Here is a 144179-nt window from a genome sequence, read left to right on the forward strand (position 1 = left end):
CTGAATACAGATGTGCCGTGGGCAGGCATTTGATGAGGCCAAATGATTCAAGGTCCAAGTTCAGCCTTCGCAGGCCTTTCCTTCCAGATCAGAATAGCAGCTGATGGGCCCGATGTTCTAAGGCTGGAATCACAAAGACGGGAGGCAGCTGATTCTGCATAGTTTGTCACATCTAAAGAGAAATTGCTTTGAGAACAGATCTGTCTTTCAAAAGATTGACGGTATTAAGGCTTTGGAGCTCCTCAGATTGAAGTTGCTCCTGGCAACTAACTAGATGCTTAAAATGTGGTAAGGCAGTTATTGCATTTAGATGTGTGAAAAATTAGATTTTTAAGTTCCTAGAGAAGGACTATTAGAAATGACTGTGCTGGAAATGAGCTACATTAGTTATGGTAAAACCATTTAATTGAAGCGTACGTGGCTGTTAAATGAATATAACCAATCCATACATACAAATAAGGAGGCCTTTTCTAGAAATCAATACAGTGAGACACCGAAGTCAGGGATGGCAAGGACTCAGGTTGAGATCTCTGAAGGCAAACATGGAGACGATTTCTTTTTTAAAATTTGTTTCTTTTTTTTTTTTGGCCAGTCCTGGGCCTTGGACTCAGGGCCTGAGCACTGTCCCTGGCTTCTTTTTGCTCAAGGCTAGCACTCTGCCACTTGAGCCACAGCGCCACTTCTGGCCATTTTCTGTATATGTGGTGCTGGGGAATCGAACCCAGGGCCTCATGTATATGAGGCAGGCACTCTTGCCACTAGGCCATATCCCCAGCCCTAAAATTTGTTTTATTCTTTTAAATTATCTTTTTTTTTTTTCAGGGTAGTACCCAAACTTAAATGATCTTTAAGTAGTTGTACAGAGGGACGTTAGCTCAGCATGGGTTTATGGGTACGGTGGGTCTTGGTCAATGTCCCCCCTCCCATCGCTCCCCCTCGTCCCTCCTCTCCCCACCCACTCCGGCAAGTTACTTGCTTCCGTTTTCACCTATGTGCACGGAATATTGTGACTGGCTGTACCCGCCCCTCCCCTCTCCATTCGTGTACGCCCCTCCCTCTCCTCTCCCACTCTGCCAACGCATGCCCCAGCTTTCTGCATTCATCTTGTTAGACCGTGGATTCGTTGTTCAGAGGAGCTACACCGTTGGAGTTATCCCTGGTGTATGCCATGCTTGAGTCGGTTTGTAGATGTAGATGTGCATATGGACCCGTTTATGTTTTCACATAGTTTTATAATTGAGACCCCATTTCTACATGCGAGAAAACCTTTGCTCTCCTAGGCTCTTCATCTGTCTGAGCTCTACATGTAACACTGGGCGTAAGTTTTTCCAGATCTGTCCATTTGGAGTCGGGGATTCTTGGATCACGAGAGGGGTGGGAATGGGGCAAGCCGAGCGGGAAGTGTTCTCAGCGGATCTTAAGCCTGATCCTGTGGGGAGGGCTGGAGTGAGAATTGCACAACAGAATAACGGTTCCTCTGCTGTAGGCTCCTGAGTGCCCCGGGGCGGAGAAGGTTCTGTAGAAAAGGGCACGTGTGAGCCCTCAGGTGGCCTGACACGTGCCCAGGACAGCTGAGAGGGGCACTGGCTCCCGGGGGCTGGGTGGAGGTACCGCGGCACACGCTACGGAAGGCAGGTTGCCACCTGTGCAACAGCACTTACGTGTACTTGTGTGTGCGTGCACAGCCGGGAACCCCCAGTTCTCACCCTGAAGGCACAGATCTCTGTAGGCTGCAGGGATAAAGCTTGATTCCCATAGAACTGATTTCTCTGGCAATCTTTGCATTTCAGTGGATGCATCGTCTTATCGAAGCGCAGCGGGGACCCATCGGCCTTCACCAGACAGCTGAAGATCCACGGTATACAAGTGCGGAAGACCAGGACGACAGCGTGGCCACCGTGCTTGCCTTGAGAGGCCGGGCTGGGGACACAGGGGCTCCAGGTAGCTGTATCAGGACTTGGACTTAGACTCTTACACTCTTGCTTAGCTTTTTTGCTCAAGGCTGGTACTCCACCATTTGAGCCACGCCTCCCATGTAGCATTTCTGCTAGTTCATTGGAGGTAGTCTATGGGACTTTTCTGCCTGAGTTGGTTTTGAAATGTGATCCTCTGATCTTGGCCTCCTTGGTAACTATGGTAATATGTGTGTGCCACTGGGCCACTTGTGCCCAGCTCCTTTTTTTTTTTTTGCCAGTCCTTGGCTTTGAACTCAGGGCCTGGGCACCGTCCCTGGCTTCTTTTTGCTCAAGGCTAGCACTCTGCCACTTGAGCCACAGCACCACTTCTGGCTTTTCCTATATATGTGGTGCTGAGGAATGGAACCCAGGGCTTCCAGCATGCTAGGCAAGCACTCTACCACTGAGCCACATTCCTAGCCCCATGAGCCATTTATCTCCAATTAACTACCCCAAAAGCTTGGAGTGGAGCTGTTGCACAAGTGGTATATGGTTAGCCTTAAGGACAAAAGCTCAGAGACCGTACCCCGGCCTGAGTTCAAGCCCTAGGGTTGGCACACATACAAAAAAAAATGTACTTATAAGTTATCCACTGCTCCAAAGAACCAGAGAAGATGGGAAAGAGAAAAAGCAAATATGAGGAAACATCTACCTTACATAAACTTGATTTTTTTCTGGGGTTTCTCTTCATTTTCAGTGTCCGGGTTGCCTTTTCTGGTTTTTACTGTTTCCCTGATTGCTAATAGCCCTTTCTTGTTTCTCTAATGTCTGCATTTAATCTTGAAGGTTCTTTGGCATACTTGGGGTGGAACTTGCATAATGATCTACTAATATCTGCCCCAATTCCTTATCAGAAGATCATGAAAGGTAAAGTCATTTCTTAGCATATAGGGATATATTTGCAAAACAGACTATTTTAATTGACATAACATTTTTGTGAGTTAAAAGCATGCCTTTAAATGAAGAAGCTATTTTCAAAATGAGGATAAAATTTGGGGGGCTGTTTCTCACTCAAATTCTTCAGGGTTTTTAATCAGAATACACCTCAGCACAGCATTTGATGGCTCTCCTTTATTTGTAATCCATTTATAAAAAGTCAGGGTTTACTGCACGCTATCTCTTGGGATTTTAAAATGGATGTGCCATTCTCTGGTACTTTTGTTGCCAAGGGAGCTCACATCTGCCCTGAAAAACCTTCCTGTGGAGCGATGTCAGCAGCGATAAATGAACGAGAGTGCACACGGTTCTGGAATAATAGAGCAATTTGGCTAGAGGATGACATCATCTTTTTTGCTGTTGCATCTGCCATCCTAAGTAGTGTGAAGTCCACCGGAGCAGGAGAATGAATTACAAGGACAGACACTTGCAAGGTGGAATGAACAAAAAGAGAGGGAGAAAAAGAAGAAAATTTCACGAAGCATCGAGCCAGTTCACAATCTATTTTATTTTTTCCTTATGGAAGGTCTTGATCTAATTTACCACATCATAATTTTGGACTAGGAGGGAAGAGGGCAAAGCTTATTTCCTAATGGCTTATTTGCTCTAGATTCACGTGCATACCACCAGAGTCTAATTAAGGACAGTGTAATTGATTCTGGTCTTGAAGGGTGCATTTCAATGCCAGCAAACAAGATGCCTTCATCGGGTAGATCTGCTCTCTGGGTCCCTGTGCCTTCCTGGTGGCAGCAGAAGAAGGCTTGGTGGGCTCTATGTGTTTACCAAGTGGAGGAGCCCCCCCCCCCCCAAATGGTGTGTCTGGAGGAGAATGGTTTGTGTAACTCTTAGTTCTGGAGGAGATGGGTCAAGATGAACTGATTGCTTTTTCCTTTTCTTTGTTTGAGACTGACTCTGGCTCTGTAGCTCTGCAGCCCAGGCTGGCCTGAAACTTGATCTTTCCCGCTTTAACCTTCTGTAACCTGAGTTACAGGTGTGTGTTACCATACCTGACTTGCTTTCCTCCTCCTCCTCCTCCTCCTCCTCCTCCTCCTCCTCCTCCTCCTCCTCCTCCTCCTCCTCCTCCCCCTCCTCCCCCTCCTCCCCCTCCTCCTCCCCCTCCCCCTCCCCTCCCTCCCCCTCCCCCTCCCCCTCCCCCCCCCTCCCCCTCCCCCTCCCCCTCCTCCCCCCTCCTCCTCCTCCTCCTCCTCCTCGCTGGGTGACAGATATGTACTATACCATACTTGGCTCTTTATGTCAGTTTTAAAGAATGCAACCCCCCAACCCATTTATTTGCTTTTTATTGTCCACAGGAAACAGATCAATTCCTTTAAAGGTACTGACAATAGCTAAAAGGAATAAATCTTGTAATAGATTTAATCAAAGAATTAAATTTCAAATCTGGATTAATGAGTCATGAAAGAAAGGGAAGAACAGAAATAAAGGTGAAAGAGAACTATGGAAATAAAATGAGCAGTTTATTATTGAAACGAAAATTTGCTGTTTGAATAAAGATCAAAGAGCTTTCAGTGTTGGCTCCCTGCATGGTCGAGTCTTTTTTTTTTTTTTTTTTTGAGTGAAGTCCCAGGATCAAGGAGCCAGGAGGAGTGAAATTTCAATTAGTGGTAATGAAATTAAAAAAAAAAAAGACATCAACAACAAAGTTACAAGGCAATTTCATTTCCAAAGCATGTTTGTGTATATCACAGGTAACATGCTTTCACAAATACCTTTTTAAACATAGGATTTATTTGCAAAAGCTATTTTTGTGGCCAAGGGAACAAATGGTTCATTGAAACAGAAGTTTGCTGATTTGGTTTGAAATAATCCTATTTTATGAAAAATCCTGTAAAACAGATGGAATCAGAAATCCCTGAATGCAGAACAGGAATATCAGGTAATGGACATATTCTTTTGGTATATTATGTTTTTTATGCTTTGGGAGGGAGGGAGGGAGGGGGGGAGAGAGAGAGGGAGAGAATCCATGTGTTTGCTGGTCTTAGGGTTTAAACACTCAGCTTTGTTTTTGCTCATGGCTGGTGTCCAACTACTTGAGCCACACCTCCAGTTCTGGCTGTTTAGTGATTAATTGGAGGTAAGAGTTTCCCAGACTTTCTCCTACCCGGCCTGGCTTTGAACCTTGATCCTCCGATCTCAGCCTCCCGAGTAGCTAGAAGTTTTGCTTTAAGGTTAGTATGCTGGGAACCCCAGCAGGAACTGAAAAGAGAAAGTGAGCAGCAACAATACTTCATATTTGACAGCCTGAATACTTCCCAGAGTTGATCCCACTGAAGCCTGGAATCAAGTATTAGCCTCGTTCTACTGGTGAAGAGCACATTTCCAAGAAAGGTGTATTATGAGTGCAGACATTTCAAACTGGCTCAGGCAATGTTTTATATGTATCTCTCTGTCTCTGCCTCTCTTTGTTTTGATTTACAGAACTGAAAAGTCCAGGACGAGTCGGCTTTTGGTCTGCCTTGAAAGTGATGTTCTCCTGAAGGAGATGTTCTGTGAATACAGGTAGGGGTCGACCCCTCCCAGGTGCTTTCCTCGTAAGTAGTTTGTTCTGATTAGCCTGGTTGGAGATAATGGCGTCTCAGCAGAATGCCTAGAGGGAATTGGGTAGAACTGTTGTTCTCTGCAGGTGAGGAGAGAGGCATTTTATTTGAGTATGGGGACTGGCGATTGGACAGGTGTCAAAACAGATGGACATCAAGAAGTTAACAGGATGATACAATTAAAGAGATTTAAGTCAATGCTAGAACCCAGTCCTCTGAATCCTAGCCAGGAATTAAAACTGGGAACCAAGTCAAAGGCTGTCCCAAGAGCAGCTGCTTCAATTGGAGCCTTGTTAAGGAGAGACAGATAAGAAAATAGTTAGCAGAGGCTGGTGGATTTAGAAAGGAGGCTTCCCTTCGAACAAGAATTGACTATTGCCAAACTTCTGTTGGAGATGAGGTGCATGAACTTTCCTGCCCAGGTTGGCTTTGAACCATGACCCTCAGACCTCAGCCTCCTAAGTAGCTAGACCACAGGCGCCTGGCCTTCTCCTCTTCTAACAGGTAATAGGTGTGCAGGTCAGCGCGAGCTTCATTAAGACAGCACAGCATTCTACCAAGATGGTGGTGCTCACAACAGTGGCTCTCAGGTTACTTGTTTTTGTTTTGGTTTTTTTCCTTTGTGGAACTCAGGATTCAATCCAGGGTCTTATACATATTTTATTAAGCATGGGTTCTATCATGCAGCTACATCCCAAGCCCTACTTGAATTTTAGATACCTTAAGGAAATAAAAGGTAACGCAAGTATTGTCATAACCACTTTATATATGAGAGGTTTCTTTTTGAATGCTGATACCGGAGTTTGAACTCAGAGCCTCTTGCTCTGACTTTTTTCTGCTCTGGGTTGCACTCGACCACTTGGGCCACATCTTCATGTCTGGCTTTTTGATGGTTACTTCGAGATACGGAGTCTCACAGACTTTTCTTCTTGGTCTAGTTTTGAACTGCGGTCCTCAGATCTCAGCCTGAATAGCTAGGATTCCAGGCGTGAGCTTCCAGCACTGGTACGTTGGCCTTCTGGTCTCAGTTTTCCTTGCTTTCAGGGCCTGACTAATAAGTCCTAATCTTTGTGTATACAGTCTTTAAGAACTGGGTTTTCTTGTGCTGCTTTCATGGAAGGTTTCTTGTTGGCACAGATAGCAACTGCCGGCTTTGGCTGGGTCGAGCTACTTGTCTCTCCCATGAGCAGGACTGCTGTCTTCAGCTCTCAGTGGTGCGTTCTGGAAGATCAGCGTTTTTCTGCTCCGTGGGGCTTCGGCAGGTCCCCTCTCCCAGGTTCCCCCCTTTCCTTGCCTCCCCCCTCACGAGGTATTCTATGATAGGAGCTCTTCCTGGCAGAAGTTCTGAACAGTTAGCTTTTTAAAATTTTTATTTAATTTATTTATTAATTGAACACAAATTTTTTGACAAGGTGTTGTGCAAAAAGGGTACAGTTACATAGTAGGACAGTGTGTACATTTCTTGTGATATCTTACGCCCTGTTTTCCTATCCCTTCTCTAGGTCAGGTAGACATATATACAATATACAATGTATCAAGAACATATACAGTAGCCATGTGGCCACGCCCAAGAAAGTTCGCCTAGGGCTTTAAATCTAATGTCGATATTAGACCATATGTCAACAGTAGTCTTATATGAACGTACATACATAGCTTTTGAGCTATTGTATTCCCCTGAGAGGTCAATTTTTGACCTTTATATGTTGAGTAGTTGTTTGGTTTTAGTTACATACTGTTGGGTCGCTGCCCCAATCCTGTGGGGAATACTATTTGACAAGCAGTTTTTGGTTTCACAGACTTGGTCTCTACTGTCTCTCCCTCTCCCTTTCTTAACAGTCATATATCAGGGAGATCATGCCCCTTTGTTTTCCGTGTTCTAGGCTTGTCTCGCTCCACATTATTTGTTCGAGTTCTGACCATTTCCCTGCGAATAACAGTATTTCCCCATCCGTAATCGCTATGTAGTATTCCATTGTGTATAAGTACCATATTTTTTGGATCCATTCGTAACAGTTAGCTTTTTTTTTGGCCAGTCCTGGGGCTTGGACTCAGGGCCTGAGCACTGTCCCTGGCTTCTTCTTGCTCAAGGCTAGCACTCTGCCACTTGAGCCACAGCGCCACTTCTGGCCGTTTTCTGTATATGTGGTGCTGGGGAATCGAACCTAGGGCCTCATGTATACGAGGCAAGCACTCTACCACTAGGCCATATCCCCAGCCCAACAGTTAGCTTTTAACTGAAGCCGTTGTATCGTGGTTGGAGCCATCAGTGCCGCGACATTTTCTGGCTAGAATATTCCAGTGTCCTGTTGATCCCCACATCACCCGGCAGCACCTTTGGGTCTGCCTGTTTTGTCCCGTGTGCCGGGCTTTTCAAAGCATCTTACATGAGGAGTTCCGTGGTGAATTAAACTCGGGAGGTGCTGATTGAAGTCACGTGGGTCTTCTTGATGACCATTTTCCCAGAATCGTAACCGGAATGTTAATAAGTCATTTAAATTTCCAAGTGGATACGAGTGCTCTGTTTCCTGTGTTTGTTTGGCCACTCTCAATGTATAGTTTAACCTGAAGGAAAATGGGCCACCGATAGGCCAGTCTCTGTATTCTAGCGTGCACAGAAGAGACCCAAGTCTGCCTTAAAAAACACAAAGCAAAACAAAAGCCATCTCCCCTGGAAAGCACTGTATACTGGTCAAAACAGATATCTCGTTAAGAGAGAAGGTTTGAAGACAGCCTGGGCAGGCGAATCGGAGAGGCCTTTGTTTCCGATGAACCAGCTTTAAAAAAACCCCAGAAGTACGTGAGTGTGAGCAAAAAAAGCCGAGTGAGAGCATGAAGCTCTGAGTTCAAACCCTGACACACACACACACACACCACTCTTACACAATGGATGTGTGACATTTTTTTTCTTTTCCATTTTTTAAATTGTCAAAGTAATGTACAGAGGGGTTACCGTTTCATATGTAAGTCAGTGAGTAATTTCTTATCAAACTTGTTACCCCCTCCTTCTTTTTTCTCCCGCCTTCCTCCCTCCCCAGCTCCCTCCCACCCTCCTCTGAGTTGTACCGTTGGTTTACAGCACATTGTCTTGTAAGTATTGCTGTTGCATTGGTTCGCCTTTTACCCTTCATCTCTCCATTTTGGTGTTCCCCTTCCCTAGTTCCGATAATCGTACATACAATACCCAGTGTGCCAAAGTCAGTTACAGTGACAACGGGGGGAAAAGCATGGGGAAGAAAGACAAAAGAAAGGCATAGTTTCATAGGGTACATTGGAAATAACATAAAAGATAAACCACTTATTTCCGAATCTTGTATTTCATTTCACTTAGGATCATCTTGTGTGATCATATGGACATTGCTATTGAGCTATTGTGTCTCTAATAGGACTATCCTAAACAAGTGCTAATTGTTTCCAGTGAGTGAAATCATAGAGTTTATATTTCTTTGGGTCTGGCTCACTTCATTTAGTATGATTATTTTTCCCTGAGTCTTTCCATTTTCTCACAAATTGGGTCAAGTCATTCCTTCTAATAGATGCATAGAATTCCTTTGTGTATATGTACCACATTTTCTTATTCCATTCATCTACTGAGGGGCATCTGTGTTGGTTCCATATTTTAGCGATGGTAAATTGTGCTGCAATAAACATAGTTGTGCTGGTGGCTTTAGTGTGGTCTTGCTTGTAATCCTTTGGGTAAATGCCCAAAAGCGGAGTTGCTGGATCACAGGGGAGCTCTATGTTAACCTTTTAAATCCTTTTTTTTTTTTTTGCCTGTTCTGGGGCTTGAACTCAGGGCCTGAACACTCTCCTTGGCTTCTTTTTACTCAAGGCTAGCACTCTACCTCTTGAGCTATAGAGCCCCTTCTGGCTTTTTCTGTGATGCTAAGGAATCGAATCCAGGGCTTCATGGGTGCTAGGCAAGCACTCTACCACGAAGCCATAGTCCCAGCCCCTATGTTTAGCCTTTTGAGGAACCTCCACACTGCTTTCTAGAGTGGTTGAACAAGTTTATATTCCCACCAACAGTGCAGTAGGGTTCCCTTTTGGCCTGATGTGAGGTATTTGCATGAAATATCATCCATGATTGAATTTTGCTTTATCATGAGCCAATGAAAGTTTAGGCTTCTTTCATTATTTTTGGTGGTATCAAGGTTTGATCTCAAGGCCCCCCACTAGCTTAGCTTGCTCAGTCAGCTTGATTTGCTCTGCTGGTTGATCTACCCTTGAGCCACACCTGTAGCCCTTCTTTTTGCTGGTTATTTTGGAGATTGGGTCTTGTGGAGTTTTCTACCTGGAATAACTTCACACCAAGATATCTTGGCTCTCCATCTCCTGAGTAGGTAGAATTGTAGGTATGAACCACAACCACCCAGCTAGACTTTTTCTTTCTTTATAGAAACCTTAAATTAGAATAGTTTCTCCTACTTTGAATCTTCTGCTATCCAACATATATTCACTGATATGGTTTGATATCAGTCTACTTTAGTTTGCTGGGTGCAGGGCTTGCATAATGGGATATATTTAACATTTTAATTGGCATGTTCCTAAACATGTTCTTTTGACCTGTACCAGCATGTATACATATATATTACATATTATACCCGCACATATCAATTCGAATTTCATTAAAGAGAGACAGATAAGAAAACGGTTAGAGGTTGCTGGATTTAGAAAGGAGGCTTTCCTTTGAACAAGACTTGACTATTGTCACACTTTTTCTGGAGGAATTCTCAATAGATGGAGTTGATCCCTCTCCTTTGCTGTCCTACGAATGTCCTAAGCATCAGAAACGTGATGGCGGCTGTGTATGAATGGGCTCCTCGGGACATCTCGGCTGTGCGTCTTACCCTGGCCCAACTCCAAATGAACACCTCCAGTTTCAGGTGACTCTGCCTAATTGTAGCATATGGCGGCTGTATTTGATGACCATCTCTGGATATATTCATGGTTACATGTGGCACATGAAGTTAGAAGTAGCCATACAGCTTAGTCATCTGAACTGTAGCCTAGAAACAGCTACAGGATGCAGACAATGAGCTGCGACTCAGTATATAAAGGAACGAAGCTGGGTGTTGGTGGCGCACACCTGTAATCCTACTTACTCAGGAAGCTGAGACCCGAGGATTGTGATTCAAAGCCAGCCTGGGCAGGAGAGTCTGTGAGACAAAAAGCTAGAAGTGGGGCTGTGGCTCAAGCGATAGAGCATTATCCTTGAGCAGAAAACTTGGGGAACAGCCCCCCCGGTCCTGAATCGAAGCCCTGGGACCAGCATACACTCACCAAAAAGATGCAACATGAAAGTCGAAGCAGAAGGAGGACCACCATGGAAAAGGAAACTGGTCAGGAGAGAGGAAAAAGGGTAGGAGAAGAGAGGAATAATTGGTGAATATGATTAAAATATGTTAGATGTGTGTATAAAATGTCACAAGGAAATCAAATCATTCGTTTGTTCAACTAATATATGATAAGAAAATGATTTAGAACTTTAGTAGTCGTCAAATTTAAAATGAACACACTAGGCACAGTTTGGGTTCATTTAGGCAACAGTGCCTGCAGATTAAAGATGCCAGATAATTAGAGTGCCTGCCTAGCAAGCATGAGGCCCTGTGTTCAAATCCTAGTATTGCCAAAAAAAAAAAAAAAGATGGGGGCTGGGAATGTGGCTTAGTGGTAGAGTGCTTGCCCAGCATGCATGAAGCCCTGGGTTCAATTCCTCAGCACCACATATACAGAAAACGGCCAGAAGCGGCGCTGTGGCTCAAGTGGCAGAGTGCTAGCCTTGAGCAAAAAGAAGCCAGGGACAGCGCTCAAGCCCTGAGTTCAAGGCCCAGGACTTGCAAAACAAACAAACAAACAAAAAATGATGGCAGACATTTTAGCAAAAATAAGTCTTCAGCCTCCTGTCTTGCCTGCCTTGAAAATTTACAAGTTTGGCAAGTTTTTTTCCTTAAATTCCTGGGACTTGTGCTCAGGACTGTGTGCTGTCCCTGACTGAGCATTTTGCTCCAGGTTGGCACTCTACTCCAGCTTGAGCCATGGCTCTACTTCTGCCTTTTTGGTAGTTAATTGGAGATAAGAGTCTCACTTTCCTGCCAAGGCTGGCTTTGAACCATGGCCCTCAGACCTCAGAGTAGCTAGAGTTATAGCTGTGAGCCATAGGTGCCTGGTGAGTTTGACAAGTTTTGACAACATTTTACCTAAGGAGATTCATACTGTTCTAACATTTGCTCACCAAATGAGAGTTTCAGTATTCTTGCTCTGTGTGCTACTTTGTATGAAAACGTCTCATCCCATGAGACGCAAACGGAGGATGTGTGGGAGATGGTGGGGTGCTGTGGGTCCCTGCCAGCCTGCCCTCCCTGCCTGCCCCCACCCCTGCTGTGTTATTGAGCTTTGAGAACCCTACCATTCAGCGCGGGCACCCCAGATGGCTGAGGGGTCCTTTGTCTTTGCTTCTATCCAATTTGTGAGGAGTTTGTGGGCCAGGGATTTGCATTAAGCTTCGAGTTAGACTCAATAAACCTAAATACCAAGTGGAATTCTGTCTGATCCATTCAGCCTCTGGAGCGTGTCCGAAACTCCAGAATTGGCTTGGATTTTTCTTCCAGGATTTATGAATCTGGGCTGGACTTGAGGTTCATAAAGTGATCCAGCCAGAGTCGCTTCGTCTGGGATTTCAAAAGAAGCGTTTGTACATTTCTTTCTACACATGGAGCAAGTTATCATCATGGCCTGGATTTATGTCCTGCCCTCCCTAAGTGACCTCACTACGCACAGGGCTCGCACAGCCCTGCTGATAGTACCGGGCGCATCGCGTCTTTCATAGCACGAGGCCTTTTGTTTTACATTTTAAAAACCAGCACAAATAGAATTGTATGTGCAATTACTTGTACAAGAAGATTTCATATTGCAGGTCCCTATGTGTGTACAGTTTTTCTTTTCCCTTTTTCTTTTTTGCCAGTCCTGGGCCTTGGACTCAGGGCCTGAGCACTGTCCCTGGCTTCTTTCTGCTCAAGGCTAGCACTCTGCCACTTGAGCCACAGCGCCCCTTCTGGCCATTTTCTGTATATGTGGTGCTGGGGAATCGAACCCAGGGCCTCATGTATACGAGACAAGCGCTCTTGCCACTAGGCCATATCCCCAGCCCCGAGATAAGGTTTTTTTTTTTTTTTTTTTTGCCAGTCCTGGACCTTGGACTCAGGGCCTGAGCACTGTCCCTGGCTTCTTTTTGCTCAAGGCTAGCAATCTGCCACTTGAGCCACAGCACTACCTCTGGCCATTTTCTATATATGTGGTGCTGGGGAATCGAACCCAGGGCTTCATTTATACGAGACAAGTGCTCTTGCCACTAGGCCATATCCACAGCCCCGAGATAGGGTTTTTATATAGAGATTATCAAGTTAAAATGATGAAGTGACTTGGGTCCTCATAACAAAAGGAGTACACCCAGGGAAACACTATGTGACTATGAAGGCAGAGGTTGGTAGAATGTGTCTACTAGCCGAGGAATGTTGGCAAACCACTAAGAGAAAAAGGCATGGAATGGTTTCTTCCTCGCCGTCCTCAGAAGGCACCGGCCTTGCTAAGCCCTTGCATTTCTGTTCTCCAGAACTGGTAATTTGTTCCAATGTTTAAGCGCTTTGTTGTGGTTCTTTGTTATGGAGCCCTAGCAAGCTGATAATATGGTAAAATCAGATAGACAGATGACATTTATTTGGGACATTGATCAAGTTTTTTTTTTTTCTCACATGAAATTTTAGTTGATTTTCATTAAAACGCAGAAAGGTAGGCATAGACTTCATTTTCCATATGAAGAAATGGAGGCCAAGAGACTAGATCCAAACACACCGTTCCTTCATTCCACTGAAACAGTAACGAGGGTCTTCCTGCGTCAGTCCTCCTGTGCCTTCGTGCTCGGACGAAGCCCAACTAGCGAGCTGGAGAAAAGGCGAGCCTCACTCTCTAGGTGGCCTGCAGTTTTATTGTTCTGTGCTTTAGTGCTTCATCAATAATATTTGTTAAGCACTGTTGTAGCTATTATTGCTATATAACATACCCTTCTTGTAAAGCAGCGACCACTCATGATCGTGGCTACAGAGGGTCAGGGATTCAGAAAAGGTACAGTCAGCGCAGTGGGTACATCTTGCCACTGTTCCACCATGTCCTGAAGACTTGAAGACGGGGGGCTCCTTCCTTCCTGTATCTACAGCTTGGGGCTCGCGATTGGCTGTCACCCGAGCTGGGAAATGTCAACTGATTCGATTAGAGCTAGCTTTTCCTTTTTGTCTTTTTGTTTTCTTTTTTCTTTTAGCAGTCCTGGAGTGTGAACTTTGGGCCGGGGTGCTGTCTCTGAGCTCCTTTTGCTCAGGGATAGCACTCTACTACTTGAGTTCTACTTCCAGCTTTTTCTGTGATTAGTTGGAGGTAAGATTCTCATAGGCTGGGGATATGGCCTAGTGGCAAGAGTGCTCGCCTCGTATACATGAAGCCCTGGGTCCGATTCCTCAGCACCACATATATAGAAAAGGCCAGAAGTGGCGCTGTAGCTCAACTGGTAGAGTGCTAGCCTTGAGCAAAAAGAAGCCAGGGACGGTGCTCAGGCCCTGAGTTCAAGGCCCAGGACTGGTGGGTGAAAAAAATATAGCAGAGAGGCCCATTAGCTACATTGGACATTGATGAAAGTGAACCAAGCAACTCAAGGGCGATGATAGGAGGAAGGGAATGAGAGAGAAAGAGGGAATGGATGACACTAAACAAAAGGAAAGAAATATCACCTGATCTGGAAGAAATGGTTTTATTTTTGAAGTTCATAGTGTTCATAAGCTTCGTAGATTAGAATGATGATTTTCATCATTGTGAAGGTTAAAATGTGCACTGTGACACATATGTAGTCACTTAATCTCAATAAGAAAAACAGAAACAAACAAATACCCGCCCCCCCCCCCCAGTCACTTCTCTGTTGTCATCATGGTGATCAAGCCAAAGCATGGCTTACATGATTTTATTCCTAAGCCAGATACAAGGAGAGCCTTGCATCTTAGCAGTTTTAAAAAAAATCTCAAGATTACATTGTTTTAAAAGGTCGAATAACCTGTTTTTCTGGTGTCTACGGTACTTAGGCTTGAACTCAGGGCCTTGCTCTTGCTTGGCTTTTTCATTCAAGGCTGGCGCTGTACTGCTTGAGCCTCTCTTCCACGTGCGGCTTTGTGCTCGTTCACTGGAGCTGAGAGTTACCTGGCTTCGTCTGCTCTGGCTGCCTTTGAACTGTCCCCCGCAGACCTGAGCCTCTCGAGCGGCAGGACGATAGGCGTGAGCCGCCAGATAGCCGGAAAGGAAGATGCGGGGTCGTAAGAACGTGATGAACCAAGTGGCAGAATGAATTGAAGGAGCACCGAGGAGCGGGGCGTGGAATGGGTGTCCTTAGGTTGTCCCCACACCCAAATGAAGAAGACGTCCCCTAGACGGCAGTGGAGAAGGCCTTTCCAGGGGACTCGTTTCACATTCGGATCCTGAATGGCGTGGCTGGGACCCGGGTTTCCGTCTTTGCGCCACCGATTTCCCCGCGTGCCCGGCCACCGGCGAGCTGAGCTCAGTCCACGCTGCCGCCTGGCACGCCGCCGAAGCTGGGCTTACGAGTCTGCACTCAGCCCGTCCCCGAGTCATCTGCATCTTATCGTTTACATCCTTGAGGCCCAACGCTGCCCTTCCCACCTGTGACAAGACATCAACCCTGCAGAGGACGCTTAGCGTCGTTTTTAGCGGGTCAGTTCAGGGCGGGCCGTGTGTGTGTGTGTGCGTGTGCGCGTGTGTGTGTGCGTGTGTGTGTGCATGTGTGTGTGTGTGCTGGTTCTGGGGCCTATTCTCAGGGCCGGGCTGCTGTCCCTTTCTCACGACAGCTGCACTTTACCCCTTGAGCCACACCTCCACGTCTGGCTTTTTGCTGGTCAGCTGGAGATGAGAGCCTCTTGGAGTTGCTTCCTGGGGCTGGCTTCTGCGACCCTTAGGTCGTAGCCTCTCGAGTAGCCGGGACTACAGGCGTGAGCCACCGGTGCCTGGCCCTCAACTAGTTTTAAGGAATAGTTGCTTGTGTGCCCTTCGAGGGTCTTTTATATGGTGGTATCGATGGGGGGCCCCCTCTGTTGCTGCACTGATATGCTCTCACTTTTCCCCTCCTTCCTCTTTTTTGCTGCCAGTCCTGGGACTTGAGCTTGGCGCGTGGCCACCCTGAGTTTCCTTTCGTTCGAGGCTAGCACTTGGGCCACAGCACCGCTTCTGGCTTTTTCTGTGTACGTGGTACTGAGGAATCGAACCCAGGGCTTCGTGCATGCTCGGCAAGCACTCCACCACTAAGCCACATTCCCAGCCCATTTTTTTTTTCCTTCTTGAATTGTTTTTCCCTAACTTATTTAAAAATATTTTAACAGGGAAATTTGCCAGCGTGTAAAAGTTACAGATGAACCAATATAGCATAAAAGATATTCATTAGAAAGATAAGACTGCCCTAGTTTTTGGCAATCATTTTGTGATATTCCTGATTAATGGTTTCATTTGGGCCATTTCAGTGTTCACTGGTCTTCATTTGTTAGTGTTGATTATGGGATGCCATGCCTCGCTGGAATCTGACTCGTTTTGGCCAACAAATGTGAATTAAAATCAATAGAAATATCATTAGCATCCCAATATCATGAAAGATAATATAACCATTTCTCACGCATTCAGTTTATTAAAATTTGCTAAAGTGTGAAATATGTAGGACAAGTAATGATGTTTTAATCTTTCACCAAGGTAACAATTGAAAGCTGATTGATTCCATTCAGTAATTATAAAACCAGAATGATGGAAGATTGTAATCAAGTAGGATTCATTCTCCTACTTTGTCACTCCTCCATGCAAGATAAAATTCTCATTTGCATCATCTCTTTTATCTAAAAAGAAATCAAACTTCTCCTTGCTTCACTAAATCCACAAGGTGGAATAATAGCCTCTCCTGCCTCTGGAAGGGCTGGCGAGGCGGCAGCTGCCTACTAACGACCAGGGAAAGAGAGGCTTATTTTTAAGTCTGGACCAGCTCTGCCGGGATCTAACTATCCGGCGGCGCCACTTCCCCAACTCTTGTATGGCTCCGAGTGAGTGGGGCTCGTGTGTGGTAGTGCTGCTTCCCTCGTGGTGTCCATAAGAGCTCTGGGTGGGTGTAGCTGACCAAACCTTGGTCAGGGAGGCAATCCACTTGCTTGTGGAGAGCTGGGGGAAACTTTCTTTGTTCCAAAAAGGCGGGCAAGAACCCACATTTCCTTGTCCTTGAGGGTAGAGAAGAATTGTTGTTAACCCATCGATAGGTTGTGGTTAGGCTGGGTGTAGAGAATGGGCGGGATCTGGATAGCGGAAACCAGAAAAGGCAGAGGGTTGGATCCTTTTGCTGTTACGTCTTGGAAATAATTACACGTCTAGGATCGTCCTAGCAGAAGATCACAATAGCTCGGTAGCTATGTACATATGAACGCATAAGATGATGCTAAGCAAGATGAACGCCAAGTTATGGAAACAAGTGGTACATCATTGTTGTTATTTTCAACGTACCATGTGAAATTATGCCTTTTCCTTTTGTCTTTCTTCGCCATGGTTTTACCTTTGATGTCACTGTAACTGATCTTGGTACCCTGGGTATTGTATATACATTTACTGGAACTAGGGAAGGGAAGGGGACCATCAAAACACAGAGACAAAGGATAAAAGATAAACCAATGCAACAGCAATACTTACAAAACTCTCTGGTATAAACCAACTGAGCAACTCATGGGGGAGAGGGAAATGGAGTGGGCAGAGGGCGGAAGGAAAAATGAGGGAGGAGGTAACAAGTTAGATAAGAAATGTACTCACTGCCTTATGTATGAAACTGTAACCTCTCTGTACATCAATTTGACAATGAAGAAATAAATAAATTAATTAAAAAGACCTACTAAATTAAAATAAAAATACTGGGTGCTGGTGGTTCATGCCTGTAATCCTAGCTGCTCCAGAGACTGAGATCTGAGGATCATGGTTTAAAGCTAGCTCAGACAGGAAAGTCTGTAAGGCTTATTTCCAGTTAATCATCAAAAAGCTAGAAGGGAAGCTGTGGCTCAAGTGGTAGAGCACCAGCCTTGAGCTAAAAAGCTAAAAGGACAGCACCCAGGCCCTGAGTTCAAGACTCAGTACTTGAACCACCAAAAAAAAAAAAACCCAACAAAAAACAAAAACACCTTGGAAGAAAAGACAGGAGAATAAGAAGGTGTTATATGTCATGTCACTTGGATGGTGGCTTTGAAGACAGGTTGGAACACAGGTCCTATCTAGCTGTCACTAACCCCAGAATATATCTTCAGCTAACTTGGGAACAATCAGTTCTTTCTGGGAGCATACAGATTCTTCAAGGAAGATGCTCTTAAGTCTGCATGTCTTCTCTTTGTACCTACTCGGGTCAAGTGTCCCGTTGTTCCATGCTCTCACAGAACCCCAAGCTTTTTTCTTTCTATCATTTCTTGCACAGTTATATTTTTGGGATGATTTATTTGGCTAATCTCATCCTTCTCACCATGACACGGGAGGTTTTGTGAGGGTAAGGAGCGGGTGGGTGTGCACGCCTGTGCTTTGAGTGTGCTCTCTCCAGTACTGTTGTATGCAGAACTTCCCTGCTGTTCCTTTTCTCCCTCAAGGAACTTGACCTGCATAAGAACTCAGACTGCCTTCTTAGAAAGTATTTTGCATCCTTTATCTAAATGTCATTTGGTTCCCATTCTACCAGTCACAAGGAGCAAGTATCGATTGGACCTGGTTGTACAACAGTTTAGAAGTGAACTTGTTAAACTTAGCCCCACAAATTAACCAGAAAGTATTAGTTTTCTTTCTTTCCTTCCTTCCTTCCTTCCTTCCTTCCTTCCTTCCTTCCTTCCTTCCTTCCTTCCTTCCTTCCTCCCTCCCTCCCTCCCTCCCTCCCTCCCTCCCTCCCTCCCTTCCTCCCTCCCTCCCTTCCTCCCTCCCTCCTTCCCCCCTACCTTTCTGTCTCTGTCTCTCTTTTTTTTTCCTTTTTCTTTCTGTGCTGGTCTTAGGGCCTGAACTCAAGCCCTGAGCCACTGTCTCTGCTCAAGGCTGGTGCTCCACCACTTGAAGCACAGTTCCACTTTCAGCCTTTTGATGGTTCCTTGGAGGTAAGAGTCTCATGACTCTTCTGCCCAGGCTGGCTTCCAGCTGTGACCCACCGATCTCAGCCTCCGGAGTGGCGAGGATCACAGGCGCGAGCCCCGAGCGCCAGGCTCAGCAAGCGTTCTTGAGTGCCTTGGCGTCTTCTTGGATGTGGTTGAGAGTGGGGAGCTGAGGTGAAGGAATGTCTTCTGTGGCTGGGTAGGCGAGGCCATTGGAGTGGTTCAGCTCTTCGTTATACCCATGCTTCCTTTGATTGTTTGGGCACAGTTTCTAGCCTTCTAACCTCTTCTGTGGGCAGTGGAACATTGTGAAAGGATTGTTGTTTCTGGAGCCAGCCAGGCTGGGATTTGAATCTCAGTGCTAACATTTACTAACTATGGGGCCTCCTATCTGCTAACTTGGGAAAATTGTGCTCCTTTGGTTGGGGAGTCCTGGGTGTTAGAGGAAATGACTGTAGTTTAGTTAGTTGATAATGGTGCAAGGGCTAGTAAGTGCTGGGTGGTCGTCAGGATTATTATTGCTAAATTTCAAAAAGTTAAAATTGATGGCCACAGAAGGCAGGCAATTTACTTAAAAAAAATACATTGCCACGGGCTGGCAGCGCGTGCCTGTAAACCTCTCTACTCAGGAGACGGAGATCTGAGGATCATGGTTCGAATCTAGCTGGGTAAGAACGTTTGTGAGACTCTTACTTCCAATTAGCCATTAAGAAAAATCCAGAAGTGGAGCTGTGGCTCAAGTTGAATTGAAGATAGATTTGTGTGTGGTTCCTCAGAATCTGGAAATCCTGACCAGCGGGCTTACTGCAGCTTGTGCTTCAATAGCCTGGGAAACAGTTAACAAAAGGCTGGAGGTCTCTCTTTCCCATCAGACAATTAAACACATTTTTAAGAAAGAAGGTTTGATTTTCATGTTAAAAAACAACAACTCTGTAGGTGATTTTTTTTTGTTTTTTGTTAAAGTGTGCTAGGGCTTGAACTGAGGGACTGGGTACTGTGTCCCTGAGCTTTTTCATTAAAGGCTAGCCATTTACCATTTAAACCACAGCTCCACTTTCCAGCTAAATCTTGGAGGTTAATTAGAGATAACAGTCTTGAGAACTCTCCTGCCCTGGGCTGGCTTTGAACCGTGATCCTCAGATTTCAGCCTCCTGAGTAGCTAGGATGACAGGCGTGAGCCACCTACGCGTGGACCTCTGTAGGTGATTTGAATGTCTTAGGGTTGAGAAATCACTGTTGGCCTCTATTTCTCAATACAGATCACGCTGTACAATCTCAGGAGTTTACCTACAGGGTGACGGCACATGGAAGAGTAAGACATAAAAAGTTGATTTCTCGGTTGCTTTGGTGTGTTTGGTTGTGTCGGTAGTCTGGAAAACTGGCTGTTTGCTTACACCACCTGGAACAGGGGGCTCGTTGTTCTTAAAGCCCTTGAAATCCCTTAGGAGGTGAAGTGATGGGTTCTGGGAACAGGGCGTCATGGTGCGGCATTCTGAATGCTCCGTGCGCAGGCAGGGTGCTTCTTAGCGTGCCTCCCTTGGGCTTGACGGTTTGGCAGCTTTCACTCTACCGCTTAGCTCCCCTCTTCCACCGGAATCCTCCTTCAGCTCTCAGAGGCCTCAGTGGCAAGGGTGGTATTTAAAACCAGCTCCCATCCTAAGCTTCCCGAGGGGCGTCCCCACCCGGGGGCTGGCTCTCCCAGGTGGAGAGCTGGGGTGGAGCGGATCACGGCGTGTTAGAATGAATGGGTCGGGTCACTCTGCTCCGTTAGGACAAGGAGGCCCCAGGGAGGGCCCAGGGGAAGGGGGCTGGCCCACGGCCCAGGGGAGGGTTTCCTCGTCTTAGAGGATCCTCACTAATTTCTTTCCCTCATGTTCCCTCCCTCCCTCCCTTCCTCTTTTTCTCCCTCCTTCCACCCCGCCCCCCCTCCAGTCCTGGGCCTTGGACTCAGGGCCTGAGCACTGTCCCTGGCTTCTTTTTGCTCAAGGCTAGCACTCTGCCACCTGAGCCACAGCGCCCCTTGTGGCCATTTTCTGTGTATGTGGTGCCGAGGAATTGAACTCGGGGCTTCATGCATGCTAGGTGAGCACTCTACCCCTAAGTGCTCCCCTCCCCCACCTTCCTGGATTTCTTATGATCCATCCTCTCGCTCTTCCCCCTCACACTGTGGCTGATGGTGACTTTGTTGTCTTGAGTCTCACACTGTAAGCCTTTGTTTTGTCCTGGTGGTGGCTCTGTCTTCAGAAACAATGGTTGAGTTGTCAACTCAATTAGTTCTTGTGAGTCAGGTGACTGCTAAGGTTTGTGATCTGTAGTTCCAAAGCATTAATAAAAGTTAGGGCAGATGTAGAATAATAGGAGGACCGGTATAAAGGAACCCCAAACTTCCCTGGTTCCACACTCTGGAGAGGTGGAGGGGGAGACTCATTTCTCAGACTCCTTGCAGATGGGGTGAGATGATATTGGAAAACTTGCCTGCAGTGCGAAAACTCTCTTGAAGAAAAGTTCTTGTGGCATCTCAGCAGGAGAACATTTTCTCCAGTAGGTTGGCTACAGCCTGCCTGGTTAGATTAAGCAATAATTCTTCTGCATCATTCTAATGTGAAATTATGGGCATCTGGCCAGAGGGGATTTCTTTCCCAAGATGGGGGAAAAGATCTTATATTTGGACGCTACCTTCTCCCAAAATATTCTAGAATAGGGAAATGTACTAAGGTGACATGAATATTTGGGAATATTTGATATTACCACCTCAATTTCTATAAAATGTAAGTATGAATATGTTTCTAGGATGTTTTCTTTTTCCTTCTTAACCTTCCTGGAGTGAGCAGATTGTCATGGGATTCATTGAGGGAGACCAAATCTGTCTTCTAATATTGGAGGAAATGACCCTTCTTAAGGTGCTTTCTAGCTGCAGTTTAGTTTTGGGGTCCCTGTGCCTTTTGTGGATTCACCTCGCCCCCCCCCCCCCCAGCTCAGGATGGTCAATGAAGGGAAGCTGGCGCCATGCCCAGCTTAAGGGGTGGAGCCTGGGACCCAGACCTGCGTCTACCCGCGGGCAGAGTCTCCTGCTCTTGAGACTGAGTTGAGACAGACAGTCGATCCCGCGGGGCCAGTGAGCCTGCCCAGAAAGAAACATGGCCTGTTTGTCTGCTTGAACTTACGTCCCGTAGCTGCAGCCAATTACAAAGGGAAGGCCCACTCGAGAGTGGGTATGAAGATGAAACTGGAGAGAAACTTCGTGTTGAATATACGCAGAGGAGATTTAGGCAATTGGGCAGAGTTAGGTAAACACGGATGGAGATAAATGTTGTGGGTTAGATTGTGTCTCCCAATCCTCCCCCTTCCCCCCAATGTTTAAGTCCTATAGTCCTGGGAATGAGAGACTGTGACCTTATTGGAAATCAGGTTTTGCAGATGTAAGGCATAAATTAAGATGAGGTCATAAGACAGCAAAGTTGGCCCTGAATCCAAGATGGCTGCTATTCTTATAAGAAGAGGAGATGGCTGGAGGTGTAGCTCAAGCGCTAAGAGTGCCTGTTTGGCAAACTTAGGACCTGAGTTCAAAGACTAGTAAGGGGCGTCTAGAGGGGTGAAGGGAGAAAAATGAAAAAGAAGAAGATGTTGATGCTGATGTCACTAAAATTACACCGGGAAGCATATGCGTGTGTTAGGGTGGCCCGTGTAGGTGTGCGGTCACACACACGGGAGAAGTTAGAGAGAAGGGCCCGGCTGCCGGCACGTCCGCTCTCCACCGCGAGGGGGCGGTAGGGGTGCGAGCGCCCAGGTTGTGGGCAGAGCTACTCGGCAACTGGCAAGTGGGAGGAAGCGTCTCGCAGTGTTTGCACGCGAGCATGGCAGGAGCTGGATACTTCATTAGCACATGCGGTGTGTCTGCTCCTGAATTCCGTGCCGATCCGAAAAGGCAGTACGCTCGATCTTAATGCACTTGCCATGGCTATTTGACTCCGAGCCAAGAGTTGATTAGGAAAATGAAGAGAACGGCGAGAATAAGTTCAGAGTGGCCTTTCTCCTCCTGTTCCTACTTGTAGACGAGATAGGGTGCGTGTTGGTCAAGAACACAGCGCCCGCGGAGACGGCGCCCAGCGTCCTTCTCTGTTATTCTAAAATAGATGTAGTTCTCCGCACGCATGGCTGGGCCATTTACCCTTGATTTGTGTCTGGGGGGACGCATCTGACTGATTAGTGCTGTTATTTGTAAACTGCTAACCCGGCTCCCTGTGCTATTGTAACGCTATCTTGATGGGTTGCTGTGAAAATGTGAAGATGTCTGTCAGGCAGGAAAAAAATTATGTAAAAATGATGTGGGTACAGAAAATGGAATCGACAAAATGTAATAAACTCCTCCTGGGCTGAAGAGCTGAGCTGCATATGTAATGAAGCACTTTGGGATTACGTCACCTTTTATATAACATCTGGCAGTGACTTTTATTTCAGAGCTAATTTGAAGAAGCCAGGCGCTTCCCCCCCCCCACCCCTTTCTCCTTCTTAAGCCTGCCTTTATCTGAAAGAAGAAGAAGGAACGGTTACATTTTGCAAGCAAAGGAAGTCAGAATGGCGAGATTACTCTCCTAGGGTAATGGGGAAAGGAAAAAGAAATGGAAAGAGGTCAGGTTGACAAAGCAGAAGGACTGAAGAGGTGTTTGTGATTCTTAGTGAAACTGGACCAGGCTAAGCAACCAGACAGGTAACCTGGGTGGCTCCTGCCCTCCCCCTCCCCTCCTTTGCCTCTTGCTTAGCTCCTGCTCTGTAGATCTGCTCCAAGAACAACGATGGAGACGGTTTTTCCTTTAATAATTTCACCTAAAATGAGGGATTGAAAAAAATTATCGAGGGCTAGGAATGTGGCTTAGCAGTAGAGTGCTTGCCGTGCATGCATGAAACCCTGGGTTCGATTCCTCAGCACCACATACACAGAAAAAGCCAGAAGTGGCGCTGTGGCTCAAGTGGCAGAGTGCTAGCCTTGAGTAAAAAGAAGCCAGGGACAGTGCTCAAGGCCCTGAGTCCAAGCCCCAGGACTGGCCAAAAAAAAAAAAAAAAAAAAAAAAGAGAGAAAGAAAAAAAATCATTGAGTTAGTTGAGGAGAATCCTAACAGCTATTTCTTTAGCCTTTGAGGAAGCATCTTCTTAAACTAAACCTCACTCCTCAACAATATCCATTCACTAAGTTATCATAATACTCGAGTGATCAAAGCTGGGTGCTGGTGGCTCACGCCTATAATCCTAGCTGCTCAGGAGGCTGAGATCTGAGGATCACAGTTTGAGGCCAGCCCAGGCAGAAAAGTCCCTGTGAGACTCCTATCTCCAATTAACCACTCAAAAACTAGAAGTGGAGGGCTGGGGATATGGCCTAGTGGCAAGAGTGCTCGCCTCGGATACATGAGGCCCTGGGTTTGATTCCCCAGCACCACATATACAGAAAACGGCCAGAAGTGGTGCTGTGGCTCAAGTGGCAGAGTGTTAGCCTTGAGCAAAAAGAAGCCAGGGACAGTGCTCAGGCCCTGAGTCCAAGGCCCAGGACTGGCAAAAAAAACAAAACAAAAATCCAAAACTGGAAGTGGGGCTCGAAGTGGTAGAGCACTACCCTCAAGCAAAAAGAGCCCAGGGACAGTGCCCAGTCCCTGAGTTCAAGCCCTATGCCTGACAACTCCCTCCCAAACTGAGTGATCAGTCCATCTGTTTAATACAGGTAGCTCTTTGGTCTGCCTGGACGGTGAGACTGAATTGGAATTTACTTCCTTAAGACATTGAATGGGACTGTGCTCCTTTGAGATGGGGACCCCGGAGGGGATAAGGGCCTGTGTGCTGCTCTCCTTTGTCTCCCTCCTAGCTTCTCTGCCCAGCTTGTTTTGGCACAGCCGGGACCAGGCTGAGCCGTGCTTGCTGACGTTTGACCTCCTTCATCGCGGGTTTGGCATCTTCCATTCTTGCTTCGGCCCTGGAAATGCCTTTTCCCGAACTCCAAGGCCGTGCCTGTAATTCAGAAGAGCTAGCCTCTTCCTTCCTACCTAATGAGTGTCTAACAATGTGTTGGAGAGTTAGTTCAGTGTTCGAAAGCCAAGCAATGGATTTGCGTGCTGGAAGGCAGACTTTGTTCTCAGAGAGAGAGAAATCTGTAGTTATGGCTTCTGCAGGTGCCACCGCCCCCAGGCCCTGGTGACCTTGTGGGCGACCTTGTGGGCGGATGAGAACAGGTGCATGGGCTGGAGCGGATGGGCTGAAGCGAATCCAGGAATCTCTCTTTCCAAGGCTTGGCTTTCCTTCTCTCTCTCTCGGGGAGGGAAAGGCTCAAGCGGAAGGGCTGGCTCTTACCGTCCAGTGGGGATCTGTGAGCCCCCCCATGCTCTGACTCTTCTGGGTGGGTGTTGGTGGAGTGCCAGAGCAGCCGTGCATTCCTTTCGGTGACCCCCCCCCCCCAGGGCTGGCGAGCACCGGGTTCCTGACCACGATTCCTGCTGTCCTGGAGGCAGGGGCTTGGATGCAGGCGGGCCAGTGCAGCCTCATCTCTGGTACAGTGAGAGGGAGGGGCTGGGGAAAGTCTTCTGTGGTCTGAAAACGAACCTGTCTCCTCAGCAGCCATGTCGTCTTGTCTTGATAGAGATAGCTGTAGGGCCCTACTCTAAGGTACTCCAGGAAAGACTGAATTTTGAGTATGAGAGTTTTGAAGGCATCAGTGTTTAATATTTGGCAGCATGATCACCTCGTTCTGTATTATTATATAGGCTACGACCCTAACACGTAGTGTCTTGACATCGCATCCCCCAATGGGATGTAACTGGGTTAGACGTCGGAGCGGCGCTGGGCTGGGGGTTCTCCCGCTTCCCAGGGCCTGGACCACAGACGCAGTCGGGGGGTGTGAGCTGGTGGGTGGAAGGGGCTTTCACCCACCTGGCTGGACATGGGGCAAATGGGCACAGTTTGGGTGGCTTCCGCCCTTTCTCTAATCTCGGGGCCCTCCCGTGCTCTTTCTCGATGGGCAGTTGGGATTCTATGTACCGCCTCACTCAAGACTTCGTCAGTTCTCTTGAAGACTAGATTTGGGGGCCCCGGCACGGGGGGCTCACCCCTGTGATCCTAGCTACTCAGGAGGCTGAGATCTGAGGATCCTGGTTCAAAGCCAACCGTGACAGGAAAGTCAATGAGACTACTATCTCCAATTAACCACCGGAAACTGGGAGTTAGAGCTGTGGCTCAGAGTGGGAGAGCCCTAACCTTGAGTGAAAAAGCCCCAGAATAAAAATAAAAATAAAAATAAAAAAAAGACTAGGCTTGGAATGGGCATAGCACCAATTCAGCCATAGAACTTCGGTCAGAGCAGATACTGTCTTCCCGGGAGAGTGTGGAAGAATTTGTAGCCGTCCTTGCTCTGTGGTATGGGGTTAGAGAACAGGAGGGACGGGGTTAAGAAGGAGGGTGCTTCCAGTGAGCGAGCATAGCTTTCCCCAGGGAGGCCAGGCCCCGGGCAGGCTATGCCCCCACCCCAACCTGAGGAAAACGGTGTGGAGAGCTGGGAACGCTGCTCCTTTCCTCCCCGCTGTCACCCAGCTGTGCCATTAACTAACCAAACAACGAATGAGGCAGTCTGGATGGCTTTCCAGAATTTTCCGTGTGTGCCTAACAGGGCGAGGATGGAATAAAACTGCTTCCCCCCCCCGCCCCCAGTTTAACACATTTAATTTCTCTCATGTATATGTTGTACTTAATATACAGATCACAGCAGCAGCTTTACTAAAAATGGTAGCAACGACATATTGTACTGTAGGTGTGCCGCAGGACTGCAGTGTCATGGGGACCCTCTTTCAGGCACTCATTTAATTTACTTCCCCCCCCAGTACTGGGACTTGAACTCAGGATCCTGAGTTGTTACCTTTGTGGCTCGTGTCTGGTGCCGTACTTCTGCTTTCAGATTTTGCTGGACAGAGGTAAGAGTCTCTCAGATACCCTCAGGTCTCTCAGGTGCCACCAGCATCTGACTTTAATGAATTTTTGCAGTGATAATATATACATATAATATAAAAATTTAAGGGGGCTGGGAATATGGCCTAGTGGCAAGAGTGCTTGCCTCGTATACATGAAGCCCTGGGTTTGATTCCTCAGTACCACATTAATAGAAAAAGCCAGAAGTGGCGCTGTGGCTCAAGTGGTAGAGTGCTAGCCTTGAGCAAAGAGAAACCAGGGACAGTGCTCAGGCCCTGAGTCCAAGGTCCAAGACTGGAAAAAAAAAGAGTGGAAGATATTTTTATTCTTTGCCTATTTTTTTTTTTTTTGCCAGTCCTGGGCTTGGACTCAGGGCCTGAGCACTGTCCCTGGCTTCTTTTTGCTCAAGGCTAGCACTCTGCCACTTGAGCCACAGCACCACTTCTGGCTTTTCTGGGAATCGAACCCAGAGCTTCATGCATGCTAGACGAGCACTGTACCACTAAGCCACGTTCCCAGCCCCTTCCACTTTTATTCTTGAGTCTTCCATGTCTCTCTCTTGGAGTCAGTCAACTCTTTTTGACAAATTCTGTGTGGGTACAAATACCATACCCAGAATGTATGGGTATATATCCTTTCTCATGTCAATAGATGCTCCCATGTTCTCTTTAGCACCTTGCTATTTCATGAAACAATATAACAGAAATTATTTCACTTCAGTAAATACAGATTCACCCTCTCTCCCCATAGCATTCTGTTGCATGAACATAGGATTTTTTTTAAAACCAGTCTTCTGTTAATGGACATTAGGTTAGTTCCAATCTTTTAATATCATAGGTAATATCACAATAAATAGTTTTGGGCATGTCTGTTTGTCCATTTGTGCATCTGTATCTAGGATTAGCATTTTGAGGTTTAGAAGAAGGAGTGTTGAAGTATGTATATTAACACATGGTATTCTGTAGAGATTCTATTGCTATATATTCTTCCATTTGGTTTTTGTTGTAGATTCTGGGAACTGTCAGTGGATTTTGTTTTGAGGAGGTCATAGGCAAAGAAACAAGCTGTAGAATTGAACAAAAATGATTGATATTTGTGTCTGCACATTAGTTTTCATTTTGTGAGATTTCTAAGTACTTTACCAAGTACTCTGGCAAAGTGGGCGCTATCAGCCAGTGCCAGGGGAAGCCTGCCACACGGAGCAACGAGAAGGCTGCACTTGAGTCTGTTCTAATCCGCATTGCCAGTCCTCACCTCGATGGAGACAATTATCCCCTCTTTGACCTCAGATTTTTATTTGTCAAATGAATATTTGGACAGAGATTCTCAGAAGAATGCCTGGATTCAAAATGACTTGATTTTATAAAACTCTTCTCACTTTTTATAATACAACAAAGCAGCCCCGGGCAGGAGCAGCTACACAAACTGTGAGTCGCTGTGCAATCGTGAAAATACGGAACCCGCGTTCAACAACGACGGAGCGTTTCAAGATGGACACAGAAGCACCTTGCACCAAGCCTGGCCCTTCTAAGGGCCGGGACCCCCTGCCACCGTGCGGCTGGTCCTGCTCCCAGAAAGACTCTTGCCTCCAAATCTCTGCCTCATTTCTGCGTTAGCATTTGGTGGCAGCGAGCCACAGATAGGCGTCAGAGACAGCCACAGCGCAGGCCGGACTGCATAACCCCACGAAGGGTAGCCAGAAGAATGACTGGGAAACAGAAAAGATTGTGTCTATTTACTTACTTATTTTTGTGCCTGTCCTGGGGCTTGAACTGGGGCTGCACAGCGCTTTGTGCTCGCTCTTCACTTTCCCACCCAAGACGAATGAGCACTCTCCCGTTGGAGCCGCGGCTCTGCTCCTGGCGTGTCTGCTCTGGTTTGGAGGTAAGAGTGTCACACACCTTTCTGTCCAGGCTGGCTTTGAGTTGCGATCCTCAGACCTCAGCCTCCTGAGTAGCTGGGATTGTAGGCGCGGGCCATTCGCACCTGCCGCGAGCTTTATTTTGACTCAGGGTTTCAGCGCACGGTTGGCTTCCCCAGTGTTTTGGGGCCCGTGGTGGGGTAGTATCCTCGAGTGTGTGGAGGAACAGAGCTGTTCACTTGATGGCCTCTAGAAGCGTCGAGAGACGGAGGGCCCTGCAACAAGACACAGCCCCGAGATGTGTCCCCCGCTGACCTCGTTCTCCCGACAGGCCCCACCTCTGGAAGTTTCCGACATCTTTCAGTAGTGCCATCAGATTGGCAGATTAATACACACGAGCCTTTTTTTTTGCGGGGGTGGGGGAGGAAGAGAATGATTCATAATACCCATTAATTCTGTTCTTAAGGAATTCTGCTTGGCTCCGTAGCCCCTTACCGCAGGAAGCTGCCCTACACCGTGGCTTGTACAACGAGCACCCATCGATGGGACCAGAGGCAGCCACTCGACGTCAGGACACCGGTTCACAGGCCGGAGAGGACCTTGCAGGAGTGAGGCTGTTACATCGGCAGTTACTCAAGGGAGGTTGAGATCTATAGAGAGGATCAGCCAGCTGTACTAAGGGCTGGGGGGGGGGGGCGAGGGCAGGAAGAGTAGAGAAAGGAGAAGACACACACACACACACACACACACACACACACACACACACGGCTGCGCCTACCTGAACAATGAGCCCTTCTTGCTTGAGGTAGTTTATGTGAATTTCTTTCTGTCCTTGGCAACCACAAGAGTGTAATTAACCCAGTGTTATGCTAGACCCTAGCTTCAGCCTATGAACAATGAAGCCGTCTAGGGAGCGTGGATTCAGAGCAGCTGAGAGTTTAGAAACAGGGAATGAATTCTGAACCCCTGTGGTCTTGATCTGCCAGCGAATGGGTTGAAGCCAGCTGGCCGAGTCGCCTCAGGTGGCCGGGCAAGAGGTGACCGGCGCTGGGGGAGGCGTCTGTCTGCCTTGGTCCCTGCCCTGTGGGCGGGCGGCGTGGCTGGCTTCCTCAGGACTGCGTGTTTCCCCCCCAGCTCTGTCTAAGTGATTTTTAACATCTTATTCTACTTCCAGTGGAGTAGCCCTAGGAAAAAAAAAGTCGCTGTTGCGTGTGCCGAGAGACGCGTGTTTTCTGTTGCGTGTGCCGAGGGGCGCGTGTTTTCTGTTGCGTGTGCCGAGAGGCGCGTGTTTTCTGTTGCGTGTGCCGAGAGGCGCGCGTTTTCTCGCCGTCTAGCTTTCTCTCTCTGCTGGGCTGTGCTAATGGATCCCCGGGGTCCGCAGAGCCGGAGGCCGAAGCGGCGATTGCACGACCTCTGCAGACCTCGCTCACGTCAGCCCCGCGGAGGAGCCAATTCCACATAGTTATTTCCCAAGTGTTAATTATAAAATATCTATGCGATTGCTGCATGCTTTTCCCTCTCCTTCATGGTCCAATAGAGGCTGAGTTTGTTGGCGTTCAGATGAATAATCAGCTAATTTGGTCAGGAATGTCACATAACTTATCATTGGCAGTGATTTGCTTGCTGGGGTGCATTAAAATGTGTGGTGTGTGGGTGAATTACTTATCATAACATATACTGCGGAGGCTGGCCAATGTAACGAAGGCGAGCCTAGCGCTGGTTCATGCCAGTCATTCTGTAGGTGGAGTGCCCTGGAGAACGAGAGCTGGCACTCAGTGCCCGTCTTCCTCACAGGTGTCTGCTAGGGTTTAGTCACTGGCTTTCGCCACCAGCCCTCAGGGCACGGGGGGGGGGGGGGGAGAGGGTGCACCTGGGGGAAGGCTGGCTGGCGTCCCCAGTCCGTCTTGGGGGATTGCATGGGAACAAGCTCCAGCCAGGTGTGGGTTCAGATTCCCCAGTGTGAGAAAGGAAAAACATGCAGCTGGTCTTATCTTTCAGGTTCATTTTGCCGCGAATTTCAGGAATCTAGGCCTTTCCAAATCCTATGCTGTTTCTTCTTTATACCGAACATACCGAACATAATACCTTAAATAATGTTGAGACAGGACCCTTCCCCCCAGGAAATATTGTGAATTTCTTGTCTATGTGAAACATTTAAAGTTTTGAAAATGATAAAAATTTGAATTGTATTTTATTAGTAGAAACAATGACATTTGGCACTATCTAGTTGATTGAAACATAGATCAGAAACAGCTTGGTGGCTGCTGGAAGAATCAAACCAAGAATACAGATAAACATATACATGGATACACACACAGACATGTATGTATTTAAATATATCATGTATATTATATCCGTGCATCTATATATTTATCAAATATGTGCTGTAACTTTGAGTGTATTAAGAGGTGGCAGGGTTAATAGAACAGTGAGTGGAAGTGTCATGAATACAAGAGAAGGGATTGCTATGTATACAAACTTGATTATCTAGAGGAAATCCAGGTGAAACGAATGGCCAATTGCTACGATGGAGAGGGACTCACGGGAGGTTGCCCTAGTGAGTTGTAACACAAGGAACGTGGTTTACTTTATCATTTTTATTTCCCATTTGGTTATGAGAATGGTCTCATAAACTTGCATATTTCATACCCTACGTGCTAAGTGCGGAAGCACTACCATTTGATTTACAGTCTAATAGAGACCTGTCATTGGATACTGTCCACTCATACAGAATTGTAGTTGCTTCTGAAAAATCTTCGAAGGGAACAACAACAACAACAACAACAACAACAACAACAACAACAAAACATGCCAGCATGATCAGAACCTAGAATTTCCCCGCCCCCCCCGCAGAAGCAGGCCACCCCCCTTCTAGAAGCAAGGTTGGTGAGGGCCCAGGTCCATCAGCTCTGGTGTGCACTGAGAGAGAGCCAGCGTACCTTCTGTGGCTTTGTCAGAAAAAAGAGATTTGGGGCTGGGGATATGGCCTAGTGGCAAGAGTGCTTGCCTCGGATACATGAGGCCCTGGGTTCGATTCCCCAGCACCAATATACAGAAAATGGCCAGAAGTGGTGCTGTGACTCAAGTGGCAGAGTGCTAGCCTTGAGCAAAAAGAAGCCAGGGACAGTGCTCAGGCCCTGAGTCCAAGGCCCAGGACTGGCAAAAAAAAAAAGAAAAAAAAAAAGAAAAAAGAGATTTGGCTAAATTTGAAGAAATTCCCTAGACTATAATAAATGAAAGAACTGGGCAATATGGTGGGATGCTTCCCTTAAGAATGTCCCCACAGTTAAGCCTGCTTATGAAATGTTCAAACAGGATCAAATAATATAGGATAAAAAGTAGACATCTCAACCTCTCATCCCTCCTGGATTTTATTCCTCTCCTCTGAGGTAAATCCTGTTTGGCAATGTGTCTTTGAGCACAGACCTAAATTTAAGTGTGCTCCCAAGTGTATAGGATTTTTAAAAAGTAAATAGGATGCTATTGTGCATACACTGAAATTTGGCAACATGTCTAAGTGCCACTAGATCAACTGCATTCTTTAAAATTGTATCGTAGTATTTTCTCCTTTAAGTAGACATTAACTTCTTTGACTATAAATGGTACTGCAGTGAATATTCTTACTAAGGCTCCTTTGTGCACAGGTGTAATCGTAATTGTTATTCTAAGACAGAGGCTTACCTGTGGAATTTCTGGATAGAACAGTATGTACATTTAAAGTATCTGCAGGTGCTGCCAAATGGCCACTTAAGATAATACACATTTTCCTTCTCATCAGCAGCTGATGAGGGCATCTATGTTGCCCATATTCTTGGCAGCTATGATAGCAATCTTGTTAATTTTAGCCAATCTCGTGTATGAAGAAGAATGATCTAGTTGTTTTAATTTATATTTCCTTGATTTGTAAATGTGGAACACATTTTCCGCTCCTAATTGGACATTTGTTCTTGAATGAATATCTATTCTTGTTTATTTTTTATGATAGTTTTTGTTTTATTGATTTAGAGTCACTCTATGTACTTCCTGGATGTAAGTAATTTGGATTTGATGTGCTTCACATACTTCACACACTTTTGTCATTTTTCTTAATCCATGCTGTCTTACATTGTAGAGAAACTGTCCAATCTGTTAGCCCTTTCCTTTGTAGGTTAATACTATTATACTTATTCAAAGATTATAAACATATTTTCCGTAATACTTTGTTGGTGAATTTTATTTTATCCTTTAATGAATTTGATATTCATTAAAGTTGTTTGGTGTAATGTGTGGTACAGTAAACTTTTCCTCTTTCTTTCTGTAACAAATTCTCATTTCCAGTCACATGCAACTCTATTACATCCCATCTATTTTTCTGTGACACATTGGAGTCAGGGTGTCAGTAGAGAAACCCCCCTGAAACTCCATGCAGAATTTTGTGTGATGTGTGTAGGTGCATTCCCTGCCCTCCTCCCCCTACCCATGGAGAAATTTCTTAACTTTTCTTCAGGTTTTCACAAAAAGGATGAATGAGTGATTCAACAGAAGTCAGGAAGACTTGGTTACGTTCGTTCCCCTGCTTCCTCTCAGAACATCCCACAGAGGGACCCTTGTTTCTAGAACCCTTTCCAAGCTCTCTGTTTGATTTCTTCTCAGTGAGTATCACTACTGTTTTTCCAATAACCTGTTTAACATATGTTCACTAAGCACTGCTACAGTAGGCATGATATACACCAGGCTCACTAAGCCTGGAAGTTGTCTTCAACTGGTTGATAGTTTAGCTGGGGAACAAAATAACCCAACACATTAGACTATGCTATAGGAGATAGGATAATGGTATGTGCAGAGGGACATAAAAATTTGTAAGAGAAAGCAAGTTTAGATGTGTTTGTGTGTGTGTGTGTGTGCACACGTGTGCTTGTATGTGTTTGTATGTAGTGTCATTTCTGAGATATCATTCTGGTACCAGTAGAGGGAATCAGGAAAAAATAGTGTGGCCAGTTAGAAGCTGACGGAGAAACTGGAGGAAAAGTATTTGGGTTTGAACTGAGGCTATGGCAGGGGGGAAGGAATAGATAAGAGAGATGTAGGACCTACTAAGAAGAGAAAACAAACTGGAATCATTTGTCAAGCTATCAAATATGAGGATTGATTTGTGGGGAAGCAGACATTTGGCATAATTGCCAGGTTCTGGTGTGTGTGACTGGATGGCTTGTACAGTCATGGCTGAAACAGGAAATATTAGACTTGAATGAAAAGTTTAGTTTTTCACTAAATGTACAGCCTTGCGTTATCAATACGGAGCCAGCAATGGATATGTTGACCCTGCGTGAGTGTATAGAGAGGCAATGGTCTTGGAGAAAGAGGAAGGCTATTTGGCTGAGGAGAGACATGTGAAACTGCAATAGACAATATCACAGGAGACTTGAGAAGGAGAAAGCGATCAACAGGATAAAATGCCGCAGGTACATCACTTGTGATAAAGACAGCCAAGGCCCACTCAGGAGGTGAGCCGGCCCCTGATCCTCCTGGAGGCCCTTTGTGGGGAATGATTGGGGCAGAGTCTGCCTAATTATCAGCAGAGTGCTAGCTGATTGGAGATAAGAACCTCAAGGATTTGTCTGCCTGGATTGGCTTTGAACCCTCATGCTCAGAGCTCAGCCGCTGGAGTAGCTAGCATCAGAAGGGTGGGTCATCAGCCTCTGGTGATATAATTTTAAAGGATTTGATAGCCAATGTGATGAAGATTTCCTTTGATTAATATTCAAGGTGGTAAGATACTTCACAACTGAGATGGCTGGGGGTACTGATGCTCAGAAAAAGAAGCTATGAGGTTTCAGAACAGATGTTCACTCTCAACAATGAGGGGGCAGTACCCACAAATACCAGCCCTGTTCCTGGGAGTGTGCATGGGTGTCTTTCTCAGGAATGCCCCTCCGCCCCCCACTTTACATGAGTTGAACTTCAAGGGCTCATAAAGGGCCGGATGACAGAAGTTGTAACTAGCATTGCAAAATGTAGGTAAAATATTTTGCTAAATTAGATGGAAGGCCATATTTGTAACCGTGAGACTTCAGGGGCAAAATGGATACAAGAACAAAGAACACACACACAAAATTTCTCTTTTCCTCCTACAAAATCAGGTTAACAGTCATGTGACAAGTTGTGGAGGAAGAATAACATGGATGGGCCATGGTCTAAGGAAGAATCGTAAAGACAAGGAACAGTTCAGCTGCAAATGGTAATTATATTTTGAGTGGTGAGGCTAGGAGCGAAATGGACGTCTTCTATAGCAGTCAGCCCCACAAGTACGTGCGATTCCTGTGTCCCTGTGTTTTCTCGGGCACAGTGCTTGGTTCCAGATTTAAGCTGATACGGTGTGCACCCTTTTGTGCATGCCTCTGCGTTTTGATGGCAGGATGCTCATTCAGCGGCAGAGGTCTATAGCTGAAAGGAAATACGATTTATCATTTTATCGCAAGACAACTGTTCATTTTTTCTCTTTGATAAATGTATAATCTTGCATTATTCCAGGAAATACATTTTTTTCCAAATAGGAACTGCAGCATACCTTTTTTTTCTTTTGACAAATGCCATATAGAAAAACCTCTCAACATAATTGGCCCTCTTTCAGCGATTTTCCTGTGGAATATTTATAGTGAAATATAAGTCTGTCTAGTATACAAACAGAGTTAATTATAGCCATTATGCCCTTCTTTCCATTTCTTGGTGATTGTTTAGAATGTCATGTCTCACTATACTTTCGAGACAATTGGAACTTAAAAGTTCATTTTGAAAAGAGAGAAGAAAAAAATGAGATTTCTGTGGTATGGATAAAGTGTTTAACGTTCTTCTGGCGGACAGAGTCAATAATCTATTTCTTAAGTAAAGAGAAATAAAAGCTTATGATTGTTTACCTGGATTTAATGTCTGTTGTCATTGTTATTATTACTTTTTTGGTTCAATCCTTTTATCTCCACAGCTGTTAACTAAATAAAATAAATCAGAAAGCCAGAAACAGACTCAATTGGTGCCAGCACTTAGATGGAATGGAAAGACTATGACCAAGGAAGTAAAAGGAAAGGAAGAAATGTGTCTGTAGATGTAGTGTTGTTATTGGCAGTATCTCTGTCTTTCTCTGGACTGCCCATGAAATCTGAGGAGACAGTTGTGAAACTCCCAAGGTAAGGGTGATGATCATCAATAGTTTTGACCTTGAGTACTTTCTAGACAGAGGATCTCAACCCTTCTTCCTCCCCAGCTTTGGCTTGGTGGATGCGCATCTCCCTGAAGACTTTTCATTCCTTAAATACCTGCTCTGCTATTACTAATACTGATTTTTTGGGGGTGTTGATGTTGTGTTGCTATCAGGGCTTGAACTCATGGCCTTGTATTCTTACTTGGCTTCTTTTCCTCAAGGCTGGTGCTCTACCACTTGCCCCATACCAGCGTTGTACTGGTTAGTTGGAGATAAGAGTCTCATGGATGAGTAGGTAGAGTTACAGGCACGAGCCACCAGTGCCTGGCGCCAATACTGCTTTTTGTTTTGCGGATCTGTGGCCTCAGGAGTTCAGTGCATGGTCTTGACCGCCTTGCAGAGCTCATACATTTCCCCTCGCTTTTCGTACTAGTGTTCCTGCCTTCTAGGTGTAGAGCATCCAAAAGATTGTATATGGATCTTCCTGTCCTTCTAACACCTGCAGTTTTAAGAAACTGCAGGAATCCAGCTTCAGGAATGAACTGAGGACATTGGAACAGTCATACACGACGTCATGCAGTTCCCTCTTTCCTCCTTAAAACATCAGCAGTGAACTAAGCAATCACTGTTTGAGGAGGACATCCAGGCACTCAGTGGTCTCGAACTTCAGTGAGAGGCTTCTCTCTCTCCAAAGGTACTTCTCTATGAGAAACTTGGAATAGAGTTTCAGAGACTCTGCCAATTAATCCTGTTGGCCAAGAAACTCCTCAGTTCCAGAGGTGATTCTACTCTGACACTGCCCAGGAGATAGGGATACAAAGTAAGTTTCCCTGAAGATCTTTTGAAGCATTTAAAAAAGTGAAATTCTTTCCTAAATGTGCTGACCTGCTCTTTCACTTAAATACCTAGAGTCTTAATTAAACCAAAAATTCAGCTATTTTCTAAAGCAATCCTCTAGGGATATTATTGCTTTCTCAATTTTCTGCAAATAATAAGGGGATTTGGGAAATGGAATTTTTTGGAAAGCTTAAGCATAACCATAGGCCTCCATCCTGGCCATAATCTCTCTACTTCCTGACCTTAACTTTGTGTCCACAAAGTTTATACTAGGAAGCCTTAACTGTCCAAGAGGAGTCTTCCCACAGCCTCAGTCCAGGGCATTTATCCAGTGTCTGCATGGCTAATACCAGATACTGCAAGACATTATGCATCTCTTCTCTCCAAACTTGTGTAGTGGCTCACACCTGTCATCCTAGCTACTCAGGAGGCTGGGATCTGAGGATCACTGTTCAAAGCCAGCCCAGGCAGGAAAGTCTGTGAGACTCTTACTCCAACTAAGCATCACAAAAGCTGCAAGTGCGGCTGTAGCTCAAGTGGTAGAGGGATAGACTTGAGCAAAAAAGCTCAGGGATCAGGCCCTGGGTTCAAGCCCTAGGACCAACACACACACACACACACACACACACACACACACACACACACACACACACACCCTTGTAGTATAGTTGACTGTATCAAGTCAGGCAGGATGTGGTCTTCAGGACATCTGGAATCTATATTTCATCAGTCTAAGAGGCAGGCAAAGGAGACCACAATGACTTCAGGGGCCCAGAGTTTCACAACCAATGCTATAGGATCATCATGCATTGTTTGCTTTCAAGTCAGACAGATCTGGGCCAAAATTTATTTTATTGAGCGTGCATCTATTATCTGTGTTACCTTAGGTATTTCAGGCTCTTTGCATCTTTATATCCTCTTCTGTAAAATAGGAGTGAAATATAATTTCTACCTTATGTAGATTTATCTTGAATTATTAAATGAAAGGGCCTTAGCACAGACTCTGGAACACAATGCCTAATAACTGATACCTTTCATATTAAGTAGCCTATTGGCATTTTCTTGGGATCTATTTTTCCTAAGAAAGGCCTACAGACCAAAATAACTATTGAACACTCAGCCTATACTAAAGCAGAGGTGCATTTTGTTTTTTACTGACTCCCGATAGAAAAGGATCAATTAAAGGCCTTGTAAGAAAACCAAATCTGCTTTCTTCCCTCAGGGAAAGAGAAAATATTGAATTTACTGACTTTTAAGAATAAGGAATACAACAATCTGCTTAATAAATACTTGCATAGTGTTGTGCCAAGTTGCAAGACCACCCCCAAGAAGACCACCGAGATTCAGACACTCCGAAATGCAAAAGCAAGGCAAGGCTTTATTTAACGAGCTGCCAACTCGGGCCTCGTCCTACCCACCGACACAGCGGAGGTTAGGAGGGAGCCCTGAGCTGTGATTACACAGGGCTTATAAAGGCAAAGAACAAGGTTACAACAATCAGCTGTGCAAGCAAGATTAGAACACAGGTACAAATCTGATTGGCTCAGGGTTCGATTCTAAAATGGGGTTCACATGGTGGGGCCTGACTTCAAAGTCTGGCACCTCATTTCCCCCTTTTTCTTTTTGGTACCTTGGGAGCCAATCATGGCTCCATTCTGTCCATTTCAATGGCTTGCATGTCTAGGGGATGATATAGAGGTAAGGCATGGGCCAGTAGGGCCCAATGTAGTAACCAAAGGGCCTGTCACCATTTCTTACAAGAATAGTCTCTGTACCTCTGTTTTGCATACCTCTAGTTTATCCTGCCTCATCTTCCCAAAAACAACTCTGGTCCCTTGATTTTAAAGGGGGGCTGATGGGTGAAGATCATCCATCTTCTGTAACTTCTTCAGGCTGACTCAGGGGCGTAGACCTTACCTAGCCAGGAACCTATAACCTTAGTCTCAGTCTAACTTTCTTTTCTTGAGGCGAAGGTGAAGCGGCTGAGTTGGGTGCTTGGAGACCTCCCATGTTCCATCACGGTAGTTGTCATCCAGGGCAAAGGGGTCAGCTGGCCTGGCGTGGGAGCAATGGACCCAAGTGGTGACGCCATCTACTTTAAGGGCCGTGGGAGTAGTCAGTAGCACCACGTAGGGTCCCTTCCATCGTGGTTCTAAGGATTTGGAGTTATGCCTCCGGACGAACACCCAATCTCCTGGCCTGAATAAATGGGGGATAGGGACAGAAGCAGAATCATATAATGCCTTGAGTTGGGGCCACATTTTCTTGTGCACGAGCTGCAAATAATCAAGTTTACACAAAAATTCAATATCATCCAAATCAGTGAGCAATTCAGTCTGAAGGCTAGGGATAATGGGCGGAGGGTACCCGTACATTATTTCAAAAGGAGTAAAGCCAAGTTGATAGGGAGAATTTCTTACCCTAAGTAGAGCAAAAGGAAGGAGTGACACCCAGTCTGCGCCAGTCTCTAAGGCCAATTTAGTTAAGGTCTCTTTTAGAGTCCGATTCATTCTCTCTACCTGTCCTGAACTCTGGGGTCTACAAGCACAATGCAATTTCCAATCTGTCCCCAGTGCAGCGGCTATTCCCTGACTTACTTTTGAAACGAAAGCCGGTCCGTTGTCCGACCCAATGGTGGATGGGAAGCCATACCTGGGTAGGATTTCTTCCAGGATCTTCTTAGCCACTATATTCGCAGTTTCATGCTTTGTTGGATAGGCTTCCACCCATCCTGAAAAGGTGTCTACAAAAACTAGCAAATATTTGTATCCAAATTTTCCAGGTTTGATTTTTGTGAAATCTACTTCCCAATACACGCCTGGCCTATCCCCACGGAAGCGAGCTCCTTTAGTAACTTGTTGATTGGGGGCATTGGTAAGCTGACAGGCCTTGCAATTTTTAACAATATTTTCAATAAGTTGATCTCCTTGTCTAATTTTTACTTTGGAATGTCGGAGCAAGTCCTGCATTCTTCGGGTTCCCATGTGAGAAGCTCGGTGGATTCTTTTAAGGATCCCCTTACCTAGCCTTTGTGGCAAGATAAGTTTCCCTTCACCAGTTTTCCACCAGTCATCGTTTCCTTCTCTGTCCAGGGTTTTGTGGGTCATGGGAATTTTTTTTTATCCACTCCAAGTCTTCCTGGGAATACTGGGGTACAGGAGGCAAAGCTCGTGGTCCTGGGTCTACTACAGTCAATACTTCTGCTCTGGGATGGAGGGCTGCTTCCTTAGCTGCCTGGTCAGCCAGATTATTCCCTCTAGTCACCGAATCAACTCCCTTTTGATGACTCGGGCAATGCATAATGGCAATCTTTGCTGGTTCCCATAGGGCCCGGATGAGGCTTAAAATCTCCTGTCTGTTTTTAATGGCCTTTCCTTCAGCTGTCAGTAGCCCCCTTTCTTGGTAAATGGCTCCATGGATGTGTACAGTGGCAAAAGCGTACCGGCTGTCCGTATAGATATTTAGTCTCATTCCTTTTCCCATCTGTAAAGCTTTTGTTAGTGCCACTAGTTCTGCTCTTTGTGCAGAAGTCCCCTGAGGGAGTGCCTCTGCCCACAATATCTCAGTGTCCGTAGTAACCGCCGCACCCGCATACCTTTTTCCATCTCGAATGAAGCTGCTGCCATCGGTGAACCAGGTGTGCTCGGCATGTGATAGCGGCAAATCCAGCAAGTCTGGCCGGAGGCTATGTGTTTGGGCCAGGATCTGGTCACAATCATGCAGGGGCGCTTCCAGATCCGGATCCGGCAGCAGAGTTGCTGGGTTTAATGCTGTTGGTACACAGAAGCTGATACGTGCCGGGTTAAGTAACAACGTTTGGTAATGGACCATGCGGGCATTGCTCATCCATCGGTCAGGTGGTTGTTTTAGCACCCCCTCTAGAGCATGTGGAGTGGCTACAGTCAGATTCTGTCCCAGAGTCAACTTATCTGCATCTTTTACCAAGAGGGCTACTGCAGCTATTATTCTTAAGCACGGAGGCCACCCAGCGGCGACAGGATCCAATTTCTTTGACAAATAGGCGACCGGTCGTCTCCAGGGCCCAATTGGCTGGGTGAGCACCCCTTTTGCTATTCCTTTCTTTTCGGCCACAAACAATGTGAATGGTTTATTCACGTCAGGTAGGCCTAAGGCTGGGGCTTCTAGAAGGCTTTTCTTGATTGCCTCAAAGGCTTTTTGCATCTGCTCAGTCCAATGAAATTCTGGGAGGTTTTTGGTGGCTTCATATAAAGGCTTGGCCATCTCAGCGAACCCAGGTATCCACAGCCGGCAAAAACCCGCCGTTCCCAGGAATTCTCTGACTTGTCTCGCTGACTTAGGCACAGGAATTTTTAGCACAGTCTCTTTACGTGCATCTGACAGCCAACGCTTGCCCTCTTTTAATATGAAGCCCAGATAGGTGACTTCAGGTTTACAAATTTGTGCCTTTTTAGTGGAGGCCCTATAGCCCAAATTGCCAAGAGTCTTTAAGAGCCTAGCTGTTCCCTTTAAACAACTATCCTTGTCTGGAGCAGCTATTAACAAATCATCTACATATTGCAATAGACTTATTTCAGTATTTTGGGAGCGGTACTCACTTAGGTCTTCATGTAACGCCTCATCAAAGATTGTAGGCGAATTCTTAAATCCTTGAGGCAGCCTGGTCCAGGTCAATTGACCGCTTATCCCGATTTCAGGATCGTGCCAAGTAAATGCAAAGTAGCTTTGGCTCTGTGAGGCTAAGGGCAGGCTAAAGAAAGCATCCTTTAGATCCAACACAGTATACCACACATGGCTCGGTGACAGGGAGCTCAGCAGGGTATATGGGTTTGGGACTGTTGGATGAATGTCCATTACTCTCTTGTTAACTTCTCTCAAGTCTTGCACTGGTCTATAATCATTGGAATTAGACTTTTTTATAGGCAATAATGGAGTATTCCAGGCTGACTGGGTGGGCTTCAGAACTCCTAAATCTAATAATTTTCTGATGTGAGGAGTGATCCCTTTCTTTGCTTCTAGTGACATAGGGTACTGGCAAACTCTTACTGGGTCAGCTCCGGCTTTAAGTTCCACAAAAATTGGAGGACGATGTTTTGCCAGTCCCATTCCCCCAGTTTCTGCCCATGCTTGGGGAAACGCCCGTAGCCACTCATTTTCTGGAGACTCGGGCTTGAGATGCTGGTATAGCCTATACTCTTCTTCTAACTTGCTAGTTATTAGTATACTAACAGGCTTTTCTCTTGAGTTCGTCACAGAAATCCCACTGTCTGTGAACTGTATCTGAGCTTTCATTTTCGTTAAGAGATCACGTCCAAGCAATGGATAGGGGCAGTCAGGGATGACTAAAAACGAGTGGGTTACCTGGCCCGCTCCCAAGTCCACTGTTCTTTGAGTAGTCCATTTATAGGGTTTAGTGCCCGTTGCACCTTGGACCCATGTTGTTTTAGTGGACATCGGCCCTCTCGGGGCTAGTAATACTGAATTTTCTGCTCCCGTATCTACCATGAACATGACTGGATTCCCCTCCACTTTTAATGTTATCCTGGGCTCAGGGAGGGGATCTGAACCCCGACTCCCTCAGTCACTGTCCTCAGCCATCTCTAAGGTTGACAACACTCTTGATCCTACTTTATGTTTTTCCTCCTTTTCCTGGGCTAGCTCTGGGCAGTTTCTGATCCAATGCCCCTCCTTCTTGCAATAAGCACATTGATTCTTCCCCATCCTTGGTTGGGGTTTGGGCTTTTGCTCCTTACTTGGAGAGGAGGACTGTCTAAAGTTTCCTGCCTGCATAGAGGTCAGGATTTCCCTGAGTTCCTTCTGTTGTTGTTCCAAAATCCTAGCCAGACTCCTTTCCTGTCTTCGTTCTCCTGTTTCTCTCTTATTATAAACCTTTTCCGCCACTGCTACTAGATCCCTAATAGATTTTTCCCCAAGCCTGTCTAGAGCCTGCAATTTCCGCTTTATATCCGGTGCGGCTTGATTTACGTAGGCAAACATAATCATCTGAGCAGATTCCTGGGTCTCAAGATCATATGGGGTGTATTGACTAAAGGCTTCCATAAGACGCTCAAGGTATGCTGCCGGACTTTCACTTTCTCCCTGTCTGATATCATAAACTTTGGCCATATTTGTAGGTCGGCGAGCCGCCGCCTTGAGACCTGCCAGCAGAGCCTGGCGATAGACAAGGAGTCGCTCCCTACCTTCAGCCGTATTGTAGTCCCATGCTGGTCGGGTCTGGGGAAAATAGGTATCAATCAAGGCAGGATCCGTGATGGGTGCTCCGTTGGGGCCAGGGATAAGTCTCCGGGCCGCTTCTTGAATACGACCTCTCTCCTCATTGGTGAAAAGTACCTGTAAAAGCTGGCTACAATCATCCCAAGTGGGCTGGTGAGTGAAAAGTATAGTTTCAAACAAGCGAATTAAGTCCCGAGGTTTCTCAGAAAAGGGGGCATTTTGGGCACGCCAATTGTAAAGATCACTAGTAGCAAATGGCCAGTATTGGAATTGTTGTCGACCGTCCGCATCCACAGGACTTATAGGGCGTAGGGGAAGGGTAGTAGATTTGTGAAGAGATGTAATTCTTTGGCGCCGGCGAGTTGATTGAGCGGGGCCCTCCGGGGCGGAGGGCACAGCTGAAACATCTTCCTCAGAGTCCTCCTCTTGGAGAGTTAACTGGGGTGGGGCGTATGGAGGGGGAAGCATTTCCTCCTCTGTGCTTCCTCCCTGGAGGACAGGTGGATATAATTTCTTTTCTCCCCTCTTAGGTTCTCTCTTGGCACCCCGTGTTTTTTGAGTGAATATTGGGGTAGGGGAAGGAGTGGAGGAGGGAGTTGGTAAGAAAGGCCGAACCCAAGCTGGAGTGTCCCTGTCAACTAGTTCTTTCCAGGTGTCTATATAAGGAATCTGGTCTATATAGCCTGAACGAGGGGCTTCGATTAGGCTTTGTAAGGTACTGATCTTAATGATGTCAAAGCTTCCCTCAGGTGGCCAATTAACTCTCTCAAGGGTGGGCCATTCTGACTTGCACAGGGTAATCCACTTTTCCTTCTTAAGGGCCACACCTCGGTTCTGAGCTATCTCCTTGATCTCCTTCCAGTGAACTAGAGTCAAATCTAGGGGGCTAGATGGAGGTCCTCAAGATAGAACGTTATCCATAGCTCTGATCAGATGTTCAGTCCAAAAGGCTACAAGAAACAAACAATTAATACAAAAGGAGGAAAACACACAGGCCTAAGAAAAGCTACGAGTTGGAGATCTCCCAAGCTGGCCCACAACCTCCTACAAGGGTGCAGAAGGAATGGACCCGAGTTGGCCCACAACCTCCTGTAAGAAGGAGTGGACCCGAGTTGGCCCACAACCGCCTGCAAGGGTGCAGAAGGAGTGGACCCGAGTTACGAGTTGGAGATCTCCCAAGTTGGCCCACAACCTCCTGCCAGGGTACAGGAGGAGTGGACCCAAGTTGGCCCACAACCTCCTGCCAGATAAGCAGAAGGAGCAGACCCAAGTACAAGGTGGGCGGGTTGAGTCTCGTTTAGGAGGCCCTCCTGGTCAGTTCCGGCCAAAAACCAAACTGACTCGCGCCCTACAAGTATAAGCAAAAGCAAAACAGACAAACAGACAAATTACAGGACAAGACAAATGAACAGCGCTGTTTTCTTACCTTCGGAGTCTGGGATCTCGGGGTCTCTGGGGCTATCCCGGACGAGCCCCCAAATGTTGTGCCAAGTTGCAAGACCACCCCCAAGAAGACCACCGAGATTCAGACACTCCGAAATGCAAAAGCAAGGCAAGGCTTTATTTAACGAGCTGCCAACTCGGGCCTCGTCCTACCCACCGACACAGCGGAGGTTAGGAGGGAGCCCTGAGCTGTGATTACACAGGGCTTATAAAGGCAAAGAACAAGGTTACAACAATCAGCTGTGCAAGCAAGATTAGAACACAGGTACAAATCTGATTGGCTCAGGGTTCGATTCTAAAATGGGGTTCACATGGTGGGGCCTGACTTCAAAGTCTGGCACCTCACATAGATTTCTAGCACTTTAAGAGGCCTCAGAGACCATCCAGTGTAAGTTGTTTATTTAATAGATGAGACAGCTGCGGGATGGAAATATGAACTGATTTTGTCACAGTTGCCCTTTTGATCATGGCAGACCACAGGAATAAACATGTGAAGTCTGCGGCTAATGCCAAGTGTTTTTCAACTGTGCGTGTCTGGTTTGTCAGTAAGATAATGACGGGGAAGAAGAGCGATCAAGGAAAGAGATCAGAGGGGCAGAAGAGGAAGAGGAGTTAGAGGAGGGAAATGTTGGTAGAAAAAGAGGAAAGTACACAGAGAGAACAAGGAAAAGAAGAAACAAAGTAGTCATTTGCAATAGCAGTAGAGTGTTATTAAATGTGGGCCATGCCAAACTAGCTTGCTTTTTTGGTGTAGGCATGCCATTGGGAAGGAGCGTCTGAGTGACAGGCGATGGGCCCTGTCCTCAGGTAGGAGTCTCGCAATCAGCCAGGTGAGCAACTGAGGGCAGGGCGGAAGCAACAGAGAGAGTTACAAAGGTAGAGTTTAGGATATACTTCAGAGACAGTGGTGAGAGGAGGTGAAAGGGAGAAAGAGAGAAAGAGAAAGGGAGAGAGACGAGGAAAGGGAGATTTCCGCAAGTGGATATCGGGAGACAATTAGAAGAATAGAGGACAAATCCAGAGTATTTTTGTCAGTTGTGGAGCTTGAACTCAGGTCTGAGCACTGTCCCTGAGCTCTTTTTTAAAGCTAGCACTCTACTACTTTGAGCCACAGCACCACTTCCTATTTTCGGGTGGTTAATTGGAGATGAGTCTCACAGACTTCCCTGCCCAGGCTGGCTTTGAACACGATCCTCAGATCTCAGCTCCATGAGTAGCTAGGATGACATTACAGACATGAGCCACCAGCACCCAGCAAATCCAAATTTTGACTTGAGTAATCAGGTGGATGGTGATGTCAGTAAAACTGAGATGGAAAAGTCTTTGGACATGTTGGTGTTTGATATGCCCACAAAATATTCTGAATGTCTGGTTGGGTGTTTGATTCTGGAGCTCAAGAAAGAGAAAAAGGCATGAGATACAAATTTTGGAGGCGACAGAATAAAGATATATATGATGGATGAGAGCATTTAGGGAATGACAATAGAATAGGGAAGAATGAAGTCCAGCTCTAGAGGAGTTCATCTTTTGGAAGGCTAGGAGAGTAAGGAGTCCTCATGAATGAGACCTTGGAGTTGTGAGTTGGGAAAAATTTGAAGGTACAGATTATTGGTTTTTTTTTTTTTTTTGTGCCAGTCCTGGGGCTTAAACTCAGGGCCTGAGCATTGTCCTTGAGCTTTTGTGCTCAATGCTAGTACTGTACCACTTGAGCCAAAGGTTCACTTTGGGCTTTTTTTTTTTTTGTGGTTGATTGGAGATAAGAAGTCTTTATTTTTATTTTTTATTGGTTGTGGGCCTTGAACTGTAGGCCTAGGCGTTGCCCCTGAGCTCATCAGCTCAAGGCTAGTGCTCTACCACTTGAGCCACTGCGCCACTTCTGGTTTTCTGGCAGTTAATTGGAGATAAGAGTCTCAACATGTCTGTTGGTGAGTACAATGAATCTTGACTCAAATGTTAATGTTAAAGGTCTGTTCATTTTGATTAAGTCCTTTAGATTGTAAATAAGAAAGGCTAACATAGAAATGGTAAAATTGCCTCACTTCAAGAAAGTATTCAGGGCTGGGAATATGGTTTAGTGGCAAGAGTGCTTGCCTCGTATACATGAAGCCCTGGGTTCAATTCCTCAGCACCACATATATAGAAAATGGCCAGAGATGGCACTGTGGCTCAAGTGGCAGAGTGCTAGCCTTGAGCAAAAAGAAGCCAGGGACAGTGCTCAGGCCCAGGACTGGCAAAAAGAAAAAAAGAGTCTCATGGACTTTCCTGCCTAAGCTGGCTTTGAACAACTGTCCTCAGATCTCAGCTTCCTGAGTAGCTAGGATTATAGGTGTCAGCCACCCAGCATCTGGTGTGGGTTATTGGAGTTTTCAACCCATAATTCAACAGGATCATTTATAATGGGAGGGTAAAATGTGAAATGATATCGGCGGGATAGTAGGAAAGGCAGGTGCGTTGTGTCTGTGTGTCCCAACGTTGTGTCAAAGACTGGGCGAGTGGGGACCCGTGGAGGACCTGTATCCATGCCTTGCCCCATCCCATGAATAGGGCTGAAAATCTCATGAGCATTTGGGTCAGACAGGAAGATGGAGAAATTGTTACCTCAGACTAATGGGTAGACTTTGAAAGTTCTGCGGAGCCAGCGAGGAGTGTCCAGGTCACTTCCCCCGGTGCTGAGCAGGGGCGAGGCCCTGGCGACCAGGGTGGAGGACTGGATTCCAGACGTTATTTGGGAAGGAAGGTTCGGCAGATCTTGTGACTGATTGGACATGGGTGATGAGGAAAGAGGTCCAAAGGGTTCAAGGCCACTGAAATTAGTTTAATTATTTAGTGTAGAAAAGAATAATTAAACAAATAATGAACTGGTAACTCATGCTTTTTTTAATCAGAAGCATTAGTAGCTCTGACAGTTTGACTTTCTCCATTTTGTTCTGTATGCTGACTAGATAATAAAAAATTGAGTAAACTTACAGTGAACTGGCTCTTCCAGCCGTTGAAAATCATTAATGAACCAACGAATGCGTTTCTGTTTGCGTAAAAGCCGATAGCAAAAGCCAAATGTTAGGATGAGACCATTTCAGACTTCACTTCTGATCATTTGCCAGGTGAATATTGATACCGCTGCATTTATTTATGAGGTTGCTCATCATTTGAACTGCTCCGGGAGGAGGGCTGGTTATTTTACAGAGCCATTCTCTCCTGCTTAACTAAAGGACATTAATCTTGCCATCTAGAAAGCCCAGACTTTCAGCCAAGTAGAAGAGATTCTGTTAGTGACCGGAATGTGTGAGTGCTTTGTCTGAAACACTGCAGCCTTTTCCACACCTGGAGGCAATGGTGATCACGAGTGGAGTGGCCTTGTTCAACTTTCTTTCTTTTTTGCCAGTCCTGGGCCTTGGACTCAGGGCCTGAGCACTGTCCCTGGCTTCTTTTTGCTCAAGGCTAGCACTCTGCCACTTGAGCCACAGCGCCACTTCTTACCATTTTCTATATATGTAGTGCTGAGGAATCGAACCCAGGGCTTCATGTATATGAGGCAAACACTCTAACACTAGGCCATATCCCCAGCCCCTTGTTCAACTTTCTTAAGGGGTTAAAACAACAAAACCAAACCCTTTCAAGCACTTATTTATATAAGACTCATTTCCATCTAATCTCCTCAGATGCTAATCTGAACTCAGGTAATTCCCTGAAAGGACTGATTATCATTGCTTTAACAATTCTCAGGTTTTTTTTTTTTTTTACTTTTTCCAGTAGTCCCTAGGAAATGAGTCCCTGTTGAAGAGTTTCACTAGTTATGTCATCCTGAGCACTTTATACCCAATTTGCTTATGTAAGAACCTCAACTGCTTAAACAGAAAGAAAAGCTTCTACCTCTCCCCTGCCAAATGCTGAACACGACGGCATATATTTAGATGAATTAAATAAGTACTAGAACAGGAGACGTTTAGAAGGGAAGCAGAAATTAGATGTGCTCTGCTCTTTGTTTTCTGAGACCCGCAGCGGAGGTCTGCGAGGCGAGCGTGTCGGCCAGCTTCTCATGGATTGCAGAGGCGCCGTGTCCGCAAGCTGTCCAAGCAGGTCGGCAGTGTGTGATCTGGGTTTGTCCCGTGTCCGCAAGCTGTCCAAGCAGGTCGGGCAGTGTGTGATCTGGGTTTGTCCCATTATGGGGCCTGTGAACTTTGATCACTCCGATTAAGGTCATAGCCCCTAAATTTTCCCATGAGGAAGCTCTTCCTTTTCCTTTCATAAATAATGTTTTACGGGTATGTTGGGACTATATATATTTCTTTCCTGTCTAAGCTTCTGTTGACTATTATTCACTGATGCTTCCTGGTTGAATTAAATTTTTCTTTTTGGAGAGTACTAGGGCTTGAACTCAGGCCCTGGCTGTTGTCTCTTATCTCTCTCTCTCTCTCTCTCTCTTTTATTTTTTTTGCTCAGGATGGTGCTGTACCACTTGAGCCACAACTCTACCTTTGGATTTTTGCTGGTGAATTGGAGATAAAAGTCTCATGTGCTTTTCTGTCCCAGATGCCTTCAAACTGCAATCCTCAGATCTCAGCCTCTTGAGTACCTAGGATTACAGGTGTGAGCCACTGGCGTCTGACTCTGGTTGAATTAATCATTTTTTAAGTTTTTTTTGAATTAATTTTTTACTATGATATTTATAAATAGTGATTTTTTGTTTGTTTGTTTTTTTTTGGCCAGTCCTGGCCTTGAACTCAGGCCCTGAGCACTGTCCCTGGTTTCTTTTTGCTCAAGGCTAGCACTCTGCCACTTGAACCACAGCGCCACTTCTGGCCGTTTTCTGTATATGTGGTGCTGGGGAATCGAACCCAGGGCTTTATGTATACAAGACGAGCACTTTACCACTAGACCATATTCCCAGGCTCATAAATAGTGATTTTTGAATCCTATCATTCTGTCTACAAAGATTAGTTGGAATTTTGCTATAAGGAACTTTCTTCTTTAAAAAAATTTAATTTTATTGTCAAAGTGATCTACAGAGGGGTTACCGTTACATATGTTGGTAGTGAGTACATTTCTTGTCAAACTTGTTACCCCCTCCCTTGCTTTTCTCCCACTTTGACTCCCCCTAAGTCCCCCCTATGTTGTACAGTTTAATTTTCGACATATTGTCTTGTGAGTGAATATCCCTACTGAATTAGCTCACCCTTTGTCCCACTATTCCTGTGCTTCCCTGCACACTCTCCCTAACAGATAAACTTACATACAATACAAAAAGCATAGGAATAAAACACAGTGACAAAAGGGGGAAAACTTTCCTTTTTCCTCATTTGTACTCAGCATTGTCTTTTTTTTTTTTTTTTTTTTTGGTGGCCAGTCCTGGGCCTTGAACTCAGGGCCCGAGCACTGTCCCTGGCTTCCTTTTGCTCAAGGCTAGCACTCTGCCACTTGAGCCACAGCGCCACTTCTGGCCGTTTTCTCTATATGTGGTGCTGGGGAATCGAACCCAGGGCTTCATGTATACAAGGCAAGCACTCTTGACACTAGGCCATATTCCCAGCCCCCAACATTGTCTTATAATGGAGAATTGCTAGTTATTCAATGGATTATAATGTGATTATAAGAAATCGTGATCAATGTCTATTCTTTCTTACCTTGGTGTTCAGAATGTCCCAGATAGGCCAATGCGAGGAACTTCAAGTTGGTTCTGTGTGCTTTGACATGTCTTTGTAATTTAAGATTTTCTTTTTTTTCTTTTCAATTTCACTGTAACTGTGATATGCAGAAGGGTTGCAGTTATATAGGTCGGGTAATGAGTATCTTTCCTCTTGGACAGTGTCACCCTCTCCTTCATTTTCCCCAGTTTTCCGCCTTCCTCTCCCCCTTCTCCCAAGTTGTTCAGTTCATTTCCAACGTAGTGTCTAGTGAGTATCACTGCTGAGGTGCTTCACCCTTTGTCCCAATTTTCTTATTTAAAAATTTCTCTTTGGGCTAGGGATATGGCCTAGTGGCAAGAGAGCTTGCCTCGTATACATGAGGCCCTGGGTTCAATTCCCCAACACCATATATACAGAAAACGGCCAGAAGTGGCGCTGTGGCTCAAGTGGCAGAGTGCTAGCCTTGAGCAAAAGGAAGCCAGGGACAGTGCCCAGGCCCTGAGTCCAAGGCCCAGGACTGGCCAAAACAAAAAAAAAAAAAAAAAAAAAAAAATTAAAAAAAAAAATTTCTCTGGTAAAATACATGTAATGTAATTTTCTCCATTTTAACCATTTTAAGTATGTAATCCTGCTAATTGTCCAATCATTGTCCAGATCTGGTTCTGAGTCTCTTTTACTTTCCCAAATAGATATCCCATGTTCTTAATGTCCTAGGGCCTTCCTGGTACCCAAAAATCTACTTTCTAGCTCCCTAGGTTGTCTATGCTCCACACGAATATAATCATACAAGATGCGGGTCTTTTGTGTTTGGCTTCTTCCCCTATTTTATTCTAAATTCATGAATGAGTTGTTTATTTTTTATGGTTGACTAATATTTTATTGTGTAGATACACCACATTTTTGTTTATCTACCATCTACTGATAGATGTTTAGGTTGTTTATATCGTTTGGTGATTGTGACTAGTACTGCTATGGAAATTTGACACAAGGTTTTGTTTGGATACTTGTTTGCAATTGTACCTAGGAGTGTGATTACCAGGTCATAGGCAAGTTCTACGTTTCCCTCATCAAGGAGCCTCTCAGTCGTGTGCCACAGCTGGCATGCTACCTTCCATTGCTGCCGGCTGTGCATGAGGGTTCCAGTGCCTTTACAGACATGCGTGTGTATTTCACTGCTGGTTCTGATTATAGCCGTCCTGGCGAGTGAGAAGTAGCTTGTTGCTCTAGTAACTTGCATTTCCCAACTGACTAATGATGTTGAGCATTTTTTTTCTTGTGCTTTTCAGCCGTTCTACATGTTCTTTGTAGGAATCAATATTCAACTCATTTTCAGTTGGGTCATTTGTCTTTCTGTTGTTGAGTTACAGGGGTTCTTTATATACTCAGAACACTAGATCCTTATTAGATACACGGCTTGCAAAGATTTTTTTTTTTGCCAGTTCTGGAGCTTGAACTCGGGGCCTGAGCACTGTCCCTGAGCTTCTTTTTGCTCAAGGCTAGCACTCTACCACTTGAGCCACAGCGCCACTTCTGGCTCTTTCTATGTTTGTGGTGCTGAGGAATCGAACCCAGGGCTTTATGTATATGAGGCAAGCACTCTACCACTAGGCCACATTCCCAAGATGCTTGCAAAGATTTTATTCTGTTCAGAAGGGGTTATTTTCATCTGAAAGACAATCTTTTATCTTCCTTCTCTTTCTTCTTTTGGTGGCACTGGGGTATGAATTTAGAGACGTACACTCACTAGACAGATGTTCTACCCCATGAGCCACACTTCTCAGCCCTTAACAGATGAGTTTTTTTTTTTTTTTCTTGGTCAGTTGTGGAGTTTGAACTCAGGGCCGGGGGCTGTGCTCAAGGCTGCAGCACTACCACTTTGAGCCATAGCACCACTTCCAGTTTCCTGGAACTAAATTGGAGATGAGAGTCTTATGGACTTTCCTTCCCTTCCCAGGCTGGCTTTGAACCACAATCCTCAGATATCAGCCTTCTGAGCATAAGCTGCCTTGAATGCAATAAAAAGTATGAATGATAAAGTCAAGAACCAAAAACCTGGGCCTGGGAAGGTGGCTTAGTGGTAGAGTGCTTGCCTAGCATGCGTGAAGCTGTGGGGTTTGATCCTCTGCACCACATATACAGAAAAGGCCAGAAGTGGCGCTGTGGCTCAAGTGGCAGAGTGCTAGCCTTGAGCAAAAAGAAGCCAGGGACAGTGCTCAGGCCCTGAGTCCAAGCCCCGGGATTGGTGGGTGAAAAAATACAGCAGAGAGGCCCATTAGCTACATTGGACGTTGATGAAAGTGCTGTTCCTAAGCCTCTTTGCTCAAGGCTATTGCTCTACCACTTTGGGTCACAGCTTGAGTTCTGGTTTTTAGATGGATAATTGGAGTCTCATGGCCTTTTCTGCCCCAGTTGGCTTCGAACTGTGATCCTCAGCTCTCAGCCTCCTGAGTAGCTAGGATTACAAGCGTGAGCCACTAGCTCCTGGCTCAGTGCATTTCCTTAAGCAGTGAGAGGCCATCTGGGAAACATCCTAACCTTTGGTTCATGAAGAGCTGAACTTGGGCTCCACACTAGCTCTTGCTTTGAAATTTCTGTTCTGTAGAGCCATTTAAATTGCCTTTGAATCTTATGCATTTCTTTTTTTTTCATATTTGATCACATATTAGTACATATTAGGATCCTAAACAAAAGCATGAGCTCATTGCTCTATCTTGACTAAAAGAAAGAAACATCAATAATTGTTATTTGAGTTATTGATTACTACCTTAATATCCTTGTCTTTTTTTCCTCCCTGTAAATCTTAGGACTTACCATACAGGAGCAGCCAGTCCCTGGATGTCATTGGATGGGCCATTATCTGTGCGTTGGCTTCACCTTCTAGCTTTCCACTTTTGCTGAGTAGTGTCCATCCTTTGTGGTAACGCTCCTATCCATGAGAGGTTCTGGCTTTCCATGTCCCATTGTTCTGCAGCTGAATTTATGGCTGAAATCCAACAAAAAGTATGAATGATAAAGTCAAGAACTAAACACAAGCAGAGGGGAAAGGTGAGAGAAAACACAGGGGGCAGCTATATAGCCTCTCTGGCGCTGTATAAATAATTCTTTTGGGACTAGGAATGTGGTAGAGGGCTTGCCTAGCAGGCATGAAGCCCTGGGTTCGATTCCTCAGCACCACATAACACAGAAAAAGCCAGAAGTGGAACTGTGGCTCAAGTGGTAGAGTGCTAGCCTTGAGCCCAGAGAGGGTCAGGGACAGTGCCCAGGCCCTGAGTTCAAGCCCAAGGACTGGCAAAAAAAAAATCTATTCCTTTTATTGGAGGTTATGCTTATCTCTCTTTTTGTCTCTGTCTGTCTCATGCTAGGATGCCATCATTTGCTCTTGGGCAGTATTTGCAATTGTGCTTCCTCCTCTCATTGTTACTAATGTGGACACCTAGACAGTCTGTCCGTGTTACCTCTGGACTTGGAGCTTAGGGGCTGAGGGCGGCTATGTTGGTTCGAGTCTTTGCTGTGGCCTTCATGTACCTGTCTCTGACTGTGCACTTTCGTTTCTTTATGTCTGTTTTCTCACATGTGAAGTGAGTGCATGAAAGTAAATACTTCCTGTCTCATAAAACAGTATCTAAGATTAAATGTACGAATGCATGTAAAACCTTTAGATTTGTCCTAGGTAAACACTCGAACAGTCAGCTGCCACTGTGTTTTCTCTCATATTTCCCTCTTCTCATTTTCAGGTTTTTGGTTCCCTCCCCCCTCTCCCTCCCTCCCTCTCTCCCTCCCTCCCTCCCTCCCTCCCTCCCTCCCTCCCTCCCTCCCTCCCTCCCTCCCTCCCTCCCTCCCTCCCTCATCTCTCTTTCTCTCATTCTCTCTCTCTCTCTCTCTTTCTTTCTTTCCTTTCTTTCTGTCAGTCCTGGGGCCTGAGCACTGTCCCTGGCTTCTTTTTGCTCAAGGCTAGCACTCTACTACTTGAGCCACAGTGCCACTTCCGGCTTTTTTTTGTGTATGTGGTGCCGAGGAATCGAACCCAGGCCTTCATGCATGCTAAGCAAGCACTCTACCACTAAGCCACCTTCCCAGGCCCAGGTTTTTGGTTCTTGACTTTATCATTCATACTTTTTATTGAAATTTTACTTTTGTCTATTTTGTTTTTGACTGCCAGAATTATAACTTCCGGTTCTTATTTTATCATACAACATCTTCACGGAATCTGAGTGTATTAAGGGGCATTCACAAAAAGCCTGCCCCCAGCATCATCTTGATTTCTTCTCCGTTGTTTCATGTTCTGTTTATGTGAAGTGCTTCCTTTTCACTTTAGGCACTTTCTTGGTGGTCTGGTGGCCCTAGATTGCCAGGTTGTATTAGGAAGGAGGCACTGAGAGGGAACTGGAAACCATGCAGGATTTGAGAGAGCCGGTTGACTGCTGGCCTTCGCTTGTTCAGGGGAGACCCATTCAGTGGGAGAGCCCCACACATCCGTAAGTTTAACAGGACTGCAGAGCCTTCTGATTTCCTGAACTGTTTGCAGGTATTCTAAGGAGTTGGGAAAGAAAATTGGATTTGAACTCTGTTTGGTGTACAAGATACCATCAGTTAATTTCTGCAAGTTCTGTCCTGAGCCTTGACCTTGGCCTTGGTACAGGGCCTTTTGTTCTCAAGCTCTGAATCTCCCCTTTCGGTTTTCTTCCCGAGAGTGGATCTGCAGCCTCTCCTTCCTGAAGTGTTTCTGGCGAATGGAGTTCCGAGTGTGGGGAGGGAGAGACAGATCGGGTTTCGTTACATAAACTTCCACCGTGCCCTCCTTGCTCATTCCCTGCTTCGTGTCTCCTTTCTGCCCACGGATGCGCTTGAACGTCAGGGTTTTCCACGGTGACTTGTCTCTGTTAGCACCTCTCTGCTCTCCATCCCAGCAGCTCTGAACCATAACGTTGGAATTTCCCGGATGTAGATTACCGGCACCTCTGTCTCCGTCTCTTGGATTTAATACACTTAGTTGTCTTTTCTTCTTGTGTTGGAGTACTGGAATGGGACTCAGGACTTACAGGTGCCAGCACTCTACTACTGAGCAACATCACTACCCTTGTGCTTGGTGTCAGGAAGAGCCCTCTCTCAAGCTTTTTAGAAGGCTTACACTAACTGACAGAGCCACGGAAACATTCCTTCCCATTAAAGATTATTTTGCAGACCAAAAAATTGATTTCACACACTATCTGTAGTCATTTTGGAAAATGTTAGAAAAAATGTAGACAAGCAAAAATGAAAGGAAAATCATTTATATATTCTTCTAGCTCAAAAAGGAATGTGTCTGTCAGTATACTAAGAGATATATACACCCACATTTATAGCAGCACTGTTCACAATAGACAAACTATGGAACCAACCTAGGTGTCCATCAACTGATGTATAAAGAAAATGTGGTTTAGATACAGAATGGAGTATCATTCAGCCATTAAAAAGAACACAGTCATGTCATTTGCAGGAAAATGGAAGGAACCGGAAATTGTCATGTTAAGCAAAATAAGACCGACTGTGGAAGACAAATATCACATGTTCTCTCTCTCCTGTGTGGAATTTAGACCTAAAAGAAAAGAATAACGTAAGTGTAAAATATTAGGTGGGATGACTGTTTTTTGGGTAGGAACCAGTAGGAGGGTAAAAGGAGAGGGAGAAGGAGGTGAATACAGTAAAAGAACTTTTACATTCATGTATGAAAATAGAATAATGAAGCCTGTAAAGCATCTTAAAACAGGAGGAACCAAGGAGTAAGAAAGAATAGCAGAGGGGGCAAATCTGATCCAAGAACGTGATCCACGTGCACGCGTAGAAATACCACGATGGGACATGGTTGCACGGCGAATGTCTATGCCTGGTGTTCAAGGGGCAGCATGGGCTTGGGAGGAATGGCCGTCTGTCGAGAGGCGTTGTGCTGAGCTGGAGCGGGGGGCTGTCCCCGCCGAGGACCCTGGACGGCTCCAGCCCGGGGGAGGCAGGCGTGCGTGGGGCACGGCGTGTGTGGGGGGGCTCGATGCGCGTGCAGGGCCGAGGGGAGGGCGTGCAAAGCCCAGGGCTACCCTCGGGGCACACATGGACGGGTGGTCCCAGCCCACGCCGCCTGTGTCACGGCCACTTGGGTGGGACCTGGGTCCCCCAGGCGCTCGCCCACTGAGAGTCCCGGTGGACCCCGCCCGCTGGGCCTGTGTGGCGGGCCCGCCCCGAGGGGAGCCCCCCGAGGAGGGCCTGAAGAGGGGGGGCCACCCCACGGGGCCCCCCTACTGTGGCTGGCAGAGCCAAGAGCAAGCCCGGGCCTAGGAGACTCAGTCCAGGCCACCCTCAAAGCTGAGCGATTCCGCTCGCTGGTGCAGGTGGCGTCCTTTCCTCTCCAGCTATTCATGGAGTGTCATTCCGCAACAAGGCGCCTAATAGTTTCAAGTGAAAAGAGAAACGAATGGAGTTTTTATAATATAAATCCCACGAAATCTCCCCCAATTAGTTGGCAGGACATTGTTTGGTCTCTAGTCTTTGTGATGGAAACTTTATAAAGGTTAAACAGTCGTTTTGTTATAGAATTTAATGTCACTGTTTTTCATGTACGAGCCATTTCTCCTCCCCCTCCTCTTCCTCTTCCGCTAAGGTAGGGTCTTGCCATTTTGCTCAGGATGGTCTCAAATTCCTGGGCATAAGTGATCGTCCCCATAAACGAATCTTCCCTTTCCTTTCTTTCCCTCCCTTCCTTCCCTCTTTCTTTCCTCCCTTCTCTTTGTGTCTTCTCTCCTTGCCCCTTCTCCTCCAGTCCCCCCTTCCTTTCTCCTTCCCTCCCTTCCTCCCTCTCCCTCCCTCCCTCCCTCCCTCCCTCCCTCCCTCCCTCCCTCCCTCTTTCCCTCTCTCCCTCCCTCCCTCCCTCCCTCTCTCCCTCTCTCCCTCCCTCCCTCCCTTTCTTCCTCCCATCCTCCCTTCCTCCTTTCTTTTCTTTTCTCTCCTCTTCTTTTTTTCTTTCTTCAGATGTGCTGGAAAAATGAATTTTTTACTTCCAGGAGACTGAAACTTGACCCCTACCTCTCACCCTGTAGAAAAATCACCTCCAAATGGATGAAAGTAAGACCAGAAACATTTAAGTCTACTACAAGAAAATATAGAGGACACTTCATAAGTTACAGGCAGAGATGATTATTTTCTGAATGGGACTCTGATTGCCCAGAAAATAAGAACAAGAACTGACCAATAGGACTATATCAAATTTAAAAGTTTCTGCACAGAGAAAGAAACCACTACCAGAACCAAGAGACAACCTGTAGAATAAGAGAAAATCTTCTGTAGCTATTCAATAGATAAAGGATGAATAGCAAGAATATTAAAAAAGCTAAAAACATTAAACAGCAAGAGAACAAATAGTCTAGTTCATAAACAGGAAACTAAACTGGACAGTTTTTGTAAGTACAAATGGCTAACAGGTGCATAAAGAAATATTTAACATCTTTAGCCATGAAGGAAATAACCAATCAGAATTACAGTAAGATTCCATCTCACTCCAGTCAGAATGTCAGTCATCAATAAAACAAACACCAAACACGGGGCGCCTATGTGGGGGAACTGTCACGGTTGGTGGGATTGTCAAGTAGGACAACTGCTATGGAAATCAGTGTGGAAGTTCCTCAAAAGACTAAAGATAGGCCTTCCCTGTGAGTCAGCTGTACCGCCATTGAGCATACAGCCAGAGGACTGTGACTCGGGATAGAGGAAGGATCTGTGTGCACTGTGTGTACTGCAGTCCCGGAAACAATAAAGAAAACAGGGGACATTTATACTATGAACTATTACCCAGCCGTAAAAAAAATGAACATGTCATTTTCAGAAAAACGGGTAGAGTTGGAGAGTATCATGTTGAACTAGATAAGTCAAGCTCGAAAAGCCACATGTTTTTGCTTATTTGTGGAAGTTATACCTAAAAGACACGGCATAATCATGAGCACGGACATCTTCACATGTAACACAAATCAGGCTTCTTAGTATGGGCTTGCTTAGGGAGACGAAAGAAGGCAGAGAAAAAGAAAAACGGAGGGGGAGTAACTTCAAAATCCCTTGCACAAGTGAGTGCAGAGGCCGTCAGGGGCGGCCGTGAAGGCTAGGCTAGAGCAGTCGGGGTGGGCGGGTGGGGAGAGAGAGAGCACCGAGAGCGTGGTTTTGAGGAAGGCCATGGGGAAGCCTTCTGGCACAGTGAATGCGCACTGAAGAAAGATGAGCGGGAGGAGAGCAACAGGCTCTGTGGAGCGGGTGGGCTATGGGCGGGAAGGGAGGGCAGAGAGAGAGGGCGAGCGAGGATGCCCATGGCCCCCGAGCTCACTTGCATCCCTGAAGACCTGTGAAGATCGTTGGAGACGTGCAGGTGGGGCGTGAGGGAGGAGGATGGGGGGGTGGAGCGGGTGGGAGGCGCCTCGCCTGGCATGCAAGTAGGGAGGTGTTACGGGGGGGGGGGGGGGGGGAGACCCCCTTCCCTGCCGGCCCCCGCCCCCTCTCCCCAGCAGCGCCTGTATTAAAACAGCCGGTGTAACTTCCTTCCAGGAGGCTGTGCGGGTTCACATGCACGCACAATGTAATTTAGTCAGATTAACCCCTTCCTTGCCGCGTCCTTCCTCGCCCTCGTCGTTCAACAGCTTTCCATGAGATGCTCTGACGCTCGCCGAAATAAACACGTAGTACATTTCATTATTATTCATCCTCCATCCTTCTCTTCATCTTGTTCTCCAAAGAGGCCTATGGTTATAATCACACACACACATCCACTCAATACACTACTGAGGTTTGATATATGTCCTTGTATGTATCATGTATATCTTTTAGGTCCCAGATTCCACAAGTTAATGGAAACATGCAGTATTTGGCTTTCTGAGCTTGTTTTTTTTTTTTTTTTTTTTTTGTTTTGGTACCGACACTGAGGCTTGAACTCAAGGCCAGGGTCCTGTTCCTTAGTTTTTTTGTTGTGTTGTTTTGCTCAGGGCTTGCACTGTATCACTTGAGTCACAGCTCCATTTCTGGCTTTTTGGTGCTAGTTGAGATGAGAGTTTCATAGGCTTTCCTGCCTGGGCTGGCTTTGAACTGTGATCCTTAGATCTCAGCCTCCTGAGTAACTAGGATTATAGGTGTGACTGGCTCTGAGAGTTATTTTTTTTCAAGTCTCCTTCAACCTGCTGATCTGTGAAGGAATTTCTAATGGTACTTAATTATCATACACACCCTAATTCCACACAGGGACTTACACTTTGATATCCATTTACATGCACTGTGTAATACAACAATGCTCAGGCAGAACACATTTCTGGCTTGACATTATCTGATGTATTTGAAGTATCAGAGCAGAAAGGAGTTTTGAGGCAGCAGTAGAATGTTCAAAGGCGGTGAGCTTCTCAGGCAGGAGCCAATGCAAAGGGGAGCGGAACGGACATGTCCAATGACTCCCCCTGAAGACAGTTTTGCATCTGGAAGGTTCGCAGATCAGCGCTCCAAGAACACTGAATAGTTTGTTGGCAGAACAAAATATTGGCCCACACAGTGGGTCTGTAGGGGCTGCACTGAAGTTTGTCCTAAGAGGGTGCTTGTCTCTCTTAGGGCAGTTGTACTTCTTTCTTGGAAAAAATCAAATTGCATGAAATGATAAAATTGCATGAAATTCGAACTTGCAGATAAGTGGAAGCATTAGTAGGATGGAGGCGGGTTTTCTTTCTTAAGGTCTTGTGGAAGGAAAAAACACCGCTTTGTTGTCAGTACCTTGAATCTGGATCTTTAGACCTCAGCCTCCCGAGTAGCTAGCGCGTCAGGCGTTGAGCCGCGGATGCTTGGCTAGTTTCTTGTTCTAAACATAGGGGTAGAGAAGTCTTTACACACTAATACGGGAAGAACTTCTCGCTTTTTAAAAGTGGAGGGTATTTTATTGCTTGGGTGAGTCATTCGTGTCTTCTCTTGATGGATATTTTTGCAATCTTTTTTTGAAGCAGTCTCCTGTGATGTTTTTAAAACTCAGACTTTGAGCTCAGCCCTCTGAATAGGAACTTCTAGAATGTTTCTCACGCGTGGTGGACCAAAGGGAGAAGGGTCTTCCTTCTCTGCTCTCTTTTAAAAAGCGTTATTTATTTACACACACATTTCATTATTCTGTCTTCATACACACATAATCTTCTTTGGTCATAATCACCCCCTCCACCCTCTCCTTTCTCTCTTCCTGAAGCTATTTCTTCCAATCAGCCTTCCTTTGCATTCATATTCTTATATTTTGTTTTTGAATTTTTAGGCCTAGATTCTGCAGATAAGAGAAAAGCATGTGGTGTTTGCTTTTGAGTCTGGCTCATTTTACTTAACATGATGGTCTCTCGTTCCATCTTTTTCTGGCAAATGCCTCCCCCCTTCCCCCCAAGTACTGGGTTTTTTAACTCAGGGCCTCATGCTTGCTGGGTAAGCGTTCTGCTGCTGAGCAAGGCCTTCAGCCTCTGCAGGTGCACTGGTGTCTGAGATAGGGGTCTTGATTTTTGCCTGGACACACGCACGCTTGGCTGTGGTCTGCCCGTTTCTGATTTCCCATCCTAGCTGGCTGGTGGACTCGCACGCCGGCGCCCAGCTTTATCGAAATGACGTCTCACAGACTTTTCTGCCTGCGCTGGTCTGGAACCACGATCCTCCTGGTCTCAGCTCTTGGTTGGTGGGGGGGGGGGGGGCGTCTTACATGCCTCCAGGGTGGCCTTGATTAGCGATCCTCCCCACCCCGGCCTCCTGAAGTCACCGGGTTTCAGGAATGGGCCACTGTGGGTCTGGCTAGTGTTTCATGGCTGTGGTTATGTATACCGCATTTTCTTTCGTCTTGATGGGCACGTCGGTTGATCCCTAGCTTGACCTGTGATTGTGTGTCCTTTCTTTTTTTTTTTTGGCCAGTCCTGGGCCTTGGACTCAGGGCCTGAGCACTGTCCCTGGCTTCTTCCGCTCAAGGCTAGCACTCTGCCGCTTGAGCCACAGCGCCCGCTTCTGGCCGTTTTCTGTATATGCGGTGCTGGGGAATCGAACCTAGGGCCTTGTGTATCCAAGGCAGGCACTCTTGCCATTAGGCTATATCCCCAGCCCGTGTGTCCTTTCTTTGCAATACGTCAAGAATGTTCAGAGAGAGGGCCTTGTGGGATTCGTGCTTTGTACCGTCAGCCTTCGTTAATTCATACTGCCACTGGGCTCCACCACGAGTGTTTGGTACTAGGAAACAGTTCATCAAAACGGGCCCGCCTTTTATTGTTCCATATGACTTTCTGGGTTGCTTCCTCTATTTCGTTGAAGAAGGGTGTTGGGGTATTGATGGGTATTGCATTGAATTTGTAGATAGCCTTTGGCGACATTGCCGTTTTCATGATGTTAATCCCTCCCAATCTAGGAGCACCGGAGGGTTTCTTCTCCATTTCCTTAGTTCTGCTTTAATTTCCTTTTTTAGCTTTTTAAAGTTCTCATCATACAGGTCTTTCACTTCTTTGGTTAAGGTTATTCCTAAGTATTCTATGTTTTTTTGAGGCTATTGCAAAAGGAGTTGCTTTCCTGATTTCACCCTCATTCTTCACATTGTTTGCATACAGAAAAGCCATTGATTTTTGAGGATTTATTTTATATCCTGCTACTTTGCCAAAGTTTTGGATCAGCTCAGTAACTTGGGAGAAGTGTCTATGGGGTTCTTTAAATATAGGATCCTGTCATCTGCAAAGACAGAGAGAGTTTGGTTTCATCTTTCCCTATTTGTATCCCCTTTATATTTGCCTCTTGCCTTATTGCTCTGGCTAGGAATTCTAGTACTATGTTGACGAGGAGAGGAGAGAGCAGACATCCTTGTCTTGCTCCTGATTTTAAAGTAAATGGCTTTAACTTTTCACCATTAAGTATCATGCTAGCTGTAGGTTTGTCATATACACAATGGAATTCTATGCCTCTATCAGAAAGAATGACATTGCCCCCATTCATAAGGAAATGGAAGGTCGTGGAAAAAATCATCCTAAGTGAAGTGAGCCAGACCCAAAGAAACATGGACTCTATGGTCTCCCTTATTGGGAATAGTTAGCACAGGTTTAGGCAAGTCACAGCAGAGCATCACAAGAGCCCAATAGCTATACCCTTATGAACACATTAGATGATGCTAAGTGAAATGAACTCCATGTTATGGAAACAAGTGGTTTATCATTGTTGTTGCTATTTTCAACACACCACGTGAAATTATGCCTTTTTCTTTAGTTTTTCTTCCCCATTGGTTTACCCCTGACGCCACGGTAACTGATTTTGGTACTCTTGACACTGTATAGACGTGTACCGGAACTAGGAAAGGGAACATCAAAATGGAGAGACAAAGGATAAGAGACAAAGCAATGCAACAGCAACACTTACAAAACGACATGCTATACACCAACTGTACAACTCATGGGGGGAGGGAAGTGGGGAGGGCAGAAGGCGGGGGGGGGAAGGAGGGAGGAGGTAACAAGTTGGGTAAGAAATGTGTGCGCTGCCCTCTGTACGTCACTTTGACAATGAAGAAGTAAGGAACTGGTTGGTGGACTGGCCACCTGAGCAGGCCGGGATCAGACCCCGTCTCGGCGACGTCAGCTTGCCAGTAGAGGGCGCTCTCCTTTAGGGAAAAATAAAATGCCTCTGGGAAAGATTTCTAACGTGACTCCTGGGGCCCGGAGTGCATTAGTGTTTCTCTTCTCTGTGGCTTACTGAAGGTCGTTCCCTTGAACGTCTAGGCACTAGCAAGTAGCTGCATTCCTATTTGTTGGGTGTGTTTGTGTGTGGGGCGCTGTGGGGAGGAAGAGAACTGAGCATCCCCTGCAGAGGCTTCAGGGGGGGGATAGCCTGCGATCGGAAGCAGACCAGGGGCTTCGTACTTGCCCTGTGGTTTAGGTTTGGAGGCATCTCGACCCTGTCTTGTGTTTCAAGGCTAGAGACCACTCGTGCGAACCCCAGTTACAGTAGGTTATACTCCGTGGGATATGCTTGTGAGCTCTGTGAAAGGGCTCCCACTCGCTGGCTAACCCTTATTCATAGACGTAATTCCAGGAGACTGCTTTGTGAGGCCAGGCTCCATCCACGGCCTCACTTCAGAGGGGAAGAGGAGAAGAGCTGATGTAACTTAGCATCTTTGGAGACAGAAAAGCTGAGCTGCTGAGACCTAGTTCCCTTCCCTGTCACCTAGTGGACATTCTTCCTGCCCCGCCTTTCCCAATACCGCCATGCAGGACACCGAGGCTCGGGAAGGTCAACCTTCAGTGTCACGAGTGAAGAAGGAGAGGAAGAAAGGAGGAGGAGGAGGGGGGGGGGGGAGGGGGAGGGGGAGGAGAAGGAGGGGGAGGAGGAGGAGGAGGAGGAGGAGGAGGAGGAGGAGGAGGAAGAGGAGGAGGAGGAGGAGGAGAGGGCAGGTGCCGTTTATTGACAGTGTCCCTAGCTGGAATTGTCTCCCCGGTCCACAGCAACTCTCTCCTCATCCCAAAGGCGTGGCGGGCTCTGGAGAAGGTCTCGCTCACTGGCCCAGGCCCTGTTCCCCTCCCCTCGCCTTTGGCTGTGAGTTCCACAGATTCCCACCTTTCTTTAGGGCACAGCCAGGCTGCTGAGCTCTTGGGCTTCCTTCACGCTGGCCTGTGGGGAGCCCAGCAGGGCGGCTGGGGGGGCCCGGGCACTGCCTGGGGCGTCCTCCAGGGGGAGGAGTGCACGGTCCTGGCGCACCGCTGACCCCTCTGTCTAATTTTGGACCAAGAAAGAAGCAGCACAGGTGGAAGGGGGAAGGCGGGCCTGGCTGTTGAGGTGCTCGTCACCCGCACCTGACAGAGGCTTTGAACAGCGCTCTGCACGGTTCTGTACCTAGCAGGGCTCCGAGTAATAGACGCTGATTACACAGCGCCCACTTAGCTAACCTTTTCTGTTCTTTTCAAGCTCAGAAGCACATCCTACCGCTTTAAAATTCATACTGCTTTTAAACTTCGTCTGATCAGACTATGTTCCAAGATTTGAAGAACTTTTTTTTTTTGGCATGGGTTTCATTTCATTTCATTTTCATTTACCGTGATAATATATCTGTCAGGAATGTGCCAATAATGTTTGTTTGTTCAAACCTCTCTAGGGTTACCATGAAGTTACGTGTGAGTTTCTAACTGAAACGATTCAAAAGTTGGATGCGATGCATTTCAGCAGACCTAGTCCTCGGACCCTGGAAATCTACCTTGCTGGCTGAGTTTATGGGCGCTCAGCGTTGAGTTGGTCGCAATTGCTGGAAGGGCTTGCTGGCCTGCGGCGTGCTGGGAACACCTGAAAGCTTGTTTCTCTGGTTGTGTGAGCATCGGGTGGGCCCTGAATTAATCGCAATATTTAACAAGTTTCCTGGGGAATGATTACACGACTGTATGGATACCATACTTTAAGAATTACCCACTTAGTTATTGTAAGGTTGAAGAGCAGTAATATCTATAGTAAATTTTAGTGCTTAAGTTCTTGCATGCCTTTGAATTAGTTTATTAAGCTCACCAAACAGAGCAAAATAAAAAGAAATCAATATAGAGGTATCATTACTTTATAATTGAGAGGTAGCATTATTATTATTATTGCTACTGTATTTTTTATGTTATTATTAAGTAGTGGTTCAAACAGATTACAATTCCATAAGTAGGTTATGGTTATAATGTATTTTGGTCAATGTCATCCCTTCCAGCCTTCCAGCCAGGCTCTGGTGGCTCACACCTGTCATCCTAGCTACTCGGGAGGCAGAGAGCTGAGGAGCAAGGTTCGAAGCCCACCCCTGCAGGAAAGCCAGGCAGACTCTTATCTCCAGTTAGCAGCAACAACAAGAACGCCAGATGTGGAGCTGTGGCTCAAGTGGAAGAGTGCCACCCTTGAATGAAAAAGCTAAGGGACGGTGGCCCAGGCCCTGAGTTCAAGCCCTGGTACCGGCGCGCGCGCACACACACACACACGCACACACGCACACACACACACACCTCCTACTCACAAAGCACAACTCCGGCATTGCTGTTGGTTGTGTTAAAGCCTCTGCACGCATCGGTGCCGAGGCCTGAAAAGATTACACAGGAGCCTGGATTAGCAGTTGTTAAAGTCATGAAATTCAAAACCTCCCCAGCTGGAGCGGTAGGCAAGGCTGTTTCTACATCTTAAAATAGGGTCTTGAATTTCCCACCCCCTGCACAGTTCTTTGACTCATCTACCAAGCTAATGGAAATTCCCACTTGTTTAAGGCTCAGTGTCTCTAGAAGGCAAATTGTACCTTCTGGGAGCCATAGCACAGGAGTTCAGCACTGCTCAGGAGCTCTTGCGGACGCGGTGGGGTGGGACTCGCTGGGGGTCTGGTCCCGAGGGGACGGGACGCAGGAGCGGCGGACTGGGCGGCGCCCCGGGGGTGGCCGCTTCGGGCTTGGGGCGGCCGGGCGCGGCGGGGCGGGACGGCAGGCCGGCCAGCGGTCTCAGCGACCCAGGCCTCTGCCGGCCGGAGCCCAGCCGGCCGCGCCCGCTCCGCCACCCTCGTGTTAGAGCTAGGCCTTGATGTGGGGGCCTGTAGGTAGAGGTACCCCAAGGAATTCCCTTCCCCTCCCCTCCCCTCCCTGCCTCCTCCTGATGACTAAGTCACCGAAAGCAAGCGTGGCCTCCGCCTTCTCCCAGCGTCTCGGGAAATCCGGAGGGGACGGGAAGACGGGCGGCACTGCGGGCGAGGCCGGACGGTCTGTGTGGACTGCGGGTGTCCTCGGTGGCCCTGTCCTGGCCCCCCTCTCCGACGGATGAGTGCGGGAGGCCCCTCCCGGCCTGCCTCGCCCGGGCCGGGCTTGCAGGCCCGCGCACCTCGCCTGGCAAGGCCGGAGCTCCGAGGTGTGCCCTGCGGCCCTCTTCCCGGCGGTCTGGGGCTTGGCGGCAGGCTGTCGTGACCTGCCAGGGCCCCTCACTTCGTCTACCAGCGCTCAGGTGCGGAGGAACCTGCCGTTCGTTCCAGTGGCCTGGGGCAAGGGGCACGGGCGGGCCAGGCCGGGGGCCAGCTGGCCTGCTTCTAGACGTTAGCGCCATCCTGCCTGCATCGGCAAGTGGAGGGCCTGAAGCGTAGGCCAGCGCCCGGAGACCATGCTGGGGCCGGGCTTCATCCCAGCAGGCCGGGCGGTGGGGAGGAGGATAGCCCTAAAAACCTGAAGTGGAGCTGTGGCTCAAAGGGGTAGGATGCTAGCCTTGAAGAAGAAGTGCTCAGGGACGGCATCCAGGCCCTGAGTTCAAGCCCCATGGCCACCACCACCACCAAAAAAAAAAAAAGGAGGAGGGGTAGACAATATCTAGCTTCTATGGATTAGTTGTGAGGATTAAATTAATTCATACTTTATAGGAAAGGACCTGGCAAATAAGAGGACCTTCATCGAGGTAAAATTATTTTATTTTTGAATTAGCATACATTAGTAATATGTAGAGGTTTTATGGTGGTAATTTCGCATCTAAAGTTGACTTTGAGCAAATTTACCCTAGCCACTCTATTCCTCCTCCCTTTTCCAAGCAGCGTTTGGTGAATTTCATGCTATCCATCTATCTATCTTCCTGTTCTTTGATTCTCTTCACCCCTTAGTATCCTCTCTCATTTCTGCTGATCCCCCTCCCCCCCACATTACTCTTCCTTTTGTATGCATGCTCGTCATCATTATTATTACGTGTAGCTTGAGCTTGGCTTTCCTCACTCAACAAGGTGATCTCCAGTTCTACTCATTTCCCCACAAATGACATGATTTCCTTTTCCCTCGTGGCTGAGTCGTATTCCGTGGTATAGATGTATCATATCTTTTCTAGCTGTTCATTATTTGTCGGGCACCTCGGCCGGTTCTAAAGTTGGCTATTGTTAATCAACAGTGCTGCGATCAGCGTGAGTGTGCAGGTGTCTTTCTGGCAAAGCTATTTTCTCTCCTTCAGGTGTATGTTCAAGCGCGGCAGGGTTATAAGGAAGGGCTATTTATAAGGAACCTCCCGACTGATTTCCATAGTGTCTGCACTAGTATAGCTTTACACTATACATTCCCATCAACATCGTTGGTTGCTGTTTTCTTGATGATTGCCATTCTGACTGTGGTGAGATGAATTGTTGGGGTTGTTTCGGTTTGCTAAAGATGTTAAACATTTCTTCCTGCATCTATTAGCCACTTGCACTTTTTTTTTTCTGAAAACTTTCAGTTCATTTGCCCGTTTATGAATTGGATCACTTGTTGCTTTGCTATGTGCTCGTTAGGTTTGCATCTTTCTTGATACCGGCTTGAGGGACGGAAATCTCTTACAGGATGAATAATTAGTAGATGGTCTTTTAAAATCTAGTCTACCCATCCAACCCCCGCGCCTCTTCACGTTTCGGTCCCCGTGGATCCATGTGAGTGCTCGCCCTACGTGACCCCTGGCCACAGAGCCCGAGCCTTCCCGTCTCAAGCAGCCGGGGCTCCTCACCACGGAAGCCCATCCCCCACAGCGCCGCACCCCCAGCCCCAGCCCCGAGCCTTCCGGCCTTTTCCATCCCCCACAGCCGCCTCTCACTGCTTCTAGCTTCCAACTCCATGCCCGTGGTCTATGTCCTTCTTGCCATAGCCAAGTGCTGACTATAACATACCTGCCCTGCACACCCCAGGAGTTACATGGAGGATCACACGGGGTAATTAATTTACACAATGAAAATGCCTTGAAAAATAAAATGGGCTCCTTTCACATGGGTTATAATAATGACGACTAAAAATAGTCATTGAGTCTGGACCTTCTCAGCCTTTTCTTATCTCTCCTGGACGTCCTCCCATTGGCTTAGGCAACTGAAGAGCTTGCTGGTAGACAGCACTGTGGGGGGCGGGGGGGGGGGTGGAGAATGCCTGGGTAATGAATTACCTTCTTTAGGGCCCCGATGGGAAATCTGCTACCCTGGAAAGCCTTAATTTACTTCACTCGAGTGAATGCTTCAAGCCCAGCAAGCATTTCATTTGCCCAGGCAGCCCATTGCGACGATGGCATTAAATAATCATTATCGTTACGTGGAGATCCTGTCACCTGGGGGATTTCAGAGAGTGCCTCTCCCGCCACGTCCGCATAGGCACAATGTGCGCGGGGAAGAAAGTATGTGGGAGGAAAACATTTGTTTGTAATTGTCAGCGCCTGGCAAAGGCAAGGGAAGGAAGGAATGAAGTGAACCCCAGCTTTGGAGTTCTTCCAGCAGGTCTTTTTTTTTGTTTTTCTCCCCCATCTCAAATCACCAGAGACAAGGGAGGAAAACCTCCCTGTCATACACCTTGAGCTCCGGGAGAAGAGCAAGAGCCTTGGACTCCTTCACCCCTCAGTCCAGGGAGTTGTTCCAAAGGGAGCTGTCTCCAGGGAAAAGCAAGGGCCCCTTGGCCAATATTTATTTATAGTCTTACACCCTGTAAACTTGTCTTCTTTTTAAAAGTTAAGAGCAAAAAAAAAAAAAAAGTATTTTGGTTCTTGTTTGCCTGGACCACCTCCAGGCAGTCCTATCTGTTTTCTTTATTTCTATGCTGGTTGCTCAATATCTTTGGTTTTGATTGAATTGGTCTCATTCCTCCCTTATTATTAATGTTCTTATTACTGGTCCGTTCTTCTATGTTTTCAGCGTCTTTGACAATATATTTTTTTATGAGCTGTTCTTTACAATAGTTCAGTGAGGTGGATCAGCCTTACTGAATATTTATCCAACAAATTGTCCAACATTTTCCTTTTGTGGGCTTTTGTTTGGATTTATTGCAACCATTAAAAAAATTCTATCAGATAGTCGCTTTTCTGCAAGAAACTATTTCCTGGTCTTCCGTACAGGCCTGCAAAAGCCCTGACTTGTATCATCTGCTTTCAATTCCTACCCTCGCTGGCGTCCTTGCCCTCCTCAAAGTCATTGTTGCTTCTTCCATCCATGCAACTGGCACTCAACTAATCTAAGGCAGGTCCGAGCACAGGGCGTCCTTTCTGCTTTCTTGGCATTGAGGTGCATCTCTGACTGGCCACAGGCGTCCTGTTCTTCAGCACACGGTTTATTACCAAATCGGCAGTCAGTGTTAACATTTTGTGGTGGTGGTTGCTGTGACTGGGTGTTTACTGGCTCTGTGGTGAAAACACTGGACTGGCCTTCTGGGAATTGGTACTGGATCAGGAAAAGGCATCAGTCCGTATCAACCAAGAAATTCACCATCGTTACTACTTCTACCACCAGCAACTGCTACCACTGGTCTTTCTTGCGTTGACCTTGAAAACTTTCTGTTGTGTCTTCATCTGTGCATGTATTCCTAGGCAATTTAGAAGTAGGCTCTTCAGAATATCAAACTTTGAACTCCGGTGTGTTTCACTCAAGGTTGGAGCTCTACCACATGAACCGCACTTCCATTTTTTTTTTTTTTGCTGGTTAATTGGAAATAAGAATCTCTCAGCTTAATCTGCCTGGACTAGGTGATCCTCAGATTTCAGCCTCCTGAGCAGCTGGTAGGAAGGATATGAGCTGCTAGTGCCCAGCTTAAGCCTTAGATTTTTGACATATCTCTTTTCCTTTCTCCGTCTACCACTACATCTTTGTGGTTTTTTTCGATCACACCTTTATTTATCATAGTTGTTGTTGATGTATCTTTTTAACCCACTGGATGCTACTTCTTTTTTTTTTGGCCAGTCCTGGGGCTTGGACTCAGGGCCTGAGCACTGTCCCTGGCTTCTTCCCGCTCAAGGCTAGCACTCTGCCACTTGAGCCACAGCGCCCCTTCTGGCCGTTTTCCGTATATGTGGTGCTGGGGAATCGAACCGAGAGCTTCATGTGTAGGAGGCAAGCGCTCTTGCCACTAGGCCATACTCCCAGCCCCTGGATGCTACTTCTTGAGGTCAGAGATGGCACGGTGGTCTTCATTCACCAAGGACAGACAAGGCCTATTGGGCTCGGGTGGGGTAGGCAATAAAAAAAGAAACACTTACCTCTCCATTTTGTATGGCAGCGATGATAGAATTTACACTGAATTTTCAATAAAAAATATCAGCTACGGTGTGTGTGTGTTGGTGTGTGTGTGTATGTGTGTAATGTGTGTGCATAGTCCTGAGGCTTCATTCAACATGGAGCCTGGATGCTGTCTCTGATCTTTGCTGCTCTGATCTTTGCGCTCTACCATGTAAATTACATCTCCACTTTGGGGTTGTTGGTTTTCTTTTTGTTGTTGTTAGTGAATTGGAGATAAGAGTCTCACAGACTTTCCTGCCTGGGCTGGTTTTGAACTGTGATCCTCATATCTCAGCCTCTTGAGTAGCCAGGATTAGAGGATTACAGATGTGAGCCATCGGTGCTCAGTTCAGCACTGGATTCCGACTAGAACTGGCCTGGCCACCTGGGACGATACAGTGAAGTTGGCATTTGGTAGGAAGATGACACTCACGTAGTTTTAGAAGTCATTTTTAAACTACTGCACGGAGGGTGTAAGCACGGCTGTAATCTCAGTTACTTCAGGAGCCAAGGCAGGACAATCACCTAAGATTAGAGGTTTGGCTTAAGGGTTTGAGACCTTGTTTCAAAAAAAGAAAACATTCTCGGCCACATGGATGCATTTTAGAACACATCCTAAGTAGGAGTTCACTTAATGGGCTCTGGATGAGGATGGTTCTGGAAGGCTATGTGTTGTTCAGTGCCGTGTCAGATTCAAGCCAATGGAATGAGTTGCCAAAGCAATTTATCGTAGTTAGCAGTTTGAAAATGGCTCAGTCCTCCAGCACAACCGCTTACCCTGCTCCAATGGAAATTAAAGCTGAAAAACAAAGGAAAAAATAGATTCTCCATTTTTTCTCCCCATTTACTATCTTATGGCATATTGCTTCGAAACAATGGACTGGTTATTTCTACAGAACAAACATTGCAAGGAGTGGTTAAGAAATAAGTTCTGCTTATGAGCCTGGCGCATTTCAGATACTGGACAAATACTAGATGATGAAGTAAATGAAGCTAGCCTCCTTAATGCAAAAAGTTTCACATTTGCAGGTTAAAAAAGTCACAAGAATGACTTTCCTGACTTTCATCCAAGCTACCCTCAGATCAGCCAGCCACAGGGGAGGAACTCTAGAGTTTGGGCCAAGTTCACTTCCAAGAAGCAGTTTAAAAAAATAATTTTATTGTTATTATTAAGGTGTATACTGAGGGGTTCCAAGTTCATAATTTGGGTAATTTGAACATTCTCTTTTGGACAATGTCACCCCTTCCTTTGCTTCTCCCCAGTGAGAAGCAGCATTTGATAAAAGCTCAATTCTGTTATTAATATTCCCTCAAGTCTTTCAGCTCTTGCAGACTGTTTTTGACAAGCAAACGCATTGGAGGTAGAAGCTGAACGTTTGAATGGAAGACCTATCCCCAGCTGGGCAGCAAGAAATCCCAAGCCGACCCCTTGATCCATTTTAGGGAGACGGATTTATAAAAAGTTGATAGTCTTTCTGAGTCTATGTATAGAAATTCTAAGCTGGGTGCTGGTGGCTCTCGCCTGTAATCCTAGCTACTCGGGAAGCTGTGATCAGAGAATTGTGGTTTGAAGCCAGTATAGGTAGGAAAGTCTGTGAGATTAAAAAACAACACACAACTCCAATTAACCAAAAAAAGCCAGAAGAAGAGCTGGGGCATGGTAGCATGCTAATTTGGAGCTCTAAAGCTCAGGGACAGTGCCAGGCCCTGAGTTCAAGCCCCAGGACTGGGGCTTGAAGTAAAAAGTGCCATTAGTTTGCTGGAGTTGCGTGTGATCCATTGCTGGTCACAGGGAGAACTTGCTGACCTTCCCATCTGCTCATTCTCTTAAATCAGTGGCTTCAAGGCCACAGGCCCCCGCCCCCCCCCCCCGCCTTTTTTCTTCTTGCCATCAGTTCTGTTTTCTTTTCTTCATAGGATACCCTCTCCTCCAGGACGGGCCCTTGGGAGAGTTCTCTGTCTGTTTAGGGCACCGGAGATGAGTGCGTTGGAACTTGAATGGAGGAGACAGTTCCAGGAGGGGAGTTTGTGTAGAAGATGGATTTTTTTTTCCTCTTTGACAATTTGTTGTAAGCAGCTATAAAGTGGTTTTCTTACTCAAACTATCTCTGAAAATGTTTACAAATCAATCAGCTACTGTTAGGGCAGGGAGAGCAGAGTTTGCATAAGGCCTGTGGTGACAGCCAGAGACACTGGTTATGCTCTTCCTCCCTCCCTCCCTCCCTCCCTCCCTCCCTTCCTCCCTCCCTCCCTCCCTCCCTCCCTCCCTCCCTCCCTCCCCTCCTCCCTCCCTCCCTTCCTCCCCTCCTCCCTCCCCCCCTTCCTCCGTCCCTCCTCCCTCCCCCCTCCCCCCTCCCTCCCTCTCCCTGGCTCTTCCTCCCAGGCATGCAGTCCTTGATCATGAGATAACCACAGTGACGTTTTACTCCGTAGAGACTGTGCGCATTACGATCAGGACTTGGGAGCCGGGGCACAGGATCTCGGGGCTCCCCCCACCCCATTCATAAACAAACACCATGAGGAGAGATCTGGGAAAAGGGAAGCTGACTATCCTATCCCTTCCGTAAGGAGAGCTAAGAACGAGAATCGACGACGACAAGATCAGTCACTGCTCACTGTGACTCCTAGAGCACTCGTGTATTCTCTGGAAGGTTCCGTCGCTGACGGAAGGGGAAGTGGAACGTTTCTCTCAGTTCACCAGGCTGGACCCCCTGGCACCGCGAGACACTCTTCCTCCCAAGAGGCTGCGGCTCTTGACACAGTGTCAAGGCAGCGCGAGCTGCCTCCGGCCACTTCCTCGGGGTAGGCAGGGCCTCCGGCGTACGCCACAGGGGCCCGCGGGGTACAGATCGAGGGGTGGAGCCTGAAGCACACCCCAAAATGTGTCCAACTGAGCTGTCAGATAAATGCCCGCCAGTCACTGGGCAGGAACAGACGGGGGCTCTGAAGGGCGTACAGCGTCTGAAGGAAGGGCGCTCTTGGAACTTGTGTGTTCCCAGCCTGCCTACAGCCGGGCCGGCGGAGGGGCGGGGGCCGGGTCGGAAGATGGGGGGACGGAGGGATGAGGCTTAGGAGGGGAAGGGGTTAGGAACCAGGGAAAGGCGGGAAGTGAGCTGCCGCTTATGCAGTAGCCGAGAGCTCTGATCTCAAGCGGGCTGTGGGGGGGGGGGTAGGTGGCAACTATTTTGGTCCTCACTTTCACAGTTGGCAGAGCTGAGGCAGAGAAGGAACTGGCTTCCTGAGCCCGCTTAGCCAGATGTGCGTGCGAGTAGCTCGCTGGGTGTCTGTCCCCAGCTGCGCCTGCCATGGCTGCCGTGTCCGCGACCCTCCGGCCGCCTCCTGGGGAGGAGGAACGGACGGGAAGCTCAGATCCTGACCCGGAGTTCTCACTTGCCCGTGGCCTCGGCAAGCTCCTTCATCTCTCCGCAGCCTCAGTTGGCTCCTCTTTGAAACGAGGATGACAAACGCTACGGCACAGGTCGGTAGGAGAATGGAAAGTGTCGGGAAGCAGGAGCACGGTGCCTTGCATAACTTGGTAAATGTTAATTGAATCCGAATTGAAGGAGGGAATAAAACGAGCCCAGATTTTCTTCTCGGATTCCTTTTTCATCTTCAGGAAGAAAGAGCACGGTGGTAGTCAGGCTTCTGTGATGGGAATAAACATCCGAAACCAATGAGCTTAGACGGAGGAGAGGTGGGTTGGGCTGGTGGCTGTGACCACTTTGCTCTGTTGCTTCGGGCCTGTGACAGCACAGCGCGTCAGTTGACCTCACGGCCACCGGGAAGGGAAGACAGAAAGAGCGGCCAAGGGTTCGGGGCTCCTGGATGCCTGTTACAGGTGTATAGCCAGCGGTGGAACCTCTGCGCTTGTTGAGGAGAAAGGGGGTCTGGGAAAGTCTGTCATCTCTCTGAACTCTGAAGTCGTCCTTTTGAAGACATCTTCTGAAACCTTTTCCAAAGACTCCTATGGGATGGATGTATACGAGGATCTTGCTGGTGGAAGAAACTGTCACACACAGTCCAGAAAACCACGGTCCTTGTGATGTCGGCATGGGCCGAGCCAGAACACATCTTGGAAGCGCGCAAAGGGAGTTGAGCTCAGACGCATCGGCTCTAGGAGGTGACGACGTTACTAGGATGTTCATTGTGTTGACAAGTATTGGAATGCTTTTGAAACTAATTGGAAAGCGGAATCTGTGGCTTACGTCACAGATTGGTTATGTTAGAATGACAGAGAAGATGAGCTTTTTTCTCCCCCCCCTTTTTTTTTCCAATAGGGTTAGGAGGCTGTGTCACACGAGGAACTCCTCATTTATGTCGTATACCATCTTCACTGTAGCTCCTAAAGCTCTGTTTAGTAGGAACCACTTGTAGTTCTTACTTTCTCTGGTCCCAGCTCTACCTCCCCTTTTATAAATCAGAGGAAAACACCACTCCCGTGTCTTATGGATTATTGAAAGTCCGAAGACCACTGTGTGTGTGTGTGTGTGTGTGTGTGTGTGTGTGTGTGTGTGTGTGTGTGTCCTGGGGCTTGAACTCAGAGCCTCTTGCTCTTGCTTAGCTTTTTTGCTGAAGGCTAGCACTGTACCACTTGAACAACACTTCTATTTCTACTTCTGGGTCTTTGTTCGTTTTTGCTGGCGAATTGGAGGCAAGCGTCTTATGGATTTCTTTGCCTGAGCTGGCTTCCAACCATGATCCTCAGATCTCAGCCTCCCGAGTAACTAGGATTGGAGGCGTGAGCCCCTGGCCCCTGGCTTGAAGTCCAAAGACTTCTGATGACTCTGTAGTTTAACACTCTCATTTCCTATGACAGGAGTGAGGTTGGAAGATGGACTTTCACGACTCCAGGCTTGATACTCTTTGACTGTTTCCCAACGCGAGCGTCTCCACATCGCGTGCGAGCTCGGGAGTCACGGGCTACTAGTCCAAACAACCGAGAAAAAACGTTCATCACATTGCAACCTCCCACTTTTTGTTTTAAGAAAGTAAGAATCGTGCTGTTTGGCCCAGTTTAAATTGTGAATACGTGTAAATCCAAACCAAACCAAGACCCAGATCACCTCTGGTGTTAGCTGTTTGCTGCGAAGTTCATGATCGGCAAGCCATTATCTTTCTTTAAAAAAATTAGTGCAGGTTGCAACCAGATAATAAAACATAATAAAGGTTCTAATACTAAAAGAAGGAAAAATTTAAAAAGTTACTATAAATTAATTAAATAGGGTTTCGCCATGATGTTGCCCTACATCAAATACTGTATTTTGAACAAATCTACCCCTTCTATTACTCTTAGTCTGGTGTCCATTTTCAAACGAGGACAGACAAATGGGATCCTATCCTTGATATCCGATTGGTATTTTGGATTTTGCTCAAAACACTTGAATTTCCAGGAAAAACTCCCCACTTTTTTCTCCTCCTATGCTTTCAAATGGGAGGCAAGTGCTCTCTTTAATTTGGCACATCAGTAATTCTTAAATTTTTCTTGTGTCTTCTTCCTGCTGACATTCGGAAGGACCCAGACAATAAGTCAAATGATTTCTTAGGTATTCAGGGAAGAGTGCATACAGCCACTACTCAGTCTTTCATGATGATGGGAGGAAGCCTAGGCTTGAATCACCTTACAGCAGACAGGTCAGGATAAGCGAAGTTGGATGTGTACGTGTGAGCGTTTTAGCTTTATTTTATTTTGACTTATTTCTTATTTTCATAAGGTACCACTCGGCGATGGGACACTTGAATATTTATTGTACATCAACAATAATAACCACAACCCATAGATACATGACCATGCTATGGCTTTACTACCTTATTTATTGTTCCGGGCTCTCTGAAGAAGGAATTTTGTTCCAGGTTTATAGCCTTGGCAATATTAAACAATGTGTCATGGGTCACATGGAAATCAAGGGAGAGAGCCAAGATTTGAACCCAGACGACCTAACTTACAAGTATCTCTTCCCCTACTTGAACATGCTAATGTCCTCCTGGAAGACCCTAAATGTCAGGGCTCAAAGGTGGGACTGAGCATCCATAGGAAAGAAAAGAGGGCGAGGCTTTGGGAGGAGATGGCTAGAAGGTAGATGGGACTTGGAGCTGCTTGGAGGAAACTGTTTAGCCTTCAACTGCATAGGGCTTTTGCACGAATCACACCACCACTCCTGTTCTGCTGCCCGCTCCAACTGTTGTCTACGTGGTAGCAAGAATGAGCATCTTGGGGCTGGGGATATAGCCTAGTGGCAAGAGTGCCTGCCTCGGATACACGAGGCCCTAGGTTCGATTCCCCAGCACCACATATACAGAAAAAACGGCCAGAAGGGGCGCTGTGGCTCAAGTGGCAGAGTGCTAGCCTTGAGCGGGAAGAAGCCAGGGACAGTGCTTAGGCCCTGAGTCCAAGGCCCAGGACTGGCAAAAAAAAAAAAAAAAAAAAAAAAAAAAAAAAGAATGAGCATCTTAAAGTAAAAATTGGAACGTGTTCACATGCAGATTTAATACCCTTCAATGCTTCCTGTTACATTTAGAATAAAACCTAGAGATCTGGCCTTTGTCTATGAGGCTGTTGCAGATTCTGTCCCTCTCTGCCAGTATGTATGTATGTGTATACACACACACACACACACACACACACACACACACACACGTATATATATTTGCCAGTCCTGGGGCTTGAACTCAGAGCCTGTGTGCTGTCCCTGAGCCTCTTTGTGCTCAAGGCTAATACTCTACCGCTGAACCACAGCACCACTTCTGGCCTCTTCTCATGGACTTCCTTGCTAGGTGGGCTTCAAACGGTGATCCTCAGATCTCAGCCTCCTCAGTAGCTAGGATTACAGGCCTGAGCCACAGGTGTCTGGCTTCTGCCTCTATCTTTATGGCACTCATTTGTGCTTGAATACTTGGACAATTTTCCACTGAGGTCATCTGCAACATTCCATCCAGTCAGGTCTGTTGGCTGCTCACCAAGGCAGACAGAATGTTCCTGGGGGTTAATCCACAGGTGGAGATCTTAACCAGTGATGGTGGGAGAAATACCTCAACTCTCTTGACCTTTGGATCTAATATCAATTCTAAGCATTATTTCCTAGAGCTTGATTGAACCATGAAACATCAGCCTCAGAGCTTCCTATGGTCTGAATATTTGTTCTCTCCCCAATTCATTTTATTGGAACAAATTCCTAATGCAGTAGTACCAAGAGGTGGGGTTGTTAGGAGATGATTAGGTTATGAAGACGAGCCTTCACAAGGAGCTCTAGTTCATACTGAGTTTCTATAACAGAATATCACAGACTGGATAATGGGCAAAGAAAAGAAATTTATTTCTTATGGCTCTGAAGGCTGAATATTAAGTTCTAAGTTCTTAAGTTCTAAAGTTCAATAGCAAGGTGCCATCATCGGGAGAGGACTATTCCATGTTGTCTTGTGGCAGAAAATGGAAGTGAAGAGAAAGCAAGACAAAGGGAGCAAGAGAAAGCAGATGTACCTTTTCTTCTTTTGATACTATCCTGAGGCTTGAACTCAGGGCCTGGGGACTGTTCCCAAGCTGTTGTGCTCACGGCTGGCATTCTACCACTTGAACCACAGCTCTTCTTTCTGCTTTGTGGTGGTTAAGTGGAGCTAAGAGTGGACGTTCCTGTCCAGGTTGGCTTTGAACCACTGGGCTCTCAGCCCCCTGAGTAGCTATGGAACTACATGCCTGAGCCACTGGTGCCTGGCAGATGTGTTTTTATAACAAACCCACTCTGTCATTACCAAATCACTCCCTTATGGTAACATGAATCCAGTGAAGGCAGAACTCTCATGACTGAATTACCTCTTATTACCTCCCAACAGTGTTTTACTGGAGATTACGTTTCCAACACATGATCTTTGGGGGACACATTCAAACCATAGTAGGCAGTACTTTCATGAAAAGGGGTCAAGGGAGTGAATTTCTCCCCTCCACCATGTGGGAGACATAGCCTGCCACCTCTCAACCAGGAAATCGACACCCGACACCCGACACAGACTCTACAGGTGTCTTGATCTGGACTTCCTGATCTCTAGAACGCTTAGAAATGAGTTTCTGTTGTCTATGTGCTATTCAGCATGTGGCATTTTTGTTTTAGCAGCTCACATGGCTGAAGATAGAGATGCAGAGAATATATAGAAAAGACTGATTTTGTCAAGGTAGGAATGAGTGCCTCTTTCTTGATATTTTCAAAGCCTGAAGTCTTTAGTCCATGCTCCTGAAGTGTTCAGCTCTTTGTCATGTGAAAATTTCTTCCTTTTGTATTAGTGCCTGAAATAACTCAATGACTAAGGAATTTCTTTGCAAGCAAAACAAAACAAAAGCAACAAAAGCAAATACTGAGTCCCTTTGAATACATTAATTCTTACAGAAGAGTGGCAAAATGGACGTGGGTTTGGGTCTGTGGGATCATTAATAAGTAATGAAGACGGAATCCATCCTCATCGGACTCAACTGAAATGGAGATAGAAAACCCTTCAACAATAGACATCTACCCACTCTGTGGCCTCCACGCCGCCGTAGCCCGCCATCTGCTGCACGCTTCGGAAACATTGTCATTCATCTACTTAATCATCAGCTACTCACTGAGCATGGAGCTCATTCTGCCCTGCCCTACTGCATTTTATAATTCCAAGTAGAAGCGACCTCTAGGAGCTTGTATGCACCAACAACTTTTCTGAAGAAATAAAATCAAAAGACTATAGCATCTCAAATGAGTAATGAAAATGACCCTTCGTAGAAGATGGCGGCTTCTGTTGTTGTATTGTTTCTGTAATGGGATGGATAGTTTGTGCTGAATAATTCATGCTCTTGTGCCCAGGCCCCTTGAAAGCACTGGCAAATCTGAGAGACAGCTGGCCGAGGTTATGGTGCAGACTGTTGCCACAGACTTGCGTGGTACCAAATGGCCGTGTTGGGAAGTTTTAAGGCAGGCCAGCATTTGGAGTGCTGGATGGGGAATGAGAGACACCGGGTTCAAACGTTAGCTGTATTCTTGGGCCTGGACAAGCAATCTAACTTCTCATGTTAAAGAAAGATTTCCTCATACACCATTTGAAGATAAAAAATGAATCCTCACTGAGATTTATGCATTTAATATTATGGGAATGTGCATTCTTTTAATCGGAAGTCTCAGAAAGGGGAGTGGAGCTGGTTTAAGGAGAAGGTCCTTTCCTGGTTTGGAGGTTACCGTCTAGGGACAGGAGTTGGGGGTGGGGAGGCGGAAGGCCAGTAGGAGAACATCGTTTTTGTAGAACAGGGAGAAGACAGGTGAGGAGAAAGAGGTAAAAAGAACAAATAAGAAGGAGGAAGTAGGAAGGCAGCGAGGCCAGCGGATAGAGAGGTGGTGGTGGTGGGGGCAGAGATCATTTGAGAACGGGGGTGTTCCCTGGGCGTTGCGACCATGCAAGGTCTTTTCAGTTTTCACCTCCTCAGCTCCTCTTCTATCCTTTCCTGGCTTCAGTACGATCTTTGAGAAAGCCTGCAACTCATTAGTAGAAGGGGGCTGAGTTTTATGTCTGGCTTGATGAGATGAGCCAGGTAGCACCAGACAGAGATGACAGGCACGCAAGCCTTTGGGAATTTCAGGAAACCTGTGAAGATATCTGAGTCCCGTAGATCACGGTGGCTTCCCCGCGCTGACTGGGTTTCAAGGGGGCAGGTCGCTACTGCCATCTGAATGTCACTAGACAGTCTCTATGAGCCAGTACTCTGTACAGAGAGTGCTGTATGACACATAGAAGTATATATAACTCATAGACCCAGGTATTCTCTTGTAGATCTCCTTTCGACGCTCAGCTATTCTTACGGCAAGTCTCGTCTCACCAGATGCCGTTCCGCTGTCTTGCCGTGAACACTGAATGATAGATACTATGTTTAATGTTGCCGATGCATAGTAAGTGTCTTAAGTCATGTTCTCTAGAAACCAAGCTTGACATAGATACTGCAGATTCCTTTTTTTTTTGGGGGGGGGTGATATTTGGGGTTGCTCATCTTGTTCACTCGGGGCTGGTGCTCTATGATTTGAGCTGTGCCTGAAGGTTCTGCCTTTTGCTGGCTCTTTTGGAGATGGAGTGGACTTTCCTGTCAGGGCGGTTTCGAACTGTGATCTTGGATCTCAGCCTCCTAAGTAGTTACAGGTTTGAACCACCCGTGCCTGGTTTTGTTTGTTCAGGTGATTTGTTGGGAAGCATTCCCAGAAGGCACAGAGGGGAAAAAAAAAGAATAGGATGGCCAAGAAGGCGAATCCTGTTTGTCAGCTCGGCCAGACGATTAGGCTAGGTATTATTCTGAGAGAGTGTCTAAAATGGTGAGAAATGTAGGTAACAAATCGGAACACAAAATAATTGTTGCTAGTTTCCTATCCTAAGTATGACTTGTCTTTTCTCCTACATGTGTGTGTACATAAAAGCCTACATGGATTAATAACATGAAATTTTACAATGATTGTGAATAAAAAAGCAATAATGCTCATAGATTTTTTTTCAGTCATGGTGTGCTTTTCCCTGCCCCGATGCAATCTCTATTTTCCCTTTGACTTGGTGAGACCTAAGGTCATCCTGAAGGTCACTGATGTGCTTGGGACTGGTCTCCACCTTGCTGCGTAGCCCAGGCTACCCTCAAACTCATGAACCTCTGCTTCAGCCGCTGAGGTGCTGGGACTGTCGACCAGGACCACCAAGGCTAGCTCTCTTTCTTGGAGTTTTGACCGTACTTTAATAAACTCACATGTATGCAGACGCTTCCAGATGTTTCTAAGGTTATCTTGTTTTGTACATTGATCCAAGACTAACTGTGTTTCTACATAATTATTTCATTAAATTTTCTTTTTTTTGAGCTGGTCCTGGGGCTTGAACTCAGGGTCTGGGCACTATCCTTGAGCTTTTGTGCTCAAGACTAGTGCTCTATCACTAGAGCCACAGCTCTCTTTCCAGCCCTTTGGGCATTTTTAGTTGGAGATAAGAGTCTTAGGGACTTTCCTGCCTGGGCTGGCTTCAAACCATGACCCTCAGCTTCCTGAATAGTAGGATGATAGGTATAAGCCACTGACACTCAGCTTGTTTTGTGTTTTTGAGACTGGGTTTTGCTCTATAGCCTGTATTAATTAGCCTGGGATGATGCTATACTTAGCCCAGGCCAGCCTTGATCTCGTTATCCTCCTGTTTGCTTTCCCGATTGCTGGATTGCAGGAATAATCATTTTAAAACTGTAGCGCCAGACCCTAGCGAATTGAGATATCCCCATTTTTAAAGTTGCTGGGCACCGGTGGTTCACGCCTGCAATCCTAACTTCTCAGGGAGGCTGAGATCTGAGAACTGCAGTTTCAAGCCAGCCCGGACCTCCAATGAACCAGCAAAAAGCCAGACGTGGAGGTGTGACTCAAGCGGTAGAGCTCCAGCCTTGAGTGGAAGAGCTGAAGTACAGCGCCCGGGATCTGAGTTCGAGTCCCAGTACTTGCACACTCGCTTTACTGCTGGTTTCAAAAGCAACAGATATCTGCATGTTTTTACCATGTGTTATATATGCATTATATAGATGCATAGCACGTATAAAATTATATTTAATAATAGGTAATTTATACTTAATATATAATTTTGTATACTGTATATGTATAATGTTTAATATACTGTGCTAATATGTTATAATGACAAAACATGTAGTTTTCCTACTTTTTTCAGTTATCAGGAGGATTAGCAAGTAGATCAACTTTTTACTTGGCAGCCTCTGCATGAAAGAATGTCAAAGAAGGCCGGGTGCTAGTGGCTCACACCTGTCATCCTAGCTACTCAGCATGTTGGTTCCGAGGATCCTGGTTCAAAGCCAGCCGGGGCAAGAAAGTCTATGACACTCTTATCTTTAGCTAACCACCAGAAAACTGGAAGTGGCACTGTGGCTCAAAGTGGTAGAGCGCTAGCCTTGAGCTGAAGAGCTCAGGGCTGCTCCAGACCTTGAGTTCAAGTCCCACGAACCACCCCCCCAAAAAAAAGAGTGTTGAAGAGATTCAGATATTGTATGGCTTGATGTAGCATCATCAGTAATTCAACAGTAAGCATAGGCAACCCTGCTACAAGGGGCATCTTTTCAGGAAGTCTAAAAAGCTCTGTGCATTTCTATACCAGGGATTGAGTCGGGGAAGAGAAGAAAAGCTTGAGAGGACTAAAGTCAATGAATGAAGAGTCACCCTGCAGTTGCGAAGCTGTGTTCTCATGACGAGGTATGTGCGTTTGCCCTTTCCTCTTCACATGCAAAATTTCTTGGTGGCAATTTAGAGAGGTGAACTGGTAAAAGTGTGGCGATTTGAAGTACCGGCATTTCTGAGGCAGAACCAGTTTGGTGATGCCGCAGTAATTCATGTAATGAAAATGATTATTTGTGCAAGAACCAAGCAATTTCCACAGAAACATACAGACTAAGTGGTGTGGTTATACGCATTTAGGAATACAGTTAATTAATAGCTTGGCTAACACTTTACCATGTGGGAACCGTAGCTCCACATCTGGCTTTTTGGTGCTTCGTTGGACATCAGAGTCCCACAGATTGGGCTGGCTTTGAACGGAGGCCTTCGGATCTCAGCCTCCCGAGCAGCTACGATTATAGACGTGAGCCACTGGCACCTGTGTGAAGTGTACATTTTTATGGCTGACTATGTGGTGTTTTGACACGTAGCCATGTTGTGCAATGTTGCAATGGGGTGGACATATATCATCTCAAGCAAAGGCGACCTCTTTCTGGTGCGGCGATTCGGGTCCCTTCGCACCCCGTTTTCCAGGAGGGCTCCCACAGTTACGCGGCTGGAGACTGCATAGCAACAGACCTGCTTTGCTCTCTTGACCACAATGCTCTGCACCCTTTTGCGAAATGGCCGTCTAATGCCGTCTCACACGATTGGGTTTTAACAAACTAGCCATCATCCAGCGAGCAAACAATAGACATGATTAAATCAAACCTCACATCACAGCTAACATTCTGCGCAAAGAAAATAAATGACTGCTTGAATCGCATTACAGACAATCCTGGAGGAGATTTCTCAGACTCTCTACTGTGCAGAGTGGCAATTGCCAAAGAAAATGTATGGGTTTGCAACTTATTTTGAGTTCCAAGGGAAGCAGTAGAATTATTGATGTGGCTACACATTTTTTTTTTTTTTCGGAGCAGATGACTTAGATAATGAGAGACTCCTGATAAAGAGATTTAAAAGCTAAAAATACCAATTGTGCCTTCGCAAACCTCCCGTGGGCGGGAGCAATATCGGCCTTCATCGCTCACTTCCAGACGGCTGCGGGAATGCAGACGCGTAGTAATGGCGGCTTGTTAGGGGAAGAAAGGCTGCCGGCGGCTAAGTGAAGCTGAAAAATGGAGGAGCACGCCCATTAAAAATAATATTAGTGCTTCTATAGTCACAGAAGGGTTATTTTCATTTGAATCTGGAATAAGGGCGAGAGATTGCTGTACTTAGGAGCCATCCCAAGAAGCCAGAAATTAATTTTCAAAAGCATGAGCTCTAGAGCTCTTAGGTCAGAAATGTTTATTCTGTCTCATTTCAGGCAGGCTGGAGATGTCATTTGAACAAAAATAAAGTAGGGCTTCATCCTGTCAGAATTTCTTTTCCATTTTCAGTTTCTGTGTGCCCAAAGGAAGATGTATTTCTGACAAATGAGTGATAATATCTGAAGTCATTAGTAATGATAGTCTAACACCCTGCAATGCTTCTTGGAAAAAGAGAAATTGAATTAGATATTCTTCCTTCTGTAGTTAGGGATGGAATTTTTTTGCCGCCTTACCCCAGATCCCTGTCTGTCTTTCTATAACAACACTTAGACTACGTAGTACCTCTACATGGTAACTGGCTCCCCTCAGGGAGTTTGTTAGAAGAGAAAAAACCATCGATCTTTTTGTTATATGTGCTTTTGTTATTGCCACCCTCGCCCGACTCTCCATAGAGCTTTCCCCTAGACCAGGTTTTCTACTAAATGAGTATCATCACATTAAAATGTATTTTCAAGTGTTATGATTGTATACAGATTTACGGGAAACCATGTAGTGTTTGGATATATGTATAACAATATGGACTGACTAAATTGAGCTAATTACCATATATTACTTCCCATACTTGTTGTTGGTGAGAACATTTTTCTGATTTGTACAGCTAGTGGGGCTTCATCTCAGGGCTTTGTGCTCTTGCTTAACTTTTTCTGCTTGAGATTGGTGCTCTACCATTTGAGCTACAGCTCTACTTCTGTTTCTTTTTTTTTGCTAGTTAATTGTAGATAAAAATCTCTGGGATTTGGCTGCCTGGGCTGGCTTCGAACAGTGATCCTCAGCTTCTTGAATAACTAGCAAGCCTAGCTATTCAATGTAAGTGGGACATGAATCTCCTGTATAGCTAGCAATCCTTAGCTATTTGGACATGAGCCCCCACGCCTGGTTTGGTGAACACAGTTTATCTACCTCTAGAAGTTTTGAAATTCAGTGTAGATGATTGTTAACGTCAGTCAAGTAGATTGGAAAACATATCCCCGCTTCTAACTGAAACCTGGCACCCCTAGACTTACATTTTCCCATTTCCTCTGTCTCCCATCCGCAATACTTCCTACCGACTGCTGTTCTGTTCTCTGTTCTTACGAGTTTAAATTTTTTATGTTCTACACCTGAGATGATGTGGTATTTGTCTCTCGGTGCCAGGTTCATCTCACTAGACATGATGTCTTCCATGTTCATTTTGCTCTGGCAAATGGCAGCATTTCCTTCTTTTACATGAAGGAATAGCATTCCATGGTGTGCATTTACTTATACTTACCATGTGTCAAATACTTTATCTTGTTTATTCATCCACCTTCTGATGGATACTTGGATTGACTCAGTGTCTTGACTATTGTGCACTGAGCAAATAAATGGAAGCATATTCTGTATTTTAGCACTACCCTGTCTGTGATCACGAATGAAGGCCAGCCAAAGTCAAAGGCCCCAGGGCCTTAGGAAGGAGTGCTGTACTCTATAGGAGCTGGTTCAGTGAGCTTAGAAAGAATAAATTCTGGCTTTGAAGGTCCCTTTAAGTGTATATCATTCCTCCCTTTTTTTTTTCTTCAAATTTTTATTATCAAACTGATGTACAGAGAGGTTACAGTTTCATACGTTAGGCACTGGATGCATTTCTTGTACTGTTTGTTACCTTGTCCCTCATACCCTCCTCCCTCCTCCCCCTTTCCCTTCCCCCCCCTCCCCACGGAGGTGTTCAGTTCACTTACACCAAACAGTTTTGCAAGTATTGCTTTTGTAGTTGTTTTGTCTTTTTTTACCCTGTGTCTCTCAATTTTGGTATTCCCTTTCAATTTCCTACTTCCAATACCAGTATACACAGTTTCCAATATACTCAGATAAGATTACAGAGATAGTGTAGGTACAACCACAGGAAGGTGATACAAGAACATCATCAATAATAGAAGCTACAGATACACATGGAACATTGAAAGTAGTTACAACTGTGATATAACAATTGTTTCCATAACATGGAGTTCATTTCAGTTAGCATCATCTTATGTATTCATAAGGGTATAGCTATTGGGCCTCGTGATACTCTGCTATGACTTGCCTAAACCTGTACTAATTATTCCCAATAAGGGAGACCATAGAGTCCATGTTTCTTTGGGTCTGGCTCACTTCACTTAGTATAATTTTTTCCAAGTCCTTCCATTTCCTTACAAATGGGACAATGTCATTCTTTCTTATAGAGGCATAAAATTCCATTGTGTATATGTACCACCTTTTCCTGATCCATTCGTCTACTGAGGGGCATCTGGGTTGGTTCCAGATTCTTTTTTTTTTTTTTTTTTTTTGGCCAGTGCTGGGCCTTGGACTCAGGGCCTGAGCACTGTCCCTGGCTTCTTCCCGCTCAAGGCTAGCACTCTGCCACCCGAGCCACAGCGCCACTTCTGGCCGTTTTTCTGTATATGTGGTGCTGGGGAATTGAACCTAGGGCCTCGTGTATCCGAGGCAGGCACTCTTGCCACTAGGCCATATCCCCAGCCCGGTTCCTGATTCTTGCTATGACAAATTGTGCTGCGATGAACATTGTTGTGCTGGTGGCTTTAGTGTGATTATGTTTGTGGTCTTTTGGATAGATACCCAAAAGTGGGGCTGCTGGGTCATAGGGGAGTTCTATGTTTAGCCTTCTGCATTCCTCCCTTTTCAATGTATATCTTTTTAGTGTTCTCTAGATTTTTTTTTTTTTTTTTTGCCAGTCCTGGGCTTTGGACTCAGGGCCTGAGCACTGTCCCTGGCTTCTTTTTGCTCAAGGCTAGCACTCTGCCACTTGAGTCACAGCACCACTTCTGGCCATTTTCTGTATATGTGGTGCTGGGGAATCGAACCCAGGGCTTCAAGTATACAAGGCAAGCGCTCTTGCCACTAGGCCATATCCCCAGCCCCATCTCTAGAATTTTTGTTAAAATTAGAGTTTTTACTAGGTATTCAAAATTAATTTTTAAAAGAATAGGACCCTTCCTCCCCCGGCCCCAACGGTACTGGAGTTTGTGCTCAGGGCCTCGTGCTTGCTAGGCAGGCATGCTACCTGCCACTTGAGCCATGCCCCCGGACAAGGTTGCACAACATAATTCCCCTAACTGCGTGTCCTTGAAGGGTTTGCAGCTCCCCTCTGGGGATTCTGGGTATTAACGGAAGGGATTCTGGGGATTCTCTTCCTGATCGACTCAGAGATGATCGTTTTTCAGTAAGGGAACAGTTCTTAAGTTGGGAATCTTAATGGGGGCTGTCTCGGAAGAGACAGGACTCCTCCCCCAGCATTTTTACACGTGTGACATATTCCACAGAAAACCAGTTGTGGGAGATAATCCGCACCAAAGAGGCTCCAGAGACAAATGCCTGCAGCCAGCATACATGTCAGGGCCCACATCTCGTTGTAGAGCGAGTGCTCTCTAGGAGAGCTGAGCGGCTCCCTGGGAGCTTGCTCACCGAGGCCGCAGGCCGCAGGGGCAGGCGCCAGGGCCCCGTCTACACGCCAGTCCTTGTTTCTGTCCTGTGGAACTGACTCATCCGAACCTTCCTTACGGAGCCCGGGGCGGTCACCCAGGCCAACGCAGGGTGCCACGACCGTCCTGAAACCCCGGAGCCCGCCCCGGCCTTCGGGGACCCCGCCTCGGTTCTGGGGTTCAGCGAGCCGAGAAGGGCGTGGCCCTCAGGCTGCAAGATGATGATGGATGAGCCGGGAGCTGGGCACGGTCTCGCCAGGGGCTCGCCTGCGTGGTTCCTCCTCCACCCTTTGGGCTCCTTGATTGTCCGCCCTTCCTGGGTCCTGGTCTCAGCTGCGTCTCTCACTCGTCAGCGACGTGCAAGAACTCCACGGAGTCTGCCCTGCTCTTCTGCCCTTAGCCAACAGGGAAACCAAGCGGAGTCAACAGAACTATCGGGTGGGCAAGTGCCTGGGGGCCTCTGGGGGTACTGGGGTGCTTCCAGGGGGCTCTGAGGACTCTGGTCCCACTCCCCGCTCCCCAGGTCTGGCTTTGGGAAGGGAGTGGGGAAAGGAAATCATAGCCTTTGGAAAACAACTTTTGGTCCTGCTGGAAGGGAGACTCAGACCTCTTTCTTCATCGCATTTCCAAGCCTCCAGTCCAAAGCCTGACTCAGAGCTGGCTTTTCTGACCTTTCACCTTTTATAAGTGAGAGAAAACTGCAACTCCAAGCGAACCAAATGCACCTGTAAATCCAGGGAGCCTGAGAGTCCGGAGCCTCGGAGTGCACTAGGTAGCGCTTGGAAGCACAAAGCAGCGAGAGGCTTCACCGCGCAAGACAGGACGCAAGCTGCTCTGTGCTAGCAGATCTGGGGAGTTTCCAGTTGGGCCAACTAACTTCTTCTTACTCCACTCAGCTGACCCTAGAAATGCTTGGCTTAACTGCAGCGCTGTATCAATTACAGTAATTTACATGAATTATTTACCAATTATCCTTAATTACCAGGCTGCGCGATAATGATTACGCATATCATCAAATGTGTGCCAGATCAACTTGGTTGTAAGATTTATCTGATTGCAATGCTAATCATCGCGCATCTGCTTAATCTTCTTTGTGAGTTGCTCACCCGCTATGGATATTTTCTCACACCTTGAAAACAATGGCGCTCATAATAGCAGGCACTTGCTATTCACCAATGGGTTGAGGGAAGAGAGAAAGGTAAATAACATGAGATCTGTATCTGCACCCAACCCCATAAATTTTAATGATTAGTTTTGAAGATTAGGTAAGGCCAACTGGACTTGATTAGACTCTAAGCTTCTGCCCTGGAGGTCAGGATCTTGAGTTGTATTCACCTTTCTACTTTAGCTTCCAACACACTTCTATTTTCACGTTAATACTTGTTGACTTGAACTGAAGTTGAAATACTAGTAGGCTTCAGTTTTCAGCCAACACTATTATTACTAAGACTATCACAAAATAATATACTGAGACTGTTTCTTCCATTACTAAGAAGGCTTAGAAGATCACATCCATGGGACTTTATTACACATCAACACTGGGCAATACACATAAAATATATCACACATAGAGGGAAAGCTCTTGCTTTGAGTTTATGACATCTGTGGCCCACATCACTGTGCAGAATTAACATCTCATTTCCCCAGAACGGGAGCTGAGCTCATTAATTGCTTAAATACACGTAGCAATGTGCTAGACTACCATTAATGTGAAAGCTGTAAGTTGGCAACATTAAGCAACTCTTATTTGCTATGTTGCTAGTGAAATTGTTATGCTTTCAAAAATAACATTTTTCCCCCAGGGTATAAACTCAGAGTACAATTCAGATCTTCAAAGAGTGAAAGGTGAATCTTCTTTCTATGCCTCACCTCTGGGCATTTTCCAAGGGTAAGCATTATCTATAGTTGATTTTTTGATTCCTTCCAGAAATCTCCTATGCATATATTTGAATATATGTAGCTTTTTTTTTGGAAGATTAGGTAATGAAGAAATACAGAAAGTAGAATGAAGCCACTCATTGGTAGCTCACACTTGTAGTAGTAGCAACTCAGGAAGATGAAAATCTTTGAACACTTTGTGAAACAATACAAGAGGAAGAGTTCTCAAAAATCTAAAAGAACTGCTGTATGATCCAGCAATCCCATCATTGGCTGTATCTTCGGGGACTGTGAAACAGTATGTCATGTCCACTCATGTCCACCGTGGCACTATTCACAATAGCCAAAGCATGATATTAACCTAAGTGTCCATTAAGAGTGGACAGTAAAGAAAATATGCTACACATACATATACAAACACACATACCACACAATGAATACTATTCAGTCTTAAAAAAAAAAGGAAATCTGTACTGTCAATGATGTTATCAATTTGGAAGATGTTATACTAAGTGCAACAAGTCAAACAGAGAAAGATAGCTATTACATGATTTTACTTAAAGCATAAGTAAATGGTAGTTCTCAAAGGCTGAGGTTGGGAGGACTGGGGAGAAATTCGTCCAAGACATAAAATCACAGTTAGGAAGTCTGACAGAAGTTAGATCCATTGTGCGTCACTGAGACTATAATTAGCAACAAGTGTTGCATATTTGAAAATTGCTAAGAAGAGATTTTTCAATGTTCTTGTCATAAAAAATAAATACGTCAGACAAAATATGTGTTAACTTGATTTATGTTTTTCACAGAATATACGTATATCAAGTTATCATGATTTTATACTAGAAAGACATACAATTACTTGTCAATTGAAAAATGAGTAAAGGAAAAATACTAAAGTCTCTTAATTCCTCTCTAAGCAGATGATCCTATGAACTTTGAAAATAATATAAACCTTATTCTGTACATCTATTTATTGATTGATTGATGCCAGTCCTGGGGCTTGAACTCAGGGCTTGGGCACTGCCCCTGAGCTTTCTTTTGCTCAAGGCTAGCACTCTGCCACTTGAGCCACAGTGTCACTTCTGGCTTTTTCTGTTTATTTGGTGCTGAAGAATCGAACCCGGGGCTTAATGCATGCTCAGCAAGCACTCTACCGCTAAGCCACATTCCCAGCCCCCAGAGCCTCTTTTAAGAAGTGTTCTGCACCTTCAAGGCTTGAAGGCAGCTTCTATACCAAAAAAAAAAAAAAATCACACTGAAGGACGCAGCCGTTGATATTCCTTGCAATAGGACCGTCTCTTGAAAAGGAAGGTTCACATTTTGCCGGGCACCAGGCGATGTGTGTCTGCTTCTCATCCTGGTGTTTAAAATCATGTGTAAAGGGGGAATGCTCCATGTCCTCATCAAGCAGGGCCTATCAAAACTGGAAATTGGTTCCTGAGCTCGTGCACCTCGGGCGACACAGGGAAGTGTGTAGGAAGATGAACGCTTGGTCTGTGGGTCGTTGCTCGCGCAGGCAGCGTGACTGAAGAAAGCCCCTGTGGGAGGGGGCGTGGGAGACGAGCGTCCCAAGTGAGAACTTCCGCTGGATTCAGCAGCACAAGCGTGTGTTGTGAGCATCTGCCGGCTTCGCCTTCCGTCCCTGTGGCTAGTGGGAAGGTCGGCTCAGAAGGCCTTCCAGGTCCTTCTCTGTTGTGTCCTCGGACCCCTGGACCCCTGAGAGCCCCCCTGACACAGGCTCTCTTTGTTCTTTGTTAGGTCAGGGCTGCTCACGGGGCACCGGCGAGGAGGGGTGACCAGAAGCCCGCCCTGTGGGTGTACAAGACCAGATTGTTGCAATCCCGGGCTTGTGAGGCATTTTTGGCGAACGGGACATTTTGAACACCCACAGGAGCTCAGGGTTGGTTGCGGACACAACCACGGGTAGGAAAAGCCTTTGATAGCAGGCCTCTTTGGAAATTCCCGCGTGGGGAACAGTGTAATTTTGGTTCCATATTAAAGTTCCTTGAAGCAGGCCCTGTGTCTGTATCAGCCTCTCAGATCTTTCCCTTAATGAAGCTGCCAAGTGCGACACTTTAGCATTACGATTGCCTTGCTGTAATATAAACCAAAAAGGAGCTAATTTACATTTGTGCCCACCACATTAATGTAAATTGGTTATTAGGTATTTATGCTAAGGAGCAGCAATCTAAAACATAAAGGTAGTTTTATTAAGTGCGTCTTGCTCTCTGAAATCTGCTGTGCCCGGAGTCTACAATCTGCCTCTACTCCATACAGCCTGGCATTTACTCTGCCTAATTAACATATTTATTAACAAATTACTGTCCCCTTCCTGCGATTTGCATTTTATAACACATCACCACCAAGAGGGCATTAAGACGGTCCCTGTTTTTTTTTTTGCCATGCGATTGCAGGGCGTCATTAGCCTGTTATCTGCTCCTGCCTTCACGTCTCTTTGGGCAGAGGCGATTAAAGAAATGGCACTGAAGCCAATGAAGGTGCAGGGATAATGAGGCTGGACGTGAGACCTGGCCATCCCTGGTCTTTGGTTGAGACTCGGGCAGGTGTGTAGAGGGATGTGGAAGAAGGATACATCACGCATCTCATTTTCACTCGCCTGGCGTGCTCTCCCTCTGTCTTTCACCCGCCTCACTGCAGGCTACAGGATCCTTGGGGAAGAGAGGTGGAGAGCGAAAGGGACGCGGGCGGTTCCTGGGAGATTAGAACACATGTGCACTCCAGCACAAACTGGTGATTAAAAGGGATTAAAAGAGAGTGTCCCAGCATTCACAGTACCGGTCTCTGCGTATCAGACATCCAGTCAGCGTCTTCATTACTGCTCTTTAGCACCCAGACCAGGACTTCCAAGATCTTTTAATGTAGTGACACCCTTTTTTATTCATTTTAAGATGAAACCATCTTAAAATGTATCTAAAAGTATGCATCTAAAATGCATCTAAGAGTGTGTGCAGCCTTAAATATATTCCTAAAAGTAAAATTAAGTAAGATGAATTTGGCTCTGAGACTTTGGGGTGGAATTTAGTGTAAGGCCTTGAAATAATTGGGATCCTTACAGAAGTGTGATCAGTCCCGGTCAGGGACCCTTGGTTTTGAGGAGTGTGAGCTGTGTTCTTTTATAGTGGCGTTGCTTTAATTTAGCTCTTTTCTTCATTTCTTTATTGTCAAGGTGATGTACAGAGGGGTTACAGTTACATATGTGAGATAGTGAATACCTTATCAAACTTGTTACCTCCTCCCTCATTTTCCTCCCACCACCCTCCTCTCCATCTCCCCTCTCCAGTTTCCCCCCTCAAGATGTAAAGTTAGTTTACAGCATACTGTCTTGTAAGTATTGTTGCGTTGGTCTTTTACCCTTTGTCTGTAACTTTAAAAAAATAATCACTTATTTATTGTCAAAATGATGTACAAAGGGGTTACAGTTTCATACTTGAGGCAGTGGGTACATTTCTTGTACAATTTGTTACCTCCTCCCTCATTCTCCCCTCCCCCCTTCCCCTTCCCCCATGAGTTGTTCAGTTGGTTTACACCTTATGGTTTTGTAAGTATTAGTGTTGCATTGTTCGTCTTTTTATCCTTTGTTTCTCGATTTTGATTTTCCCTTTCCCTTCCCTAGTTCTAATACCAGTATAAACAGTATCCAGGGTACTCAGATGAGATACAGTGATAGTGTGGGGACAACCTCAGGAAGGGGATACAAGAGGATCATCAACAATGGAAGCTATGGTTTCACGTGGCATGTTGAAAGTAATTACAACAGTGAAATAACACTCATTTCCATAACATGGAGTTCATTTCACTGTAACTCTTTTTTTTTTTCTTTTTGCCAGTCCTGGGCCTTGGACTCAGGGCCTGAGCACTGTCCCTGGCTTCTTCCCGCTCAAGGCTAGCACTCTGCCACTTGAGCCACAGCGCCGCTTCTGGCCGTTTTCTGTATATGTGGTGCTGGGGAATCGAACCCAGGGCCTTGTGTATCCGAGGCAGGCACTCTTGCCACTAGGCTATATCCCCAGCCCATCACTGTAACTCTTAAGCCCCTCACTGTAACTCTTAATCCATTCACAAAAGGATTTCGAGGGCCATCTGCATGATAGGATATTAAGGAATCTTCTGGGTGGTAGCTGAGCTTTTCCTGAGGATGATTTCATCTTTCCCTCCCTCCCTCCCTCCCTCCCTTCCTCCCTCCCTCCCTTCCTCCCTCCCTCCCTTCCTCCCTCCCTCCCTCCCTCCCTCCCTCCCTCCCTCCCTCTCTCCCTCCCTTCTTCCTCTCTTTCCCTCTTTAAATGAAAAAATGTTCCTTATTGTCAAAGTGAAGTGCAGAGGGGTTACAGTTTCATATGCAAGGCAGTGAGTACATTTCTTATCCAACTTGTTACCTCCTCTCTCATTTTCCCCCCTCCCCCTCCCCCTTTTCCTCCCCCCGCCATGAGGTGTACAGTTGGTTTATACCAAATGGTTTTGCAAGTATTGTTTCTGGAGTCGTTTGTCATTTTATCCTTCGTCTCTTGATTTTGGTGTTCCCTTTCCCTTCCCTAGTTCTAATACATGTATATACAGTATCCAGGATACTAAGATCAGATACAGTGATAGCAGGGGTGGAACCACGGGAGAGTAATGTGAGAGAAAAAAGGTACCGTTTCACACGGCATGTTGAAAATAATGACAACAATGATGTAACACTTGCTTCCATAACGTGGCTTTCATTTCACTTAGCATTATCTTATGTGTTCATACGGGCCTAGCTATTGGGCTATTATGATCTTCTGCTACGACTAACCTAAACATGTACTAATTATTCCCTATGAAGGAAACCATAGCAGAATATATTTTTTTAAATTTTAAGACAATGTTTTCTATAAGATTGTTTACATTAAAGAAATAAATCCAACAACTAGGCCTTGTTTATAGAAGATATACCCATCTAACCATGTGCGATGTTCAGTTGTGCCATCCTGGATCCTTGTTTTAAGGGGTGATATTTGAGATATATATCAATAAAAAATTCTCTGTAATGACCCACAGGAGTGGTTTTCTTTCTTTCTTTCTTTTTTTTTTTTTTTACAGTGCTCAGGATGGAGCTCAGGGCCTTATTAGCTCCCTTCCTTGGCAAGTGCTCTAACACTCAACCACGCCCGGACCCTCCCAGCAGTTTTTAAAATAGTATGCACATGATGATTCTACTTTTGCAAAGTGTGTTTATATGCAAAGGTGAATACTTATACATAAGTAGAGGTTTTAAAATACAGACTCCAAAATATGGACAAAGGTTATTTCTGCATGAGGAGTTTATAGCTGATTTTCATGGTTTTCTTGCTCCTCTTCATCTGATTTTTCTTTTTGATGTGAAATGAGATATTTTATCTTTGTAATTTAAAAAAAAATTGGCACCTAGTAATTGTACGTATTTGTGGGCACAGTGTGACACTGTAATGCACGCGTACAGTATATGACGATTAGATTAGGGTGATTTATGCATCCATTACCTCGGGCCATTATCATTTCTGTGTGTTGGGTACACTCACAATCCTATCTGCTAGCGACTTTGAGACATTGGGTTAATTGTTGTCAGCCTCAGTCACACTGCTGTGATGTCGAACATGAGACGTTACTCCTCCTACCCATTTGCATCTATGCGCCCATTATCCATCCCCACATTAACTGTCCCCACACCTCCGCAGTTTTCTTGCTAACTCTCTACTTCTTGGAGGTCAGCCCTTTATCTTTCTGTGCTTGTCTTATTTTACTTAACATAATATCATTCCTTTCTATCCTTGTGACTGCCTATGACAAGACCTTATTCATTTTTAGGACAGGATGATTTTCCATTGCATGTATACATTCTTTATCCTCTTAACCAAGGTCGGCGAGACCTTGGCTGCTCCCTTACCTTGGCTAATGCGAATAGGGATGCAATCAATGCGAGTGAAGCGATCTCTTCATATTGGTCGCACTTCCTATTGATGTAGACTTAGTAGACTTTTTTCTCTTTTTGAGGAACCTCTATATTATTTTGTATAGTAGCTGAGACTAGTTTGCTTTTCTACCACCATTACATAATGGCTCCCCCTTTCTCCACCACCATTTTTTTTTTGTCTTTTTGATGGTAATCCTTCTTACTGGGGTGACATATTTCATTGCAGTTTTGACTTATTTCCCTTTATCCTTTTTTAAAAAATCATACTTTTAGCATGGTGTGAGAAATGGTACAGCTAAAGCCACAGTCACCTTCTCATCCTACCTCCTTCATAATCTCATCCCTCCTCAAATCTCAACTTCATCAGTGACTTAGCTCCATGTCAGGCAGTGAGGAGAGAACGGGACTGCGGAAAGACCTGTAAAGCCAAGATTCACAAAGAAGGGGGAACCCACTCAAGCTTTTCTTTTCTTTTCTTTCTTTTTTTTTTTTTAGTAGTTGAAGATGGCTCGAGGCGAGAAGTCCCAAATGTGTGTGATGGGAATGCATTGGTTCTGTGCAGTAAGAAAGACATATTCATATCTCTCTCTCTCTCTCTATCATCACATATGTATATATGTGTATGTATTGGTGCTAATCCGGGGACTTGAACTCAGGGCTTGGCACTGTCCCTAAGCTTTTGTACTCAAGGCTAGTGCTCTACCACTTGAGCTACAGCTCCACTTCTGGCTTTTGGATAGTTTATTGGAGATGAGTCTCACTAACTTTCCTGCCTTTGCTAGCTTCGAACTGTTATCCTCAGATCTCAGCCTCCTGAGTTGCTAGGATTACAGGCGTGAGCCACCAGCACCTGGCATATTCCTTTATATTTTAAAATTTAAACGTGATCATAGCTTGTTTTGTTTATTTCTTTCGAGCCTATGGTATAGCCTTTGGAAGTTACTGTCCTCATGCTCCCTATTCCTGGGTGAAAGGAACCACTGGAGTGTTTGTTCTCTGTGTATGTTTTTTCTGTCGCCTCTGCTTAAGACTATGTGGTTTTATTCATGTCATGGAAAGACAGCAGCACAGCTCACCTATTGATGAGCTGGTGTTCTATTGGAATAACACTCAGATGACCAGGCTAGAGAGGATCGCATGCAGTGATTTCTTCTTGTCAAGCCTGGATTTGACTAAGCGTGATCCTAGTCGAGAGATCAGATGTCTAGCGTCTGACATAGTGCATGGGCACAATAACATTAATAAGCAATACCGTATATTAATATAGTGCTTTAATTTCTGACTTAAAATTAAGTCAGTTACTCATAATTTGGAGTATTCAGAAAATGGAGGGCTGGGAATGTGGCTTAGTGGTAGAGTGCTTGCTTAGCATGCATAAGGCCCTGGGTTCGATTTCCTCAGCACCACACAAGCAGAAAAAGCCAGAAGTGGTGCTATGGCTCAAGTGGTACAGTGCTAGCCTTGAGCAAAAGAAGCTCAGGGACAGTGCCCAGGCCCTGAGTTCAAGCCCCGGGACTGGGAAAAAAGAAAAGAAAATGGAAAATGAGCATAAGCAGGTTAATCTAGGTTAGTTCATAGGCCCTTGAATAAGGATCTGGCTAGGCTTTCATAAGTTTGTGATCCTTTGAAATTGCATAAAAATTTCAAGTGGTTTTATATACATTTCTTGGGTAGAGGGTTTGTGACATCTATTATGGTGATCTGTGTCTTTTTTTAAGGCCACGAAAAACTTACTGCTATCGATTTTGGATTTTGGGATTTAGGATTATGAGAAATGTGCATGATGCAGTAGATTTGCAGCAGAAGCCTTTAAAAACAAATACTGAAGGGCTGGGGATATGGCCTAGTGGCAAGAGTGCTTGCCTTGTATACATGAAGCCCTGGGTTCAATTCCCCAGCACCATATATATATATAGAAAACGGCCAGAAGGGGTGCTGTGGCTCAGTGGCAGAGTGCTAGCCTTGAGCAAAAAGAAGCCAGGGACAGTGCTCAGGCCCTGAGTCCAAGGCCCAGGACTGGCCAAAAAAAAACCCCAAACAAACCAAAAACAAAAACAACAACAAAACAACAACAACAAAAAACAAAACAAAAAAAACACCAAATACTCAAGCCAGGTGCTGGTGGCTCATGTCTATAATCTAGCTACTCAGGAAGCTGAAATCTGAGGATCATGGTTCAAAGCCAGCCTGGGCTAGATACTCTGAGACACTCTTATCTACAACTGACTAGCAAAAAGCTAGAAGTAGAGCTGTGGCTCAAGTGGTAGAGCTCTAGCCTTGAGCAAACAAGCTTAGGGTTAGCACCCAGGCTCTGAGTTCAAGCCCTAGGACCAGCACAAAACACCAACAAAAACCTAAAACAACGTCCACCCCCCACCAAAAAAAAGGCCCACTAACATTTTTGTATTTGTATTTGTAGCTGCTTTTGATATGTGTGCTGTATATAGAAACCTGGCATTTCACTTCAGATGAGATTGGGCGTGTTCAGGGTGGTATGGCTGTAGACTGGCATTTCACCTCAAAATCTCGGTCTGATTCTTATTCCTTTGAGTATCCTTCTTCAGAATAAGGACCCACCACAGCCAAATGAGTGGAGGAGTTCGAGAGACCCCACAGGAAGGCATGAGCTTCCCAGGCTCAGCTTGCCTGGCGCCCAGGAGACCCAGGGCGAAACGGAAAGGCTGTTGTTAGAGAGAGCTGCAGGGGTAGCCGGGGCACTGGGATGACTTCCGTCTGTTCCCCCGTGGGCACAGGCAAGTCCTTAGCCCAGTGTCCTAGAGAAAGCAAGCAGTCACTACGGAGAGCTTCATCCCTGTGCGTAATGCATGCAGGGGTTTTGCTGAGGAGATAGAGACACATGGTGCTACATAAATTTCATTACTCTTATTATCATCACTCCAATTTTAATCTGATTTTAACATTTTTATTGGTCCTAATTGTAGCAGTTATGAATGTTGATGTTATTTTCTGCCATTTCTAATTTCTATAAAGAACACAGATCTTTGCTTCTTAATAATTGAAAATGACTGCTTCTTAATGGCTTTGTGCATTCATATGGAATTCCAATCTTTGGTTTTGACATGAGGGGTTAGAAAGTATTATCAGCTCCTTTTCAAGTTGTATTATTTTCTAAACCCAGTAAGGTCCTATGGATATGATCTAATAGTCCATTGGTTTTCATTGTGGAGGAAAACTAGACAATGTGATATATTAAAAAATCCTGAACAAATATATATTTATATGCAAAAAGAATAAGGCTTAAGGATATTTTGCCATTGACTTTTGGTAGTTCTTTCTCTCTCTCTTTCCCCTCCTTCCCTTTCTCTTTTTCTTTCCCTTTCCCTTTTCCCCTCCTCTTTTTTTTTTGGCCAGTCCTGGGCCTGGAATCTATCCCTGAGCTTCTTTTGCTCAAGGCCAGTGCACAACCACTTGAGCCACAGAGCTACTTATAGCCTCTTCTGAGCAATTTATTTATTTGTAATTTATTTATTTATTTAAATTTATTTATTAATTAAACAAAAATTTTTTGACAAGGTACTGTGCAAAAAGGGTACAGTTACATAGTAGGGCAGTGTGTACATTTCTTGTGATATCTTACACCCTGTTTTTCTTTCCCTTCCCTAGGTCAGGTAGACATATATACAATATACAATGTACCAAGAACATATACAGTAGCCACATGGCCTACGCCAAAGAAAATTCGCCTAGGGCTTTAAATGTAATGTCGACAATAGACAGTATGTTGACAGTAGTCTTATATGAACGTACATACATAGCTTTTGAGCTATTGTATTCCACTGAGAGGTCTATTTTTGACCTTTATATGTTGAGTAGTTGTTTGGTTTTAGTTACATAATGTTGGGTCGCTGACCCAAACCTGTGGGAAATACCATTTGACAAGAAGTTTTTGGTTTCACAGACCTGGTCTCTACTGTTTCCCCATCACCCCATCTTAACAGTCATATATCAGGGAGATCATGCCCCTTTGTTCTCTGTGTTCTAGGCTTGTCTCGCTCAACATTATTTGTTCGAGTTCTGACCATTTCTCTGCGAATAACAATATTTCACCATTCCTAATCGCTATGTAGTATTCCATTGTGTATAGGTACCATATTTTTTGGATCCATTCATCTGTAGTGAGGCATCTGGGTTGTTTCCATATTTTGGCTATTGTGAATTGTGCAGCGATAAACATGGAAGTACAAATGTCTTTTTGGTATCTTGGGACCTGCTGTTTAGGATAGATGCCTAGGAGTGGTATGGCTGGGTCATAGGGTAGGTCTATATTGAGCTTTTTGAGGAACCTCCATACTGTTCTCCAAAGTGGTTGTACTAATTTACACTCCCACCAACAATGGAGAAGGGTTCCTCTTTCCCCGCACCCCCTCCAGCATTTGTTGTTGCCTGAGTTCAGTGTATAGGCCATTCTAACTGGGGTGAGATGGTATCTCAGGGTTGTTTTTATTTGCATTTTCTTTACTACCAGGGATGTTGAACATTTCCTCATATGTTTCTTTGCCATTTTTATATCTTCTCTTGTGAAGTCTCTCTTTAGCTCCTTTGCCCATTTCCTAATTGGTTTACTGGGCTTGGAGGGGCTTAGTTTTTTGAGTTCTCTGTAGATGACAGATATTAGGCCTTTGTCTGTTGCTGTGCTGGTAAAGATCCTTTCCCATATGGTTGGCTGTCTTTCTATTTTGGTGGCTATGTCCTTAGCTGTGCAGAAACTTTTTAATTTGTAGTAGTCCCATTTGTCGAGTCTCTCCCCTGTTTGTTGTGCCCCTTGGACTATATTCAGGAAGTTCCTTCCTGTGCCTATAAGTTCTAGCATCTTTCCTACTCTGTCCTTCAGTAGTTTCAAGGATTCAGGTCTGATATTGAGGTCCTTGATCCATTTTGAGTTGATCTTGGTGCATGGTGATAGGCTTGGGTCTACTTTGAGTTTTCTGCATATGGCTGCCCGGTTCTCCCAGCACCAGTAGTTGAAGAGAAAGTTCTTTTTTTTTTTTTTTTTGGCAGTCCTGGGGCTTGAACTCAGGGCCTGAGCACTGTCCCTGGCTTCTTTTGCTCAAGGCTAGCATTCTGCCACTTGAGCCACAGCGCCACTTCTGGCCATTTTGTGTATATGTGGTGCTGGGGAACTGAACCCGGGCTTCATGTATACGAGGCAAATACTCTTGCCACTAGGCCATATCCCCAGCCCCCTGAGCAATTTATTGGTGATAAGGGTCTTACAGTCTTTCCTGACTGGATTGGCTTTGAACCATGATCTGCAGATCTCAGCTTCTTGAGTGGCTAGGATTACAGGTGTGAGCCACTGGTGCCCGGCTTCCTTCCTTCTCTCCTCTCCTCTCCTCTCCTCTTCCCTTCTCCTCTTGTCTCCTCTCTCCTCTTCTTCTCTTCTCTCTCTTTTTCTTTTCTTTCCCATTTGCAGAGATGGGGAACCTCTGTAAAAAATAGGTGGCTGTGTGCTATGCTTTGTACCAGACACATTTGTGTCAGAGGGTGAAAGCCTATTTGGTCCACCCTTACTAAACAGACTGTTATATTAGGAAGACCTGTACAAATAGGGAAGGCCTTATGAGGAAATAACCTACTGCACTCTGTTTGTGTTATGGCCACTGTATGCATAAGCTAACTTTAAATATTAAAACTTTAATTATAAAAGAACCACTTCCCTTCAAGGTGGGCCAGCTGGGGAAGGTGGAAGGGTGAGGCTCTTCGGGGTGACTCACAGGGAGAGGGAGTGGGTGCCTACGGATGGTAGCTGCTGTGTGTATAAGATCACTTGAGTCCTGGGGAGAATTTCAATTTCCTCCAACTGTAGTTTAGAAGATGGGGCTGGGAAGGAGTATTTCAGTGGACAATCTTCAGATTTTGAGCAATAACAACAAGCAGCAGTTATGACTCAGGGACAGTGCAAGCAGAGAGAAGAACTCTGAGTGTAGGGGTTCCTATGGTCAAACAGTCTGTGGTCAAGGGCAGTTACCAGGGAGGAGGAGATTTGGGATTCAATCAGCAGCGAGCTAGGGTTCTCCGGGTGATCTTTCCCTATGTTGTTGTTGGACCATATTTGTAGAGAGAGAGAGGGAGAAAGTGCCACTTGAAGGGGTCGGAAGTCCCATGTTGTCACTTTATAGCTGCATGGAAAGTGTCTCCAAACCATTGCTATTCTGGTTTTCTAGCACAGAACATCAGAATGTGAACACTTGCTTCATAAAAATGAATGTTAAGCACCCGGAAGTAATTTATCAAGTCCTTGAATGAGGCCAGTCCCGTGTGGATGTCCAAGTTGCTGTGATTCCCGCCTGGACGTATGTTCAGTTCAGTACCTTAGGTGTCCTTTCAGCGGAGACGAGTCGAGACGTTGCATGGAGATTTAAAGGACGGCTTCTTCCTCTGCCCCGCGCTCTTGCTGTCCCGTGACCCACAGAAGGCTCGACTAGTTGGTGTTCCTTTATGCCTTTTGAGTTTCCCCAGTGAAATTCTGCATGCGAAGGGCTGAACAAGGCGGGTGCAGAGACTCAGCGGGGCCGGTGGGGGGGGGCGGTGGGGGGGCGGGGGGAGGTCGGCAGCTCTGGTTCCGCAGTGGGATTGCCTGGGTGGGGGCCCCCCTGGGGTGGCGGGGACGTGGAAGGCTGGACAGGAGGGTGTCCTGGGACTCGAGGCCTGGCCGTGGATTCCAGGACACACCAAGCCTGGCACGGAAGGGACGTGGCGTGTCGCCAGTTCCTCGCCGTAGGGGCGGCGTGTGCGTGCTGACCGGAGGCTCTGGGTGTTTTGTGCACACGGGGGTGGGTGGGTGCGGGGGGCACACCCTGGATAACAGCCCGTTCCCAGGCATGCCCAGGTTTGCGTTTAACTTAAGTGGACGCCTGATTTGGGCTGCAGTTTCTACCTCCAGCTTGAATACCCCATCGCGCTTGCTGGGGCTGGCCAATGTCGTGGATTTTGGATATTTTCGGAATTGAGAATATTTATATACCTGTAGCAAGACATTTGGAGATATCTAAATGCAGAATTGATGTATGTTTTCTATATACTTTATGAAAATTATGTGAGGGAATTTTTCACATAACGTCTTTAGTGGATCTGAGTTTTGGCTGTGCTCCATTTTTTTGGGGGGGCAGATTTTGGAGAGTTCTGGACTTCTGGGTTGGGTGATCAACTTGAGTTACAGAGCTAACCATGGTTTATAAGAGAACCGGGAGGGCAGGCTCAACCTGAGTTGGGATATAAGGAAAGGGCTCCTTAAGAAGCGGATACCTGCACCAAGTATGAAAGACGACTCGAGGTTTCCATGGAGATGGGTGCAGAAGGGCTTCGGGCCACTGGGGAATCCTGGGATGGTACAGTGGGTCAGGACAAAGGCAGTAAAGCTATGCTGAGATATTTCTAGGATGGCACTGCCACAGCAGAAGTTTCTGCAACAATGATGCATATTTTTTTATTACTGCTGTAACAAATTGCCATAAAGTTAATAACTATAATAACACAATTTGATTATTATTATTATTATTATTTTTTTTTTTGCCAGACCTGGGCCTTGGACTCAGGGCCTGAGCACTGTCCCTGGCTTCTTTGTGCTCAAGGCTAGCACTCTGCCACTTGAGCCACAGCGCCACTTCTGGCCGTTTTCTGTATATGTGGTCCTGGGGAATCGAACCCAGGGCTTCATGTATATGAGGCAAGCACTCTTGCCACTAGGCCGTATTCCCAGACCCCATAATTTGATTAGCTTATACTCCTAGAACTTACAAATCCAAAATGGGTCCCACTGGGTGACAGTGAAGGCACTAGCAGAGCCGTGTTGCTTCCTGGAGGTTCCAGAGGAAAATCCATTTTCTTGCGATTTCCCAGTTCAAGGGGCAGCTAGTTCCTTGGCTTGTGTCCTTTTCTTCCACCTCCAAGCCAGCGATGGCTGGACACAGACCCTCTGCTTCTGTCACTCCATCCAGGGGCCTCTGAGATTACATGGGGCCTGACTGGGAAGGCAGGACAATTGTCCCGTTTTAAGGTCAGTTGATTAGCACTTCAGTTCTGTCTGCTACCTTAATCCCCCTTGCTGTATAACATGACACATTCCCACGTTCTGGGGATCAGGACACGGACAGCTCTGGAAGGCTGGTATTCTGCCTACCCCGGCATGAGTTTGAGACTGGCTTTCCAATCCAAATAGGCAGAATTTTAGTGGCTTTTTTTTCTTTTCTTTTTGGAAAGGGATAAAGCTGGGCTCTGGTGGCTCATGCTTTGAACCCTAGCTACTCACGTGACGAGTGTAACTGGAAGCCAGCCCAGGTAGAAAAGTTCATGTTATCTCCAATTAGCCAGCAAAAAACTGAAAGTGGAGGTGTGGCTCAAGTGGTAGAATGCTAATCGTAAGCGACTAACTAAGTGAGAGCACAAGGGCCCGAGTTCAAGCACCAGCACTGACACAAATAAAACAAAAGATACAAAGGGTCTGATGGCAAAAGCATTGGTTGACTTGGGTATGTTTTTTCCTTTCCCTTTTCAATGATAAGTGATATTGTCTGTTTACTCAGAGTAATAAATGTTGGCCCTATTATATCTGGTAAGCAAAAATGTATCATTGCAGTGTATAACCCAAATGTAATGGGCTTTGTATAGCCAGAGAGAGTTAATCAAAGCATGGATGTGTGCCGTGAATCACCCTAATATCTGAGTAATTTTTGGTCATCTCTGTCCCCTGTCCCCTGTGCATCAATGAAGGCTTGGAGAGACCGTGGTATTAAGGCGTACAATGACTGGACTGAGATCTGCTGTTCATCTGGATGGGCACTGCTCTCTCTCTCTCTCTCTCTCTCTCTCTTCTCTCTCTCTGTCTGTCTCTCTCTCATTCTCTCTCTCTCTTGTTTCCAGTTATATAAAAATATCTTTTGTTGTATTTGTTGGCCCAAAGTATGAATGGTAAACACGGAGGCGCCACAGCCAATATGATTTTCATGGCTCTTAAGTGTTGGTGGTCGGAGGAGAATGAGCCCCAGCAGCGTTGGATGGAACCTCAACCTGGCTCACAATGCTACTCCAGTCGGTTTGCTTCTGTGGACAGATTCCTCCCTTGTCAAGGGAAGAATGTCAGGGAAGAAGAGATATCAGGGGCACCATTGTTCTCTTTTGACATTCTTAGGCCATTTTTTTATGGGAAGAGGACAGAGAAATGACCATACATTTCCTGATGCTATGTCTATTCATGGCTATAAACTGTGTATTCTGGGGAACATTATTATACAGCCCACTCCTCCCCACCCTTAGTACCTTAGACAGATCTGACATTTTTTTTTCCCCACTGACAAGTAAAACATTTTATCAATAGGATCTGTTTTTTTCCTTGTTGGTCATGGCCTTGAACTCTGGGCCTGGGAGCTGTCCCTGAGCTCTTCAGCTCAAGGCCCAGCCTCAGCACCACTTCCGGTTTTCTAGTTGTTAATTGGAGAGAAGAGTCTCATGGACTTTCCTGCCCGGGGCCGGCTTTGAACCTCGATGCTCAGATCTCAGCCTCCTGAGTAGCTAGGATGATGGCATGAGCCACCAGTGCCCAAGGATAGGATCTTTTTCTATGCGATGAGCAAAGGACTTGGTAAGCTGAACATCTTAAAGTAAGTTGTTGTAAAGTGACTCATCTTTCCTCTCCGGAGCTCTTGTTTTCAGACTGAGCTGTTGACAGTAAATAAATCAGAAATACTGGTACATCATAAAAGAGATACAGGTGTAGATTTCAGTAATAATGTAGATGGTAAATTAATAAAGTAGTAAAGTGGGTATAAATTCACAAGGGGAAGCAAATGTAAGGTACGTGTAAAAAACTCATATGCATCATGAATTTTGACCTCAAATTAATGATAGCTATAAGAAACATGGGTTACATGTTAAATTACCCAAAATTTCACTTTCTTCCTTAGGAGTGATTTAAATGCGCTAGGACTTTACAAAAAGCCAATAAATCCAATGGAGTTTTAACCAATGGTGGTTTCCAGAACAAGGGGGACAGTAGAAGGCCACTGTTTAACCAGTTCAGGGTTTCAGTCTGAGAAGATAGAATGGGCAGGGATGCTGGTACAACTATGCAAATCTACTTAAGGCTACTGAACGGCTCACTCAACAGGAGTTAAACGCTATGTTTTATGATGTTGTGTATAGTTTACTTCAATAAGAAATACCCCTAAACTTTATTATATAGAGTTAGGTAAAGTAGCAGAATAATTGCTCCAGATTGGTACTTAGTTCTAGATAATTGCACAGTCAGGAAAGAGACTCTATTATGTTAATGAATTTAATGTCTGTTATAAATAGCCACCATAAATAAGTTGGGGATAAGAATAATTATTTAAAGAATATTGGGACCATTAGTGAACTATTTTGGGCAAAAAAAAAAGTACATACTAAGCTCTTACTGTAGTCTAAAATGCCAGGTGGATCAAGATGTTTAATGAAAACAAAATGAAGCTACAAAAACCTGTAGGAAAAGATATCAGAAGATCTTTCTCATCTCAAGATGGTGAAAACCTTCTAAATATAAAGATACTAGCGTTGCAAAGAAACATTTGATGGAGCTTATGCATAAAAATACTTCTACATATCAAAATTAGTATGAAAGCAAAAAAGGCAAGTTATAAACCGGGAAAGACATTTCTAGACAAAAGGTTTATTAACACTATTCTAGAAATAGCTCACTTAAAAAGAGTCAGTTGAGAGATGAGAAAAGGCAAGAGTTAGTATTCAATCTATAGACATCTAAAAGTTGTGACTTTTGACTTCTTGTGAATAAAGTGATTATTGGAGGGGATTCTCAGTGGCGTTAAGGGCCAAGGGAGGTGGGCACCCCCATTCACAGTCAGAAGAGGAAAAAGTTGAACGGCTTTTCTGGAAAGCTGTCACTGGACTTTGTGACCGAAACTGAGGCTCAGATGAATTGAAGCAGAGGAAGCTTTGCTTTTTTCTTTGGCTCATGCAACTGAGAAATTTAAGAGCAAGCGGCTTTATGCAGAGTTGAATCTCCTATTTCAGATGATTCATTCTCTGATATTTGCTGCCTGTGCACCCTTCCCCCCCCCCCCCCGCCCCCTTGTTCCCTAGTCTCTGTTTGGCTTGATTCGCTTTCTAATGTGAAGACAGCTGGTGGTGGATCCACGCTTATTGTCCTTACCTCTGGCTGTCCTGGATCAAGAGAGAATAAGCATTTTGTTTGTTTGTTTTTTTACACACCAGCTTTACCGAAGCGAGGCACTGGTGGCGGATTTCTGTCATCCTAGCTACTCAGGAAGCTGAGATCTAAGCATTATGGTTCAAAGCCAGCTGGGGCAGAAAAAGCCATTGGATCTATCTTCAATGAACCAGCAGAAAACCAGAAGGGGAGTTGGGGCTGTAGTGGTACAGCACCAGCTGTGAGCAAACAATGCTGAGTACAGTCCACAGACACACACACACACACACACACACACACACACACACACACACACACACACACACCTCACAACTCAGCTTTGTTGAGGTAGAATTCTTATACTATCCACTTTGCCCACTTCAAGCTTACGATTAAGCGTGTGTCTGTGTTTTGTATTTCATCCAAGTGTTTTATTGATCTGGCAACTGCAACGCATACACATTTCTCAAAGGCATCCCTCGTTTGAAAATGCAGCATAGCTTCATCCCAGGTCATTAATTCAGACAAATATACAGAAGTAAAAAAAAAAAAAACACACAAAAGGCCCCTTAAACCAATTAACAAATGAAACCAAACTTTTAGGCTCCCTTATGCTAATAAATAAGTAAATAGCACATCTGCTATCAAAATAATAAAACAATAAGTTGCAAGTGTTACAGAAGATTATTGGTTTGGTTCATTGGTTTTTCTCCTCTCTGAGGTGAAGAGCTTTTCTGGGGCTCAAAGGAGAGGGGGAAGCTCACCCCCAGATGTATGCAAAGTTAAAAACATTGATCCCTGTTGTTTTGTTTGGGGAGGAGGAAATTAAAATAAGCAGAAAGTTCAATAAGGACATCTCAGACCCCCTGGCTCTCAACACGTCACTGGCTTTTACCTGCTCCGGGATCTGACCTTGGGAATGGGCTTCCTCCCACTGCCGCCCTTGACAATGGCGGTTTGTAAGCTGCACTGGTGGAGCTGAGCGGATCCACTTGGCAGCATTTCCAGCCCTGTGAAAGGCTGGCACTGCCCCTTGCTTTCCCTTCAGCTGCCCAGGGCAGACACCACCGACGTCCGGGTTCCGTGGAGGCCGCTGCCAGCAGGCGAAGCCCAGGGGGCTCGTGTTGGCCCAGCTTGGCTATGTGTCCCCCCCCCCCCCCGACCCTGAGGCCGGGAAGCTGGGTCAGGTCCCTCTGAGCCCCATGCTCCGGGCAGGTGGACTGCGGGATGGGGAGCTGGGTGGATACACGTGTCCACACCCCGGGTGGCACGGGAGGTACTCGAACCTCTGAAACGTGCGAGCGAAGCGCCGAAGAAAGGGCCAGGAGGGGGACTGTCATCCACACTGCAGGGGAAGGAGGAGGGAGGGGGAGGAGGAGGGGGAGGAGGGAGGCGGCTGAGGCAGGGAGCACTGTCCAGGTCTGGGACTCGGCTTGCACAGGGCACAGGGCCCCGGCGGCTGTGCTCCTGTCTACGTCATCCGAACGTCCACCCCAACGGGCAGCTTCTCTACCCGAACTCGGAGCAGCGGTGAGGGGAACTTACAAAGATATTTTTATTTTTATTTTTGGTGGTACTAGGAATGGAACTAAGGGCCTTGAGCGTGCTAGGCAGGTGTTCTAGCACAGAATCCCACCCTCGGCCCTTTGGGGTTCCTTTGGAATCCTACCCCAGGCCGACAGGTAGCTGTGGAGTCCCGCTAGGCCCAGCAGCAGGTGACGGGGCCTGACCGCTGTGAGCAGAGCCCCTTGCCTGGCCTGGTCCGTCCATGTGCCTCTCGCCTTCTGAACTCGGCAGGCCTGGAGAGAGGGGACAGCGGAGTTCCCTTCAGTCAGAACCTCTGAACGGTGGCAGACCTGCAGGGAGAAGGCCCCGTGGCTTAAGACTATTAACTCATGCAGTTCTCTGTGTGTGTGTGTGTGTGTGTGTGTGTGTGTGTGTGAGAGAGAGAGAGAGAGAGAGAGAGACAGAGAGACAGAGAGACAGAGAGACAGAGAGACAGGGAGACAGGGAGAGAATATGTTTAGCAGTAAACCAGATCTACAAATGTGAAGGCTACTTTAGGACCATTTATAAACAAATACAAAGAGTCTCTAAGTGAACACACAACTAAGACAGCCAGCACCTGTCAATGTGTATGTTTGGGATTCATGCTATCGGAACTGGGTTGTTACCTGAAGGTTGGGCTTCCGTGGGATTTTAGAATGGCAGGATGGCCATGGAAGATGGCTTTGGCATCCCGAGGTCACGTGCAGGGGATTAAAGTGGGAGAGGTGTGGCGAACGATCGTGCGGGGCGCAGAGGGGGGCCCCCCGCGGGAGCTCGTTCCTGCTGCCTCTCTGGGACATCCCCACGGCCATCCCCACGAAGCCTGCAGAAATCCAGAACCAGGACTCAACATTGCTAAGAGCCATGACCAGCCCTGGCTGGGCCAAACCATCCGATTCTCCTGCTATGCAGGACCTTGTGAGAAATACATGTCCACACTGGAGCAACTCGGCCAGGTGTGTTTAGGAAGCGCATGGAGGCCGGCGTGGCAGGAGTGAGGGATGGCAGGGGGAGGTGTTGAGAGAAGTTGGCACGCGTGGGGTTGGGAGGCGGGCCTTCCTGTGCAGTCTCCACAACGCGCACGTTCAGCGGGGAGCGAGCTGCCGTCTGGCCGCGTGAGAGGATGGAAAGCGGGGTCCTTGGCCGAGTCGCATGGCCGGGTCTTCAGATAAGCGACGGCGTGACGTGAGACCGGTTTCCTTGGCTCGCTGGAGTCAAGGATGCCCACGTGGAATGGTGGGAGGATGGCTCTGCCCACGTGGAATGGTGGGAGGATGGCTCTGCCCACGTGGAATGGTGGGAGGATGGCTCTGCCCACGTGGAATGGTGGGAGGATGGCTCAGCTGGTTACTGGCGCTGGGAACGCGAGAAAAGCGGACTCCACACGACCGGCAGAGCGAGAGGAGAAACGAGACGAAGACATCTGTGATGACGACGGCGAAGCACTTCCCTCTTACTGGGCAATGCTGGGTGGAGGTGGAAGGTGGAGCGGGGGAGGGGAGCTGCAATCCGTGCTTCTTGTCTGGAGTCAGGGAAATCACTTGATCGTGGCCTGTGACGGCTCCAAGTGGCTCTTTGGCTGAGGAGGGTTCTAGAGTCTCTGGAATTGGGGGCTGAAGGGAGCGAGGGGAGTGGTTTGCTTCCCTCTTTCTTTAGAGTTAACACGGACCCATCAGATCTCCAAGCTGGTGATGGCAGACTATGCGGAGGACGCGTGATCCAGCGGGGAAGGGAACGAGGCCTTAGCTTGGCCGTCTGTGCTCTAAGCACCGAAGGGTTTCCCCCAGCGGACACCGGGCTCTCCCGCGGAGGTGGCCCAGCGGGCCGCGTTGAGCCCACATCTGTTTCTTCGGTCTTACCTCTCATTGGCAGTCTCCATCTCTCTCTGCCCTCCCTCCTCAGAAGACTCACGCATCCTCTTCCTCTATCAGAGCACGCGGGCTGAGGCCCAGCCATGCTCTCCCAGGCCTGGCTTTTGCTGGGTGGGGGAAGAGCACAAGTTCTAGGCCTGAAGCTGAAAGGGGAAGGAAGGGTAGGTGATCCCGACTAGTCCAGATTGCCTTTTTCATGTGCTCCTTCTGCTTTTTTTTTTTTTATTAAAAATTGAAAACAAGCAAATGAACCAGACATTCCACACGAGATCTACTTTCCTAGATCTAATTTCCTCACTCAACCTACTTTAGTAATATCACTGGATAGCATAGATCTTGACCTCCATGCAATCAAGTATCTTCTTGCTGACCTTGGGCTATGTGACCTTGGGTTTTCTTACCTTGGAAGCCCATGAGCAGCGAGTGTCTTCATGTCTCTCTTAGCTGCAGTTGCCAGGTGAATGGTACTAACGTCGAGGTGCTGCTGCTATTACGGGAGGCCAGCCCTGGTGTAAGGAACATCTGGACATGTCTCCAGTTGTCTATCGGTAGCACAGGCCTGCGAAGGACTGCACCTCTGGAGATTAAGGATTCTTTTGGGGGAAGGCACAGTAAAATTTAGCCCAATGAATGAATCTTAAATTAAAAAGGCCGTGGTGCTTTGTAGCTCTACTCAGAGGTTTCTTCATCACAGAGAGCTTCCTGGGTCTCCTAACCATAGGCTTTATCCTATGATCTCATCCCTCCCCCTACATCTTGTCAACTTTGTTTTCATGGTGCTTATTGCCTTTGAAATGATTTTATGCATTGCATCGTTACCTTATTGATCACCTTCTTCCTCATTAACTCGAGAGGGAGCTCCACTGTATCAGAGGATGGTTCTTCTTTATTTTGGCCCCAGGCCCCATGCCTAGGAGAGGGCCTGCAGAGATTAGGAATAGTGAAAGAATGAACACTATACAGGAAACAGTGCATTTGAATAAAAAAACCCCACAACCCAGCCTCCTGGACTTAAAAAGCATCCTAGGAAGACAGAGCTGAAAGATTGACCCCATAAGCTTTGGTGATAGTCTGGGACCCGTGGAACACCCTAACAAATTCTAGTGAATTCAGAACCAGGGTTCTTTCTTTTATAGATGTTTGGAGCTTGTAAGTCACTCAGTGCAGGCCATTATCTAAGCCCCATTGAAGGTTTCTCACGGTGGGAGTACATTCCGTCTACAATATCTACAAAGATGGTGTTTGGAGATGTCAAAATCCTTGACTCCAGAGGTTCTTAAGTCACGTTTGGGGGCTCATGACCTCTCTCCTCATTTTTTTTTTTTTTGTGTGTGGCAGTTCTGGGGTCTGAATTCAGTGTCATGTACTTGCTAGGCAAGTGCTTCACCACTTGGCCATGCTTCTAGCCACAGCGTCACTTCTATATCCAGGCTTTGGCACTAAGTCAGAGAGAATGTAGTCATTCTAATTTTCTGGGAGATCTAGTAGTATAAAAGTATTATACAGGCAGTTTCATGAGTGAGCTATGTTATAAACATAGATGGATATGTTATGTCTTTCCGCGATGTCAGAATTTATTGACTAACAATAAATTTACAATGTCAATTTCATTGGCATTAATTTGTCAAGTACTACTGATACTACTTGATAGCTTTGAGCCATTGGCAAATAGGCTCTTTTATTGCAGTCTTAATTACTAATCTTAACTCTCAGACCATATATTACATTTCACAACAATAAGTAGGTTACAGAATTGCTTGGAGTTGAAGCAGCTATGGGGTACAAAGAGGCATTGTTGAAGGCAAGAACAGAGAGAAGATACAGATACAAAGAGAGTGGCGGTTATTGCCGATGGTCAGATAAGAGATTTATATAGGGAGCCCAGCCACAGAGTTGTTGAGGTGTAGCATTGTGAAACATAGCAATTAGGGTGTAATGATAGTTCAAGTTACACAGCTGGTTCCACAGTTCCACAGTTCCTGGGTCTGGACAGATGGTAATCTATTGAGTCACATCCAGGGTGTGTGTGTGTGTGTGTGTGTGTGTGTGTGTGTGTGTGTGTGTGTGTGTGCCCATTCTGAGCTGAAGACCCTGGGAGAGAATTGTTTCTCACCTGTGGTTCCCGTGACACAGGTACTGGATAGTGTGACGATGTGTTAGTGGGTACCACTGTATCCCGATGGCTTGGCCCCCCTCCTTTCGTATGACCCAGGTGAGGGGGTTGCGTCGTTTCTTGGTCTTGTGTGTGCAAAAAGCTTTTATGAGCTTTGGTTTTTCTGATATGATTTGATATACCCATGTGTCTATATGTTCCTACTTTAATTTGATAAGTTTGCAGTTGGCAATCTTTTCTTTGCATAAATAAGTTATTTGTCAGTCTGTCTCTTGGTTTGTGCTGCATAGATGGTGATTGTTTACTTGCACACATAAGACATGGAGTCATTCTGCCTTAGCACTTGTACTCAAATCAAACTACTTTCCTTATAAAGTGGAGTAACTCAGGGCAAAAAGGCAAAAGGGCTGAAACCTACCGTTCTCTGCGACAGGAGTAACTGAGCACGGCGGAGCCTGGTCTGCAGACAGCGCGGGAATCCAGGAGACGGCAGGGCAGAGCGAGAAAGGCAGCAGGCCGTGGCGTGAGGTGGGGAATGGTTTGAACGCTAGTTCTTTCGCTTCTTAGCTTGGGAATATGACCACAGTATTGAACTTACGTAAGCCTCAATGTCGTCATCTGGGGAGTGGGCTAATAATGCTTGTGGTTAGGTTTGGACAACCCTACGTTGGACGATCCTGAGTTAACGACTCAGGGTAGCGGCTCATAGAGAGGGTGGCTCTGTTACCTGGTACAAACGAGGACTACAGTCTGAAAATAGTTACTGTTTCCCTTTTTATTCTCTCCTTTCTCTTCTGAATGTCTATTTTTTGGTTATCCTATTTCATTACATTTATGTGATTTTTCTTTTCTTTTTGTCTGTTGTGGGGTTTGAATTCAGGGCCTGGGCACTGTCTCAGCTTTTTCATTCGAGCCCAGTACTTTACCACTTTGAGCCAGAGGACCACTCCTGATGCTCTAGTGGTTAACTGGAGATGAGAGTCTCAGGGACTTTCCTGCCTGGGCTTGGCTTTGAACCGCGATCCTCAGATCTCAGCCTCCTGAGTAGCTAGGATTGCAAACGTGAGCCATCGGCTCCTGGCTTTCTTCTTCTTTTTTTTTGTGTGCCTGTTCTGGTGCTTAAACTCAGGGCCCGGGTGCTATCCTTTAGCTTGTTCACTAAGAGCTGGCGCTCTGCCACTCAAGCCACAGCTCCACTTCTGGTTTTCTGGTGGTTAATTGGAGATGAGAGTCTCACAGACTCTCCTGCCTGGGCTGGCTTCAAATTGTGGCCCTCAGAGATCTCAGCTTCCTGAGAAGCTAGGATTATAGGCCTGAGCACCAGAGCCCAGCAGGGGTGGAGGTTTCTTCCTCTCTTTATCCTTACAACATGGTGTGGATCTTGACTTGAGGGAGTCACTTATGTCCTCTTTTTATTTTAATTGTACTTTATTTTTTGTTTTGGTACTGGTGATTAAACCCACAATGTTGTACTTGCTAGGCAAGCACTTTGCTACTGACCTACATCCCAGACCTTAGGACCCTATTTTTAATTGAACTTATTGTCCTTGGTTCTGATCAGCTTACGCAGAGTGCCGGGTTACCTTTCTGTTACCTCTATCTTCTCCTGGGGGGGCTACTACTGGCCTTCCCGGCCTCCTCTGCTGGATCTTGTGTTGCAGCTAAATTACAGGTCCAGATGGCCCGATTCCTTTCGCCTTTGTAAGCATTAGTAGACACTTTTCCTAACAGATTTGTACATAAAATACATCTAGGATGTGAAAAGTTTTCGGAAGTAATTACTCTATTTACATATGTGTACTCCAGAGACTCCTTTTTAGGTGTTTTACAAGTTGGTTGTTTACACAGGAGAATGACGCATGATCTTCACTTTCCCACTCTGGAAACACTGCTCTGCCTTTGGCATTTGGGGATTGATACCTAAACTCTATTCCAGTGCTACTTTGACGCGGTAGCAGTTAATTTCATGAAGGGGGATTTTGACAAATGTGGATAAACCAGATGTCGAATCAGTTGACTGCTATCAGATTGTTCAATATGAACTTGTGCTGGTGTTTATTTATTGTGTCAATTCTTCAGTAGCACACTGCTTTCAAAGTAATGCTTTTAGGGAATAGTGATGGACCGTTGGTTTGCGGATGAGTCAAACAATAGTGACGCACTTCTACCTCAAGGAAAAAACAAATGGTTGAATGTATTGTCTTCTCAGTTTTAAATGTTCTTGCATTTTATTATATTGCTTTGCTGGTAGGAGGCTAGTTAGTGAGTAACGTATGTATAAATGAGATAGAAAACAAATATCTGAGGAATGTCGCCTTAAAATTTTGGTGTTTTGTTTACTGGATGCATACATACAAATATATATCTTATGCCTGTATCCTGCTGCTGGTTACATTATTTGTTGGCAGAATATTCAATTAGATATGAACTATATCGTATTGGATTCATTATAGTACTGAAATTCCTAGCCAGAGCAACATGGCAAGCAGATGAAATAAAAGGGGTTGTAACAAGAAAATACCTAGATATAGACTTAAGCAAGAAGGTGGAAGACTTCTACAATAAAAACTATAAAATCTCAAAGAAAAACGAAATGGAATACCACTCAGCCATAGAGGGAAATGAAATCAGGTGGTTTTCAGGAAAACGAATGGAACTGGAGATCATGTTGCGCGAGATAAGCCGAGCTTAGAAAGCTAGGTGTTGTATGTTATCACTTATTTGTAGACTCTGGGCCTAAAATGATGACAAATGATAATAATAACAACAATTACAAAAATGATACGAGTGGAACATGGATTTAAGGGGGATGGCCCGTATGGGGGTCAGCAGGGGGACGGAGGGGGAGATACTGAGGGATGATAGGTATATGTGTTTGTGAGGACGGCATAATGGAACCCACCAAACACTGTCTGAAAAAGTGAGGAGTAGAAGGGGGGTCATGGGGCAAACTTGTTCAGAGTACATCGTGTTTATGGAATTGTCACAATGGAGCTTCCTTGTATTATTAATGTATGCCAATCCAAAATAAAAATATTTAAGAAATATGACAACACAGAATATTCATACAGTTGAGAGATTTCACAATGAAACCATTACAGGTCTCCCTTATGAGTAAACTTGAGAGTCATTATCGTCCCAGAATGGACTAGGTTGATCTGCCTGCTCCCTGTGTTGGAGACATGGTACTTGGTCTAGGTATCCTTAGGTAGTGCGACTCAGAAGCTCCTTAACGAACTCGCTGTATCGATTAGGTCTTCCTCAGGGCAGATGGTGAGAGTTAATCTACTTTTCATGCTGTCTATCTTCACGGGGGAAAGATCAAGCAGTTCAAACTAATCAATGGCCACAAGTGCATTTGCAGATCCTCAGAGATGTGGAGGGGTGAGCTCTCTGGAGGACGACAGTGGACGGCCTCCTCCCGGCACAGTGCCCTTCCCCTGAAGGCTGTTTCAGTGGCAAGGACCCAGGTCTGAGAAGTCCGGACTCACGGATTCAGTGAGAGGCCTTGGGAAGTTGCATGGTGTTAGCTGTAGTTCTGTTAGAGAGTTGGCATCTGAAATGTCCCCCAAAGGCCTATGGTGCTATGGGGGGGGGGGTTTGTCACGGGTGGTGTGCCTTGAACGAGGCGTTGGGACTCCAGCCCTTCCCCTCCCCCGTCTCTTTCTGCCTCACAGCTTTCCCTGTACCCCTACCGGGTTGTGCTGCCTCAGTACCAGCCCCCCCAAACAGCGGGACAACCCATCATGGGCTGGAGCCTCCAAATGTGGGGCCCCAAACAAGGTGTCTTTGTGAGTTGGTTTATCATAGCTGTTTGCGACAGTCCCAGAGACCTGCCTAACCTGTGTCTTCACCGCGCGCCAGTGACGGCTCTCGAGGTGTCCTCTGGCCCTTCGGCTTACGCGAGATGGCTTTTCCCGTGGGACGTTAGGAGTGACATTTCCCTTGCTAGCGCCCTCGTTGTCGGCCCAGGGAACCGGACACCCGACGTCCGCCCGCCTTCTCTCCCTCTGTTCTCCAGCTGAAGGTGCTGCGGTGAGGTGGACGGCACACCCCGCCCCACTTTAATGGCTGACCGGGGGGCGCCCACCTCCGAGGACGGCTCTGGAGGACGGTGCGTTGTGAACCCAGCTCAGCTCGAGCCCCAGGCCTCCAGCCTTCCTTTTCTTAAACACGGACGCTGTGTGGGGGGCGCTGGCCAGGCCCTAACCTCGCTCTAAGGCAAGAGTGGGTCAGACAGGCCAGAGAGAGAGAGGTGGGTGAGCTCGGCGTGCTCAGGCAGCCTGGGCCTGCAGCAAGGGGGGCGTCTAGGTAAGGCTTCCCGAAGCAGAGCCCGGGGGTAGCAGGGAAGAGCCGCGGGCTTCGTCACTGCCGAGCCTGCACGAGTCCTGAGGGGCTGGAGACGAGAGCAGCCACGGGATGGAGCCCGGCGAGGGTCGAGTTCTAGATGCACCCGCGGCCTCGGTGCCGTGCGGAGGAGGAGGGCACGGGGGACGTTGCAGAGCTAGTTTCCCGTGAGCTGGGACCCCAGGGGATGGAGGGTGTGCGGAGCGTGGCGGCATGCCGGAGAGAGATGCTCCCTCGCCAAGGCCCGCCTCTGGCATCGTCAGGTCGTTGGGACCCCCGCCCCCCATCCATGAATGGAAGTTTACTCTATAAAAGCATAAAATCCCAACTAAGTTACTAAGTGATTTCCCAAGGCAGGTGCAGAAGGGTCATGTCTGTAATCCTAATTACTCAGGAGGCTGATATCTGAGGATCTTGGTTCGAATCCAGCCTTGGCAGGGAAGTCGATGAGACTCTTATCTCCAACTAACCACCAAGAAGTTGGAAATGGAGCTGTGGCTCAAGTGGTACGGTGCTAGCCTTGAGAAAACAAAAGCCCAGGGACAGCTCCAGGCCCATTTAAGCGCCAGGACTGGAAAACAGTGATTTATCCATTTTATGACCTTGACAGAGTCTGTCAAGATCAGAGACTGTGACTGAATGTAAGGATGCTTTCCAGTCCGCGTCTCACTGTAATTAGCATTGTTCTTTGTAAACCAGGGTAAGGGAAACACACTTCGCAGTGATTATTTTATGACTTAATTCTGTAGCTACCTGAACTCTTCCCAAGACTAAATAGTTCTGCAAAAGCTTTAATTCTTACTGCTGTAATAAGCTTTTCCAGAATATCAACAGCCTTTTTTTTTGGTGGTCCTGAGGTTTGCCCTCAGGGTGCTGTGTTTGTTAGGCAGGTGCCTCTACTGCTTGCTTGAGCCAGGCCTCCAGCCCTTTATACTCCGGTTATTTTTGAAATAGGGCTATTTGCTAGGGTTAGCCTGGACTGTAATGCTTCTGTTTTATCTTTCCTCTTGCAGTTGAGATAACAAATGTATACCACTATGCCAGCTTAGATGGGTCTCTTGAGTCACCTTCCCCCCCCCCCCCCATTGGAACTTTGATTCTCCTGATCTGAGCCTCCTATGCGGCTGGGGTAGTAGATGTGGGCCACTGAGTCCAGCTACCGGCTATGGACAATTCTGGTTTTTTTTGGCCATGGCTGAGCTTGAACTCAATTGTTTTTTTAAACTCTATTGTTTTTCTCATAGCAGGTGCTCTACTACTGGAGTCATGCATCCAGTTCTGACTGTTTGCTGATTAACTGGAGACAGAGTCTTGCAAATTTATCTACCTGGATTTGGCTTTGAACATCCATCCTCAAATCTCCATCTCCTGAGAAGCTAGGATTATAGGCAAGAGAGCTTAGTGCTCAGCAACAACTGTCTTTAAAATTAATTCTATCACCACAGGACTTTACTCTTGCATATAAGAAGGGGCATTATCTCAGAGACAGGTGACTCAGCAGAAGATCCCCTGCTTCTGCTTGGTGGAAAGGAGGGTGTCATTAGTGACAATAGAGTAGTTGACATAGAAACTGCATGTTTTAAGGAAAACATTACCTTATATGGCTTTGTATAGTATATAGACTGCTGCCTAGAGTATTTGAAATTGGAACGAATCTAAGCTATGCATTATACAGAATTACTTTAGATCAATACTGTATTTACCAAATGTCTTATCAAACATATGATACATTGAAGTATATTTAGGAGATACAGTCATTAAGAGAACAGAGTCTAGCCTGTATTGCTTGGGTCAGAATTCTATCTCTGCCCCTTGCAAGCTGGGCCCCCTTGGATACAGCACGTAATTTCTCTGTGCCTCAGTTTCTTTATAATCTATTTCACAGAACAATCTTAAAGCTATTAAGAGTTCATGCATACAAATGTACTCGTCAAAGGCTGGCAAATATTAAGTATTACACGAATGTTTTCTATTAATAGTCTGTGCACATATACTTCTACACATAATTGAAGCAAAAGTTTATTCTATGCAATACATGCTAATATTTTCTACTTGATTTTTTTTTTTTTTTTTTTTGTCAGTCCTGGGGCTTGAATTCAGGGCCTGGGCACTGCCCCTGGCTTCTTTTTGCTCAAGGCTAGCACTCACTCTGTCAACTTGAGCCACAGCGCCCCTTCTGGCCTTTTCTATGTATGTGGTGCTGAGGAATCGAATCCAGGGCTTCGTGCATGCTAGGCAAGCACTCTACCCCTAAGCCACATTCCTAGCCTCTACTTGATTCTTTCATTAAAAATAGATAATTTTCCAGTTGCCAGAGACCTGTAATCCTAGCTAATCAGAAGACTGAGATTTGAGGATTGTAGTTTGAAGTCAGCCTGCGCAGGCATTTTCCTTATGAATAATAATAATATAATAAAATATATTTCTAAGACTCGTATCTTCAATTTACCACCAAAAGCCAGAAGTTGAGTTATAGCTCAAATAGTAGCATGCTAGACTTGAGTAAAAGAGCTTAGGGACAGTGCTCTGGCCCTGAGTTCAAGCCCCAGGGCTGACATATATATATGTGCATATGATTATATTATATATAATATATTATGTAACATAACTATAGATCATATAAATTGCTCTCCTCTTCTGGGTCTTGATTACCCTATGAAAACAATACCTCGTGGTCTTGTGCACTGCCTCAGCCTCCCTGAGCAGCAGCACTAGCAAGCGGGATTTTGTTCACATGTTGATCATATTGCCCACCCTTGCCTTGGTACATTAGCTTTCTAATATTCTAGAATCAAAGGAGGAGAGAGAGGCTAACGCTTCAGAGCGTGCCTTGGACGGGCACTGGGTCTTTGCAACCAAATGATGAGACTTGGAAATTGGCCTTCGGGGTTGGGAGAATTTTGAGAGATGAAGAGGAAGAAAGCGCGACTTTCCCAGGCTCCTGCTGTGTCCCTTGAACTCCATCCTTCCAGAAAGTACAATCAAAAGTATCCCTGTCAGCCCTCTGTCTCCTGTCCTTTCCGGGGGAACTCCACTGCTGGATGGACATCAGTGACGGCACCGGCAGGAGAATGCAGACCTTGTTCCTGCGCGCTGCCCCCCTGCCTCCTCGGGGAGGGGGGCGGACATGGACGCCCCTCTGTTGGCTAGTATTGGATGCTTTGCTTCCGAGTGGGAAGGAGGTTTTGCTCTCAGTGTGAAATGTCTCCTTTCTCCTCTGATGATTCTAAATGCCTCTAGAGACGATGAGGTGAGGCCTGCAGAACCAGTTTACACACAGTGAGTCCACAATAAAATCATGGGCCTCTATAAAAGTGGCCTTCCCGCCCACAAGCGCCCGGACGCAATGCTCTAGACCTTGGACTTCAGCTGTTCCGTGGGGGAAAGAGCAGCCACGTCACACTCCCTCACATACGCCCGACCCATTAAGGAATGAAGCTCTCATAGGAAGCCACGGCGGGAGAAAGTAGAGTTACAAGAGTGCTTCCACTGTATGTTTTGTGGCGTTTCCCCGACGGTTATGATTGCATATGGCAGGGATGGAAAATGGAGACCTGAAAAGGAGGTCGTGTCCGAGCGGGTAAGGGGCACGCGTCAGAGGCGGCCCGGCCACATCGGCTTCCTCTGCCCATGATGGCGCACGGGTGGGCCGAAGAGCCAGGGAGGCCTTGGTGAGACCCCGGGTCAAGGTGAGACCCCGGGTCAAGGTGAGACCCCCGGTCAAGGTGAGACCCCGGGTCAAGGTGAGACCCCTGGTCAAGGTGAGACCCCGGGTCAAGGTGAGACCCAGGGTCAAGGTGAGACCCCCGGTCAAGGTGAGACCCCGGGTCAAGGTGAGACCCAGGGTCAAGGTGAGACCCCGGGTCAAGGTGAGACCCAGGGTCAAGGTGAGACCCAGGGTCAAGGTGAGACCCCGGGTCAAGGTGAGACCCAGGGTCAAGGTGAGACCCCGGGTCAAGGTGAGACCCAGGGTCAAGGTGAGACCCCGGGTCAAGGTGAGACCCAGGGTCAAGGTGAGACCCCGGGTCAAGGTGAGACCCAGGGTCAAGGTGAGACCCAGGGTCAAGGTGAGACCCCGGGTCAAGGTGAGACCCAGGGTCAAGGTGAGACCCAGGGTCAAGGTGAGACCCCGGGTCAAGGTGAGACCTCGGGTCAAGGTGAGACCCAGGGTCAAGGTGAGACCCCGGGTCAAGGTGAGACCCAGGGTCAAGGTGAGACCCAGGGTCAAGGTGAGACCCCGGGTCAAGGTGAGACCTCGGGTCAAGGTGAGACTCCGGGTCAAGGTGAGACCCCGGGTCAAGGTGAGACCCAGGGTCAAGGTGAGACCCCGGGTCAAGGTGAGACCCCGGGTCAAGGTGAGACCCCCGGTCAAGGTGAGACCCCGGGTCAAGGCCGTCTGCCCCCACCTAGCGAGCGGCCTGCTAAGCAGGCAGCGACGCAGCCTCTCGGGTAGACATTTTCTTCAGTGCATCGTTCTGATTTGACACGGTCCTACAGCTTGGGGCGGATTAAAAGCTGGGTGAAAGCTGGCTCATCCTTTGAACCACATGGCCCCTCCTTTCATGTCCAATTAAAAACGTGCTTCCTATTTTCTGCTTGTTTTTCCATGGAACAGGAGGGTGATGAGGATGATGCTGGCCAGAACTAAAGTAGGGATAAACACAAGGTCTCGCCTCCTTTTCTCTGTCACAGCCCTGGAGAGTCTCTGGGGGAATCCCTGGTGTATTTATTTCCTCATTCACTTCTTTCTTCCTTCACTGTTGACTTATTCAACGATTCGGGGCGTCTCCTTAGATTTCAGAGGGCTGAGTAACCTCTGGTAAACACAGCCTAAGAGGCCTTGGTCCCCATGTGATAAACCCTCTGAACGGGCAATAAACAAAGGCAAGTATTTTTGGTTTTCACAAAAGTATGGGACATTGTGCCCTGTTGTCACTGGTTTTGATTTTGGTGCCCCGCGTCTTGTGTATGTGTTGTTCTGATTCGGGGGAGGGACGGAGAAATGACGAGACAAAGGACAGAGTGTGAACCAAGGCCACAGCCATCCTCTCAAGACGCTGTGCCAGAAATGAGCTCTACAGCTTGGGCAGGAGGAGGGAAAGTGGGGGAGAACAGGGAGGGGGTAACGATGTTTGACAAGCAATGCACGCGTTACCTTACCTAGGTAACTGTAACCCCTCTTACACCACCCTTACAGTAAAATAAGATAACATTAGAATAGGAGACATAAGTCTTTTGGTAGAGAGTTTTGGTGGGGTTGAGGTCATGAGGAGGGCAACGAGAGACCTAGTTTAGGTTAAGTCACATCACTGAAAGTCAATTAATTGAAAGCCAATTTGCTGAGAGGTCATTTATTGAATGGCCCAATGCGTTGAAGGACTAATTTATCAAGCTTATCTGTAGCATCCCTACTATTTAGTTTTGGGTTTCATTTGGATTTGCTAGTACTGTTTTGAGGACTTCTCAACTGTTATTTTCCTAGTCAGGCTCAAGAGCCCAAGGGACAGAAAAAGTAGAGGAAATTGAGAAGCAGAGAGAGGAGCCCCGAGGACTATAATAAAAATGTATTCATAAAGGTATGCACTTCAGTAGGGAGAATTGTTAGGAATATATATTTTTTATTATATTATTATTATTCATAAGGAAAATGCATTCATATGAACTCTTCACATTTAAGAATATATGCAAGAAGTCACTATTTATAAAGAATATATTCATAAAAAGAATATTTTCATTGAATAGATTCATAAAACAATGTATTCATGAGGAGACTATATTCATAAGAGAACACATTCAATTTCCTCTGCCACAGCTCCCTGCCATTGCTACCAGAAGACGAGGGACAGAATCAGAGGCAGAGAAGGGGAAACTGAGGGACAGATGGAGAGAAAGACCAGGAGGCGTAAGTTTCTCGTTCAAGGATTAGACACGTCCAGAACCTTTCTTAAAGCGATCTCATGAAAGCCAAACGAAACTCAGCCAACTAAACTCGCAAGTTAAAGGCCATGATGACATTAGGCAATTTGGTCATTAGGGGATGGGTCATTCAAGAAGCTGGTTATTCGAACAATTTGTCAGTTGGGGAATTTGTGGGTTGACTATATAATTTCTCATCTAAACTGAGGTGGGGAGCCAAAGAGGTGCTTATGACGGTTATGGTGGGATGCTGGGTACAAGCTATGTTGTTCTGGGTAAACCGATGGGAAGTCCCCTGTTTCTCTGCCTCCTGGGCCAGACTGGCCTCCGTGTCTCTGTGTGAGTGAAACTGGGCATGCGCATATCTAAGGAACCGCCTGGGCCTGTCTGCCCTTTTGGTGTGGCTGCTCAGCGGGAGTTGAGACAGAATGTATCTTTCAATGTGAAGGCCACAGTTTCCTCCACAGCTGCAAAGGTGGGAGGTCTTAAGCTGAGTTTGAAGGTGAGCTAAGACTTCTTGGGTGGAAGTCACGGTGGTCATTACCTGTATGGGGTTTGCCGACGATTGTGGATCTCAGGGCTGAGTTCCAAGTTGCAAGCATAAGGTTGACATGTCTTGAACCTCGTGCAAACCCAACAGCACCAGGTCAAACTGCTAGGGAGAGTGTAGAGAGACAGAAGCAAACTTTGGGGGTGGAGATCTCATTGTTCTATAGGCTTACCAGCCCCAGAGGACTTTCTTCCTCCTCTTTCTTCCTTCCCATCTACTTGCTCTGGGGTGCCCAGCTTTGGTTTCACCTTGTGGAATACCATCTTTTCTGAGCTAGCCAGCTTTCTCTCTCTATCTATATTGCCAAATTATCAGTAAGAACAACCGATACTGGTAATTAGTAAGGCCTGGGGTTGCTACCACTTACTTTGGAATTACATTATTCTCTAAATGTTTCTAAGTGCTTCCTGCTAAAAGGCTAGCAGGGCTTCCTTTGTGCATTATTTCACTTGATGAATACAGACTGAGCTCTGAGATGGAGCAGTTAATGAAACTGAGGCCCTGGTCTCCAGGAGCTTGTGTTTTAGTGGAGAAGTTGAGCTATGAGCAACTAGAGTGGATACTAATAAAATGATAGATATTAATAAATAGCATAAAATAAATTAGGTCCAGGCATTTGATCACTGCACTGTGTGATCACGACTGAAAAAGGTGGCAAGGGTCCCTTCTCCCTACCCTGTACTTACCTCGCTTCAAGTGCATTCTGAAATGAACTAGGTTTCCAGAAGGTTCCCCTGTATCCTCCCAAACAACTCCATCATTACTGAGAATGCCAGCATTGTCCTTTGCTGCTGGCAACCAGGCTACTCTGAAGGTGATGCTCTGGCTATGAACAGGGGCTTGAGATTCAGAGGGAGACGCTGCACCGTGGCTTTATGGATGGCCGTGGCTCGTGTTAGGCTTCAGGTCCTACTGAAGATCTTCTGGAATGAAGGCCGCTCAGTGACAGGAGGCAAACACCCGGAGACGGGAGGCGAACTCAATTTTTTTTTTTTTTTTTGCCAGAGCTGGGGCTTGAACTCAGGGCCTGAGCACTGTCCCTGGCTTCTTTTTCCTCAAGGCTAGCACTCTGCCACTTGAGCCACAGTACCACTTCCGGCCTTTTCGGTTATATAGTACTGAGGAATGGAACCCAGGGCTTCTTGCATGCTAGGCGAGCACTCTGCCGCTAAGCCACATTCTCAGCCTTGTATTTTTTTTTGTTTTTAATGGACCCATAATACTTGTGCATACTTATGGTTAGCATAATGTCTGATGCATGTATATTCTCAGTGAGAAAGACTCAGACTGTAATAATAGAGCCAAGTGTCTTATTAGACTAAGTAGTAACAGCCATTAAAATAGCATCCTTGAATACTACTGGATAAGAGGACCAATAAATAATGAGCGAATTGAAGGCACAGGAATCCTGAATTCCAGTTCTACCTCTGTAATTAAGTAGTTATATGAGCATGGGTAAATTTCTGTGTGTTAGTTTCCTCACCTGAAAAAGGGGTTTGCTAATGTCTGCCATACTTAATTTTCAGGGTTCTGATATAAGTGTGCAGGAATGAATATAAGGTAAAAGATGAAGGTGTGAAGACAGAAATAACTTTGAAAAGAGACAGATTCATCCTAATGAGACAAATATGTACCCAAAGCAAAAAAAAAAAAGTAGGAGACTTTCCTCAAAAACAAACTAAAAGCTGGCAGTAGTAGCTCACTCTAGTATATATAATCTTAGCGCCTTAGGAGGCTGAGGTCTGAGCAGCCTGGTTTGAAGCCATCTCCGGCAGAAGAGTCTGAGAGACTGTTCATCTCCAAATAACTAGCAACCCCCTCCAAACAAAAAATAAACCCCAAACAAAACAACCTCCCCAAAAGCTGCGAGTGGAGGTGTGGCTCAAGCTGTAGAGGGCCAGCCTTGAGTGAACAAAGCGAAGCAAGACTGTGAAGTCCTGAGTTCAAGCTGCAGTCCCCCTCCCTCCCTCCCTCCCTCCCTCCCTCCCTCCCTCCCTCCCTCCCTCCCACCAAACAAAACCAAAAACCAACTAAAAGCATAAGGTCTGTGGTCGTGGTTTCAGTGACACTGGGCCCTGAAATTCAATCCCCAGTAAGATGGGCAAAAACACGAGGAGACACTCAGGCTCCAAGGTCATCTTTCAGCCTCTCCTTCATCCCCATTCCTGCGTGTGACACGCGTGACTGCTCTCCATCCCAACAGGCCTACGTCTGTCTTGCCTTATTGCTGTGAGCGCCATTTGCCCTCTTGCATATGTAATTTGTTTACCTGTCTTTCTCCTCTGTAAACTAGCGTAGACATTCTACAAAGCCAGGGATGTTCCCTGTGTGCTCTAGTGCAGTACTAGGAGTGCCCGGCACACAGTAGGTGCTTAGTTCGTGTCTGCAGATCGAGTTCTAGCTGGTAGAGCTACACAGGAGAACAACAGTCTATTAAGTACACTGGAAAAGGGGCTCTGATCTCATCGAGTTTAGACGTCACCACCGGAAACTACCTCTGCGTCACACGGTTCATCTGTAAGAAATGGAATTAACTGTTTGAAAGTGTTTGTTCTGAAACAGAGCTGGGAAGGGGCTGGGCGGGCTTCCCCCAGGATCCCAGTCTATTTATTCTGCCCGGGTGGGTTTCCTTTTTTGGGCTGCAGGGTGCTCCTTCTGTCACCTCATTTTTAATTTTGTGACATTCCATGGCTGGTTTCCACCTTCATTTCTCATTAAAACTAGCGTAGAAACTCTTTTCCTTCAGTCACCCCCTCGAAGCCATCATTCACTTGTCTTTTGTACATGCTAATGCTTTGAAAATTGCTGCAATCATAGGTAATCCAAAGAATGCTAGCCTATTAGCAGCGCCGCCAGGAGCTAAGCAGAAGTCTTCATTGCCTGATACAATTTACAGCCTGCCGGAGCCGCCGCCCGGTCTCCGCTGTCTTCCCTCCGCCTGCCTTGTGATTTTTCCTATCTGAATTCATTTGGCTTTGTGCTACTTTCAGGCTCTTTCCCTTTGGGACAATTTGCAGCATCCACGTACTTCTGCTTTGACTGTTCTGTCTGCCACCGCCAGCTCTTTCATTAAGTACCTGGTCAGTTTCAGCAAACACATTAAACCGGTTTTGTCTGGATGACATTGAACTGTGTGATCAGTTTGATGAATGGATTCAGTCTTCACGGCCATCAATGTCGACCTTCCCTGCATTCTGCCTCCAAGAAGTTTTCCTCTGCTTCTTGCGTTGCCTTTGAACCATTTTAGAGGTTGCCTTGCCTTGACCTATGCACTTTTCTTTACTAGTAGAACAAGGCAAATGCCCTAGATTACACATTATACTCCTAGTGATTTTTTTTTTTTGTTGTTGGGGGGTGGGTTCTTTTTCAGACTTTCTTGGAATCCTAGTGAAGCATCCTAGTATTTTTGTCTGGCAGAATTGAATATGATAAAATAAAAATATTCATGTATCTCTGTATGTTACACCCATATAACCTCATAAAAATGCCTATCGCCCTTAAAAGCCAGTTGTCTTGCTATAACCAAGTTAAGGGTGATGGTCCAGTTAGTCTTAGGTAATTTGTCATTGGTAAATCGTCTCTCTTTTTAGAAACCTGCCTGTGACTTGGAATAAGGGACGCTCCCAAGCCTTTCTCGAATCTTGCCACAAGCCCCATCGAGTATCATTTCAGAGGTCTGGATTTGGAAAAATTGGAAATCCTTCAAATGGACTCCAACCAGTGGAGGCAGTTTCTAACCATTTCCTGTCCCTACCACTTACATTTCCACCTTCCCGCCGCAGACACAGATCCACACGCACAAACGCCTGCTGCACACACGTGTCTAGGGCATTGTAAGCATTTGACCCGCTGGCCGATGTGCTGTCTGTGGAGAGCCGCTTTCTCCCGGGATTAAGTGTGATTCTGTCAGAATTCTTGGTGGCAAGCAGCAGAAGTAGACTTGGGCTTATGAAGCATCGAAGGTGAAGGAGGGTGTATGTGGTCAAACTAGTTTAGGTACATGTGTGAAAATGAAGCCAGGAATCTCGTGACTGGTTTGGGAAGAGGAAGAGAGGAGACATAGAGAGTGATGGAAGGGGTAAGTCTGATCCAGCCACATCGTAAGCACAGATGGACATGTCAAAATACCCTTCCCTATCTTGTTCAACTAACTGATGCTAATTAAAATGTGGGAGAAAATAGGTGGGGCTCATATTATTATGGAGAGGGCTGAAGGCATTTGATCTTGAGGCTAAGGTTTCAGAAAAGAAAACAAAACCCACATAATGGCTACAAGCCTAGCCTTACAAGGAAAGTATCTGCTATAGCTACCGAGGCCTGGACACTTCCGGCTATCTATCTATCTATCTATCTATCTATCTATCTATCTATCTATCTATCTATCTTCTGCTGGTGATTAAACCCAGAACTTCATACATGGTAGGCAAGCGCTCTGAAACTGAGCTACTTCCCAGCCTCAGGTAGTAGTTTTATTTTAAAGTTTAAAATTTTTTGGTTCAAGTTTAAGTGACAAATAAAATTGCATTTATTAATGGGGTACAACATGATGTTTTGATATATATTATACAATAATTAAATCATAATTTACTTATTATTTCACATATTCTTTTTAGGTGGTAAGAACATTTGAGATCTACTCTCCTAGCAATTTTCAAATGTGTGACACATTATTATTAACTATAGACCCTATGCTGCAAAGTCAATCACCAGAACTAATCCATCCTGTGTAGCTGAAACTTTGTTCCCTTTACCAACAACTTACTGTTTGTCCATATTCAACTCTCCTTCCTTCAGCCCAGTGCAACCACCATTCAACTCTCTGGCTCTACAAGTCTTTAGATTCTGAGGCCTTGAGCATTTATTTTCCTGCACGTGTCTTATTTTTACTTAACACAATGTCCTCCAGCTTCATCAGCACTGTTACAAATGGCAGGATTTCCTACTCTTTGAAGCCTGGATACGATTTCATTCTACATTTGTCCCATATTTTATCTGTTCACTCGCTGATGGACACACAGGTTGTTTCCCTGTCTTGGTTGTCTTGACCATGGGAAGGAAATCATCTCTTCCACATGCTGATTGCATTTCTTAGGAGCTATGCTTAGAAGTAGGGTTGCTAGCTTACCTAGTAGTTCTATTTTTAACTTCGGAAGACAATTTTATCCTATTTTCTGAGGGGACTGCAGTAATTCACATTCCCACCAACAGTATGCAAAGCTTTTCTTTTTTTCCGCCTGCTTACCTGCGCTTTCTGATAGCGGCCATGCTAATGGGTGGATGATGTCTCATCCTGGGGTTTTGTTCTGCATCTCCCTGGTGGATAGTGGGGTTGAATTTTTTTCATATACCTGTTGCTCATTTGCATGTCTTATGTTGACAAGTGGCTGTTCAGGGCCTTTGCTCGTTTGGAATTGGGTTATTTATTCTCTTGCTATTGAGTTATTTGTGTGCCTAGTATACTTTGGAGATCAGTTCCTTAAAGATGCATGGCTTGTGGCTATTTTCTCCTGGGGGCTGGGTTTTCAATGCAGCTTCTGTGCCAGGAGCTTTGTCCTATAGCTACTGCATCTAGGATAAGAGAGGAAGAAGCGGAAAGAACAAAAGGACAGACTGAGACTACCTACTTTGAGGGAGCTTTCTGTACCAAGGGTGAGGTGCGTTCTGCTCTATGGAACCCTTACTCCATGGGGGTGTCCTGTGGGCAAGGAAAAACCTAAACCTGTCAGCAGCTCTAGGGAAGAAGGTCTCTTCCCCTTTACTAAAACTCAGTCTCGCGTTCCCTAAAGAATTGAAGGACTTGTGGGGCTGGGGTGGGAGGGTGTGTGGGGCTCAGGTGGAAAGCTTGCATCTCAGGCACCAAGACATGAACTCAAACCCCGGAACCATCAACAGCAGCACAAAGCACCAGAAAACCCAGCCAATCAACGAACCAACAAATCAATATCTCAGTGAACCAACAAACTAACCAACCAACCACACCAAACCAAACCACCACCAACCAAACCAACCAACCACCACACCAAACCAACCAACCAACCAAACCAACCAACCAACCAACCAAACCAAACCACCAACCAACCAAACCAAACCAACCAACCACACCAAACCAACCAACCAACCAAACCAAACCAAACCAACCAACCAAACCAAACCAACCACCAACCAAACCAACCACCAACCAACCAAACCAACCAACCAACCACACCAAACCAACCAACCAACCAAACCAAACCAAACCAACCACCAAACCAAACCAAACCAACCAACCAAACCAAACCAACCAACCACACCAAACCAAACCAACCAACCAAACCAAACCAACCAACCAACCACACCAAACCAAACCAACCAACCACACCAAACCAAACCAACCAACCACACCAAACCAAACCAACCAACCAAACCAAACCAACCAACCACACCAAACCAAACCAACCAACCAAACCAAACCAAACCAACCAACCACACCAAACCAAACCAACCAACCACACCAAACCAAACCAACCAACCAAACCAAACCAAACCAACCAACCAAACCAAACCAAACCAACCAACCAAACCAAACCAAACCAACCAAACCAAACCAAACCAACCAACCACACCAAACCAAACCAACCAACCAAACCAAACCAAACCAACCAACCAAACCAAACCAACCAACCACACCAAACCAACCAACCAAACCAAACCAAACCAACCAACCACACCAAACCAAACCAACCAACCACACCAAACCAAACCAACCAACCACACCAAACCAAACCAACCAACCAAACCAAACCAACCAACCACACCAAACCAAACCAACCAACCAAACCAAACCAAACCAACCAACCACACCAAACCAAACCAACCAACCACACCAAACCAAACCAACCAACCAAACCAAACCAAACCAACCAACCAAACCAAACCAACCAACCAAACCAAACCAAACCAACCAACCACACCAAACCAAACCAACCAACCAAACCAAACCAAACCAACCAACCAAACCAAACCAACCAACCAAACCAAACCAAACCAACCAACCAAACCAAACCAAACCAACCAACCAAACCAAACCAAACCAACCAAACCAAACCAAACCAACCAACCAAACCAAACCAAACCAACCAACCACACCAAACCAAACCAACCAACCACACCAAACCAAACCAACCAACCAAACCAAACCAAACCAAACCAACCAACCAAACCAAACCAACCAACCAAACCAAAAACTCCCTCAAACGAGAAACAAGAAATGTACTCACTGTCTTACCTATGAAACTGTAATCCTTCTTTACTTCACTTTAACAATAAAGGAAGAATTAAAAAAAAAAGGAAAATAAACATTAAAAAAAAAAGAAAATTCAAGGAAGCCAAGGTGAATGTTAACTGTCTGTTTTGGTTCAATATGTAATAACTCAGGAAAAATCTTGGCACCTCTTTTTTGCATCTTCAGAAAAGCACACATACCCTGATATGAGCTTAAGAAATCAGGTTGTAGCCTCTGAAGCTTCTAGAAGTACAATATAGTTGCTGTTGTGCAAACCTGATTATGAGTTGGAATTCGCCTCTCTTAGTATGCCTCTTATCCTCAATAAAAGTCTTTAATATTCTGGTCATTGAAATTTGGACTCTCTGGCACAGTGAAAAAGTTCCTTCGTTTTTGATGGTACTTGTAGCACCCAGAACTATGTGTTTTGGCTGCATGGGATTTATTTTTTATTATCTTGTAGGACCTCTCTCTCCTCTCTTTCTCTTGTTCTCTTATTCTTTTCACCATTAAAGAAAGATAGGGAGGCTGGGAATGTGGCTTAGTGGTAGAGTGCTTGTCTAGCATGCAGGAAGCTCTGGGTTCAATTCCCCAGCACCACATACACAGAAAAAGCCGGAAGTGGTGCTGTGGCTCAAGTGGCAGAGTGCTAGCCTTGAGCAAAAAGAAGCCAGGGACAGTGCTCAGGCCTTGAGTTCAAGCCTGGCAGGACTGGCAACAACAACAACAACAAATAAAAAAATATAGGTTGAGTTTTATTCCCCCAGACATGGGCATTCTATCTTCTGCTGATTTTCGTTAAATATTAGACAATTATGAAAGTTAGGATTCTGGATATGGAGCCGGGTGCTGGTGGCTCACGCCTGTCATCCTAGCTACTCAGGAGGCTGAGATCTGAGGATGGCGGTTCAAAGCCCCTCCCTGCAGGAAAGTCTGTGAGACTCTCATCTCCAATTAACCACCAGAAAACTGGAAGTGGGGCTGTGGCTCAAGTGGTAGAGCGCTAGCTTTGAGCTAAAGAGCTCAAGGACAGCTCCCAGGCCAGAGTTCAAGCCCCATGACTGACAGACAAGCAACCCCCTCCCCCCAATTCTGGGTATGAATTAATTCTGGTTTGTTGTCTAGTTATTAAGAAGTTGGACTAGCACTGGAGTTAGGGGACTGTAACTATCTATTTTGCAAATACTCCAGCATAGAAGCTGAATGCCAGAACAAATGAGATTCTGCCAAAGGGACTCTTCAAGGAATGAATTCTGCTTTTGGAAGACTAGCACATACATTTTGCTTTACATTATTTTTCTATTATATTTATTTTGAAACAATAATTTAGAAAAGTGCATCTTGGCTTATTTTTGCCCTCAAAGCTTACAGCTTTCTTCATTACCATGTCTCACTTAAGAAGGGAATATTTGTACATTCTCTGTCAACCTTCCAAAAAAAAAAATTCACCACTGGGCAGAAGAAGAGGTTGATAAATAAAGTGTAATTTGCTCATAGAATTTATAAGATGCTGGGAACGAGGCCCCATGAAGAAAATGCCAAGTCAGCACTAAGGAGAAGATAATAATCAAAGCAGCAAATGTACATTATGGTAAGGATAAAGCAGAGAGCAAGGATCGTTATGAACAATATGGGCAAGACAACAAAGTAAAGAAGTGTCAAATGAAGTATTACCTCATCTCTGTGTATGTTTGCGTGTGTCTGCATGTGCCTGTGTACCAGTACTAGGGCCTGACCTTAGGGTTGGGTGTTGTCCTTTCATGTTTGTGCTCAAGGCTGGCTCTCTACCATTTCAGCCACAGCTCCACTTCTGGCTTTTTGGTGGTCAATTGGAGCTAAGAGTCTCATGGACTTTCCTGCTGGGGCTGGCTTAAGACTATGATCCTCAGATCTCAGTCTCCTGAGTAGCCAGGGCTACAGGCTCGAGCTGCCAGCATCCTGCACATTTACTTTACAAGAATCTGCTTAATTATACGTTTAGTCCAGGAATTTTGGTTCTTAAGACTCGCACTACCACTGTATCTCATCTGAGTACCCTGGATACTGTATACACTGGTATTAGAACTAGGGAAGGGAAAGGGAAAATCAAAATCGAGAGACAAAGGATAAAAAGACAAACGACACCAGAAGCAATACTTGCAAAACCGTTTGGTGTAAACCAACTGAACAACTCATGGGGGTTGAGGGAAAGGGGGAGGGGGAGGGGGAATGAGGGAGGAGGTAACAGATTGCACAAGAAATGTACCCAAGGCCTAACGTATGAAACTGTAACCTCTCTGTACATCACTTTGACAATAAAATAAAAATAAAAAAATAAAAATTCATGCCCATAGAGAACACTCCATGCAAATAAACTAAACAACAAACAAACAAATACCTCCGGGTTTCTGTAGAATAACTGCAGAGGCTGGGGCAACAAACCTCTTGTTTCTCTGAGTTCCTGGGCGTTTCATGTGTTTGTTAACCGCCTTTTCATTTCCTTTTTAATCTTCTTCAGTCAGGGCCTGGCCGTTTGGTCCGGGCTGACCCAGGCGGTCATCCTGACTCCGGGTGCCAGGACTCTGGTGTGCGCCACGTACCTGGCAGGTAGACTTGTTCAGCGGGCTGTGCCCTTCATGTGCGACCCTAAGGGAAGAGTGTCTGAGAGTTCAGCCTGGGGCTGGCTGTGCACGCCATCCATGGCCCATAAAGCTGCTTCGTTAAACAGCTTCTTCCTTAAGGAACAGTTGTCAACTGGGTTAGCTTCCCTAAAGCAAATATTTTATTAAACACACATGACCTGATTACAATAAATAACTTTAATTTTTTTTCCCCTTTCACGATCCCTTTACATTTGTTTTGTGCATCATTTGTTCTTTCCTGCTTCTGAATGAAGCATACAATTTGGGGCAAAGTTTAGAACCTTCCTGACCTCTTTTATTTAGCGGTAGGTCATCCTGTTGGTGAGTCTAGGCTGGTAGAATTACGGGATTGATCTATCTCTTAAAAGTGAAGCGCTTTTCTTTCCCCTACTCCAGGACAACCCAGACTCGCCATTGACAATGGGCGAAAGGAGATCTGGCTGGTTTGATATTCTTTCAAAACTATTTTATTGAGGAAATAATCTCAGACGTCTATCATTGTAGTACAGGTCACTGAGATATATGATATTCTGTAGACCTTTGCTTTTATATCCCTCCTTTCGGATCACAATTCGGTTCCATATTTGGTCAGTGTTTTACTAAATTGTGCCATGAAACAATTATCATCGCTCCCTTAAGATAGCGATGTAAAACGATGCCGCGGCTCCCAACTGCCCTTTGTGAAGAGCTTATGCCTGGCAGCAGCGCTCGCCTGGGCCCCTTCCCTGGCAACCGCTGGGCTGACGGATGTCCCTGAAGTCAGTGTCACCCACAGTGACCCCTCCTTACAGTCATCAGGCCTGAGAGACGCCCCCTGGCTGCCCCCCGGGCCTGGCTGGGAAGGTGTCCCGGGTTTGGGGGTCGAGGCTCTGCCCCCCCACCCCGGGCCTGGCTGGGAAGGTGTCCCGGGTTCTGGGGTCGAGGCTCTGCCCCCCCCCCGGGCCTGGCTGGGAAGGTGTCCCGGGTTCGGGGGTCGAGGCTCTGCCCCCCCCCCCCCCGGACCTGGCTGGGAAGGTGTCCCGGGTTCTGGGGTCGAGGCTCTGCCCCCCCACCCCCGGGCCTGGCTGGGAAGGTGTCCCGGGTTCTGGGTTCGAGGCTCTGCCCCCCTGCCCTGGGCCTGGCTGGGAAGGTGTCCCGGGTTCTGGGGTCGAGGCTCTGCCCCCCCCCCCCCCCCCCCGGGCCTGGCTGGGAAGGTGTCCCGGGTTCGGGGGTCGAGGCTCTGCCCCCCCACCCCCGGACCTGGCTGGGAAGGTGTCCCGGGTTCTGGGGTCGAGGCTCTGCCCCCCCCCCCCCGGGCCTGGCTGGGAAGGTGTCCCGGGTTCTGGGTTCGAGGCTCTGCCCCCCTGCCCCGGGCCTGGCTGGGAAGGTGTCCCGGGTTCAGGGGCTCCTGGTGCAGGTGCATGGCCTGGGCCTGCGCTCAGCCCGAGATGCCCTGCGGGGGTTGGGGGGTCAGCTCTGCAGCCGTGTTCTCAGCTCCTCCAGGTTGGTGTCCAGTGTTCCTCCCCACCCCCCCCCCCGCCCGCCCCGTCTCCTCTCTCAGTGGCTCATGGGCGGTGGGAGCCGCTGGCCCTCCTTGCGCGCGAGGCTCTGCGTCCTCAGGGCCCCACCGGGCTCTGTCTCCAGCTCTGGGGGGTCGGTGGCCCTTGCAGCTCCGCCTGCCTCCCCCCCCCCCCAGCGCTGCGGTGACTCCTGCCCTCCGCTCCCCTGTGGATCCGGCCGGGCTCCCTTTCCCTGCTCCAGGGCTCCGTCTCCCGCGTGGCTGCTAGCCGTGCACTCGGCCGAGTCCAGGGCCAGCCCCGGCTGGTGGTCGGGTCCTCCGGGGTCCTCGGTGTTGATGGGACGCGTGGAACAGCGTAGGGTCGGGGGGCTCCGGTCCCCCCTCAGGTGAGTGGCAGCCCCCAGGGGGGTTTGTCACGGGGACACCTCCCTGCTCAGTGTCCTCCCTTCCCCTGGGGTCCGTGGGTCCTGCAGGACAGGTCGTGGTGGGTACTGTGGTAGTGTCTTCTTGTTCACCCAGACATTCCAGCACAGGGATGGGGGAGCCGCATTCCCAGGCTTCCTGGACCGACCTGGACCTGCCTGATTGCGGCCCTCTCCGCCCCCCCATCTTTCCACCTGTGGACTCGTCTCCTCACACCCCGCTGTCCTCAGAACTCAGCCTCATTGTCATGATCTTCCTAACGGACGGGGAGGCGCACAAGGCTTCAGAGGGGCGGCTAAGGTATGGAGAGTTCCACTCAAGCTGGGTGTTTTCTTTGAATTGTCTGTGACAGATTTTTCGAGCCTCCAATCAGTCTGAGGTCAGTTATAAACAGTACAAGATGAAAAGCAGCACCACCAATAGTCAGGATTGTATGCTTTACAAAGGGCTTTCCCATCACAACAAATCACCCCGTTAGCTGTTTTCTTCCGCACCGTTCTCTTGCAGGCTTGGCAGGAGGACTGGGGGTAAATAATTTCTACTTTTCCTTAGAATAAATACCCAGTAAAAAGAATTTAGAAATGTTTCACCCCCAGTAATTACCACTTCTATTTATAAACAATGGAAGGGAGCAAAATAAAGAGTCAATGGAAGAAACAAACAAATAAATCCAACTTGACCCTCTGTCCACTTAATGAACCCTACAGAGAAGCCACATGAACACTGCCGCTGGTTTTAACGATAGAATAACTCAATATGTTCACTCATTCGGGACATTTATAGATTATTAATTACCCCCCAAGGTATTCAAGCTGTGAATGTAATTACCCAGAGTCCATATTTCCTTCATAAGTTGGCATTTTAGACCTGTTTCCTGAGTCCCTCTTGGTGTGGGAAGCCCAGAGACGGTTCTGGGCCTCCTGGAACCATTTTGGCGAAGCCCCCCCTTAGCCCCTGGCTTGGATGGCCTGCGCTAAGTGCCCGTTTCTAACTGTCGACCCAGGACAAAGGCGTTATGGTGATTATGACGTGCACATGTTCACAGAGAGAACCCGGGGAGCGGATTTCAGGGACGGATTTATTTTGGAATCTTAGGGGCCATTCTTGATGCCCTCGTCTGTGAATCTGGGCTTAGACGACTCAGAAGTCATGGGGTTGTTACCTGGACCAAAGCCCCGCTGAGCAGATTGGCCATGAGAGGCCAAGAAAGAGCCTAGCGGATGTAGGTAACCCCGGGGGAGGGGATTGGAAACCAGGGCTTCCGTGGGAGAAATGCAGTGTCAGTTCCGGATGCGAAGTCTTTCTTGCATGAACAAGGGGGACGGCCTCTGATACGACGCAAGGCTAGCAAGATTTCTGCTATGCTGGTTGGGTATTTCCCTCCCTGTGGGGAGCCCCTTGAGATGGGACATGGGCTTGGTCTTCATTAGAGAGTGAGAGGACAGATCCCCCCCCCCCCCCCCGCCCCGCAATGCACTGGCTTTGCTATTATGTCTCAGATCAAAATATGTGCCAAAAATCTCAGACAAAATTATTAAATAAAACTCCCCCTAATTTCACATCATAGAGAGACTTGTTATGCTCTACTGTGTTATAGATAGGATATGTTGTTATTGTTATGCTTGCCTGCACATCTGTAAACGCGTGTATCGGAGATGTGTGCCTTTTTATTTTCCTACGCAAAGGGTCTTATTACAACCTTTTCTGTATGGCATAATGGATTTAGGTCGTATCCACCTCTTCGGTGCCCCTGCTTGTCCTACTTCCCCTGTCTACTGGCCCCCTGTTCTCTTCCCAAATAGATAGATGTGTGTCTCTTTCCTTCTGGTACTGGGCCTTGAACTCAGGGCTCAGGTGCTGCCCCTTAGGCTTTGTGCTCAAAGCTGGTGCTCTGCCGCTTGAGCCACAGCTTCACTTCCAGCGTTTTGGTGGTTAATTGGAGATAAATCTCTCATGGACTTTCTTGCCCGGGCTAGCTTTACATCACGGTCTTTTAGATCCCAGCTAGCTGAGTAGCTAAGGTTGCAGTCATGAACGACCACATGGCCAGCCACAGGTATCTTCTAGATAAATAAACTGTAATACACCCGTCGTCTACAAAATATCTTGCAGCTTGAACTAAGAATCTTGTACTCTGGCTTGGCTGTTTCCAGCATGGCTGATATGCTACCATTTGAGATACGCCTCCAGCCCAGCTTTTTGCTAGTTAGTTGGAGATCGAGTCTCTTAGACTTTTTTTCTTACTCTGGCTTTGGTGAGCCTCACGTCTCAGCCTCTTGAGTAGCTAGGATTGCAGACGTGAATCACTGATGCCTGGCTTACAGCCCTCTTTCTTTTTCCATTTTATTTATTTATTCATTTTTCTTATTTATTGTCAAAGTGATGTACAGAGAGGTTACAGTTTCATACGTTAGCAGCCCTCTTTCTATGCTCCTGAAAAGTTACACATTCTTTCCAGATTCTTAAGAGTGTGTGGTTATATAGCAGTGACACACTTTAATTTAATTCAAAACTATAAGCAGTTCTGAAATAAAAACATCATGTGCATTAACGTCTGCCCCCTTGCTTAATTATCTCCTTTGGATAGATTCTGGATGTCCAACAGCTAGGTCAGAAGAATACTTATGTAAAATTAAAGAAAATGATCTATACTATCAAATTTATTCATCTAGTTTATTCCTTTCAAAAAGCGGGACTAATTTTCCTGCAAATAGAGCATTTCTACCTTCACTAACGTGACATCTTATTACTCCATTCAATCTTCACTAATCTGAAAGAGGAAAATTAAATTGCATTATTATTCTGGTTTATATTTCTATGGTTACTAACCAGGCTGAATATCTTTTCAATTTCTTTCTTTCTCTCTCTTTCTTTCTTTCTTTCTTTCTCTCTCTCTCTCTTTTTCTTTCTTTCTTTCTTCCTTTCTTCCTTTCTCTTTCTCCTCTTCCTCCTCCTTTTTTTTTGGCAATTTGTATTTCTTTGTTTGAAGTTGCCCTGTTCCTGGTTCTTTACTTATTTTGGTAGAAAAGAAAAGGGGGGAAATTGCGATTACTTGTCTTTTTCTTTTCTCTTTATTGATTTTTAAGAATTCTTCAGAAAATATACTAACATTATAATGCTGACAAATACATTTGGTGGCTAGATTTACTTATTTGTTCAAATGCATTTATTTGTCTTGATGTATTAAATAGCAGCTTACTTATTGTCTTAGGTAGTTGTATCTGGGTAATTAGCTAGGATATATATATATATATATACACACACACACACACATGCATACATATATATATTTATTTAATTAATTTATTTTTTGCCAGTCCTGGGGCTTGGACTCAGGACCTGATCACTGTCCCTGGCTTCTTTTTGCTCAAGGCTAGCACTCTGCCACTAAGCCACCTTCCCAGCCCCTGGGTAGTTAATTAGTTAATGCTGGGTCCTAGTTTCAGTTCCAGGCCTTGCCTTCTCACTCAGCGTCTTCACTTGGGCTACCATGTAAGCCAGGTCTCCATTTCTGGCTTTTTTTGCTAGTTAATTGGAGGTAAGAGTCTCGTGGATTTGTCTGCCTGGGCTGGCTGGCTCTGAACCTTAATTCTCCGATCTCAGGGTTCTGAGTAGCTAGGACTACGGATGTGAGCCACTCGTGCCTGGCTGTTTGTTTTATAATATCGACAATTACCTCAAACATTTCCCCCCGGTAGTATTAAACTTCCCCTTCTCCCATACTGAGGACTAAATTTGGGGCCTCAGCCCTGTGCCTTTTGCCTTTAGTTTGTTTTTCAGATAGGAGGATCTCCTAACTTGGCCTTGCCTTCTGCTTCCTCTCTGTGTCGCTCTGCCTAGTCCTAATATTGACCTTTTAGGAAGAGTGTTACTGACTTTTTAAGAGGTGTTCTGTGTTACAGTAGATATTTAGAATTTCATGAACTGCATGTCATCATTGATTAAAAAGGACCATTCTGGGTCCCGGCGTGGTGACGCATGCCTATCACCCCAGCTACCCAAGAAGCAGATAACTGGGGCAGCCCAGTTTGAGGCCAGCCCAGGCAAACACGAGTGGACCTCCACTTCAACAGACAGGTGAGCGTGGAGGTTCTTGTAATCCCACTTATAGGGGAAGCATAGGTAGGAGAATCACAGTCTTGAGCGCAGCCCAGAGAAAGCATGAGACCCTGTGACACAGAATAGCTATCACCACAAGTGATGGAGGCGTCGCCCAAGGGCGACTGTGTCTCCCAGCAGGCCCGAGAGCCTGAGTTCAAAGCCCAGTGCTCCCCCTAAATTATTATTATCTGGTATTTTATTTTATTCCGCTTATGTAGAGCATTTTATAGGTAGATGTATCTGATGTTGATCCACCCTTGATTTTAGGAAGCAAATTGTGAATGTCATGTTGAGGATGTGTGCGCCTTTGTGTGCAAGTCAGTTTGGGTCGGGGTGACTGTTTGTCTCGGTTGTTTTGTGGTGCCGGCGTTGTGGGAGCCCATGGGGCAAGTTCTCTGCAGCTCCAGCAGGCTTTCTCTCAAAGCCTACATTTGCAACTATTTGCAGGAGTTAATTTCACTGTTCATTTCAATTTAATTCCTTTTGAAAAGTCAGATGGTTTATATGAAAACTGTTTTTGAGTTCATATTATTGGTATGAAATTATAAATAGTATTGTTTTGCTAATATCTTATGCTATCTATAAGTATATCTTTTACTCTTTCTGTGTGTGTGTGCGCGCGCGTGTGTGCGTGTGTGCGTGTGCACGCGTGCACACTGCGCGCACGCCAAAACCGAGGCTTGGATTCGGGGCCTCGTACTCTGCTTTCCCGTCCGTGGCTGGTGCTCTACCATTTGAACCATGCCTTTAGGTTGGGTTTTTGCTGGTTAATTGGAGATGGAGTCTCTGACTTTGATGGCTTTGTATCGCAATTTGTTTTCTTAATCTCAGCTTCCCAAGTAGCTAGGATTGTAGATGTGAGCCAGGGCACCTGGCGATATGTACATATGCTTTTTCACGCTGATTATGTGCTCAAACTTTCTCCCATTTTGGCCAGACTTTCAAATGCCTTTCAATCTGCTTCCAGAGCACTGGTTCTTCATTTTGCCTAATAAGTCTAGGTTCAAATGTTCGAATTCAGGGGCTGGGAATATGGCCTAGTGGCAAGAGTGCTTGCCTCATATACATGAAGCCCTGGGTTTGATTCCTCAGCACCACATATATAGAAAAGGCCAGAGATGGTGCTGTGGCTCAAGTGGCAGAGTGCTAGCCTTGAGCACAAAAAAGCCAGGGACAGTGCTCAGGCCCTGAGTCCAAGCCCCAGGACTGGCAAAGAAAAAAAAAAAAGAGTTCGAATTCATTGTTTTCTTCTATGGTCCTCTTTCTTGCCTCTGAATCTAGTTCTCTAAAAATATTTATTTTTAGGTATTTCTTGCTTTAGGAAAAAAAATTGAGAATGTGAAATTTAAAATTTGACTAAACCCTATAGCATTTTCCATATGTTAATTTCAAGATAATCTATAGATTAAGCTTTTCTGTATTCTTTGACAGAAAAATTGTTTAGAAGAGTGATATTTTAGTCTTAATTTCACTTTAATCAGTGAGTAGATCCTATAAGATTTCTTCTCTTAGAAACTTACTGACACTCTTTCCATGGCCTGTTAAATGATTTTGCTTTCTATATATTTTAGATAAATGTTCTATGACACTTGAAACGTATGTGTATGTTCTCTCTGTTTTTGAGAGAGATCTTGATTTGCTATGATGTCAAGGTTGAAATATGACTTTTCATATATTTTATATCTTTTTTGTCATCTGATAGGACACGTTTCGGGAGTGGTTTGCTACCTTTCCCATTGTATCTATGGGCATGACTCATTTTTTCCCCCTATTTCTAGCACTGCTTTATTGGTTTCTTGGAGGGAGTTCAGTTAAAAAAAACAACAACCAACCACAACCCCCATACACCCCCACCCTCCCCCCTCCCCCCCATGAAAACCTAAGAACCATGGGCCTGGCCCCAGATGCTTGGTTTGAATACCACCCTACCCACATGAGCTACAGATCTTGCACAGATTTCCTCAACTGGAAAAGCCCATCACCCACTCTCTGAGGGTCTCGGGAGGATGACACGAGTTGAGGCAGAATGGTGTCTGACACACGGTAGGTGCTGTGTTACTTGCTCTCTGGGTATGGACTGCATGGTATTCTGAGGGCTTGTTCTAGTTTGCTGCGCCTACTGCTTCTCTAAGCCCCACACAGGGCTTTTGGCCTTGAATTCTGTAGTTTTCAACACGAAAGCTGCCCTATTGCTTTTGTCTTGTTTGTATCTTACTTGAAGTCTTGGTCCACTTGGGCTGCTGTCACGAAATGCAGATTCTCAGCATCTGGGGAATTGGTTGCAAGAGTCAGAGGACGTGAAAATCTGTGGGCACTCCACACCCCTACATAAAAGACATGGGTTCATACACAACCTTCCCAATCCTTCACGGACTTCAAGGCATCTCTCGATGATTTGCAGTACCAACACGGTACTTGTAAATACTTGCGATAGGATATTGTTCAGGGAATAATGAGAAGAGTCTGTGCTTATTCATGAGTACAGAAGTTGCCGGAACATTTTTAATCCTGGGTTGGTCAAATCTACAGAGGGAGAACCCATGATTACAGAGGATTAACTGCCTAAGAACTCGATGGCTTATATTTAATTTTCTTGACAGTACCGGGATTTGAACTCCAAGCTTCATGCTTTCTAGGCAGATGCTCTGCCATTTGAGCCCTAGCCTTTTTTGTTTTCGTTTTTCTCTGGTGGTGGGGAAGAGGATATATGTATATAGATATAGATCTATCTATGCATCTACGTATCTCTCTATCTTCTGGCCCGGAATTACAGGTAGTAACAGTTCGCCCGGCCTATTTGTTGAGATGGACTTTCACTGTTTCCTACGCTGGTCTTGAACTGCAGTCCTGCTGATGTCTCCCTTCCACGTAGCTAGTATTTTAGAGTATACCACTGTGCTCAGCCCATTTTAAATTTCATTTATAAATGGAAAACAAGGCCTCGTACATATTTAATGTACATAAGTGATGTTTTGAAATAGGTATCTGGTGCGGAATGGCTGAACGGATCCCATTAACCTGTGTGGCCTCACGCACTCATCTTTGGGTTGAGAACACGAAGGGGCTTATGAAAGATGCAGGCCCGCTTCAAGTCGTTCTGAAGGTTATTAACTACGAGATGGATATACCGGCAGGTTTAGTGTCTGGTGATGGTTTGCGGGCAGCTGCTCCTCCGCGGTGTTCTCAGATAGCAGAGGGGCAGGGAGCTCCCTCTTGCCTCAGGGCACTAACACTTGCCATGCGTGTCCACCCTCACGATCTGCCGTCTCCAAAGACCTGGCCTCTTCATAGCGTCACACTGGGGGTGGGGTGCATTTTGGAGGAAATGCAGACATCTCGATCTGGTCTATCTTTGGGCGTCTGGTATCTTTTCAACCCTTTTGTATATTTCTCTTGTAAATAATACGTCTCTTGGAAGGAGCACGTATTCTAATTCACTTAAACAAACTTCAGTCTGAAACTGCTTACCTTTTCAGAAGAGAACCTTGCCTGTTTACAGCTGTTGGGATTACTGACATTCCTACCGTTTTCTTAAGTTACATTTCTGGATCTCCTGCCAATGGTCTGGTCCCGGGGCTTGAACTCTGGGCCTGAGCGCTGTCCCTGAGCCCCTTTTGCTCCAGCTAGCGCTCTGCCACTTGAGCTACAGCAACACTTCTGGATTATTTTTTTTTTTTGTGTGTGTGATTAATTGGAGGTAAAAGTCTTATGGACTTTCCTGCCTGGGCTGGCTTCAAACCACGATCCTTAGATCTCAGCCTCCTGAGTAGCTAGGACTATAGGCGTGAGCCGCCAGGGCCCGGCTTCTTTATGAGAAGCTTGAACTGAATTTTCTTACAAGTATCATTTAGTGGAGAATCTACTATGAGCCAAGTATTTATTTTTTAATTAAAAAATTATAAATACTATGCGTCTTTCAAAACAATCCTAAAGGAGATACCTTCATTGAACGCTTGGAACAGAGGTAGCGGGGGACGCGGGACGGTGCCCCTCTCCGGCCCCGCGGACCGTCTGCGAGGTGTGACCTCCCCGTCTCACCTGTCTGGGGAGCTTGGTCTGGGTTCAAGCTCAGCCCTGGGCCCCGCAAGGCTAGGTTGCCGCGCCACTGCTGTGGGGCGCGGTGAGCCCGCTCACGCGTGCTCTCTCGCGTCCTCACTCCGCACGAGCTGCCCCTCTGAGCTGCGTGTTGGGGAGTGAGCAACCTAGGGCTGGAAGCAGAGAGAGAGAGACTCAGCTCAGCGAGGAGAGCCGCCCTCCGCGCCAGGGGCCTCCTCAGCAGGGACTGGGTCAGGGCACCTGACGCTGGGGAAGGCCCCGCTCCTACCTTCCCCGCCATTCCACCTGCAGGAGGGGCTATTCCTCCAGACCACCTGAGCTCAGGGAGGGAACGTTGTCTTACAGTAACACTGCAGTCACGAGGCGCGCAGAATACAAACGCATTACCTTAAAATGATGCTCTCTCCACTCTCTACAGTACGGTGGATGGATAAGCAATAAAAATCCACTGTGTTCATTGCTCTCTCCAGAGCTTACTCTGGGCAAAGCAGCCTCTGCTTTCGGTGGGCGGGCGGGATGACCGTTTGCTTCAGGAACGCCGGTGAGGACACCCGGTCAATAAAAGTGCTCCCCGAGCCAGCTGCTGGAGACACGCACCCCTGATCTCACTGGGATCCCATGGTTGAAGGAAAAAAACCAAAAAACCCAACCCAAGTGAAAACGCCCAGCTGACATCAGGGAAACACTGCTGCAGCAATTTAATGAGATCCCTAGGTGAATCAGTGTTCTTTACGGGGGCCTGTTTGACTTCCACGGATATCTGGCTAGACCTTGATTGATTGTCAAGCTTTTTAAGTAGCATTGATTTTTAACGGCTGCAACATTGGGATGATGAGGTCATTGTATTTTGCCGTGGCATTGAAATTCTTGTTAAAGCAATGTGGAGGTTTTAAGTCCGTGCGTGCACTGACTTCTTGCTTGTGGTAAGTTTGAGATATGGGAAAGTTAAGGTAAGTAAGACTATAAAAACAACACGAAGAAATAAAACACAAGCACAGGTCTAACAAATTCATATATAGTAAAACCCAAAAGAATTCGCCTCTCAAGTTCAATGTAAATTATAAGGATATATGAAAACACAAACAGGGTCATTGTCACCGATACACAAACAAATTAAATGTGGTATACACAGAGGAGCATTCCAATGGGGTAATTCTTTTGGACAATGAACTTACAGTTTAATAAAATGAATACCAGGAGCATGTTTTGTTTGGGGATTAGAGTCAAGAGGAAAAGGGGGGGCAGATAAATGGAGAGAGGAAGGGTGGGTGAATACAGTCATAATAGTCATCGTACATATGTGAAGATGGACTCCGGTAATTTGGAGGGATGGAGAGAATGATGGAAGGGGTTGACCAAGGCACATGGTACTCATAAACTGACATGGTGAGTTGACACCCCCCTTGTTCAACGAAACATAGTAATACTAATTATTATTATTATTATCAGTAGAAATTTCTGGTTGTGGGGGGGGGAAATTTCATAGTTTTAAGAATGATTGGTGGCTATTCGTCGTAGCTCACCATTTCTTTCCAGTACTAGGTACCATTCATTGAGCAGGCTGATGGGTCCCACAAGCTCTCTCTATGCAGAGCTCTCTTTATCCTCACTACAGTTCCACAGGGTGGCTCTCACCATGCACCCGGTACAGATGAGGAAGCAGGCCTCCGAGCGGCAGGCTGCAACGCTTGAGATCGGCTCCCTTGTCTAGGGAAGAGTCAGGCGATAGCTGAACGTAAAGGCCGCAGTGCTAATTGATAGCCACTGTATGATGGCTGGGGGAGCGAATGCTCTGCGGTCCCCTTGAGAAAGATCAGAGAGCAATATTTGGGGCAGCAGTATCAGTAATGATCTCGAATGGATCGATTCCTGGGGATAATAGTAAGTCAAGGCCTTTAGTTTGTGTATACATACGTGCACGCGTACATATATGCTTTCAGTTATACACGTGTACACATTTGCGTACATCTGTGTATGCACGTACATACCGCTGATTGCATAGACCTTAGCCCTCTAACACTAGTTGGAATTTTCCACCTGCAGAGAGTGGCCACCTTGGCCTCCCTTTCACTTGAGTGAAGGGGCCGGAGAGGGCTTTGCCCATTTTGGGATTCCTCCAGCGCCCACCTATCGATCAGCGGCTGCCAGAAGCTTTAATCCGATTAGAGTCTGTGAAACTGGCTTCCATCTCGGGCGCCGGACTCAGGTTTCAGAACAAGGGGAAGAAAGCA

The sequence above is a fragment of the Perognathus longimembris genome, chromosome 19 (genome assembly GCF_023159225.1).
Source record: "Perognathus longimembris pacificus isolate PPM17 chromosome 19, ASM2315922v1, whole genome shotgun sequence".
Taxonomy (NCBI): Eukaryota; Metazoa; Chordata; class Mammalia; order Rodentia; family Heteromyidae; genus Perognathus; species Perognathus longimembris.